This window comes from Erithacus rubecula (genome assembly GCF_903797595.1).
Source record: "Erithacus rubecula genome assembly, chromosome: 3".
Lineage (NCBI taxonomy): Eukaryota > Metazoa > Chordata > Aves > Passeriformes > Muscicapidae > Erithacus > Erithacus rubecula.
In genome coordinates, this window is record NC_136689.1 from 44,405,249 (window position 1) to 44,547,076 (window position 141,828).

General features: G+C 41.7%; 6 protein-coding genes across 6 annotated transcripts in view; 4 read left to right on the forward strand and 2 right to left on the reverse strand.

Annotated features, from left to right (window-relative positions):
* Positions 1-4,981: 4,981 nt before the first annotated feature.
* On the forward strand, positions 4,982-37,989 carry LIMD1 (LIM domain containing 1). The gene is made up of 8 exons (XM_079301315.1): positions 4,982-6,262; positions 15,620-15,721; positions 27,009-27,076; positions 28,379-28,441; positions 29,780-29,910; positions 31,030-31,081; positions 31,771-31,839; positions 32,805-37,989. The coding sequence occupies exons 1-8, from the start codon at positions 5,143-5,145 to the stop codon at positions 32,940-32,942; spliced, it is 1,743 nt and encodes a 580-aa protein (XP_079157441.1). The 5' UTR covers positions 4,982-5,142; the 3' UTR covers positions 32,943-37,989.
* A 1,018-nt stretch (positions 37,990-39,007) lies between these two features.
* SACM1L (SAC1 like phosphatidylinositide phosphatase) lies at positions 39,008-69,811 on the forward strand. The gene is made up of 20 exons (XM_079300291.1): positions 39,008-39,214; positions 48,541-48,638; positions 50,168-50,242; positions 52,159-52,286; positions 53,263-53,412; positions 54,677-54,736; positions 56,289-56,322; positions 58,925-59,026; positions 59,779-59,864; positions 60,063-60,149; positions 60,615-60,683; positions 60,762-60,841; positions 62,316-62,414; positions 65,002-65,140; positions 65,368-65,437; positions 65,527-65,599; positions 66,044-66,137; positions 66,222-66,314; positions 66,977-67,034; positions 67,716-69,811. Exons 1-20 carry the CDS (start codon positions 39,081-39,083, stop codon positions 67,850-67,852), a joined length of 1,866 nt encoding a protein of 621 aa, XP_079156417.1. The 5' UTR covers positions 39,008-39,080; the 3' UTR covers positions 67,853-69,811.
* Positions 69,812-70,606: 795 nt separating this feature from the next.
* SNRPD1 (small nuclear ribonucleoprotein D1 polypeptide) lies at positions 70,607-76,911 on the forward strand. Its single transcript, XM_079302700.1, has 4 exons — positions 70,607-70,753; positions 71,291-71,367; positions 73,836-74,027; positions 76,271-76,911. Exons 1-4 carry the CDS (start codon positions 70,740-70,742, stop codon positions 76,345-76,347), a joined length of 360 nt encoding a protein of 119 aa, XP_079158826.1. The 5' UTR covers positions 70,607-70,739; the 3' UTR covers positions 76,348-76,911.
* Positions 76,912-77,066: 155 nt separating this feature from the next.
* Positions 77,067-90,105, reverse strand: SLC6A20 (solute carrier family 6 member 20). The gene is made up of 11 exons (XM_079302642.1): positions 89,927-90,105; positions 85,800-85,940; positions 84,976-85,067; positions 84,034-84,261; positions 82,964-83,074; positions 82,329-82,570; positions 81,292-81,454; positions 80,796-81,000; positions 79,911-80,070; positions 78,763-78,928; positions 77,067-77,860 (listed from the first exon to the last, which is right to left on the reverse strand). Exons 1-11 carry the CDS (start codon positions 90,045-90,047, stop codon positions 77,711-77,713), a joined length of 1,779 nt encoding a protein of 592 aa, XP_079158768.1. The 5' UTR covers positions 90,048-90,105; the 3' UTR covers positions 77,067-77,710.
* Positions 90,106-96,364: 6,259 nt separating this feature from the next.
* Positions 96,365-106,890, reverse strand: LZTFL1 (leucine zipper transcription factor like 1). The gene is made up of 10 exons (XM_079299519.1): positions 106,822-106,890; positions 104,783-104,907; positions 104,143-104,337; positions 103,566-103,626; positions 102,653-102,721; positions 101,202-101,267; positions 100,987-101,064; positions 98,523-98,696; positions 97,943-98,046; positions 96,365-97,365 (listed from the first exon to the last, which is right to left on the reverse strand). The coding sequence occupies exons 1-10, from the start codon at positions 106,822-106,824 to the stop codon at positions 97,347-97,349; spliced, it is 894 nt and encodes a 297-aa protein (XP_079155645.1). The 5' UTR covers positions 106,825-106,890; the 3' UTR covers positions 96,365-97,346.
* A 5,280-nt stretch (positions 106,891-112,170) lies between these two features.
* AVL9 (AVL9 cell migration associated) overlaps positions 112,171-141,828 on the forward strand; it is a 40,719-nt gene continuing 11,061 nt past the window's right edge. Inside the window, exons 1-10 of the mRNA XM_079302639.1 lie at positions 112,171-112,373; positions 127,732-127,852; positions 129,929-130,014; positions 132,091-132,162; positions 132,966-133,055; positions 133,415-133,481; positions 134,117-134,157; positions 135,301-135,339; positions 138,732-138,801; positions 139,400-139,947. Of these exons, the coding sequence (XP_079158765.1) occupies positions 112,308-112,373; positions 127,732-127,852; positions 129,929-130,014; positions 132,091-132,162; positions 132,966-133,055; positions 133,415-133,481; positions 134,117-134,157; positions 135,301-135,339; positions 138,732-138,801; positions 139,400-139,947 (1,200 nt within the window). The 5' untranslated portion in view covers positions 112,171-112,307. The remainder of the gene's footprint in view (positions 112,374-127,731; positions 127,853-129,928; positions 130,015-132,090; positions 132,163-132,965; positions 133,056-133,414; positions 133,482-134,116; positions 134,158-135,300; positions 135,340-138,731; positions 138,802-139,399; positions 139,948-141,828) is intronic.

Below are 141,828 nucleotides of genomic sequence, written 5' to 3' on the forward strand. Positions count from 1 at the left end.
CCCCAGGCTGCCCCTGCAGCTGGTGAGTTAAACGTGCAGGGAGCAGGCAAGGCAGGCAGGGCTGGCAGAGCTGGCTGCAAGCAGAGCAGGCCTCCTGGAGGAATGCAGGGGCCCCTGGGGCAGCCATGAGAAGGAACAACATGTCCCTGCCCTGCCTTGCTGCCTTCCTGAAAACCTTCAGGAAGGCCAAGGCTGAGGTTTGGCCTCCCCACCTCCCCAGCATGCCATCCAGCAGCCTGGTCCCCTGCATGAGCCCAGCCTTCCCATCCACAGCAGCACCTGGCCTCACCTCTGCAGTCACCTTGCTGCATCCCTCCTTCCTCCTCCTCCTCCTCTTATTTGCCCTACAGTGCTGTGCATCATCTTCCTAATATAAAGCATCTGCCAGGTGCAGATAAATGGCACACTTAATGAAAACCTCTATTAGAGAACTGCAAGGAAAGTCCATCATTTCCCCGTGCTATTCAGTCAAGAGTTCAGAGATGCTGTGGCACTGCCTTACAAGAAGCCAAGAAACACATTTTCTTCTGTAAGAACCAAGCTAGGCTCCATCCTGGCAATAATTCTCCCTTATAAATTGCTCGCTCTGTTTATACACTAGCACTGAAGCCTTTATTGCTAAAACACACCAGAGCACGTATCTCAGGCACTGCAGAGTGAAGTGTGTAGTCCTGTGGGAAATGACCTGCCTGGAGCAGCTACGGCCCTGGAGAGTCACCAGCACTGGGGACCAGCCCCGGAGAGGTACACAACAATCTGGTGTGCTGCCAGCTGCTGGTTCCTCACACTCGTTTAGTTGCAAAGAGGCCGTGTGAATAAGCAATAGTTGCTTTTAGAGAGAGATCTGGCTATAAACTGGCACTCAGACTCCTCCTAATAGTGGTTTCCCATAAACTATATAGCTGCAGGCTGTTGTCATGCTTTAAAATATGAGGGCGTTTTCTCACAGATACAAAAATCATCGGGGGGGTGGGGCGGGGAAGAGAAACTTGTGAACTTGTGGTGGAGAATTTCTTCACATTTTCTCCATCTCTCTGCAATGTGAGCCCAAACACCAACGTGGCAGCAAAAGGTAAAGATAGATTTTCCCCTTCCTGCTGTCATTCACAGCTTCCCTGTTTACCCGGGCAGGCGGAGCGGTGCCCCAGCCTGCCAGCCCTGGAGGGCCGTGCTGCCCCAGCACAAGGCTGCGGTGATGCTCCCAGCACCCCCACCAAGGTGGAGCCAAAGCTGGGAACACCACTCGGAGCTGCCTCTCCCAGATCACTACCTCCCTCCACCCCACGGGCAGCTGAGATTGCCACGTGGAGCGGGGCTGAATTACAAGCTGCCAGCATTATTTTGCATGAATAAATGCAGTGTGTAAGCCTTGCCCACAGGAACAAAAACAGATTAAATGAGAGATGGGTTTTTTTGTTTATTTTTCTCTTCAAGGGGTAGTGCTTAGAATAAGTTAATTCAAATTGGCACATAGATTTTGGTCCTGTGATACAAGAGCAATCATGGACCCCTTAATTTCTTAATAGGCATGGGCTGTAAAAATCACAGGACCCATAAACATGTGGGACCATATCTAATCGCAGCAGAAGGGTCTGCAAGTCAGTGTAGTATTACATCTCCAGTCTAATAGAAAGTTCAAGTTAATCATCTGCTCACTTGGGAATACCCCTAGCCCAAATCTCACAGAAAGAATAAATCCAGGCAGGAAACTTCAAAGGTATTTTGCTGCCTAATGTTCACTAAAAGCGTTGCAAATTCAACTCCAAAATGCCTTTGAATCGCTTGGCTGTGATCCTCCCTTGAAGGCGCTTGCCATCAAAGTGTCTGCTCATGCATGCGGAGCCTGGAAGGAGGCCAAGCCCAGTGTGAGGGGTTCCCTATCCAAAGGGCTTCAGCAGCCTTTTCCACGTTGTCCGCATAAGCATTGTTCTGCAGACAGCTGATTTGATCCTTTGGCATAGGAAGGAAATGTACTTTGCATAGCTGGTGAAGGTCAGCAGCATCCAGAGCGGCCATTTGGCAAGAAGTCTGCTTCCCCCTGTCCTCCCCTCTGCAAAGTGGTGAGCTCCTGCAGGTCAGACTGTAAAAGGACTTACAGATGTGAGATAAAAATTAATGGCAGAAAATGTATGCATGACCCTAAAAAAAACCAAAAAAACAAAAAAACATGATTTGATGGAAATTAGATTCTTAAGTTAGATTCTTCCTTGGTTTTTGTGTTCAAAGCTGAAAATAGAGACATCTATTCCCAAATCTTTCTGCTCCACCAAATGGTTTGTTTTCTAGAGGAATGGAAGAGGCTCATCTCATTGTGTTGGAAGAAAAAAAACTCCAATAGACACGAGTCTGAGACTCTGATGTGCTGGATAGGAGCATGGCTTTCCCTGATTAACTTTACATCCTTAGGGGAGAACGAGGCAAGGAGGTGCACGATGTGTAATTTCCTTTCCCAACTGCTCTTTGTCCACGTTGCATATTCCTCCAGCAAGTAAAGCAGTGCTGGGGCTCACGCTCCCATCCTTATCTACCTGATGCTCTGTTTCCTTTCTGTCATTCTCCATACAAATATGAACTCAATATGTGGTTCACTACCACCCTTGTTGTTACTTACTTTTTTAACATTGAAGCTTGCCCATTTTAGATAAAAGTGGTCACACTGAAAGCTAAGCATCTCGGTTAAGCCCATCTCTAAAAGCATCCTAAAGCCAGCACTGAGGGGAAGGCATCCCACGCCTCAGTCACTTCCTGTAGTTCTTCTGGTCAGCCAAAACAGACTTCTAAGAGCCCTTTCTGAGGATGCTCTGAAACTGTTTTGCCATTCATTGCCTCAGTTGAGCTTTACCTCAAACTTGTCAATTTTGGTCAAGACCCACAAGAGTGGTAGTCACTCTTGCTCTTGGTAACTGGCAGCCTTAGCCTACACCTGCATGGCATGGAGCAGCTGATGGGGGCTACCGTGGCCTCTCCCAGCCATAAAAATGGGAGGCAAACCCTTTCCAGCCAAAAGAGCCCTGGCACAGGCAGGGGTTTGTTGTGCTTTGCATTACACACATCCAGATGGAGGCTAAACTAACTGTCAGGGCTTGTGTGAAGCTGGGTTTAGCCCCCAGGTACCCAGCTTCTCCCAAAATGAAACAGGTCTTGTGGGGATCAGTCTGAGGGAGGCTCTGATACCCACCTTCCCTCATACCCACAGCAGAGGAAGGCTTGAAAAGATTTGATAGATGGGATTGCTTGATAGTTGGGATGTTTCCCTGATATTGTAAAAAGCTCCAGTATTATCAATCTCTTTGAAAAGTGGCAGGCCAGGCTTAGTAGCAACATGTGCTGGGGTCCCCCTTCTCCCCATCCTGACGACTAGGGGAGCTCTACTGCTGTGCTTCCCCCTGTGCTGGAATTCACATCCGCCTGTCTTCCCTAGAAACCATAAACCCCCTTATCTAAAACTGTGCTATGGCTGGACTAAGTTTTGTGAGTCCAAAGTTCATCAGTTTATCAGCTCAAGCTCCAGCCTAAGGTTGTTGCTGCAGGGACGAGCTTTCAGCCTCTCAGTCCTGCTTGGAGCCTCTTTGGAGATGTCACAGCATTTCCAAGGTTGCCTTGAAAGAAGACAAGGCACTTTTTCCAGGGGCTCACAGTGCCATCATTTTTAAGCACATTGGGCCAAATCACACAGGAAGAGGCAGGATATTTTAGGTCTGGCCTCAGTTGCTCAGGAGTGTTTTTGTAAGGGAATGGATCAAAGAAGGGAGGGGATTTGTTTTTTTATTTCTAACATGTTTTGGTCACAGCCCAATTCACCGTTATTAAAGGCAGTGAATTTCCACATTCCTTAACATTTGGGCCTCCCTCCTGGAGCCTGGGGGAGAAATACAATAACAAGTTATGGGAATGCAGGACATGTGCCTGGGCCCGTAGGCTCAAATGCACCAGAAAGTTTACTCAGAGGTTCCACAGCTGCCTACCAACCAGCCCAGCAGGGCTCCCGCTGCAGCCCCACAACATCTGGGCTCCCCCAGGCTGTGTTGGTGGCCATGGAAATTTTGCAATTGTCCTAGGCTGACACAGAGGGAGACTAAGATGTAAAGTGTAGATTCACATGGGCAAGTCTTTAATGGTGGGCATGAAGTGTCTCAACCACATTGGGCCACCCCAAATGCAGTTTTACACAGAGTTCCTGTACCTTTCAAGCATTTAAGAGCAACATGATTTGCCCTGTGTATCCCTATGTATCATACATATGCCACCAAATTCCAAAGTAACAACAATTTTATGATGCCATGATCCATCTACTTCTTTCCTGATCTAAATGTCTCTGGAGTTGTGAACTTGCTGCAGTTACATGTCTGGTGCTGGATAACGGGGTGGGGGGTTCCCGAAGGTGTCAGGAAGGTTGGGATGCTGGCATCCAGGGGTATTTATTCTTTCAGTCTACTCTTTCAGGTCATCTTCCTGCAATGATACAGGGTACTTTAATCATGTTTACTTAAGCATAGAATATCTATCTACACCAAGAAAATTCATACAATTTCCTACTATACAAAATAATTGCTCCAATAGTTATGGAATGAGATTTTCCTCGCAGTTTTTCATGGAGAGTAGGGCTGGTTTGTTTGTTTGTTTGTTTTCCCGATGGGGGTCTGTGACTTTTCACAAGGCTTCTTCAGGAAGTTTTCCGGGCTGCAGGGTGAAAAGAGGAACATTATCCAGAGAGAAGAGGCAAAGCCACCTCCCTTGCATCACCCGGGTACCTCAAGCACGGTGCGCTCCCCGTTCCCAGCTCTGCTGCCGGGCCCGAGCCCTTCCCGAGCCCGGTCGGACACGGCGGGACGCTCCTCGGGACAGCACGCGGCGCTTCCGGACGGATCGCGCGCGCGCTTACCAGGAGCGAGGACGAGCACCGCGCGCTGGGCGGGTGGGCGTGGTTTGGGGCGTGGCCAATGACAGCACGGAGTGGCCCCGCCTCCTGCCCGCGCCCACAGCCACGCCCCGGCGGGGACGGGCTCGGCGGGAGCGCGGCGGGACGGAGCGGCTGCCGCTGCCGCGTTGCCTTGATTCCCGGCGGGAAAGAGGAGACGAGGAGGAGGAAGAGGAAGAAACAGAAGAAGAGAAGGCGGAGGTCTTCCCGCTAAACCGGGCGGGATGGACAAGTACGACGATCTGGGTCTGGAAGCCAGCAAGTTCATCGAGGACCTCAACATGTACGAGGCCTCCAAGGACGGTCTCTTTCGGGTGGATAAAGCTGCCGGCAACAACCCCGAGTTCGAGGAGACCAGGCGGGTGTTCGCCACCAAGATGGCCAAAATCCACCTCCAGCAGCAGCAGCAGCAGCAGGAGGAGATGCTGATGGCCGCGATGAATGGAGGGGCTGCCGCCTTCCACCCCCCTCTGCCCAACCCGCCGGTGGCGCGAGGTTCGAAGCCGCCCCCTGCCGCCGAGGGGCCGCGAGCGAGGTCCTGCGAGGGAGCGGAGCGGAGCTTCGGAGAGAGCGGCGCACGTGCCGAGGCCCCCGGCAGCCAGGCCGGGCGCCGGGGCTGGGACGCGGAGCCCGACAGGATCCCCCGAGCGGGAGGCTCACAGCCTGGCGCGGGGCGCGGGGAGCAACAGGCTGGGAGCCCCGGCCACCTCCAGGAGAACGGCGGCGAGGGTAGGCGAGGTGTCGGGGGCCGTGACGCAATGGCAGCTGGACAGAGGTCCTCCTCCTTTTCAAACGCCTCGGTGGGGCCAGAGGAGCCCCGGCCACAGCAGGGTTCCTCATCCTTCACAGCACCCTCAGCGCAGCCCACTCGAGGGTTCTCAGGCTCTGCTGAGCCCTGCAGCTCCAAAGCCGGGGGAGATGGCAACCAGCTGTGGTACCAGGGTGTCTCGCTGTCCTTCCCATCGGGCTCCGCACCTGCTGCTCCCAATGTGGAATACCAGCCCGCCGCTGCCTACCCCAGCCCAGCCGGTCGCTTTGTGGCCCACGGTCAGAACCACAGGCCTGCCAGCAGCAGCGGGAGCCCTGAGCTGGGCTCCTCACGCCTGGCCTCGAGAGGGATGGTGGCTCCCAATGCACCTCAGGTGCTTTTCCCAGAGGCCGTGAGCGGGCCACGGTCAGACTCTGGACACCTGGATGGCAGCAGCACAGCAAAGGTGAAGCTACCCTGCCAGACCCTCCTTCCGCAGCCAGAGCAAGGGCCGTCGGCAGCCGAGCTGAAGCTGGAGGCATTGACCCAGCGCCTGGAGCAGGAGATGGATGCTCGGCCAAAGGCCGATTACTTTGGTAAGGAGGCAATCCACCTGTCAGCACAAGTGCATTGCAAAGTGTCCCAGCAGGGTTCAGACCTGCAGGATTGCATTTGCCTGTACATCTGCTTGGTTGCTCTCCGTCAGTTGCCCAGAGCAGGATGTTTTAATTTAACTTTATCACAGGGATTAGAAGCTCTTCCTCCTGTGACACCTTTTTCTTTAATCATGCCTCTCTAATTTTGAAGCAAATGTAGGGGGGCAGTGCTGGGAAGAAGCGGGAACTGCATATTTTGAAGTGCCCTTCGTTGCCAGCAGGGAGTAGCTTAACTTTTCTTGACAATACTCCTGGTTCTCTGTGTCTTACAAGGATGCATCCCTCATCCATGTGTGGGTGGGAAGGCAGCCACCCAGCCTGTGGAGGAGTTGTGCCTGCATAGGCTGCCATCATGGACAAGGGCATGGAGCTCAGGGAAGAGAGAAGTAGCTTGGAGATGGGGAAGGTGGTGGTTTCCCAAAGTTGCCAGGATTTCCCTCTGCTCCCAGGTGCTGGTTCCCATCAGCAATGAAAGGATTGGTGCGTCCTGGAGATGGCAGATAAACAGGCAGTAGACATGTTCTTCCTTAAATCTTGTGTCTGTGAGGAGTCCAGAGGTTATCTCTGGCGCTTGGCAGGGAAAAGGAACCACTTCTTACATGTGAACATCTCCCAGTGAGAATATTAATTGTCCTGAATTAAATTGATTTGCTGCCCCAGAATGGCAGGAGGTCGGGGCAAATTGTGTGTTTCCTTTCCCTGCTGTGCCACTTCACAGTTTAAAAGCAGAAAAGATAGCTCAGCTTTTGGGAGAGGGAAACAGAGTTGCTGGGAAGTCTGGAAACTCCACAGTTAACTGAAGAAACAACAGAAGCAGGCCAGGTGTATGGATTTTCCTCAAGATTTCAGACCCACAGTGACAGAAGTAGAACAGGGCCAGATTAAACTCTTCAGCCCGGTACTGAGGAACAGTTTGTGTCTGAAGCTGCACAGGTGCTGTTGCAGTCCAGCTGTGTGCTGTCATACACAGGGTCCTGTCTGGTGGGGTTGGAGGGTGGCTCAGTGGTGGTCTGAGCCGCACGAGCTTCACACCGAGCTCTGGGGATATAGCTGGAGGGACCACCGAGCACTCAGCTGCAGATTGCATAACAAAATGTGTTTCTTGGCAGCAGGCAGGGGGACTTGCCCACAGAGGGCTGTGCCGGGGTTGTTTATCTTGGTATCTGAGACGGGATTAAGCCCTGTGGTTGGGCAGGGGCATTTTTTATCCTGTCGCAGAAAAGTGATGTGCTGAGCTGTTCCACTCACAGTGTTTTGGCCTGGAAACAAATTTTGGCACTTTCCGTCCTGTGCAGGAAGTGCACAGTTTGAATGAGCACAAGAAGCCTCGTTGTGGGGAGCTGAATACCATGACAAGGAGCTGATAACGGGTGTGGGGTTGGGACAGCAGGCTTGTGGGAGGTGGTGCTCAAAAATGGGAATGTTTTTCTGGAGGTGACATTCAGCTCCACTGGAGAGATTTTGGGGTCTCCCCAGCAGACCCTGGCTGTGTCTTCTTGCAGTGTGTGTAAACTGGCTGGATCAACCTCATCCAAAACGTGCTTGGGGATGGACTCAGGAGGCAGAGGAACCCAGCTGATGGTTAAATTCCTTTTACGTTTTTGTCACAAAATAAGGACGCGAGGCAGGAGACTTTTTGTCCTGTGGGAGATTTGTAATGAAGCAGGAGTATTTTTTGCAGCATGGACAGCCTGGCTGATCAGGTGGCTGAGTGAGCCCCAGCAAGGAAAAAGACACGGACACTGACTGATCCCCAGTGAAGTGTTTTGACATTCTCCTGTCTGGAGATTTTGCACCAGGATGTGATGTCTGAGAAATTTGGGAAGGAGGAGAGTGAGACGGAAAAAAAGAAATTATGGAGTCTCTGCAGAGGGTAAAGTTTTGTGGAGCCTCAGCTCAGCAGGCAAAGGTTCAGCAGATCTGCCCTGCTGAGGACCAAGGAACAGGAAAGAGCAAGTATTGAGGTATTTTAGTTCTGGGCCTCCTCCTCCCCCCCTCTTTTTCACTTCTATTTTCATTTTTTGCACATTTACCTTACTTCCTTTGAAGGAATAAAGGGCACAGCTGGCCTTCTCAATTAATTTTTGCTATGCCCTACTCTTAAGCTACTAAACTTCAGGATGTAAAATAAACACTCTTATGGAATAGTGATAAAAATTATCAATAGTTTGGTTTTTTGCAAACTTTTTCCCCAGTGAAGGGAAGTCTATTGCAGCAGCTTTGAAGTTCATCAGAGGCAGGAAATGAAACCAGGACTAAAGTACAAATGACCAAAGTATTTTATAAAAAATATTTTCAGTTCTCCTAATTTTGTGTGCTGCTTTTGTTACAAGGGGATGTTTTTGAAGATGAGCCTTCTGTCAGGTTACATACTGTCCTTCAGTCTGTCTCAGTCAGGACCAGGTGTTTATAAGAACAATTAATTCTGATCATAGTAAAGGAGCTGCTTTCTGTATGTGAAAATGTGTGCTTGTAAGTGAAAGCCTAGGAAAGGATAAGCTAGGGACTAGGCAAAATACAGGTAGAATGCTGTGCTGAGGAGCAGCAGTCTGGTTATCTGTCAGCACTAATTGCTGTGCAAAATGCTTTTGTCTGCTCAGAGTAGGTATAATAAGTGAATGGAAAGAAACATGCAAAGCCAAGAATTCTCTCTGGTTTTTTTTCCTTTTGTTTTTTTATAAGTCGTGACCTATGTGTGAGCTTCAAGGGCTGCTCATGTCTCTGGAGAATTTAGATTCTCCAAGAGGGCTTTTGAAGTGCTGATTTGATTTATGTGGGCTGTCAAGGAGGCCATAGGGAGTCTCAGGTATCACCCAGGTCTTTTGCTTGGGGAAGGAAAAGCTGAAGTTGCTCCCTAGAGAGACTGGTTCCCATGCAGCAGAGAAGAGCCCCGTGTCCCTGGGAGGTGTCACTGGAAGCCAGCTTAGGATTTATTTAGGTTTTGGTGTACTATTTCCAGGGAACATTCAGGAGTGAGGCACTCAAATCCCACTGATTTCCCATGGCATTCCTTTGAGTGCATCAGCCTTCATCTCCTCTTGGTGACAGATTAAGTAGGGATGGTTGAGGGAGTTGCAAATCCTTTGCTAGCACCACCCAAATGTTTAGGGTTAGATTATGTGACACCATCCCAAAGACTGAAGGTGCTTGATGGGTTTTCAGGTGAGACAGATGTACAGCCAAACCGAGCATCTGCCTGCACTGCCTGGAGTGACTTGGTAGAGGAGGTGCCTGTCTGTGGTGTGCTAGGGTCTGCAGAGAGGTTTGCCTACTTGTTTTAGCATGCAGTGCCTTGGTCTGCAGGCACAGATGGGCACTTTTAGAGGCGTAACATGTAGCATCACATCTTTACCAGCGCTTTTTTCATACAGCTAGATGGAAATCTCCACCTGATGAGATTATCTACACCCTTACCAAGAGCTTTTTATAAAACCATTTTCATGTTATAAGTATTTGTTAGCTGTTGTATTCTGGCTTCTGTGCCGTTTACAGCAGAGCTGATAAGCTGCAGGTGTTTCAGGAGAGGTCTGGGCATCTAGTTTTGCAGTGAAAAGCTGGGATGCTTCCCAGCAATCAGGCAGAGAATGTCTTGTAGCAAAGTCTGCAGATTTTTTTTCCCTCTTGGCAGAAGCAGAGCAGTAACTGAATCACTGAGCCCTGTGGAGACCTGGAAGCCCAGCACCTTTGAATGGGTGTGAGCAGCTCAAAAGCCAGCACTGCTCTTTGGAAGTGTAGTGCACAGTGAACTGGAACACTGCTGAAACCACAGTTCTTTTAAATTTGGGGCTGGACACACCTGGGGGTTTTACTGGACCTGGTGGTGGTGGGACACCAGGACACTTTGTGTGCAGCAAAAGTAGTCTCAGGGCTGACTAGTAGAGAATTTCTGATTATGAAAGTTCCTCTGAGTCTGTTTTGTTTGTGGGTGATGATGACAATGCTGTTTCCACTGGGAATGAGCAGAGGCATCCTTTACTACCTTCTTCTGGGAGAGTACCAAAGCTGAAAGGAGACACCTGCCTGCAGCAGAGATGAGAGGGAGGCAGTGAGAGACAGGTCCTGGTGGAGCAAGGAAAGCTGGGAAAGGAAAGCACTTGAAGTAGTTGGGTGTGTACAGATTGCAAAGCTTATCTCACTGCAAGAAACCAAGCAAATAAGTATTGGCCTGGAATATGGCTCTTCAAGATTACAGCAGTATGTGCCTTCTCCTCCCTTCCTCTTGGGAGCTCAGCTGAGTTTGCAAGCTGAGGAAAAGTCTACCAAAAGGAAAGAAAAAGCAAGGAGTTGAGTCAGAGGAGCAATCAGTGTTTCAGCCAGGATACAGCAGGAGTGGGAACTGAAAGGAATAAAGAGCCTCATTAATGTGAACTGGAGTTATCATCATCTCTGACATCACTACAGGGTACTTAAAATGTCACTCACATGAGTTTGATGGCATTTTTCTGTCCTTCACTGGCAGTATGTACATGAAGGTGTGGAGCAAGGTCAGGGGTCAAGAAAAGGCATGGAAAAGAGATGGGCAGGGCATGCCTGTCCATCTTTATACAGGCAACCCAGTCACAGAGCAATGAATGGAACCAATCCGCCCTGTTTTCCAGGTACTCAATCTCACCTGCTCCTCCAGATCTCCTTTAAATCACCTCTCCCTCAAGAGTTACTACTCAGTGGTGGATAAGCAGCATAGTAAGACATGCAATCTATGTAATTTTGAGTTTGATGTAGGAATTACTTGGTTAAGGGGAGCCATGGAAAGGTGGGTTCAAGTTCCAGAGAAATTCTAAAGCGAACGCAGGAGAGCATCACATCATGTATTGACAGGGTGAAGGCTTTTCTCAGCCAACTTTGAAACACGTGTGTGCAAACACAAGGGAAGGGCTTGGTTCTCCTGGGTGGGTTGGAGACACAGCAGCTGTACCTGCACAGGGTGCTCTCTGTCAGAGCTTAAAGCAGAATTCTAATGGGGAGGACCCTTGTGAAGGTACAGCTGACAGTAGGCATCAGGGTCTGCTTCTGGATTAGGTATGCACATGTGTGGACAGATGGGAATCCCCAAAGACTCTGGGGGGAATTCTTCTAAGTTCAGCTGAAAGTTCTTCAGCATAAATCCAACCTCCTGTAAGGAGGGGGCAAAAACCAGTTACATCTGATGAACAAGAGTCAATCTGATTGTGGAAATGTGGTTTGCACAGAATGTGTGGAAGGAGTAGGACAGACTTGCTGTTTCTGGATTAGCCAGATAAGCAGACCCACACCACTGGAATCATCCTGCCCCTGCATTCCTCTTACCTGGGACCAAATTGACATGGTAAAGAAATCTTACCACTGAAGCACTGTCACATTTGGCTGTTCAAAATGTGACAATATTAGTGACAATAGTAGTAAACCCAACCAGGACCACATGTAGAAAAGCGTGGCTGTGCTGAGAAGGGAGGTACTGCTGAAAATAGGGATGCTGTTGGAAGAGCTGTGATCTTGGTCTGTAGATTGATATTGTCTGAAATGTATAAATAAGTCTTACTCCCAGAAAATGCTGCTGTTCAGCATGACTTGTGTTGAATTTTTAGTGAGTGGGATACAGTAACTAAACTCCTTCTGGTGAGTGTGAAATAGCAACACTTGGAGGAAAAAATGTCTCCAGGGGTTTTGAGTCTGGTGGTAAATGGAAATGCTCGTGTTGAATTTTGAGGGTGGGACTGACATTTCAGTCTGAACACCAGGTTCACTTTCATTTCTCACAGCCCTTGAGGTCTGCGTCCAACCTGTTGGATCACATGAGCTGAGGCTGTTCCTGGTGACAGTGGTCTGCAGTCCTGAGATGGAGTGTGGCAAGTGCCGGGAAGTGGCTTACAGGGCATGTTTTCAGTCTCAGCTCTGTTCCAAAGGTCCCTTTGTTCATGCTCTCAGCTGCAGCGCGGGCGGTTGCTTGCTGCATGATGCGAAAGGGAACAGGGATTTCTTTGTTGTCCAGGCACAGCTGCCCTGCCGACAGAAATTGAACCAAAATCAGCAATTTCCATTCCTTTCCCTTCCCAAATCTGGCTACCATTCTGCCTGTGTGCTCAGGCATGAATTTAGTGATGCTGTGCAGGTATGGTCGTTTGGGTCTGTCATCCTGGTGGTAAAAGAGAAACCTGTCATTTCTTCTTAATAACATTGTCTAAAATTAAAAACTGTAATTTCAGAGGGAATGTCTGCTGGGATTGGTGCTTGCATAAACATGTTACAAGCTGCGAAGGTACCAAGTGCAGGAATCAGGGATCTTGCTGAACTCAGGATCCCTCTGCTTCACACTGAGGACAGAAGTTTTAGCTAAAAGCCACTCCATGCCAAGAAAATTACCCAGAACTGCTGACTAGTGTCATTGGCATGTGGGGCTGGAGTGATGCTGCTGACATTTTAACACCAGCAGAAAGCATAGTCAGCACTGTTTTGGGTAATAGCCATCAGAGCTAGCATGGAGCAGAGTGCAGATCTTGTTTTGCAGCAGGATGGGGCTGGAGGTGGCCCCAGTTGCACTGGCTTCCATCAGCTGGCTTTGCACACATGCTGCCGAGCTCAGCAACTGGCTGCTCTCAGCAACAGGTTTTTCCTTGCTTAACGTAAGCCAAAAGATCAGGATCATTTTGACAGCAGGGAATGAATGGGAAAAAAAGGAAAGTGGAAAGGAAAAATCATAAAAATCACTTTTTCCCCCCCTCTCTTTCAGGCCAGGTGTGCTGAGTGTCAGATAAAGGCTCAAGTATATTGGTTAAAATACTTTGGAATGTTATATCTGGCAAGAGCAAAAACTTATTTAGAGAGTAACTTCACTTGCTACTGAGATTTAATAGGCTTTCAAGTAGGATTTAGCAGATATGTGTAAGAACATAAACTAGATTCAGATGTGCCATAATGCCATTTTTCAATTGTCAACCTTGGCACAGGATATGTATGAATATTTATATATTACATAGTTGAGTAATTTAGCACATTACAGTTTTTACAGAAAACATTGTCAATTTATTTTAAAAACCCTTTCATTCTGTGACTTTACTTCCCATGTTTTAGGGACCTAAATATTGAAAGAAGTGGATGAACTGGTTAATCGGGGGTGAAATGGAGCATGGACTGAAAGAAAGGTGGAAGGATGGTTGGGGGAAGTTGGGGGGTAGGAGGTGGAGAAGGGTTTTAGTACAGATGCAAGAGCCTTGATAGCTCATGCAGTATCTGAACTGTTGGGAGCCCAGAGGAGCAATACCTGTGCGCTGAAGCTTAGTGGCAGAGACAAGTTCTGCCCTCCATGGGGTTTGCCTTAGCCTGCTTAATAGTGGCTTATGCCTGCCAGCACCTTCACTGGGCGCTGTGCCTGCACTCAGCTGCTGTGCCCTCTGCCTCCTGCTTCTGCTTGCTGCTCATCCACAGTCAGTGTCACCTGGCTGCTTTGTGAAAAGGAGGAAATCGGAGCACACTGGTGAAATTTTCTGGAGCAACCACTCATTGGCACGGAGAAGGGGAAAATGCAGCACTTGCAGTGCAATAAATACGTTGGCTCTGTGGAAAGCCTGGTGGGTGTCGTGGAAAATTGGCAGGTTTTCTGCTCTTGGAACTTTTTGCTTGGCGCTGCTGTACTCAAGAGGGAATTGTGAGTCGTTAGCTCTTGTGTCAAATCATTGCACAGAAATTCAGGCTGCCGCTGAACGTGCACATTCCTGGGAGAGCACATCCATTTGAAAAGGCAATTTTTACTTATCTTTGTCTTGACCTTTGTTTTTTTTAATCCTTTTTTCTAATGCCTGTATGATTTATCTTTCTTAAAATGTTTCTTTCAATGAATGAGATAAACCTGCTCAGTTCAAAAAGAACCAGAAAGTTTTGCTCACTTGGTGCCAGCCTGAGTGCTGGGGTGGGCCCACAGCCAAGTGAGCATTTCAGTTTGTGTAGGATTTGGACAAAACAAAGTAACTAATTATTCTTTGCAGCCTTCTCTCCATGTTTGTGTCAGTGTGGACTCTGGCTCTGAGTGCAGTGGGGCTTGGCACAGCACTAGGACGGCTTTCAACATGCTGGTTGAATGCACTCAGGCAGCTGCAGGACAGAGAGCCAGGCCTGCTCTGCAAAAACCTGCGAAAAACAAGTGTCTGCTTTTTAGCAGCCATGTGTGTGCTACTGCAAAGGACTCCTGAGTGGTTTTATCCCTGCAGTGTGAAAACTGACTGCCATGACTATTGGCTGCGGGAAGAAATTGTTACTCACCTGAGCAGTGCAAGCCGGGTGCAGCTAGAGTTGAGTTACTTTTCAGCACTGCTGTAAGCACAGTGGACTTCTTCCTAACTTTCTCCAGACTCTTTCAATTATTCTGGAGCTTGCAGTGTCCCAAAAGAAGGGAAATTTTGTTTACCATCCTTAGTATAACTAAGGATCTCCAGCAAGATGATGCTGTTCTTCCTCCTAGGCCAGTAGGAGTGAGGTGTGACTCACAGTCCCTTGACCAGGGATTTTAAGAGCCATGATTAATAGGGCTGGGTAGTGGTGCAAGGAGAGACCTGGAGGTGGAGTCACATTAGAGCCACTACAAACCAGAGACAGAAACACATAATCTGTTTTTCCTTCACAATGCCTCTTATTCATTTATTTGCTTAAGCAGAGATTCAAGTTTCTCAGTTGGAGGTGGTTAAAGAGTTATGCTGCTTTAAAAACAGCCTGTCACAATCACAGGGTAATTCCTGAAGTAAATAAACTGGCTTGATGTGCCATTTCCTTCTTAAGAGAGGTAGGTGTCAGGTGGTCTAGCTCTGTTTCGCTGGGAAAACATTAGGGCCTTCAGCAGGCACAACTGGGATCTGAAATGGATGATTTAAAGGAGCTAAGTGAAGAGCTGTGTTTTCCTCACATCAGTTGCGACCAACAAGCTTATCTTATACAATAAGTGGCAGAAACTTCTGGTCTGTGGAGAGCTCTGAGCCCGACTTATTGATACTCATTGCTTTTGTGAGGGTCCTTGAGCAGGTTTAGATGCATACAAAGGTTGTCAGAAAGGATAGGAGAAGGAAGATGTCCCTGTACCTGGGTAGGACTGTTGTTGTGCAGTTTACTTTTTTGCAAAAGTCTTTCAGTGTGGAGGAACAATGGCTGTCATGACCACTGTTAACAACATCTCTCAGGGCAGGTGATGGTGATGGCACCTACATCTTGTGGCTTCAGTGAACCACATGGTCCTAAGCTGTTCAGCCACCATGACAAAGTACATGTGCTGTCACTCAGCCAGTGTCCCCAGCCACCCTGTCAGGTCCCACTTGTAACCTCTCTTCTCTCTCCCAGGTACCTGCGTGAAGTGCAGCAAGGGCGTTTATGGAGCAAACCAGGCTTGCCAGGCCATGGGCAACCTCTACCATGACAGCTGTTTCACCTGTGGAGCCTGCAGTGAGTATCCCTGGCCTGCTCTGACGCTGGTGCTGGGTCCTACACAAACTCTTTGGGCTTAACATTTTTCTGGTGTAAAGGGGGAAGAAAAGAAAGCACTTATTAAACTCTCTCCCAGCTGGAGTCTGCTGTAGCTGTATGACTTAGTGGTGGTGGTGCTTACTGTTTGTTTTTGAATGGATTGTTGCAAGGCATGTAGAAAAGAGATTTTGGATTGTGCCAGGCTTCTGCCTTCTGATATGGGGTATTGCTGTTTTCATTCCTCTGCCTCTCAGTTACAGCCACATTTTCTTACAAGAATATTTTTTCAAAGTGGCAGTGAACATGCCTCAGCTGGCATGTTTTTTTGTCATAGCAGGCTTTACTTTTCAGATGGAGCTGCTGCAGGCTAAATTCAGTGACACTGTTTTCACTGCATGCATTATCTTTTACTTGCTAAAATAATTTTTGTGCCTCTGAAATACCTCCAATTGAAGCATGTGAGTGCATGAATGACCCAGGTTACTCTATCTTGCTCTCTCCTTCTCCAGAGAAATGCAGCCATGCCCCGAGATAAGGGGCATGTCTCTGCCAGCTTGGTTTATGGTATTTGCAGAGAGGGAATTGGTTACTGTGCAGAGGTATCTGGGCCTTGTGAAATCTACCCAAAAAGCGGAGTAAATGATTCAGCTGGCCCTGCTGACCTCCCTGTGGGTCACTTTGTCAGACCCACATCTGGAGCTTGCTGGGGCATACAGCAATGTGTGGATCCTCCTAAGCAGTTTTTCAATGAGGTCTGCAATGGAACTGGGGTGAAGAGCTGGCCACTTGATTTTAAACCATGGCTGTGTTTGTAAGACAGTGGTTTTTCTGTTGTATTATGTTTAACTCCAGTGCTGGTAGTGTATTTTTAGAAGTGTAGCTGTATATGCAGTGCCAGAAAAAATAATAATCTTCTCCTGCTTTTGTATATATGAGTTTGGTTTCCCAGATGAGACTGAGGGTTTTTCCTCCTGAGTTTTATTTAGAGTTATAAACTCATCAGGACTGCACATGTTTTATTTGGAAGTGTAAAGCTGGAATAAATATAGAAAGTTGTGTATGCTTTTTAATAATAGCTGAGCCTTGAACTATCCCCATTTCCCAGCTGTCCTACACCAGCTGCCCTGCCTCACCTATGTTTTTAGTAGAGCATTTCACCATCATCTGACTGAAAATAGGGATACTGAAAAGAGAAAGTGGTTTTTGCATATAGCAGCAGTTTCCTAGAGGCTCAGAAGTCAGCCACTTATTCTTCTCTCCTTTCTTATAAATTAATTTGAAATTAATTAATTTTCTCCCATGGAGAGGATCCTTGGCTTTGCTTCAGTTACCTTTCACCCTCTAGGGCCAGCCAGTCTCTGAACAGCCCATGCACCCAAGGTCCTGTTAAAAATAATCCAGCATCAGATTTGAGCTGTCTTAAATTTATAGAATTACTACCATGCAACTGGCATTTTAGAAAGAAACACTTTTTATCCTCCTTTTAAAATGAATTTTACATTCTTTATTTGGAGACCAGCGCTAAAAACGTAGTTGTGGTTGCAGAGGTATCTGTGGTTATGTTTGTTTGTTTGTGTTTGGTTAAAAATTAGCTTAATGAGGTGGTTTGGTGAGGGTTGAAAGAATAGCTATTTGCTGCTTATTCTAAAAGTCAACCCTTTCCAAATGTTTCTAGTGCAAGATGAAAAGGTGTGGATATCAGGTGAGACTAAGAAAGATGGAAAGAAGCCAAGTTGAGCAAAATGAAGTCCATTTTCTCTCTTACCCAGGCTGTAACTGAGAAATGTGCTGAGTAGATGTGCCTGGGCAAAGGGTTTCAAACTGAAAGTAAAATTAAAAAATGAGGATAGTGAAAATGATAAGGAGGGTTGGGAAAGAAAGAGGCATGGGAGCAATGATGGTATTTACCTCAGTAGAAAAGACTGTATTTCAAAACAAAAAAGGTGAATGCAAGTCATGGGCATATAAGTGAGAGCCTAATTCAGGTTGTATTTAGGACAGTAGTCATGAAAGCTGAAGTTCTTCCCATTGTGGCGTTGGCCATACTAAAATGGAAACTGGAGGCAGTGGCAGCTGGCAGGATGGCATGGATGGATGTAGGGGAAGGTGTGTTGTGGCACGGGATTCCCAGCACTCCAAAAAGAGTGGTGCCAGAGGGAGACCCCCACAGTAATGGTGTTTTCCCTCATGTGCACACACCTCTGAGAGCAGCAAGGTTTTCAAGAAGCCCTTTAGTGCTGGGGGTGGTTTCCTGCTCTGCCCCTGCGGTCTGCAGGGCCTTCGTGCACCAGGCACTTGCTCTGGGGCTTTGTGGCCTGACCTGTGTTGGGCTGCCTTTCTGATTCATCAAGCCTCTGCACTGCAGCTGCCTGCCTGATGCTGCCTGGGGAGGTACAGGACATCCTGCCCCGCACTCTGGAAGGAAACCTACTTGAGGGGAATCCCCCCCTTCACAGCCCAAAGTCACTTCCCAGCCCCACAGACCATCAGTTGCTGTGGGAATGAGGGGCACACACTCTGTCGTTCACTCAGCAAGGACACATGCCCCTCTGCAGGCTTTCTGTCACCTGTATCACTGCAGTAAATGTGATGAGACCATTTCTGTCTGGCAGAAAAATGAATATTTATTTGGTGATGTCTTTCTAGCTGCAAAGCACATGAGCAGCCTGTGTGGAAACTCTGGTTTCTAGCTGAAAAGTAAGTAGTGCTTTTAAGTGGAGTTCATCTTGGACACCATCCAATATAAACTTGACTTTGAGAAGTCAAGATTGCTCCTGATTTCAATCCTAAAATTTCTTCTCTTGTGGAACACTAAATATCCCCCACTCCAATAAATAAAATATACTAAGTTACCTATTAAGGTAAAGCGTATTGTCCTCCAGATATTTATAACCACTGTCCTACTGTTTTCATTTTAGCAAGGATTTCTAATTTTGCTCTTAGCTAGATTTGTGCTCAAATGTGCATTGGTTTCCCCGACACAGAAAATTAAGAGGGTCTAAGAAGCAAGGGGTTATTTGGGGGGGTGTGATAGCTGATAGTGCCAAATTCCCTTCACCCTCTGTTTCCCAATACACACATGTTCAGTGATAAATGATAGAGCAGTTTGTTCAACAGGGCTGCGTATACACCACAGGGTTCAGTTGGCAGGGAAAAAATGTACTGTCTTATCTGAGCCAATGGCATGCAATGCAGAAAATTTGGCTTAGAGGTCAAAACAACAGATTTAGAATTATTGCTTTGGCATAAATGTCTCATTTATCTTCTTGTTTGTTACAGGACAGAGGCACAAACAAGGCAGCCTTTTGCAGAGAGGGAGAAGAAAAAAACTTCAGGCTTTTTCTGCAGGATTAGTAATAAATGATATTTGCTTTACAGGAGGACCACAAAAGTAGGTTAAAAAAACAAAAAAAAGCCCTGCCTCCAAAGGCCTTGAGCTATTTCCTGCAATCTCAGGTTGTCTGTTTCCGCCTTGGGGTTTGGGGTTTTTTTTTTTTGCAGCTTGTTGGACAAAAAGTTGTAGCTATCAAATGGTTTGTTACACGTTAACAATTTTAAATTACAGCACTACTTTATAGGTATATATATTCAGGACAAAAAAGACACTTGTGTATTTACCATTTATGTAGTGAACAGACTTATAAATTATATTCTTTTAACTAGATTGTATCACTCTTACTTGCAGTGTTAGTTTTAGTGTTTTCTTGTGGATTCTATCAGGTTTATATCCAAATGACACAGGTTCCCAGGAAAGCAGACCTTTTTGCCCTGCTAGCAATGTAGTTTAGAGTGTAAGAGTCTTGCACTTGAGCCACTTGGTCCTCAAGAGGAAATCTGAAAGCTAAAATAGTGCAAGGAAAATGTTAGAGATGGCTGGGAAGGAAATCAGTAGGTGAGGAAGAAAGTCAGAAAGAAAGAACTGGTTGCAAGGTGATTTGAAGGAGTGTTTGATATTGAGCTACAAAAGGAGGGCCAAAATGAGGAACAGATTTTGACTCCTTATTGCAAAGTGTTGGAAACCTTGCATGTTTGCTAGATTACAGAATTCCGTCTTTGACACATCAACATCACTGCATTACTTTGTTTTTCTTTTCTATTTTTGCAAGCTCAGATTAATGTTGATGTCAGTGTAGGGGTTAACAGGCTGCCAGGTTAACAGACTTTGAAAGCTGGCTGCCTCTTGCCACCCTCTGGGTATATATATTTTATATTTAATATTTCACTACATAGTTGTGTTTAGAGGTATCATTTACTGAACTAGGTAGCTAAGCTATCAAAGCAATGTTTTCTGCAAGCATAATGTTCTGCTTGGGCTAATTAGTCTTGCTGCAGTGATTATAAAGCATGGCTACTTATAGCAATGCAGTCCTTGGGCTAATTATGTTGAATAAACTTGCCCTGTATTGGTATGCAACTCCTAGAAAAAGAAGGCCATGGTTTTTATTTGCACTGTTAAATGGCTTCAAAAGCAGAAAGTCATCTTTTTCTACCCATGTGACTTAATCCCAGACAGCAGGATAGTCAGCCTTGCTAAGTGAATTTCCCCACGTGTGGGAAACAGAAAGGTAGAAACTTCCACAGATAATAAAGGGTGTGATTTGCAACCTTGGAAAAAGGTTGGATTAATGTAAGAATAGAAGTACACAGATATTAAACAGAAAAATTATAGACTTATGTTTCTATAGTTGTAAGTAGGAATATGCCCTAAGTAAGTAAGAAACTGTATTGGACAAGATGGTAAAGAGTTTTATAGTGTAATAGTCTAATTGTATAGAGTAAGCTAAGAGTTTAGGTGCTACAATAGAAGCATATGTGTGTACGTGCAACAGTAACTCATTGGATAAAAGCATGCAGTGCGGCAAAATTAAGTGAAGGTGATAGGTCAGAAAAGCAAAATATAATTTGTAGCAACTTTCTATTGGACTAAAACATTGTATACTGCTTTATAATGAAGTGTCCCCTGACTACTTTTTGAGCTGTGGCTGAATTCTTGCTTCTCTAAATCTCATGCCTTGAGTCTGATATATTTTGAAACATTTAATCGTCCTTAGCACCATCGTAGTCCCATCCCTTCTTTTATAGCAATAACAGTACTCACAGCCACATATATGTGTATGGTTATCTTCAGATGCAAAAACTGCCATCTCTTCTAGTGGAGGCAGAACTTGGTGCCTATAATTGGATAAAAACCCACCACACCAATCAACTTGCTTGAGAAATGTGCTAATCTTCAGAGTGGAGAGTGCAAAGCATTGCCAGTAATCCATCCTCAGCATCCCTTCAGTAAAATTATCATGCCAGAGTCTGCATAGTAAACAATATAATTTTTTAGCAAAAATCATGTCAGGAAAGATTCATGTGCGCCTGGGTTTACAGTTTAGGGGACAGGCAATTCATCAGTACATTTTTCTGTTTCAATCTAAATTGCTGTTATATTCTTGCTGACTTTTTGTTTTCTGTCTCAGCTCACTGGTGAAAAATCCTGTTGTTTGTCACAAGAAGTGCTTGCTATAGATGAGAAAAGCCAGGGCAGCTTTTACAGTAACATGACAGTACTTGTTTCTCTCCTGGCCACATTTCAGGGCAGTAGTGATACGAGGCCTGAGCTGAAGGGGCTTTGGCATGAATCAGCTGTTCTCAGTGGATATCCTTGATGGAAAGGTGCAGATGTTCAGCTTCTCAAGGGGATGGATGCAGTCAGGGTTTTATCAGTGTAATAGTGGTTTCGGTCAATTGCATGTGTTTTAGTGCTGGCTTAAAGTCTGAAATCATCAGGACAATGTGAGGAGGGAAAAAAAGGTTGAAATCTTTAGTGGAATAAATTTCCAGTCCTTCTAGTCCTTCTATTTTGCAATGTCATCTTCAAAGTACTGTTTTCTGTGAAGAACAGGCATAGGATTAATTGGTGCTGTAAAGATTTTAGTGGGTCTCTTACAATGTTTGAATGATACTTGTGAGTAATTTTCTGAGCCCTTTCCATAACCAGAGAAATATTAAAATTACTCTCTCATGTAGTTTCAACACACAGTTACATTCACTGAGGTCACAGAGATTGCCTCCCCTCCTTCCTCCTCTGAGGCTCTGTGTTTCAATGAGGCACTGGGTGACAGGGTGGGAGGCCAGCTCTTGATAGCCGCTTGGTTTTGGTGCATTTTGGGGAGCAGGGCAGCAGTCTCCAGAATGATGCAGAATGTCTGAGCACTGGGATGAAAGCCAGTTATTGAGCAGGGATTATCTGAATCAAAAGGACTGTTTTGTCCCCAAATGACTGTGTTTTACCTCTGAATTTTGACTTCTAGGGGTTTTCCCTAAAAAGAAGAATGCAGTTTGCATTCTTGCAGTTTGCAAAAGAGAGATGTTGCTCAGTTGTGTGGTGTGCTATGTTTTTGCTATGTTTCTGTCGGGGATCCATTTCTGCCCTCACCTGTGGTTGTGTTGCGATGAGAGGCAGCTGACCTTTCTTACTGACCTTTCTTACATGCATGTATTGCATGTTTTTGGCTTTCAGGCATTTGATCATCTTCTGAGAGTTTTGAGGGTTTTTTTGCTTGGGTTTGTTTGGTTTTTTTCCTACTGCTTCAAATGTATGGTGAGAGCAAAGAGGGTATGTTTTGCAATCTTACCATACAGCTAAGTGTAGTTGAGAGAGACTGAACATCTTACCTGGTAATGGAGTTACCTCTCAGAGATATCCTTTCCTCCTGCCCTTGGTTTCAGCAAGACTTTGGTCTGTCCTGGGATATCTGCCAATTACCTGATTTGGAGGATGTACAGTCATTGAAGTGACCCTTTCATGCAGGCTGAGTTCTAGAGCAGATTGGAAATACTGACGCTTCTGTGTCAGCCTCAGTGCTGCATCCAGCTTTAACGGTGACCAAGAGAAATGGGACAGATAGCAGAAATTAAACAGAGCTGTCTGAGGTCTGTCCTAGTCTGCTGCACATGGTGGGAAACCATACTGCCTGTCAGCAGAGTGTCCACAGAGGGTTCCCAAAACACACGTGCTGGCTGAATTTAACGTGCCATCAGTAATCACATATCCAAGTTTATGTTACAGCTGTGGTACTTGAAAAAGCTGATTTTTGTAATGGCAGAGGCCCAGGGCTGTCAGTGTGGAAGGGACCCAGAAGAAGCTGCCAGTCAGCAGTGATTTTTTGCCTATCTGCTGTGCAGATACCATAGGGAGTTCCGTGGTGCTTAGATAAGTGACAAGTGAAGCCCACACGCTGCCTCTCCAGCGGTGCAGCAACCCTGGCTGTGTATTCCTGTAGAACTCTGGGATCAAAACATGGCCCTGTTTCATTGTCTTCATTGAGGAGCTATCTCTTGTCTTTGAACATGGGTTTGTGATCCTACTGTTTTTAATAAATAATGGAAAAGCAACTTCAAAAAAGAAAGTTAAGCCCAAATCCTTAGCAAGCAAAATGATGCATCTCTCAGGATCCTCCCTGCCAAGGACATTGCAAGTCCCTGATTAAACTCTCTCTGCATGGTCTTCAAAAGGAGAGAGGCATAATTTGAGAAAACAGTGGACAAAAGCACTGGTATCCTAGGAGTACAGTGCGATGGTGAGCCTAATATCACCTGCAAAGTAAAGTATGTTTATTTTAGCATAAAGGCACTAGTGACTAAACTTGAAATATTTTGAAATTGGTGCTGAAATGACCTCGAGGTCATCCTGAAGATCCACAGCTAAACAGATTAGACAGGCATGTGAGGGATGAGCAGTACATAAAAGCTCAGGTCTTAAACTTCCTGTCAGAGAGATGAACAGCATACCTTGCAAAAACAAGTGAAGACAGTAAGTTTGAAATGCCAAAGAATTTTAATTGTCTGAATCTTTTCAGATATGAGATTAGTTAAATTCACGGTGAAGTGAAAGTGAAATACAGTCAGGAGCCAGCAGCATAAGACATGTAGTAGAACAATTGATCCTGAAAGCAGTAAGCCATGTATTAAATATTCCTGGGCTTGTCAAAGAATATTTCGTCATGACATGTATTGAAAGTAGGCAGTTATCAATATGTGATTCCTTATATGCCATTTAACTTCTCAATCTTTCCTTTTGGTGAAAATAAAACGGCATCTCCATGCGCAAGTGAAACCTCTGCCAGCCTGTGCTGGCGCAGTCAGAAGTATTGCTTTTGAGAGGGACTGTTTTAGTTTAAGGCACTATCCCATGGCAGGGAGCTCAGTGCAGGGACTGATGTCACTGCCACCCTGCTCTGCACTGTGGGGCAGTCCCAGTGCTGTTTGTTTTACTGGTGTGGCTGCAGCAAGAACATGCATTTCCAAGCTCCACCAGGACAGTCCCAGCACGGCCTGGGGAAGTGAGTTTTTCCTGCATCTTGCCTTCCCAATTGTATTATGAGAAAGTGCTTCCTCATCTCAAAGAGACGCTGGGAGAAGTTGAGAGCAGCAGGGAAGAAATGGGCTGTGTTTACATGAACCACTCCCACAGTGGTTGCAGAAGCACCTGGTTACTCATGGCTTTTGCTAATTTCCTTTCACATTTCTGCCAGGAGCTTAAAGACAGTCATGGAGAACTAAAAATAGTTAAAATGCTTACCTCTTCCCTAACAAAAGTAATTAAAAGTGCTCTTGGTGTCAGCAACTCTTCTTCAGGGACTTTTTTAATGCCAATGGCCAAATTATGAATCCTTTATAAAGGGTTTATCCTTCTGCTGAATGAGCTTACAGCAGAAGCCCAGACATAGCATGATGACTGTGGAACCTTCACTGGAGATCTGTTGCCATCAATCTTAACCTGCTAATGTCACCATGTTAAAAATACACTGGGTGCGGAATCGCTGGTAAATGCTTTTTTTGTCACCATGGAAGAATGATATTGTGGCAATGATCCAAACCTCATCTCTTCTGTTGGAATATCTGCTGCTTATGCACCAGGCCCTCATCTAAAGAAGTGTTTCTCGTTGCATGGCCCAATGTGTGTGTTTTTCCTCACCACTGTCAGCTCGTCTTTAAGAAGACACATTGCATGCAGGTGGAAAGTCACTTAGGCACCGGCCCGCTGTGCTGAGCTGGAGCCCTCGCTACCATGTAATTTAAAACCAAAGTTAAATGTTTTTGTTAGTTTTTAATTTTTGGGAGGGCCAAATCCCAGTGTGGCATTTAAATCAGTGGGAGATTTTCAAGAGTACTTTCTGCTGCAGTAAGCTTGTTATTAACTTGCTTAGGTCCACCCTTGACAAAGGTGATGCAAATCTCAAGTATTCCCATGCCTCTCCTGTCCCTCCTCAGAAACTGTGACTCTAGAGCTGCTAAAGAGCATGCCAGGCTTACCTGTGGACAGGCAGACACACAGGTGGGTTATCATGCCAATACACACCCTAGGTCATGAGCCACAAAGATTACATGTCCCAGATTAGACACTTTCTATTTTGAACTCTGGGTCTTGTTTCGGTTTCAGCGACCTTGGCAACATCAGGGCAGATGAGAAAAATCAGAGTGGGATGCTTTCAAGATTGTCAGGTTTTTTTCCTATCCAATGTCTGCATTGGTGCAAGGATGGGCTGGTGCCCTGGATCATCTCTGACCTTTAGGTTACTTGGTTGTCCCTAGCAGGGATTAGAAGAGAAGGGGGGACGATGACTATGACAGGGCCATGTGCTTTTGGCTCCTGCACTGGGCTGGTAAACACAGAGCTGGGCAATGTCCACAGTTTAACCACGAAGTTCCTTCACATGCAAACTAGCAGTCCTGTCTTCCGCCTGCCCTGCTGCTTGAGACCTGGATAGGGCACTAAAGGCTGCTGATGAAATGCTGGTCTGTCTCAATTCACTGGCAAAACTTTGGAGCTTCCCCAGAGCATCTCCATATCGCAAGGTGCTCCACTGGGACATTTCCTAGTGCAGCCTGGGGAAATGAGCTTTTCCTGCATCTTGCCTTTCCAATTGTATGATGAGAAAGTGCTTCCTCACCTCGAAGAGACACTGGGAGCAGTCCATCCGAGAAGTGGGCAGGGGGAAGCTGAGAGCAGCAGAGGAAGAAATGAGCAAGCAGAAGTTGTTTCCCAGCCTGAGGGTGCCCTCTGGTGTATGCAGTAGACTGTAACACTTGTTTCTTGAAGTGGGTTTATTTGGCTTCCTTCTTTCCCTAAAGCCTTGCAGCCAGCGTGGTTCAATGCTGAAGGCTGCTGAGTAGGGGCATAACATAAGGTGAGCCCCAGACCAGTCTCATCTGTTGTTCACATTTATACACCCAGCAGCTGACAATCACTTTTTAAATAATACTGGCCACATTCAGCATGTCAAGCAGGAAGCTTCTACGCCCCAGTGTCTCAGACCCAATTTCCTTTCAGCAGTGCCTGACAGGTATCCAAAACCAGCCTGCAGCAGGTCCTGCTCCAGCTGTGCCCAGGCAGTGCTGCTCCCCCTGCACTGGGCACTGTCTCCTGCACATGCTTGGGGCATGTGCAGAACCATTCCACTAACAGGCTTGCATTTCAAACTCTGGGCTCAATAGAGAAACTAGGCTGCAAAGAGGTAGGAGCAGCTTTTTATAAACAAACAAAACCTTTTTTGTTTTGGGAGAAGACAGGGCGTTTAGGAGTGATGGCAGTGTGAGTAAACATTCCATGATTACATGGAACTGAAAACAGATGGTGAATGAGAGGCATAAACACTAAAGCTGCAGTAAAATTTTTTCTTTAATAGTTTCAAAGCTTTTTGTTGGCAGCTGCAGTAACAAATGGGCTGGTAGGTAGCAGAGAAGCCTGTTGAGTGCTCTGGGGTTGCACTCTGCTGGGGCAGAGTGAGTGCTTGGGTATTACAGTGTCTTGTCTGGCAGCTGCTGCTCATTGCAGAACAGCAAGGTCGTGACATTTTGAAGAGTTAAGTCATGTGTGGGTCACTGTCTGTTTGCCCTTTCTTCTTTCCTCCTTGCTCCTTTCCTGGGGTGTTTTCCAGCATGAGCCAGTGTATCCTCCCTCACTCTTCCCAGAGTTACAGCATGTGGTAATCTGCTGGGGATTGGTCCAGGCTTGCAAAGCCACTACCTCCTATCCAAAGGTGGGATTTTTGTTGAGATCCACCAACTGAGATTCATCAGTAACCACCAGTAGAAGAGGATTTGGCAGGTCGCAGTCTGGGAAGACCCATGCTGGGGTTAGATGCTCTTTTCCAGCTGTGTGATATCTGTCCTTGGATGTTTTCATTGTTGTTTGCTTCTCAGCAGCCAGGTTTTGATCATATTTTCTCCTTGCTTTCTGCTGATCTTTTCCTTATCTCTTTGGTTTTTTGTTTAGGTCGAAAGCTGAGAGGAAAAGCCTTTTATTTTGTCAATGGGAAGGTATTTTGTGAAGAAGACTTCCTGGTAAGCACCCAGTTGACCCTTGTAATGGGACATCTCAATGTTGCCAGCAGACTCACAGCCTTTCTACCTGTCAGCTTTGCCTGTGTTTCACACACTTCCAGTCCAGCATCCTGCCTGGCCATTCTGCTCCAGCATTTTCCCAGGCCCAGCCCCAGCCATGGTGGCTGCCCACATGTGGTGCTGGAGGTAGTTGAGTGAGAGGTTTTGTGGCACAGACCTCTAGCTGAAGCCATAACCTGTTGTGATGGCTCCCTCAAAGCATTGTCTCCATAGCCATACTGAGGAGGCAGGAGTGAGATGAACAGCTACAGAAGAATGAATGGGTGAATTTCTTTTTCACCTAATGGTTATCTTAATGGATATCTTTCTGTTGCCCTCAATGCATTCTATGTGAGTGTACCTAAGCATGAAGCAACTCCACAGTCCTCTCTTTGGCTGGTGCAGATAAAAATCCATACACCCTTCTGCTCCTGAGACCTGGTAGATTAAAGCTTCCTTGAGACTTGAAAAAGTTGTATTTGCTTACTTATTGGTGAATCCTAGTGATTTCTGTCAAAGTTCATCTTCTTTGTTCTCCTCAGTATGTTCTACATATGATGAATATAAAAGGATTAAATGCACCTAAAATATTTCATTTTACAAGTTTGAATTTCCTTCATTCAGACAGATGATGTGCTGTGCCCAAGGTGCATGTCATGGACATGACAGACAGTTCCTTACCAGTAGATCTCAGCAAAAACAGCAAAACAGTTGCTCTGGGCCAGACTTGATTGCTATCCTGACAGAGAACTGGAACAATACCACTGACCTCAGAGGAGCTTCAACAGAATTATAACCATGTAACCAAAGAAAAATTTGGCTTTCCAGGCCTATATATACAGATATTGTGACATAAATATGTGATAAACACAAGTAGGTTCTTGTCTTGTAGATTCATGTGGCATGTATAAGCATGTAAATAAATCTTATTAGTATCTGCCTTATTTGCATGTGCATTTATGGTATTCTTTAATACTTTAAATTAAACTTAGATTTTGGACTTGGAAGTTACAGGAACTTGTAATCTTTCTGAAACTGGGAAGTCAAAAGTATAGATAGAGTATCAGATAGAATATCATATGTCAACACCTTTATATAACAAAAAAAGCGTTGGAAAGTTTAACTTTTCTGTGTAAGGAGCACAGAAAAAGAACCAATAACAAATATGCAAGTAACACTCCACAAAGTACAAACAAAGTGCATTGTTGTTTATGCTTCAGTGGCCTTGTGAAATTTTAAATGAATTCTTTTTTGTCCTTGCAGTATTCTGGTTTCCAGCAGTCCGCTGACAGGTGTTTCATTTGTGGTCATTTGATAATGGACATGGTAAGTGATAATTGTTTTAGGAGAAAAAGCTCCCACTACGTTTTAGAATAATGCATTAAAAGCAAAATATAATCATATCCAATGCTGTTATCATTTGGTAGTTTGCCTAGTGTGAGACTGGAAGAAGGAAAATCCACTGAGCTTTTTGTTGATTTTTTTAAGGAAGTGAGGCTGGCACCCACTGTACGTGATGCAGAGACACTGCTCTGTCTGTTTTCAATGGGTGTTGAAAAGCAGAACCTCCAGGCCTTTTATCCCTTTTTGGACTTCTCTGGACAGTGCATTTGTAATCCTGTTGATGCTTCCTGCTCAGCAATGCCATGGCCCTGCAGTGCTCCCTTGCTGTGAGCCATCACTGCAGCTCTCTCAGCCTCATCTTTCCTACAGTAAAGCTGTGGCTTCCTATGTGTCTTCTGGATTAAGTCACTTCCTTGTTGTTTTTTGTGGGTACTGGTACTCTGGGGAGCAGGTTTGACCCAGAGTGTGTGAACCAGACCTCAGTTCAGATCTGTGAAGCAGCACTAGCCTACAGCAGGTACTATCCATTGCAGATGTGCATGGGGCTGGGGGATGCTCAGGGGGTCAGCATCCAGTTTTAGGAAGTTCAGAGGGAGACCAGTATAGCTGGTGGTGTAAGACTACAGCTGAAGCAAAGAAATTAGGGATTTCTGGTTCACAGCATGCCTCCCAACATTTTCTAATGCTTATCATTAATTATCTTTGTTTACTTGCTTGCACTGGAAAGCATTACAATTGGAAGCTGTTTCCTACTCAGAAGTCTGATCCTTCTACTGATGGACCATGGTATTCCAGGTAGTGAATTGCAGCTGTTGAGTTCAACAGTTTCCATACTCTGTGCTAATTAGAAAGCCAGACGAGCGAGTACAAAGCCCTTCAATATCTAAGGAATTATGAAAACTTAGCAATACTGCTAGTTTCAACTTCTCATGGAGAATATAAAAGTGTATTTCCTTTGTTTGGCTGGTACATCTTGCCCTGTGATCTTGCTAAGTATTTTCTACTTGTTGACTTCAGAAATTATTTTCTTTCCTTTAAATTCTGTCACTTCTATCCTTTGTCATGCTAAATACCTTAACTGAGTCTCTAGATTATTTTCTTATCCATGCTAATAATTAATACCTCTAGAGTCAGATGCTATATATTGATTCCAGCTACCCTTTCCATCCTTATTAACTGATTTTTCAGATGAGACAGGGGAAAAAAGATGCAGCCCTACTGATGAATATGCAGCATTATCTGGTGTAAAGCTGTGTGTTTACTGTTTTAACCTTTATTGGCTCTTCATGTGCATTTTTCCTTTCTCTTGCTCTGTTGCAGATCCTGCAGGCTCTAGGGAAATCATATCATCCGGGCTGCTTCCGATGCGTCATCTGCAACGAGTGTCTGGACGGTGTGCCATTCACTGTAGACTCTGAAAACAAAATCTACTGTGTCAGAGATTACCACAAGTAAGGGCAAGAAAACCAGCAGAGATGTTCCAAGCTGCAAGCCCCTAATTTATCTTTTCAGCTAGTTAGGAGTGCAGATTAGTAAAATAGGGACTGGGTTAGAAGTTTGAGGATGGGGCTAGTCCCTAGAAATTCCTCCTCTCTCCTCTTACCCAGCTGTTGACTGCTGTGTAACTGATGAAGTCAAATAACCTCTGGGCCCCTTCTGTAAAGCAGAGAGAGTGAGAAATAGTGCTTCTGAAGTGTTCAGTGATGTACAAAATTAGTCTGCTTTAAGGAAAGCCTGTGAATGCCTGTGGAAATCAATGTGATTTCATTTTTGAGTAGTTGAAGGGCTGAATTTGACTTTTAAAGAATTGCCACTGAACCTGCAAAGCACAACTTTTACCCAGTTCTAAATTAAACAACTGAAAAATCCACTTTAAAAATCACTTCTTATTTAGACTGTAAAATAAAACGGCTGTGCTCTTGGCTGGTAGTTATGGTATTAGAGCTGCACACATTTAATATGTCCTTTTGGCTTACTTTGGTCCTTGCTCCATTTTCTGAGCCGAGAGAGTATTAAGTGTTGCACAGGCAGCCCTTGGAACTCTTCTGTGTTGTGCCAAGACTAAAGTTGTTACAAACCTGTTGCTAAGATTAGTGCCCTTAAATGCCAGCGTTATTCTGAAATAATTAATATTGCCTTGCAATTTAATTTAATTAATTATTGTGTTATAAGGCCTTAAGAAACTGTGCAGTTATGTGATATTTTCTCAAAATTTTTCTTCCCAGAGGCTGCCACTTCTTTTAATGTATTTTTCTGGTGGAAGTCCTGCTCAGTTCCTCCTCATTTTCTTTTCCAAATCTCTCAGTAGCAGCCAATAATTTTATAGGGGAATTTTGTATTTTTTCTGGCACTAAGTCTAAAATATGAGGTCTCTTTTTGCCTGATAGAGCAACATGTGCCAAGCATTACTTAAAACAAATGTGAAAATTAATTTATGATCTCAGGAGGCAAAGCTTTCCTATGGATAAGTGATTTACAGCTGCAGCTTTTCATGTTATCACTGAGAACATACAGACCTCTCTCTTTATGTTGATCCATAACTTGCCTTCAATTTCTCATTGCTCTTCCAGAGTTTTAGCTCCAAAATGTGCAGCATGTGGACTTCCCATTCTGCCCTCTGAGGTGAGAGCCTTTTATTCCATATTCCCTCAGCAGAGGAGTGTCAGGCCTTACTCTCTTTCAGGCTTGACCATGTGTCAAGACAAATGTGATTGTGGATGGGGAGAGATGGTCGCTTCCTCTGGAGTGAAACCATTTGGTCTAAGCTCATGCTCTATTCTTGAGATGTGACTTCTTTTGTTCAATGATGAAGCTTATTCTTCCTTGGCCAGGCTGCTTTTTTCATCTCCTGCAGGATTATGCTGCTGCTAGTTTTATGTTCAGGAGAATTTTCCATTATGTCAATAGATGCTGGTGGTAGTCATGAATGTCCTCTGTGTGACCACTTGAGACCAACTCATTTTAATACTTGGAGGAGATGAATCTTGGGCAAAACTAATTAAAAATGCTGAAAAATGTAATCTATTGAAATTACCAAGTCATTAATTTGTGATTTCTGATAGATATTACTGTTAAACAGGGAACATTTTTACGTTTCTGGTGTCACATTTTTGAGGATATCTGCAGTCAGTCAATGATGAAGCTTTACTGTAAAAATAACTGCAAGTGGCAGGATTTATTTGTGGTCTACAACCAGCTGCCCAAATGTATTTCCTCAACATTCATTTTGTTGCAGGAAGCAATCTACAGAGTGCATGTGTCTGATCCTGCTGTAATCCTTTGTAATTTCTGCTTTGCTCAAATGCTCACAGGGGTCTGATGAGACCATTCGGGTTGTGTCCATGGACAAGGATTACCATGTGGAATGTTATCACTGCGAGGTAGGTCAGCAGCTTTCTCAGGGAGTGGGTGTAATAGTCATAACTGCTATTATTTTAAGATTGAAATAAATCTCTTGCCTTACAATGGCAGTAGCTGAGCAATTCAAACTTTGCAGAGTGAGACCTTTTCTGTCGACTGAGAAACTTCCAGACTGAGGACAAAAGTTTTAGCAGCAGTGTGTTTCAGTTATAATTTCATTTGTTCTTCATAAAGTTACAGGCAACAAGTTAATTATTGCTTTTCAAATTTGGCAGTTTATTCATTAATGCAGGAAGCATGGTGACTTAGTAGGGTCTATTGCTTCCTTTCAGAAGCCTCAAGCTCCAGATCACATTAGTGTATCTGATTTCCAAGTCAGATTGTTGAAAAATGCTTTGGTGGTGACTGATCCTGTCGGGTTTAAGTTACCTTCACTCTCATGGGAAATGAATGTGTCTTTGGGGCTGAAGAAAGGATATGGCTACACAAGAAAAAAAAATCCAGGAGATGCCAGCTCTTAAAAACCATTTAGTCTCTGCACAGGGCTTCTCAGAAAGCCACCATACTTCTGCATTGAGAATTAAAATAAATAGTTGTCTTTTGTCACTGTGCTTGTAATACAGTGAAAAGAGGCCCTGACTCCACAAGCTGATTTCACATCAGTACAACTGTAATGTGAAGAGGCATCTCTTATCTCACACTGTAAGGAGACACGAGCATGTTTAAAATACAGAGGGTTGCACCTTACCATGAGATAAAGCTTATTCAATAAAACTGCTTTAAACAAATTTGTACAAGGCTGCCCATCAAAATGCCTATATCAGATGTTTTTCTTCTTGTGGTACATGCTGGACCTATTAGGAAGGAGCTGTTGGCTGAGTGTCATCTGTCCCTGTCACAAAATCACTTTTCAGGGAAGCCAGACCCCAGCTCACCCTGGAAGATGAACACAAGCTCTAACAATTTGCATGGCCTCTCTTTGCAGGACTGTGGGATGGAACTGAACGATGAAGACGGACATCGCTGTTACCCACTGGATGAACATTTGCTTTGTCACTCCTGTCACCTGAAACACATAGAGAATGGCACAACCCCAGCAGCTGCCTACCAGCACCACTATTAGTCAGCGAGGCCAGCATTGGAAAGCCAGGACAGAAGACTTGTTGCATCATTTCCCTCTCCCCACTTTCAGCTGATTTCCTGTGCATGTTTTTTGCCAGTCAGCAATATTCCTGTCAAGGGATATGAGAGATTTTTGCTGGATTCACCAAGTTTGTGTGTTTGTGGGTTTCAGCTGCATCAAACTATGTCTACTTGACCAAAAACATGGCATGTTACCTAAACTCATCCATTTACTTTAACGTGCCTTTTTCTGCCTCCTGGAGATTCCTCTGGGCTTATTTTGGAAGATTCTTCAGTGAAAGCACAATTTGCTCTTGTGGCTATGAACTCAGACCGTGCCATGCACAATTAAAAAGGCAGAGGCTGGCTTGCCTGCCTGCCTGCCTGCCTGCCGGGGACATTCCATCAGTCTACTGTTTCCTGAAAGCACATTTCATCAGGTTCCCTGGACAACACCCACCTATTAGTACCAGCTGTTTAGACTCTCATACTTTTTATCAATTCTTTAGGAAAAGAAGAGTCTGTGCAAAATGGCACACTCAGACCTTTTGGTTTAATGCCCTGAACTCCAGTATCATGTCTGACTGAAAAAGCACCAACTCTCCAAGCACAAACCAGGCAATGCTGTCTGGCAGTTGGAGGCAAACATCCCATTTCAAACAGAACAAAAAACTGGAACAAGCTAGGCTAAGCTAATGTAAGGACTTGGGGCCCAGGCTTGTGTGTCAGCCTGACACATAGGGGCCAGTCTTCTGTGTCAGAGTCTGAACAGTGGATCATATTTGGAAAGGAAAGGTCGAGATGCTGAAAGTGTGGACATGAGGGAAATCCACCCTCGTTCTTGCTTGCAGAGCTCACTTTTGAAAAAAGCTCTCCACACACAGACAGCTGCCTGAGTTTTCCAGTTTGTCCTCAAAGCTCAGCCCTCAGCTTGGCTATTCCTTTTCATGGTGTTTACCCAGCACAAAGCCATTTCATAGTGGTGCTTATTCAGAGCTCGGAGAGCCAACTTGAGATTGTTATGAGGGCTTTGTTACACAGGGATTTAGAGCCCAGCTCCACAACTCTTACTCAGATGAGCATATTGGCACAAACAGATTTGCTCCTATGAATAATAACAGCTTATCTGAGCAATGAGTTAGAGAGTTTGGCCCTTACTCTCCTTTCTGCTGAGAAAGCAGGAAGGCAAATTGTTTATTTTCTTAACCATGCCCCTCCCACCACACCCCCAACTTTATAGTCAAAGAAACCTGTTCCCTTCATATGTGTTACATATATGATAGGTGTGCCTGCAGTGCATGTAATGTACCTAGAAAAGCTGCACAGCCTGTCATGTACTGGTACTTTTGTTTAACAAAATCTTCTTAATTTAAAGCCTCAGATGCAATTGAGGATCTTAACTACTCTTTCTTTGTGTGGAATATTAGTTAAATCCTCATGTATCTATGCTGGGTTGGGATGACATTCTTGAAGATCTTTTCAGTATGGAAACAACAATAAATTAGCTGAGCCATAGCACTGGGACTCCCAAAATGTGCCCATGCTGAAAACCCATTACAGTTCAACCAAACCTCTTTTCTAATAGCAAGGATGTAGCTTGAACTTCACTTGATGTAGTCAGACAGCAACGTGTACCAATCCGGAGCAGCACAAGTGTCAGGTAGCAGCAAGTTGCCTGTGCTAATAAATCATCTTGCCATGGCTGAAATGTGAAACTGCCCCAGCCTCAGGAGCTTGGTGGGCTTGGCATGGAGTTTCATGGTAGTAACTGAGCATCCAGCCCTCTGCTCCATTCAGCTGCAAGTGCTTCCTTTCCGCTGCTCTTCAGCATGGGGATGGCAGCTCAGGGCTGGAGGCTGGTCCTGCCTGGAAGCCGTCCAGAGTTTTGGTGTAGCTTGGCTCTGTGGCACCATTTTTCCTGGAGACATACATCCCTTCAGTGAGTGACTGGAAGCTCAAGGGAGGGCACCTTGCCACTGTGAAATACATTTTCTGAGAGTTTTACCTGTGATTTTAGGGGAGGTAAAATTGACCCCAAATATGTGAGCCCTCCTAGAGCCTTAAATTTAGCCACCAAGTGCTGGTTGGGAAAGGTATGAAAGCTGACACGAAATAAAAGTAGTGCTGCATCCAAGCAGAATGGATCAAGGGCAACAACAGCAGGGCAGGTCCCATAGTGCTCTCCCTCCAGTGCAACTCATCAGCTTGTGTCCTGCAGCACAGCTAGGCTGGAGCAGGGAGGGGGTGTTCAAGGTGTGACTGTGATCTTAGGACTGTCTGAAGGGACTGAGGTGGAAAATAACAGCAGCTCACAATCCCTAGTAAATAATTCAAATAGTCCTGGGCAGGTGGTTCTGTGCCCTGGGCTGAACCTGGGTTTTTTGAAGTGAGCTGGAAACACCAGCCTTGGTCATCTGTTGCTGTCACAGAAAGACCAGCTGCTATGTAGTTCATGCTTTTGCTACCTCTTGATTTTTTAGATCAAGTCCTTGTACACATTTTTGGCCTTCATTTTGTGAAGATCTGAAAACACTAGTGGGACTGATACTTTCTTCTTAAACTGCAGTTTAAACTTCTGTCTCACCCTTGCAGCCTTCCCCACAACCTCAAAATAAGCAGGAGAGGAGCAGATGGGGAGGACAATTTTCCTTCAAGGAAAGCCTCAGGCGGGCAGTTTGTGGCAAGACCCTGCTTTGCATCACCAGGGAGTTTGGCCTCTGCTCCCTCTCAGTGTCTTCTTGTTACTTCTGTCAGCCATCCTGTGTCCCTCAGCACTAGGGAAATGGAGGCTGCCCTACTTCCAGTTTTGAGGTCCCCTATAAATTGTTAAATGCTAACACTCACCTTTCCTGTATTTACAAAGAGCTGGAAGTGACAGTGTGAAGCTCTTGAAAAAGGAGCCTGTGAGCTTGTGGTTTTGAAGCTAAAGTATCTACTGCACTGCCCTGCACCCCTGTGTGGGTGCTAACTTGCACTGCTTCTGTCTGGAGGAATTTGAATCCATTTAAGCTCAGTATTATTTCTCCCAGGCTGTGAGTGTTAGAGTTGTTGTCGATTTTCCCCAGCTTGTCCCCAGCTCTGCAGCTGCCTCACAGTGGGTCTGGCACAGGGGCAGGCAAGGGCATCCTGCACAGGCAAACCTTCTCTTCCTGACCCTCCACCAGGCATCTGTGGAGCTGCAAGCCCTCACTGCCTGCCTTCAGGCAGCTTCCCCAAAGGGAAAAATAGCTTTGGAGCTGGAAGTGTGAGGCTTTGTGTCCTCTGCAGAAGAATATTAAAAACAGGTTAAATCCCACCTCTGTCCTGCCTTATACACATTGGGTTTTGCTGTTCACATGAACTTTGTTGCCTTTTAATTTATTAAGAAGCTATGAAAAGTTAGTCTTGATTCCTCCCCCAGCAAGTTCTTCTGACTGGTTTTAAAGTAAAGGACCCTTGGAAGTCCCATTGTGCTGTTAAAGAGTACCTCACATGCAGATAGTTACTCAAGTGAATTCCCTGAAGTCTGCTAGGAATCAGAGCTTAAAAGATTTATTCGTTCAAATAATGCTGTTAAGTTTCCATTGCTTAGAATACAGAAACTCCTTTAAATAGAGAATTTTGTGTAAGAGCAGGGGGAAAGCCCCAGCTGCAGAAGCAGCAGACACTTTTGTGTAATTTAAAGTCTAAGAAGCACCTGGGATCAAAGAAATTTGGAAAACTGATGTTAAAACACAGGAAACAGCAGTTTCCAACATTCTGGTAAGGAACATTTGAAAAGATCTGTTGCTCTTCAGTTTCTGAATTTCATTTGGGGACTTTTAAAACGTTTTCCCAGTCTTTCAAAATTTAAATTTTTTTTTTTTTTATATAGACCTTTTTACTGCAAAGTGAATAGCTACTTAGTCTGGAAATTATGGAGTTTCATCAGCAATCAGGTGTGATGTGGCAGCCTTGAAAGAGGAAATCTGGGCTTCCAAGAGCTGGCATGGGTCTGGCTAGCCATTCCAAAGAAAGGATTATCTTTTTTTTTGGGAAAAAAAATCCAATGTGGGCCTCGATGTCTTGCTATGTGCTCACTTTTGGGGTGGTGTGTACAGTTGTGTCTGTGCCCATGGATGTGCCCAAGGACCTGCCTTTCACACCTCTGTGCCCATGCCAAGTGCTTGTAGATATGCCTTTTAAGCAACTTTCTGTGCATGAATGTAATAAGTTGACCCAGGTTTCATCACTGGGAAGTATCCCTGGAGTCAGTACCTGCGGGCAGGGAAGGGCTATGACCAGATACACACATCCCTTTCCCCCATTCTGTGAGTGCCTGTGCCACTGGGAGAAGCTGGGAAGATGTTTGCATCTCTCATCATCGCAAAGCATTTCTGCGTTCATTTTTTTTTTTCCATTTCTGCATCCTGCTGCTCACTGGCTGCAGTAGCCCTGGCTGTACTTACTGAACCTGACTGAACCTTCCTGTAACAAGCCCAGAGAGAGCTTGGAACTGCTCACCCACCCTTTTCCTAAGGAGAAGCAAAGCTTTCCTGAGCAGTAAAATCCTTACCCTGCTTTATTCCTGGGCAGCCAGAAGTTGATGAGGCAATATGCATCTGCAACACACTCAGACATGACAGGAGACAGGAAGAAACTGTCCCCACGTGCAAATACATGGCAAAGAGTCCTGTAAAGGCAGGAATGCCCTGCAGCCCTGGTGGAGGGATGAGGGCTGCAGTTCTGCCGGCACCAACCTTCCTCTCCAAGCAGCAGGTCTGCAGAGCATGGCCAGGCAGGGACTCAGGCACACACACACCTAGGCTTTGGTTTTCTGGATCTGGAAAGCAGATCCAGAGCCTGGCTAACAATATTGAATGGTACTAGTTATTTTATGTTTTCTTCAAAGCTTAGCTCCAGGAGAGAGTATTTTAGGATTTGTGCTGGTGTAACTAACCTTAGCCTCCTGTGAACACAGCCCTCTTTTCTTCTGTGCTGTTAAGTATTTATAAAGAATAAAGACCAGTAGCAGAACGAAGCCACTGGCCGGTTGTGATTTCAGTGAATAAAGACAGTATCTTAAGCAATGCTCAGATTCAAGTTTTTTCTCGACTTACAACGATTGTCACAGGGGAGGGGGAGTTATGCTGTGAAATAATGGTTTCCCAACCTCTTCCTTACTCCTGTACCCCACCTCAGCGGAGTTCACTGGGAATTTCCAGTCCTTTGCAGGCAGCTGGTATTTGCTGCAGCTCCATCAGAGGCTGTCCTGCTCTAGCATCCTTCTGGGGAGGCCCAGATCCCAGGCTGAGGAGCTGGGGAGGGATTTGCCACATGTGGGAGCAGGCTCTGACCCCAGCATGGGAGTCTCCTTTGCAGCACTGGGGACGATGGTTTCCTTAGAGGGTTTTGGCTAGTGTTCCTATGGCTCGAGGAGTCAGGCAGCCGCATGGTGTTAGCTACTAGATGCCTCACACCCGAAGACTAGATGTTGGCTAAGCAGCACCACAGCAGCTTGGAGCTATCAGCTAAAATGAAGCAAATAAAAGGAATAACTAATTATAGTTCCCCCTCCTTGGGGTAAGAACTTGTCCAAACCGGGGGCATGGCAACCAGAGAGCTGAATCCGGTGGGCACCTGGCCAGGAGGTCAGGTTTGCTCCTCATCAAACACCATGGCCTGCAGGGTCAGCAAGGGTGGCCAGGTGGCCAGCAACTGTCCCCATGCTGGGGGGCTGCCAGGAGCAGGGAGCCCTGTTAACACCACCCAACCCTGTGAGGTCTGGAGACCACCGCATTGGGGGCAAGAAGGTGGCAGCAGTGGGCCTGTGCAGAAGCGTGAGGGGGCTGTGGGCATCACCCGCGGCTTGAAGTGCAAGAGAAAAAATGAAAAATATCGAAGGGAAAAAAGTGAGCAGCCGAGCCAGCCAGGAGTCGAACCTAGAATCTTCTGATCCGTAGTCAGACGCGTTATCCATTGCGCCACTGGCCCTGCCCGAGAGTGGAGTGCTGCCCCCGCATACTTCAGCACAATACACCCGCGCTGCCTCAGCCAATGGCGGCGCCGATGAGCCTGTCTGGCCCCGCCCCCTCCTGCCATAGGCGGTGCCCCGCCCTGGGCTCGCCAGCGCGCCCGCGGAGCTTTGTCCCGAGCGGGGCTCCGTCGCTCCGGCCCAGGGATGCGTCAGTCGGGCAGGGAGGGAGCGGCCGGGTCGGAGCGGAGCCGGTCGGCCGGGGACAGCCCGAGGGAACGGATGGCGACGGCGGCACCGGCGGGAACCACGGCGGCGGCGGCCTACGCCAGCCTGAAGCTGTGAGTGACCCGTTGGGACGGGGGTGACGCGACTCTGGCACCTGCCGAAGTGGAGGGAAAGGGAAGGGAGGAGCCGCCGGTGGAGTGACGGTCGCCCTTCCCTTGCTGTCCCCTGCTCTCCCCCGTCTCGTCCTCTGCCCTTTTTTGCCTATCTCGGGTCCCTCGCTCAGCTGAGTGTCCTCGAAGGGCTTGGCCTGGGAGGGCAGGAGGGGAAGGGCGGACTTTGGCCGCGGACACTCCTCTGTCGCCGTCCGTCCCACAGCGCTGCGGGCGGGCGGCTCCCGTGTCTGTTTCGCTGTCCTCCCGCGTGTCCGGGAGGTCAATGCCTGCGAGGCTTCCCTTGGCCAGAGCAGCCAGGGCTGCCTGCCGGCTGTGGAGGCTTCCTCTTTGGAGCCATTCCAAACCCACCTGGAAGCGTTCCTTTGTCACCTGCTCTGGGTGGCGCTGCCTTGTTAGAGGGATTGACCAGGTGATCTCCGGAGGTCCCTTCCAGCCCTGACAATTCTGGGATTCTGCCTTCGTGCTGGTAGGTGGCTGCCGTAGGGGCTCGGGCACTACTGTGTGTGTGCAGCGCCGCTTGCCAGCAGAAGGTTCCCTCGGCGTGCTTGTCCATCGGCTTTCGTGACACAAATGGGCTTTTTTTTGTGGTGCGTGATGATTTTGATGCCAGCTGATGACTGAACTTTGAGGGCTTTAAACTTTCATGACTGTCCCGTGCAGTACCAGCTGTGACTTTTACGAATAAATTCTTCTAACTACCTAGTGTGATTTTTTTTATTAAAACACATTTTTTAGGGGAGACTGTAAGCCTTTGAATGTATGGGTATGCCACATGTTTGTGTGCTGCCTTTAATACAGCAGCAGAAGTTGCATAACCAAAAGCAGTGCAAAGTTAACACTGCAAGAGGCATCTCCATTATAAACCCTCACACCGACTGGTTCAAACTCCCAAGGATATTGCTTTGAGCATGAGACTCTTCATGACTGAAGCCAAAAGTGAAGTGCCTTGTGTGTGCTAAATGTGTTCCCAGGCTTTTGACCTCTAAACAGTGTCTGGAAACTCCATAATTGAGTTACTGATGCCATTTTTAGGTAGCAGTATCTGAAAGTGACTCTTAAGCCTGATTTAACTGTACTTTATGCTCTGTTAAATTTCATTTGACTGTCATCTTTTGGAATCAGTGCAAACAGGTCTTTTGGAGGTCTGTATAAACAGTTTGCCATAATGCTGTTACATGTTTCAAAGTCACCAGGCTTTTTCTTTTGTTTAGGTAGTTATGTCAGGGTACACTGACCCTGGAGATAATTGAGTAGTATTGCTGAACAGTAAGATCATCGGTGGTGGCTGAAAGACTTGCTTGGCAAAAAGCTGCTATTTTTTCCCCCCCTTTTTCCTTCCCTTCTCTTGTCACTTTAGCAGTATTTGTCTTTCTTTAAGCTTGTCTTGTGATCTTTTTGGCTGGAGAGGAGAAAAGGTGAGTTGTGTGAATAGCAGTTATGTTGTGGCTTTTAGTGTACAGTTGTTCTTACTGAGATTTTTTTCAAGCAAAAGCCCTTTTGTGGACACAGACTAGTAAAGAATTCTCTCATTCAAATTTGAATCTTGGCTAAAAGTAAGCTTTGATCTTTTTAAAACAAGGCTGTCTCAGATGTAGTTTAACATGAGTTTTTTCATAAACATGAAAACAGAATTGTCTTGTGCTCTGAAAAATCAGGTTTTTTTCTTTTCTTGTTGTTACACCAAGCTATGATAATGGCTGCAGCCTTTCTACCAAGCATTTGAAGATATAGGGCCATAACTTGGGTGATGAGTCAAGCCTACCACGTTGTCAAGGTCAAAGGAGAATGTTTTTACAAAAAATCCAGACTAGACTTCAATTTGGGGATTTGGTGGTGGCAGCCTTTCAGTTTGGGTTTTTAACAGATTACTCACTCTCAAGATGGTAAGGTCAGATTCTGCAAATGTACCTTTTCTGGCCCTGTATGGCACCTCCCTGATTTGAGTGCTCTGCAGGGCCCAATTCTGTACATCCAGCCACAGATTCTAGCTCTCAACACGAACCTCTTATGTTCTTCACCTTATCAAAAGTAGTGGTTCATGCCCTTTGTGCTTTGACCAGTATCATCACTCAAGTTCAGTAGTAGTAGTAAAAGTGCTGATGTCTGGCATTTGTGCTGCTTACTGAGTTACACCAACAATTATTGGGAAAACTATGAATCTGAAAACTGCTATCTATAGTTGTCACTTCTGTCATTGCATTGTTTAATTAACTTCTTCTGGTAGCCTCGGGAATAAATTGTAAAATTCAAATGGCCATTGCAGGTATTTTGTCCACAACTAGCAGTGGAGTTGCCAGTCCCGTTAATATATACAAATATATACAGTAATATATACAAACTGATTGTTAAAGGTGTCTGCAGAATAGAGAAAATTCTGGCTGTTGTTTTGGCTCAGTTAAAAATCACCTTTTTTTTTTTTTCTTTGTGCTTGGATTCCTTGTCTTAAGTGATCTTGGATCACTTATCTTGCTGATAGCCTTCTCAGTATCTTGTGGGTCCATTACATCAGATTTAACTCCTCCTGCCCATAGCTATGTTGCCTCACATACTTTGTGAAAGTACTTGTCAGTCTTTGGTAGCTCCTGCACTTGAACACAGTGCCTTCCACTTCTGTGTCTGTTTTGGGTGGAAGTCTAAAATGCCCTTTTGTTTTGAATAACATCTTTCAGAAAGACCAGCTACAAATTCCTTTCTTACTGCTCCATCTAAGTGGTTGTTGTTGTAAAGCTCAGGGATGTTGCTTGAGCCGGACATTAACTTATGCAGTAAATTATTTTCATGTAGAGTGAAACTTCACTGGAAATAGACATTATGTAGCTAGGCCTTTAATATATGCCTTTTCTGTTTTGTTTTAAAATGGTATTTCCATTTGTTTTCTAAATCCTAGGGTTTTTCTCCCTGCAACAGTTACTGCTTTATGGGAGATGTTCCAATTCCTTGAGCTGTTTCTGCTCGAGGAGTAATATTTATGGGAGACATATAATTAGCACACCTGCTCACCTAGAAAATCTGGAATCTCTGGTGTGCTGAAACCACCAGTGTGTTAGCTCTGTTACTTAACATACTGGTTGGGACTGCATAAACTAACATCTTTCCTGTATCTCACTGCAGGGCAGTTTGCTGTGCTCAAGAGCCCAAATGCATCTCTGTGAAGTATTGGATGTGCTTTTGGCTTGCTTTATTACAGTATTCAGAGGCTGACATCAAAGAGTTTCCTGCATTAGAGCAATGTTAAGTATTTATGGTGAAATAATCAATTACTGAAGTAAGAGTTTGACTGTTGAGGCCTAGAAGGCTTAAGTGATATTGAGTGAAGTACTATCTTTAGTGGCCATTAGAGCATGCAGGGTCTTCTTTCATGCTGTATCTGAACATAGCAATATCCCTATCTGTAAAATCAGCCTAATTAAAATGTGAGATGCAACTGTGCATCATCTGTATGATACACAATGCTGCTTTATAACATAATTAAGGAAGTGAAACTTCACAACAAATACACAAACAAAATAAATACTATCTCAACTGCAAATTAGTCTGACTTTATGCTTGGTGTAAGCAAACAGTGATTTGTTCTTTTTTGGGTTATTTTAATGTTTCTGTTGTGTTGGGGATCAGTACTTTTTCCCTGCAACTTTGACATGTAGGAATGAAATCTACTGAGTTGCTTTATCTCTTGGCATCAAGAAGATTATCAAAATGAAATTCAAGTCACCTTCAGTAATATTTGGAATGGGAATTTGGTGATTGTAGTTCTTCAATGCTTCTCCTTTTCTTGAGTAATTTGAGTTATATTAAAAATGTAAAATTTGTGCTTATTGCTTCCTTTGTTCTTTAGCAATACTGAGAAATAGTTCATTATAATGGTGATCAGCTTTCTTTTAGTTAAAATGAAGGAAATAGAAGGACTCAAATTTTGTGAATATTTTACATTAGTTCATTATAATGGTGGTCAGTTTTCCTTCAGTTAAAAAAAAGGAAATAGATTTTAAATTTTGTGATGATTTGACATGCTGTTAAATTGTAAGGGAAGCAAGATGGTGATGGAGCAAGGTGGTGAGAGCTCTTTATGTCTTGTATGGTTCTAGACAGCAGTGGTAATTTAGCTGAGGAGAAGGCAGGCTCCACTGTGAACTATAAAGTTTATACAAAACCAGAATGTGGCTGGGTGTATGAAAACCAGTTCTAAACATAACTGCAGATGCTATGGGTTTCTATAAAATACTGCTTTCTTGATTGTTATTTTTTATGTAATACTGGCACTTGGACTTCATCTATCCTTGTTTCATTAAAATAATAGAATGAATCTGTCCCGTCTCTGAGGGTCTCTTCAGGCTTGAGACCTCCCCAGAGAGGGCATGCAGGTGGTCACAAGTCTGGTTCTCTCGGAGGCACTGGCAAGAAAGCAGCTTGAGATGACCTTGTATTTTCTCAGGGCTGTTTATTTATCTTATCTTTAAAAATGTTTCTGCCAGCCCGACACGGGTCCGCTCTGCAGGTCGACCATTGCAGAAGAACCCCTGGGCGGGCTGTGCCAAGGCCTTTATACTCTAAACTACGTATACAATATTTACAAATTTTCCCCAATGCCGTGCAACCTCTTTACAATGTCCAGTTCTTTCCCCATCCAATCTGTGGTTCCCAGGGTGCAACTTCAGCATGGATGACATGAAGAAGAAGGAGGAAGAAGCCCACCACACCCAGGATCCTCCATCTTGGCCACATGGCCCTTAATATAAACAATCTAAAAACCTACTTATACTACATTCTAACATTCTAATTTACACTCTACTCATCATTATTTTCTGTGTCTCTTCTCTCAATGTGGGCACATTCTCCCAAGGAGCCAAATCCAGCCCCTGCAGCTCCTGGGCAGCACTCAGGGGTCTCTGAGGGGTCTGCCAGGGGGGTTTTTGCAGAGGAGCCCACACAAATCTGCCATTTCTAGTTGTGAATGATCCTCTCTTCACCATTTAATGTCTCCCTGTCATATGAGCAAAATTAGCATGTGTGCTATTCATCTACACTTGTGATAGACATGCTGGTGAGTACAGTTTAGAGATTAACCTATTCTTGCATGAAGTGTTCATTAGCTTCCTTTCTGAAAGACAGCCAAGAGTCAATTGTCTTGACTATAGCAATTTTATGATACCAAAGGTCATGAAAGTGTGAATGAGACTGCAAGCCTAGTTCTGGTAATTGGTAAAGTTGTAAATCAGCACTTGGGCTGGAACTGCTTTGAGTCCTGGCCTCTTCCTTAACAATATTTGTTTTAGGAAACGTTGAACTTCTTGCACAAATGAAGCAAGGACTAAGTGAATCGTCTTTCTGTTGAAAATTTTGTAGAGCAGTAGTTATCCCACTTCTTCTGAAGCACAGTTTAATATCTTGCGGGGCCTTAGGCTTTCCAGTTTGTGTTGCACAGCTATATTTAGAGCAGTTTTTAAAAGTGATCCCAACAGTATTTTGTTCAAGTTCTGTCATCTTTGTAGATTGATAACTTCATTTTCTCTTACCCCTGTTTCCTCCCTTACTCAAAAGTCAATGTTTCTGTTTCAGAGTGCTGCAAGCTGCTGGCCATTTTGGGTCTATTGAGCTGAAAACAGGGATGATTTGCCTTACATTTTCCATGACACTTTTGTCACCAAATTTGGTCCTAGAAAGGACCATGGGAAGGAGGACTTTAAATAAATGTGAAACATAAATTTCTAGCTTTGCTTAAACTATAGGCATTGCATAAGAGGAAATGAAGATGATAAAATAGTTAAAAGGGCAATGTTAGTGGCAGGAAATAATGTGGTCTAGGATTTGAGAGAGAGAAGTGCTGGGATCTGATCTAGCAAAGCAGGGCATATGACATATTGAGAGACCAATCATTTGTAGTGGCAGCTCTAATTCTCTCTGTTTTCAATTTGGGGTATTGAGGTAAAAGGCTTCTTGTTCTTCAGGGAGAAATTGTTACTCTTGCATGTGGTAAAGAAAGCATTTGTTTATATAACAATTATTTGAGATTTGTAAGCTTCTTCTTGGTTGGTTAAAAACAGGCTTTAACCAATATGAATGTGAATCTCTACTGAGACTGTAGTAGTGTCATAGCCATGTTGCACTTTATAATGTAAGGAGCAGCTAATCAAAAATACTGGTCATGGATGAAAATGCTTTTTTATGATCTGTAGAATCAGTGTAGATGTCTTGTCCATGTTGTGATCTTCATACAGAGTATTCAAAAACTGAAACTATAGCCTCAACACTTTGCTTACAACCTGGTAATTTAACCTATTTTTTCAACTTTGCTTGAGATGCTCAGATGAGTAAGAGTCTATAAGCATGTGTTAATGGCACAACAGGTCCAATATTAAACTTGGTAGAGTCTCTTCTCACTTGTTTTAGATGGAATCTTTTGTATCAACTGACATCCCAACGAGGGTTCAACTAAACCAATGGAAGTTAAGCTGCAGCTTTCTCTTGTGGAAAAAATGCTTCCTGCTACTTCCTGCCAGTTAGCAATGGGTTTCTCACTGCATCTTAAATAGTATATCCTTTTTTTTTTTTTTTTTTTAAGATTCTTTAATAAAGTGAGGGTTTGTAGATGTCTTTAAGCTTGTCTTCCCCTATTCTATCTGTGTACCTGTTTGCTTTATTGCCATAAAAACAGCTCCCGTTATTACTGTGAAGCCCCTCTAAAGAGCTGAGGGTGCACATGTGCACTTCATCAGAAACAAAAGCAATGAAAGCAAAGTAGGTGTTTTAAGGCTTCACTGTTCAGTAAACAGCATGTTGGTATTTCTTAGATATATATATATTTCTGTTTATATTTTCAAAGATTAAGCATTTAATATGTGTAACTGAAAGATTTAAGGATGCTGATTTACAAATGGCGTAGAATCGCCATCCTTCAGGAGAGTCAAAACATACCCTGAGAAACAGGGTTTGACTTAGAAGTTGAATAAACTTATAAGTTGGTCCTGCTTTAAGTGAGTGGAAAGTGGGGTCTTCTAAACCTCTTTTTAAGAGGTTTTAAGTGTGGTGAGTTGATCCTGGATGCCCATTGAAGTGACTTATCACTCCCATCTGCACATCGATAGGGGAGAGAAAATAAAAGTTACAGCTCTTGGGTTAAGATAAGGGCAAGGAGAGATCACACTGCCATTATAGTCACTGGCTAAACAGAGTTGACTTGGGGAAATTAGTTTAATTTATTAATAATCAGATCTGGATAGGATAATGAGAAATAAAGCCAAATCTTAACACCTTATTCTCACCTCTCCCTTCTTCCCCATCTCAAATTCACTCCTAATTTTATTTACTTCCTTTGTCTCCCCCAGTAGCACAGGGAGATTTGGAGTGGGGTTTGTGGTCAGTTCATCACACTTTGTTGGTGCTTCCCCAGTGGAAGGACTCCTTTTCCTTCTCCAGCATGGGGTTCCTATCCCAGAGACAATTCTCCACAAACCTGTCCACAGTGAGTCCTTCCCACAGATTGCAGTTCTTCATGAACTCTTCTTGCATGGGTCCCTTCTATAGGGTGCAGTCCTTCAGGAACAGGCTGTTCCAGCATGGTTTCCCATCTGGGTCATAAGTCCTGCCAGGAGCTTGTTCCAGCACAGGCTTCCTATGGGGTCACAGAATCACAGAATATTCTGATTTAGAAGGGACCCACAAGGATCATCAAATTCATCTGTTAAGTGAATGGCCTATATGAAGATCAAACCCACTACACTGGTGTTATTAGCACCCTGTTCTAACCAGCATCACCCTGCTCTGTTGTGACTCTCCAAGGGCTGCAGGTGGATCTTTGCTCTGCCATGGGCTGCAAGGAGACAGCTTTGCCTCCTGGGCCTTCACCAGGGGCTGCAGGGGAATCTCTGCTCCAGCTCCTGGAGCACCTACTGCCCCTCCTTGTGCACTGACCTTAGTCTGTATGGTTGTTTCTGTCACACATTCTCACTCTGTCCTGTTGCAGTTGGTGTTGTGCTGAACACTTTGCCCTTCTTAAATATGTTATCCCAGAGGTGCTTCCACTGTCACTGTTGTGCCTTGGCCAGCAGTGGGTCTGTCTTGGAGCAGGCTGGCATTGACTCTGTCAGACACAGGAAGCCAGTTCTGTACCACTACCCCCCCACAAACTACCAAAACCTGGCCATCAGATTCCTCTGCTCTAAATTAGAATTCTAATTCAGCTTTCTGAAGAATTAAAAGAAATAGAAGATGTGTAGAAATGCAAGATCTATTTAGGGAGAAAGAGTCTAAAAATACCTACCCTGTTACCAGAACAAGAATTTTAAAACTCTGACCCCATGTCTTCTCAAGCCTTAAACTAAGAAAAATCAGTCTAAGAGTCAAGAACAATAGTTTAGAGTGTTTGGGGATTTTTGTTTGTTTTCTGAGCATTTCCTGTGTGTGGCTACAGGTCAGTCCTGCATAACCCTCCTATCAATGCACAGTAAACGTCTGGCTTTTTGCAAATATCACAATGGGTGTATTTTTAAAGAACACTTCTAAAAGTGTTGGGTTTCTTGATGGTTTTGAGGGGGAAGGAAGGGAAGGATGGCAATGCAGTCTGAACAGGAAGTCAGTGTGTGATTTGTTTGTCTAATGGAGAGATACATATTAATGCCATGTGTGTTATGTAGACCTGGCTAACACATCTGGGGAACAGTAGTGTTGAGACATCTGCTTTAATAAATTAGTGTGCTACTTGAACTTTTTCATTTCTACTGTGTTTTTTCTAGTGGATTATTGCAATACTTACAACACTAGTGGAACAGGTGTGTTTATAATTTCATACATTACATTTTATGTTTATTAGACTTGCATTAGGGATGTGGCCTAATCTGTTAGGAGGCTTTTTGTTTAAAAACTTCTGATTTTGTTGTGAGATGAGTTTTGGCTTATCAGATATGGTTCAAGCTTACAGGAATTAGAGTGGGTCACTACATACACTAATTCACTTTCAGGTCTTTGCCTTATGGTAATAAAAAAGGATTATGATTGTTAGGCAGGCCATGAATTTTGCAATAACTGATGAGCTGGACTCGCTTTTTTTGTTTTGTTTTGGTTTTTTTTTTTAATTACTTGTTTTGGGTTTTGTTTGTTTTCTTATGCTGTCAACATCAGTGGGTGTTGGGAAGCAATCCAGTGAGAATTTTGTTATTTTGCAGCTGAAATAAGGTGTAAAATTGATTGCTCTGTCTTCAGGTGTTGCAGGGTAAACAATCTCAAATAAGTTTTGCTAAACTAATTCCTTTTTCCTCTCTAATCCCTTAAAGGCATACAACACCAGAGAAGTTCTATGTGGAAGCCTGTGATGATGGAGCAGATGATGTGCTTGCCATTGACAGAGTCTCCACAGAAGTCACTCTTACAGGTGACTCTCCTCACCAGTATTTCTCAATACAGTCATCTTTGTCCTTTTTGTCTGTTTTGCTGTAGCAGTCCAAGAAGATCTTCAGAACCTTACTGAGATGATACTGACATATTTTTTTTTTACTTTTAGTTACAATTTAATACAATGCTTTGTATTTTGTTCTGCAGGGCTTTGTTTCAAATGCCTTTTGGCTGTGAGTTTGATGATAGTGCTTGCCTTGTAAGACTATCCATCACAACAGGGGAAGCTGACTCATCCAGGCTATTTGGGGTTGGTGCTAGAAGTTCAAGATCAAACAGGGAAAGTATTGAACACTGGGGTTCTACAGCTTTTGCAAATTGTCCCAGTGCTGTCTTTTGTATAAAACTGAAGCTTGACTTTTCATAAAGCCTCCAGAAATACCAAGTAAGAAAACCTGTACTATAAATTTTCATTCTGTGTTGCAAATCCAGATTCAAATGTTAGTGGGAATAGTCTTAAGCCTCTTGATTGAAAATTTTAATTACATTTTTTTAAAAATATGAAACAAAACTCTGAATAACAGTAAAATGAAGGTATTGGGAGACTTCCCTTTTGATTCTCCAGGGGTTTGGTACCATGGTATTACTGATCTCCAAACAGACAGAAATGCTACAGTAAAAGTAATATAAAAATCAGTCATTCTCTCTCTTTTATTAGGCTGCTTGTATACTTCATATAAGAGCAGTGATACTTTTGGTATCATAGCATATTATTTCAATTTCTCCTTCAAAACTGTCTCTTCAAAACTGACAAGATAGTTATCCCAAATCTTTTGTCAGTCTGTGTCTCTCTCACCACTGCTCTTTTATCAGATGAACCTGCAAGGTGTTTAAAGCAGAGGAAGATTCAAAGGTTACCTTTTTCAGTTTTCTGAGTTCTGAGAAAATGCTTCATTCTGGGGGATGCTTTGGGTTTTTTTAGATTTTTCTAATATCCCTTCTTTTGTTTTAGAAGTGCAAGTAAATGAAATTTACACGTACTAAGACTTTTAATTGATATTTGAATACTTTTTTGATCTCTTGGTATGTTGTTTGGATTACTGTGTCCTTTGCCACATGTATGCTGCTGTTGGTAGTTTTGCAGACAGAGCTTAGGCCTTCTGAGACAGAAACAGACCAAGGCTCAGAAGAAGCAATCAGACATGGAGGCACAAACACTTACGGTTTGGTTGTCCTTTATGGTCTTGATGGCTTCAAAACAAAGCTTCTGGAAGCTGGCAGGACAACACATTATTGAGGAGTCTACTATATACTGTCATGTAAATAAGCTTGAATTTTTTCAACTGGATGGCTACTTTGATTAAATGTGAGAAATTGGTTAAAATCCCAGATCCTCCTCCTAACGTTTCAACAGGGTTTGAAATTCTCATGCTTTGTTTCTTTTACTTAACACTGTAGCAAAACTTGATTTGCCCAGAAAGGCTGGAGAGACCTTGTTCTAATAGTGTTCCAACACAGGCATAAAAGAAGCAGTCTGAAATTCTAATGTTCTTTTCTTCTGCTTTTCAGTTAAAAAAGATGTTCCCCCTTCAGCTGTTACAAGGCCTATATTTGGTATTTTGGGAACAATCCGATTGGTGGCAGGTAAGGAGAAGAGAACTGTGCTCTTTAAAAATACTTAGACAAAAGAAACTGTTAAAGAAGCTTTAAAGGCAAAAATAGTATTTACAAGTATCTGAGGTTGCACTTTCATTAGTATGATAGACTTTTCTTGTGACTTCTAGAAGATGGAGGCATCCAAATCTACTTATCGTGAATGTTTGTGTAACTTTTAAACCATGATGTCCTCTAAAGGTAGGGTTAACTGTCAGTTGTTTTAGTTATAAGGAATGCATTTCAAATGAGTGCAAAGAACCTCATCTATTTTTTCTTTGTATCTATTTTAATCTTAACTGCAGGATTTGATGCAATAGTCAAGTGTTTGTTGTGAAGCTTGATCAATAATCATGGTACACAAATAGCTGACAGTGATTGGATGCTAGACAAGTAGATTCAGCTGTTCAAGTAATGACTGTGTTGCAACTGCCCTACAAATATGAAGAAAATCCAGCATGAAAAGGAGAAGGGCAGACTGGAACAATTCTAAGTTTAGGAAGTGTTAGGATAATGTAAGAATAAATTGTCTAGTTTTTCTAAGTATCTCAGTGGTCGGGTCTCAGCAGCCACTATCATGAGTACACCTGATGCATAAAGTGTAAGCTTTTGGGAAAGTAAGCATTGCTGCTCCAACAATCCTTTTTGTAGCATCTGATAGAGTTTGAGACTGAAGTACTGTGAAAAATGGTGTAATAAGCATCATACATACTGAATAAGATTTGCATGTGTAGAAAGGATTAAAGATCACTCACTGCAGTATTCCCAACAGAGGCTAAGGGTGATTGCATTGAATGCAGTGACTTCTACAGGGTCTTAAAACAGCTGAACTTTCTATGCCCATATTCTAAAGAGTTATGGGTCTTGTAGAGTAAGCAGTGTAATGAATATATGTGTCTTAGGGATTCAGTGAGTGCTGACTGTTTTAAAGCTGAACTGCCCCAAAGGGGAATTTTCAACACTTAAAGGCTTGGTAATGACTACTATTCATCTGCCTGAATATCAAATAAAATATAGAATGTGTAAAGTCTCTTAAAAGCTTTGGGCTTTTTCATTCTACCCACTAGAGCTTTGTACTGAGTGTTAGTATGCAACTGTCAAAGTAAAGATGTTATGAGCTAAATTAAATGTTTAGCTAAATGTTATTAGGTAGTTCACTGCTGTTTAGCTGTGAAACTGGCCCTGTGTCTAGCAATGCAGCACCTTTAACAAATATAAATAATCTTTGCCTATTGCAGTATTAAGAGTAAGCTTTTTATTCAAAAACAAGATGACACTGAAATACCCTATGCTTAGAAATAAGGTTGTGTTGTGTTCACCAACAAGTGTAAATTAATTGCTCTGAGTGAGCTGTCCATGATTATGGGGTGGGTTTTGTGGTTTGTTACTTAGGCAACCACGGAAACAGCAAAGTTCCTGTCTTAAGACAAGAACCTGCAATCTCTTTGTTCTGTTTTGACTCTGTTAGAAGGACTATTTTTTCATGATAAATTGAATAGTCTTTATGGCTTTTGAAGCATGCTTCCTTTCATGTATTTTGGACTTGCTCTGTGCTTTTCAAACCACATTCAAGATTATTGGCCTCTTTCTGAGTTTGCAAACTTGAAAACTTTCAGACTGTCTCTGATCAGGAGTAGGTGAAATTTTATCTTGTCCACTTTTTAAAAATTCCTTAAACTTAATGAGCAGCTCAAGATCTCTGAAGACAGGAAAGTGGATAGCTTAGCAAGTACATTTTGCTTTTGCTCCAGCCCTGTTTGCTTTTGCTACACTTAAGAGCATAAAGTTCTCTTGGTTTCGGTTTTCTGATATAAGCATAGACTGCTTTCCTTAATACATGCAGCTCTTTTTTTTTTCTTTTTTTTTTTTTCTTTTTTTTTTTTAACATTGTTCTTTCTGATTTACAGGCACATACCTTATTGTAATAACAAAAAAGAAAAAAGTAGGTGAGATCTTCAGTCATGCAATCTGGAAAGCGACAGACTTTGACATCCTCTCCTACAAAAAGACCATGCTGCACTTAACTGATATTCAGGTAGGTACATTGATTAGGGGACTGTGGAGGAATGTTATTGTATGTTGATGCTCATTGCTACAGGACCTAATTTGATGAAGCTATAAATTTTTTATTTAAGAAGCTCTTTGAACAATACTTTTTTTCTAATTTGTTCGTATTAATAGAATGGCTTTAATATTTGTGTATAGATGTATATAAAATCATGTCATTCAAGATAATAAACTCATATGGTGCAACTTAGAATATCATCTATAGCTTTTGGATGTGCATTTTTGCTTCTGTTAGGATGGTGTACCCTTCCTAATGCTTCTGTTAAGTCTTTCTCACAGATTTACTTTTCTGACGGCCTCTACAATAAACTGTGTTGCTGTCATCTTATCTTTCTTGATTTCTTTATGGAATTGTTAAATTACATAGTTACCTAGCAGGGAAGAAGCGACATCTATTTTTTTGAGGGAGTGGCTGGTGTAAGAATTTTTTAAAACAAATGTGTAGTGGATTGATAAAGAGCAAGTCAGGGTGTCTAACCAATGGAGCTGGAAGGGAATCTGGTCGTTTCTCAGGAAAGGAATGAGACTAGTCAGAACTTGAACTGGAATACAGATTATAACTATTATTTTGTCTTGCCATTTTGACTTTGTTTTTTTTAACTGAATGGTTTCAGGGCAACAAACAGCTTCCCTTTTGCTTGGAAGTTGTTAGAATTAGTTTAATATCAGTAGCTATTTACCTCACAGGAATGCTGTTCTCTGCTCTCCACTGTTGTTGCAGAATTTGATTGCAGTGTGCTAACTGCAAGTTATCAGTGAACTGGTATCAGAATTGCACTTCTCATGCTTTCCTTCTTGTATGGTAATCTCTGGATGATGTCATGTATTGCTAGAGCACTAGCAAAATTCATCTCATCACTTCAAAAAGTAGTGGTAGCTTACAAGAGTAAAATATTTTGATAGTAGTATGTGACAGCTCTTCTGTTCTTTTCTCTTCCCAACAGTTGCAGGACAATAAAGTATTTTTATCAATGCTTAACCATGTCTTGAGCGTGGATGGGTTTTATTTCTCAACAACCTATGACCTAACACACACCCTGCAGCGGCTGGCAAACACGAGCCCAGAGTTCCAGGAGATGAGCCTTCTTGAGAGGGTAAGGATTTGAGCTTGCTTTGTGTTGGGGTATTGCAAATTTCCTGTCAGTTTGATGCAGATGATGTTTAAATAATGCTGGTGTTTTATCCAAGCTATTAGGGGTTGTGTCTGAACACACTGGTCCACAAGTCTCATAGCTTGTGAGCAGCACAATTTTCTAGGGAACTGTTCTGATCTTTTGTCACACTTCCAGATCGGCAGTTAGAAATACTTTCTAAAGTATATTTTGAATAGATTTTGAAAAATCCAAAATAAATTAAATTTTGCCTTTAATATTGAACACTTCTAATTACAACAAGGAGCTAAGTAGGAAAACTGAGAGAAAGCAAGTAATTCCTTTGACCTGGAATGGGGGGAAGGAATCCAAAGTGGAATAAATTGTGCTTGTGTTCATATTCTTTTACAGGATAACTTGGAATAGAACTGCAGGTTTTATGGCGTCAGTGTTAAGATGTTGTATTCTGTCTAAAGTATTCTAATACTTTGGATGAAACACAAATTTAGTATGTTGCTTTTGTCTTAAAGTCAACAGCCAAATGCAGTTTCAACTTGAAATTCTCTTGTGTCTATATGGATGGGTTTTTGGTTTGGTTTGTTTTTTTAACATTGGAAAAACTGTTTATATTTGTGGATTGTTTTGCATCATCAAATGCTGCCCTGGCACACAGCTCTTGCCAGGGAGAGAAAGGGCACAAAAGGATTGGTTTGCCTTAAAATTATGTCACTTCAGAAAATTGTTTGAAAGGCAAAGTACAGTAAAAAACCATCAGTTTCAATTAAATTCAGATCTTGGATGGTTAAAATTGCAGTGCAACTTCATATTCCCATGGCTTCAGTATAATGGCTTATCAAAATGATGGTGGCAATTTTGAACATCTCCAGTTTGCCTCTGCAAGAGAAGTCTGGTCTGTGGAGTGTGGATGGTTTTGTTTGATATTTGTGTTTGTTTTTTTAAGAATACTGGTAGAAGGAAATAACCCCAGTGTAGGGGCACCAATGCATTATGTTCTGCAGCTCAGTTGTTAATGGTTTAGAAGTGTCAGGCCACACCCTTAAAAGTAGTTAAAAAAAATAACTCTCTCCAATCTTTTAGATTTTCAGTTGAGGATATGAAGGCTACTGATAAAAGAAGGGAACTTCATCTTCATTTGTACCTGTTCACCTAAACTTACATGACACAGGGATACTATGATACTGCCTTTATGTTGAATTAAACAGAACTGACAGTCTTTAAAAATATGTTGGCTTTTTTCTTGCTGCAGGCAGACCCACGGTTTGTTTGGAATGGACACCTTCTTAGAGAATTTATTGCTCAACCAGAGGTAAACACTTAATAATGATTTGATTAGGGCACAAATATACTTTTGCTATAAGCATGCAACAGCTTTTTGTAATTCTGTCTCTTTCAGACAGCCAGAATCTAGTATAACGTGGCTAATCATCACCTAGTTTAGCACAGTGAGTCTTCTGCTTTCAAACTTCCAACTCTGTCAATGTCCTTAGTAGTACTTCTAGAAAGTTAATTTTTTGGAAGTATCTGTGTTTGAAGATACTGTGCTGTGAAGATAGCTGCTCATATAAACCAAAGGGAAGTTACACTGAACAGCATATGCTTCTCAAGCATTTTGAAGTTTAGCTGTGTATTTATCTTTGGGTATAGCCAAGGTCCAATTCATCACTTTTTTTCCTAAGACTGTCTCACATCATGTGTGAGAGCAGTTTCAATTCCATTTTCCTCACGTATAGATCACAAAGCTGATAATTAAGACTGGCAGTTTAGATTCTTCCATTTTATTTCAAATGAAGACTTAACACACCTTTGAATTCATTTAGTCCAGCAAATAAAATGCATGACCATGAGCCACAGCTGTGGCACTTTAATAGCCAGACTAAGCTCCTTCCTACCGGAGACATCCTCTGTCTGTTAAACTCCTTGGATTGCCTGCACTACAGCAGCCTCCTCTCTCCATCAGTATTTTGTATTAATCAAGGCAAGGGATGCACAGCTTCTATTTCTGCCTCAGTAAGATGTGGAGATGTGCTGTTACGTTAGGCAATGCTGTTCCAAAAGGGTAGATTGTGCAGTGCTTCTGGAATGTGAAGATATGAAGGGCTGTTGTGCTTATTCCAGGAGCATACAACAGGCTGTAAAGCTTGCATAGTGCTATGCAAGTAAAGCTTGGGAAATGAGAGAAGCTGCGATGGGAACAGCCAAGGAAAGCCAAGTGTGGCTGGCTGGTGAAAACAGACCTAGGTGACAAAACACAGAAGGTGAAAACTGATGTTTTTAGGCTGTACTTCCCCTCACATTGATTACAGCTGGCTTGATGCAAGAACCGTTTTAGGTAATGAAGTGTGGGATTTCTGACTTATAGTATTGAATTTTAAAGTTTTCTTGAAAGATTAAATTATTCAGGTATGGCAGGATAGGAAAAACTCTGGAACAAGCATTTTGAGTATTATTCTCATAAGAATACATCTTACTGAAGGCTTCTGTAACTACTATCTCTGCATATGTCCTGCTGTGGAGGTAAAGCAAACGCACCATGTCAAAAGATTTCAGCAAGTATTGCTTTATATCAGGCATATTTGTAAATAAGTAAATGCTAGGTATAGGGAGGACAAAACAGCTTGGTTTTTGTCCAGGCTGCTTAATTGGGATTAGACTTTTACTTTTTTCCTCCTGCTAATAAGGATTACATATGTTGCTGTTTTCCCGAACTTCTTTTCCCAGAAAGGGATGTTTCACCCTAAACAAAAGGTAAATTATATGAAGTATATAAAACTACCACAAAATCCTTAGGCAAAGTATAGTCACTCACCATTTTTGGCTACTAGTGTTTGATATTTTTAACAGGTATTTGTGTGTTTCAGATCCATAGGTTTGCTACACCAGTGATGCATGGATGTATCCTTTTGTGCTGTAAAACTGAGTGCTGGATATGGGTAGTCCATTAGCAAAATGAGGCTGCTCTATTGTTACGCTGGCAATTATAACAGAGCATGTTGTCAGAAATAGATATAGTTTGCTCATATATGGATATTACATATTGTTTGATAGCCTACTTGTGTGTCAACTCCCTTGAATATTCTGCTTTGAAGGCTACGTATATTTAATTTTACAGTCGTGGTTTGCATAACTTTTTCAGTGGGAAGGTTAAGATTAATATGGCAAATGCTATTTCATCAGCTTTAGTACTTTTTTATCTTGCTATAAGGATGCATCTACTTTAGATGCAAAATAAGGGACAGCAGTTTTGACTTGAAGGAATGCTTATGGATGTTGATGAATAAAAGGGTAGGTTCTGCTGAAGGCTCCTAGGCAGCTGCTTTTCCTGGACCAATGCTTTGGGAAACAGCCTTTTTAGCAAAGCAGTCATAAGTTGGTTTTTGAGAAGGGATGAATGCTGCAAGGAAACTGAACACTTTCTGGAGGCAGTGTGTCATCATCAGTAAGTCCTAGGTAGTTGCTCCTGGACAGACAGCGTGAAAAGGACTGGCAAGACTGGATGGAGCAACTTATGCTGTTTTCTACTTTGTTCCTCCATTGCAAAGGCCTCTCAGATATGTGCAGGGAATGGCTTCCAGATAGAATTGGTTGATCTGGTAGAACTGTCAGCAGCTAGCAGATCTCCAGTCCTTTCCTGCTACTTATTTAAAGGAAAATTTTGTGGAAGTAGGCAGAGGGACAAAGGAAAGATAGCAAAAGGGCACCATTGAAACACCCTAGTCCTTATCCTGCTGGTTCTGGGTAAATTGCAATTAACCACTGACAAATGCAATTAACACCTTCCTTGATCCTGTTTTTTCACTCTATAAATAATTAGCATAAGAACTGTTTGGTTAAATTAGAAAGCTAGAATTACAGCAAAACCTTAGAGAACTCAGGAATTTGAAGAAACAGGATTTCTAGCAGTAAAAATGCTAGGAAGACCACTCAGCAACACTGTTATAGTGCCACTAGTAGATATTTCAGTAATATCAAAGATTCTGGTTTTTGGGGCTTTTTCCCCCCATATAAACCCAAATGTATTTTTTCAAGTGCGTGTCCTGGTCTTATAGTCTTGCAGTGGTGAGAAATAATGGACTTGGATAGTTGAGATTTTGATCATCTGAAGCCCTAAACTATGTTTAATATTTCCCTTACTGCTCCAAACCAAAGCACTTCTAAAGAACAGTAAATTCTGTCTTGTTCTTATTTGTATATGTGGATGTTGCTAATAACAAGTTGTCAAAGTGAGGACAGATTGCCAACAGAAGATAGGCTGACAATTGCTAAGCAGCTAAGGTTAGAGGTAACTTTTCTTGCAGAATACTGTTGGTTGTACAAATGTTGAATTAAAGGATGGGGGACATGACAAGAATTTTCCAGGAAAACAAGAGGAATCGGTATTTTTCAGCCTTGATTTATGAATTGTGAGAATGTTCTGGATGGGGCCAATTTGTATTATATTTTTGGGGGTTGTTTACATGTGTTTATTGGCATAAATCCAAACAGAAATCAAGATGACTCATGTATGAAATCACTTCTTTAACACAGCTGAGGTGTTAGTGTGTGACACAGCTGCTTTATTTCCCATTCGAATCATAGATACAGAACCTGAATTTCACTTGAGACAAAGTATCTATATTCCTCAAAGAGAAAACTGAAGTACACTAATTTTAAAATTGACCGTCTAAATCTTTTGCTTGCTTTAAAGTGATAAGTTTCAGTTTTCTAGGGACAAAGCGTGCAAGCTAGTGAATCTACCTGGAGAAATTTTTCATGAATACTGGTCTCTATTAGACTTGATAGCTTACTGCAGTCCAAATAAGTGCCACTATAAGTATCACAAAACAAGACTAAAGCTGAAATTCGTTTGCATTGCCCCTGTGTATTGGTTAGTCCCAGGTGCATTTGGCACTTCGGGTATGTAGCCCAGGCAGGAAACCATTTGTGGTGAGAAGCTCGCGCTGGAGTCTTGGTGTGTGTTCATTCTCTTTTTCTTCACATGGATTTGAAAGCTATTCTATTTTAGTGTTAGTTCTGGCATTTGTAGATGTGATGTATGTTGCATTTATGGGAGCAAAATGCATACCCCAAGATATTTACTCTTCTAAAAGCCTATAAAAAATTTTGAAGAGGAATTTTTTGAAGTAGTTGTTAATTTTTAAAAGCAATAGGGGCAAGAAACTGTTAAGGTAGTCTAATAAAATTATGGATGAGATGGAGTCTTAGTTAGGACCATAAGACCCATAATAAATTCCCTTAGAATCACATTTTCTCAAAATTGCAGCATTTTTAATGTTTATTCATCAGTGACATCACCACAGAGTGTTGTTTTGCACTATGCATATTGATCCTAATATTGTTACTGTCTCTCAAGTTTAATGTTCAACTGTTGTTGGGGTGACAAATGTTTACAGATTTATTTGAATGTAGTCTCTTGATCCCTTGATGTTTCCAACTTGTTGATGTATAAAAACATCCTAATGAAAAGCTGGGGTTTTTCCTTAGTGTTGTTCATCAGTTATCACTATGCATTCTTGTTCTATTAATGGCAAGTGTTTTGACTGGCTGCTTATTTCCAGAAGAAGCTGTTTCAGGGCTGGTGTACGCTACTATGTAAGAGGTAAAAGAAATAAACTGATTTATTTCAAAAATAACATGTATTCCATCTGCACGTGTGAATTACCTTTAGGACTAATTGCTGTGTAACAGCTTGCAAAAAGACTGTTTAGTTTGTCTTGAGTTTCTTCCTCCAAAGAAAATGTTAGGAACTGAAGCATTTTTTGGTATTTATTAAAACTGACTCTTCATGTCTTTAAGAAATAACTACAAAAGTTTTGTAGGGATTTTTAACACATGGCTGTTTTCATTAGTGCTAAATGCAAGTGTGTAATAGCCCTTTTGGTCTAGCAGTAAGTTCAGCTAAGAGTAACTCTGGTACTGGCAGGGGAGTCCTGAGCGATGTTCTCTAATTGTTTAAAGTTGAAAAGCAAACAGAGAAATTACTTTAAATTACTTTCTCTGTTCTTAGTCCCAACATACATGCTTTTGAAGAAATGAGTCCCTTTCTGCAGTTCCATTGTTAGAGAATTGTGAATATTTTGGTGTCTGAGCACTGGTATTTTATTTCATATTAAATAATAATTTCTAGTACTAGAAATATCAAAACATATTAACTTGAAGAAGCACAGTTCTGGTTAAATTTGTGCAGATCATGTTAAACTTTTATCAAAGGTGTGCTTAATTTTATGTTGTCAGGCAACTCTGTGCTTCCTGTGAGGACTTAAAAGGGAGGGGAAGGAAGCCTTTTGCTGATATACTGTCACTGTTCTGCAGGCAGGCTGAGCTGGCTAACACAATCTTTTTTCTGCACAGGTATTGATTCAGAAGGGCACGCTGCTAACTTTGTTGAGACAGAACAAATTGTACATTACAAGGGGAGCAAAGCATCGTTTGTTCAGGTAAAGTCACTGTAAGGAACACAGATTCATAGACAGCTAGCTCTGTCTATGCTTTTAAATATATATTGTATATAAGATATGCAAATAAAACTAAACAGTCTGAATTAGATTAACAAAATAAACCAGTCTACTTTATTTTTAAATGTCAAGTGAGTTGTGTAAATTCTGCTGTTTAAAACCATTTCCACTCTTTTGCAGACCCGTGGATCTATTCCTTTTTTCTGGTCTCAAAGACCAAACCTCAAGTATAAACCAAAGCCACAGATCAGCAAGTCAGTAAATCATGTATGTGAGTGTTTGTGTCTTAGGGTTTTAACAAGTTTTTGGGCTCATGTTTGTGTGATGGGATAGCAAACTGTAACCAGAAGAATAAAAATCAGCAATACTGGAGCTTAATTTTTTTAAAGTAATAGCAAGAAACCTTGCTATTCTTACAGCTATATTCTTACAGCAAGAACCTTGTACTTCTTATAATGAATTTAAAGGCAAAAAAAAAATGCAGGCAGTGGGAGTAGTTTCTCTTTGGATCCAGTTTGTAGCAGTTTTAGTAGCTGTGCAATACTCCTTATCTGTAGCATGTTTAATGAGGAGAGCTGAGTGGACTGGGAGATGGAAAGCGGGAATGTATTGGCACAATTGAGAACATTAAACAATGATAAGAGTCATCGAAAATATTATAATGGAGCTTTTTGTAAAGCACAGATCTTAATAGTAGTGTACATCTGTCAACACATTTTCTTTCTCTTCTAGATGGATGGCTTCCAAAGACATTTTGACTCACAAATAATTAGCTATGGAAAGCAAATGATTGTCAACTTGGTATGCTTTCACTTGTTCTTCCTGAAAAATTGTTCTTTTAAGCAGGCTTTTGAGTAATTCTGTTTTCCCTTTTCCCAGGTCAACCAAAAAGGCTCAGAGAAGCCTCTTGAGCAAACCTTCTCAAAAATGGTGAACAGCATGGCAAATGGAATGGTCAGGTACATATGATATGAAGTGATACATTTTGTGTTACAAGTCATTACCTTTGAGACCCACAGAGTGGTCAGCTCTTTGGAGACCTTTACCAACCCTGTGATTTGTTTGCATTTTATGTTTATGAGGTTTTTTCTAAGGGAGGACACAGACAGGATAAAGAAGGAAATTCAGAGGCAATGGTAATGTCAGTATTGGAGTCATAGTATGCAATGGAGGTATTCTGCATTTTAGGAAAAAAGAAAACTGTGCCCTGTAAAACTGGCTTCTGGCAAAAAGGCTTGGTTGCATTGCTAACTTAGTGAGGAAGTGATGAGCATGAGCAAAACAGATGGAACAGTAAGGGAACAAGTAATTTAAATGTTTGGAGCTCAGTGTAACAGTGGGCCAAGAGTGGAGAATGCACTTAGATTATGAGAAATTCTGTCTCTTTGGGGGAATACGGAGTGCAGTACAGTCTTACAGCCTGTCTGTGCTTGATTTCATTAACTTCTAGAGGGAGGGCTTGCATCCAGCTCCAGCATATTTACCCCTCTACCTTATCCTTGAAATTACTGTGCCATGGTTTTTTTTCTGTGCATATTTACTATAAAGTCATCTGGTGAAAACCAAGATGTGAAGTTATGTGAAGGTGCATTTTGGTGATGTTCTGTATATCTTCAAAAGTGGTGTTTGACAGCCCTATTTTACCTGCTATCAAAATCTGCTTTCTTGGTTAATTGTTTTTGATGGTGTTTACCTGCTGGAGTAAACTCAGGACTTCAGTTGCTTGTTTCAGTGTGTATAGACTTGTATAGATTTCAGGACTATGCATCTTTCTTCGTGCATAGTCCTGAAATTCTGGCAAATAACTTTTGGGTTATGAAGGTTTGATGAGAGGAATGTAATGCCCTGTAATTCACAGCAAACATATACCTACAAATGCTTAATTAATCAAGCACAACTCATTTAGAGCACTTCTTTACATAAATTGGCTGTTAAAATTTTGTTCCAAGTCAGTAGCTGCTTAATTTTCTTATGACAGGTTAGCTGCTTAAACAGGTTTCTAAAGTTATTGAGGGAATTATGCCAGCAAAAAAATGTTGATTTCAACACCTGTGTCTAGTTCAAAGTGAACAGAGAACAAAAGAATCCTGGTGGGGAAAACAATCCCACATATTTAATAAGATTTGTATCCCTTCTGTACTTTCTGGAAGAAAAATATTAGCCAGAACATAAAATGGAACATACATAGAACTTGGAACTCAATGTGTGCTTCCCAGACTAGTGGCATTTTGTAAAGAATTTTAAATGCTCTCACCATTCACACTGAGGGTGCAGCAGCAGGAGAAATCTGCAGTTCTCTTGAAAGTCATCTCTAAAGAAAAACAAATCCTCTGTCACTACCTTTTTTATAGATCACCTTTTTGCTGTAGTGTTTTCTGTAAGCTTCACTGCAGTACACAGGTAATGTGAAAAAATGCTTCTCTCTCTGAGCAGGTACGTGGCGTTTGACTTCCATAAAGAGTGCAGTCGGATGAGATGGGATCGGCTTCAGATTTTGATGGATCAGCTGGCAGACCAGCAGGATGAGTTCAGGTAAGGCTCTGCAGTTCTTTCAACTCTGTGCTGTTAAAATGAGACCACTTCCTCTTAGTTTCTGTAGTCTTGCATTAAGGCACTGTAACAGACCTGTAATCTTCTGTAAAGAAGATGCATGTGTGTGCATGAGTGTGTCCATATCTCTACTGTCTTGCTGTCACTGTGTGCAAGATTAGAGGCCTGCTGGGGGGGTGAGATGTAAAGCCCATGTTACCTCTCAATAAAATGGGTCTGAGAATTGCAGCAACCCTGAGTTGTGGCAAGAGCTGCCTTTGTAAGGTTAGGTGAAAGGTTAGACAAAGAAATGAATGTGCATACAGCTGGAGCTATTTAAAAGAGTCTCCTTAGATTTATTTTTTTTTCCATCCATAGTAATTCCAGGTGGTGTTGACAGCAAACTGTTCTGCCATAGAATGTAAAACAAGGGATGTTCTTTCCACAATAAAAGTGTTGCAAAAGTGTTTTCTCTAAAACACATTGTTGTGGCTCCAAACCTTGCCCTGGCATTGGTTGTTAGCCCTTTCTAATATAAGTAAACCACAGGGACACAAATTCTCATTTTCTTTAGTCATATAAAAATGCACAAAATGTCCATATCAGTTTAAATCTTTAGTCCCACAAGTGTGTTTTTGGTCACAGCTACTTGTAGACCTGTATATTGCTCAGCAAATAGGTATTTTGTTCTGCTTTTCTGATTGTTTCCTTCCTGTTCCTGAAGCCTTGTGACTAAAGCACAAAGTAGATCAGCTAAAACATTACAAAACTAGCAGTGGTATAGTCTATCCTGACAAAATAAAATTAGGTAAGCTGTGGACTGGAACAGGAGTCTTGTTAATAAAGTCTCTTGCCTGGAGTGATGGCCATGAGAATTATATAAATTAATTAGATTATAGTTAATATTCTCTGTCCACCACAAAAAAAAAAAAAAAGTTTTTATGAAAAACTCAAAAGATCTTTATCAAAAACTCATGAAAACTTGGTTTAGGTCTTCTTGAAAAACTCATGAAGACCTAATGAATAAAATTACTTTGAGTACCTCAAGTAAGGAGAAATAAGATTGTAGTTTTTCCCATACAGCAAGGATCCTTTATTCTTAGAATTAATACTGAATCCCTTAACTTTTTCACTGTCAGCTGCCTCTGGAGACATGAGAAAATAACCAGATTTCCTTGAAATGAAGAAAAGAAAAAGAAAGCCATCTCTTAAATAAGATACAAAATTGAAGACTCTTTCTCAAGATTAGGCTGGCTCTAACTTAACTTGTTTTATTTCATCTGTAATGGCTATTGCTTAAATAGGAACAGAAACATCTGAGTTCTGATCCTCATAGAAAATAGCTTTGTGGAGGATCTATCATAAAGTAGGACTGGGTTTGTGGAGGTGTTTTTTGTTAGTTTTTCATTTTTTTAGAGCAGCTGTAGGAGATGCCGCATTTAAGAATAAACATTTCTATTAGGGTAGAAACAAACTATCTTATTCTAATATCAGTTGTAGGCAGAACCTGATGAGGGGGGGAAGGAAGATTTCACAGGTGTTATTGTTTGGTTTAGTCTTCAACAATGTAAAACATGGTTTAACAAAACTAGTTCAGTAATGATGAAAATGGCTCTTAAAAAGAAAACACAAGGTTAATCAAAGTAAGTTCATATGCTTCTAAGGCTCATGATCATAGTACTGCCCTACTCTAGACTTGATAAAAATGCTCTACAGTAACAGTGGATTATATGCTAGTCCAGAGTTCATAATTACATGTTGGAGTAACTTAATCTATAGATATGCAAACCTGTGTATAGATATGTAAACCTGTAGACATCTGTAAGTTTTGTGGTGTGTCAGGGCAGGCATAGTTCTGTCCCATTCACACATCCAGCTGATAGGTAGATTGGAATATTTGTTCTACTGGTTCTGCATTGGAATGCATGTGTGCAATTCATTATTTAAAATGGCCTGTTTGTTATCAACTGCTGGAAACACCTGGTTTAGTGGATTTAAAAGATTGAGGTTATAATTAGCACATGCAAGGGAGAATATCTGGTTCCCCCACATGTTCACATAATGGAGACAATGGCATGTGACAGTAACAGATTCTTCCATATCTTGTAAGCACCCTTAAAAAATCTGAGTACCTTCCTGGAAGAAGTGTACCTGACAATTTAGATGACTTTTTATGCATTGGTGATTGGATTGAACTGGTGACCACTTATGAACAAATCTGGTTACTTCTGCTGTTATGCTCTGCAAATGATCTTCATATCTGTGGAGCTAAGACACTAAAATAACTGGGGGAAAAAAAAACCACAAGTCCCTGATTTTGCACCAGATGCTGCTCTTTGCAGTGGCATATAACTCAATATTTCTGATTGAATTTCTGAGTAGGAGAGAATTCTGCCCCAAGATTGTTGTTTATCCATTGATGCCGTTTTTCAGCATGACAAGAATTCAAGGAGGCATCGAAGTTTGAAGACATGGCTGAGCACTCATTAAATTCTCAGGATCATTGTGTTTTGGTTACTAGGATATTTACTTGTGAAACATGTGGTGTATATGGAGTGTTATCTCTAAATACATGTATTGTATGTGTTAGTTACTTTCTAGTTGACTCGGAGGGCAAAATTGTGACTCAGCAGGAAGGAACGTTCCGCAGTAACTGCATGGACTGCCTGGATCGGACTAATGTGATCCAGAGCTTGTTAGCACGCAGGTCTCTCCAGGCCCAGCTTCAGGTAAATGTTTTACTCTTCTTTGACAAGCTGGAAGAGGAGAGAGGCTTTCATTTGGAATGGAAGTGTAGTTTGAATGCTCCAGTAAGATCTTGCATAGTGGAGTTACTGTACTGCTTACTTGATCTGCATTGATTAGACTCAAGTTTGATAAATACAGCTTTTTCTGAAAGCAAATCCTAATTTTTCTATCAAACTCCTAGCAAGCCTCCATGTGCTTTTTATTCCAGAGACTAGGTGTTCTGCATGTGGGACAGAGAATTGAAGAGCAGGCAGACTTTGAGAAAATCTACAAAAATGGTAGGCTGTTTATAGAGTTCAAACAATGACTTTTTTCTGAAGAGAGTATATAACTTCCTTAATATTTCTTATTGTTTTCCTATTCACAGCATGGGCTGATAATGCTAATGCTTGTGCCAAACAATATGCTGGAACTGGTGCCTTAAAGACCGACTACACCAGGCAAGTCAGCCTTTCTTGTAAGGGCATTCTGAGTTTTTGAGCACTTTTGGGATTTCAAGCCCTCATATCTGAGAAGGTTATTGATTTGGGGCTTAGGCTATAAATGAGCTTTTTGCAATGGTTCAGTTGGTAAAAAGTCAGACTGAAATCTTCAGATTCTTTGCTGTGTTTATAGGAAAGTAAAGGCTGTCTGGAAATGGAAACCTGTGCAGTGTGCCATGAAGATACACATTTATATTGTCTGATGGAAAGAAGTGTCACTTTATTTTCCAATTTTGTTACAAGTATGTGTGGTAATAGTGCAGAGGTGGCACTAAGTAAATGTATTCCTGTGCAGGTGTTAATTTAATGTACACATCTGGACAATGACAGAATGTAAATCTGAAATTACAGTCCTAAATTTATACATCTATTTTAAACATTTTGCACAATTTCTTTTTGCAGAACTGGGAAGAGAACTCAATGGGGCTTAATAATGGATGGCTGGAACTCATTAATACGTTACTACAAAAACAACTTTTCTGATGGATTTAGACAAGTAAGTTAAGCTCTTAACTATGGGAAAATGTATTTGATAAACATTGCTGTCCATTCTAACTCATGCCCTCCCTTTGTCTTTCAGGATGCAATTGATCTTTTTCTTGGAAATTATTCTGTGGATGAAGTAGAACCTGCTAGTCCTTTACATGTCAAGAAAGATTGGAAGTTCCTAGCTGTGAGTATGGAGATGTTCTGATAAGAGAAACACAAACATTCAGTCACTGGCTTCATTATGCCTGAGTAGGACTTGGCTGTCAGTCATGAAGCATCCCTGTAATCTGGTAATGTTTCCATGATACCTGCTTATAGGATTAAACCCAGACTGTTCCCTTGACAGAAAATTGAGTGTCCTTGAGGTATTGGAAAAACTGGTACTTGCTTTTTTTAAAATCTGCTTCACCAGGTGGAAGGGGGAAAATTCTGCTAGTCACTATCAATGACTGTTTCCTTCTGCAGAAAAAACTTGTGGAGGTCCTTTCTCATACTTCATGCAGAAGCATAGACTGTAGCACAAACCCCCCACTCTTTTCATTTGTTTTCACCCTTCCCTTTCTATTTCAAAATGGGATTTGGGAACAAAATGGGTTTAACTGGTCTTTTTTTTTTTTTTTTTAACAAAGCATAAACCTCAACCTCCTTTTTAGTGCACTGGAGGTGTATTTCAATTCTAAACATAGTTACTGAACACAGTCTTCCAAATTTTGGAGCTATCCAAACTTTTTTTTGTACCTGAAGCAAAGCAAGAGTCAATAGCTTTACAGTACAAGCCATCTTAAAGGAAATTCAGGAACATATGTACTGCTGTATCAAGTGATTATTCTGTTTCTCTCTCCTCAGTTGCCTATTATTATGGTCGTTGCTTTCTCCATGTGCATTATTTGTTTGCTAATGGCTGGTAAGTCACTACTAAGTTTAGTTTTATTCAGCTGGTTTGTTTCTCTATGAACTTAGTGTAAATAGTTACCAGTAACTGTTCAGTATAGAATAGCTTCTCAGTCATTCTAAAAGGTGCTTGAACATCTGGAGATTGAGGTTTAGCACTGTATCATTAATGAGGAAAAAACTGAGATGCTGTAAAAAATAATCTTAAAACTTATGTAGAAGTCAATTAAGGGACAGTTAATTATTCCTAAATTTAGATGCACCTTTTAGACCTGTAGCTTTATTGTAGGCTGAATGAAGCCCCAAAGGAATCCTGTCTAATTTTGGGCAGAAAGACAGTTCAGAACTGTCAGATACAGGCATAAGCCTGGTTCTGATGGATTTCCCTTTAATATAAATCTGTGTTGGGAGTGATGAAGGCTTTTGCCTTCTGCTTTTGCCCTAAATTTTCTAACATTACTGCCAGTAGAGTTCTTGACTGACTTGCACAGATTTCTATTCAATGTGTTCCAAGAACTGTGTGGCAAGTACAAATTTTCCAAGGTAGGGAAACAAAAAGATCTGTGAAAGAATTCTGATTTCATTTGACGACAGATCTGAGGAAGAGCTTGAAATATTTGCATTTGTCCTAAAGTAAAGCTGTCTGCTAATTGGAGATAATGAGCTAAAAGGTTTATCTGACTGTCCTTCTCAGGTGATACATGGACTGAGACGCTGGCCTATGTGCTTTTCTGGGGAAGTGCCAGCTTTGGAACTTTTGCTATCATTCTTTACAACGGCAAGGATTTTGTAGATGCACCCAAGCTGGTCCAGAAGGAGAAGATGGACTGAATTTGTGTGTGTGGAAAGCGGCTTGGTACTGAGGATTCTTCAAGCCACTCTTGGAGTCTCTACTGACCTGCTTTCCACACCAAAAAATGCTCTTATGAACATTCTTCCTTGGCAATGGAGGGGGGGGGTCAGGGATAAGGAAATTGTGTCCTGTGGTGGTGGTAGCTTTCAACTGAGACCTGACTTGACAGTCTTAGTTGCAATGGTCTTTGGAATATTGCATTAGTGGACAGGGCTCCAGTCTTACTGGCGTAATGCAAAGGCAAAAGCCAGCTTTTTGGTGTCTGGAATGTTTTGGAGCTTAAGTAGACTGCTTAAGCTCATGCTCCACCTGGGTTGTTGCAGCTGGTTTCTTGGTCTTGACAGGAGAGAGTTCTGATGCTGTTAGTGTCTCAAAATACCCAAATGTTGAAGCATTAATAATGGAACATCTGATAGTGGTCTCTGAACAAATCTGGTGGCATACAAATAAAAAGTCTAGGTCCAGACTTCCAGCTGGATTACATTTGTTGTGATAAAGTCTATGTTAAGGAGTCCTTTGTGCATATTCATGTGTGGATTCTTTTCACTAAATATGAAAGATTTTTGAATCCTTATGCTATTCTAAAATGAGGTTTTTGTCCTGTCTTGTTTATCTAGAACTGATGCAATATTCTGCTAATCATTGTTTGGGTGAAAGGGCAGTGTAATTGGATGTTCCTGAAGTTGCAAGTGTCTTGCACTGTTTCAACACTACAGTCTCCATATGAAAATCCAGTAGTTAGTGAGTTAAAATGTAGAATTTTCTTTCTGAGGATGTAAACAAAATCAAAGAATGTAAAAGTCATTTGCAGTGTTTATTCAACCTTCCTTATGCTAAAGTTCCAAAGTACTTCATTACTTTAAGAATGGGTCGCAACATAAAAGATAAATGCCATATTGTTTTTCTAATCAGCTGCTTCTGTCCTTGGTTATGTTGAAATAATTTGTGAAAGAAGGAATAACAGCCTGAGGAGAAAGCAGTAAGTCTAAATTCGGTATTTCTGCTTGGGAGCAGCCGCTTGTTTTTCATGCATGATGCTGTAACACACTCTTTTAAGAAAAAAAAAAAGGAGAAAAAAAAAAGCTGCAGACTAATTTGTGCTGGTTAATGTGTGTCTTTAAATTTAGTGCTTCCAAGCTGTATAAAAATAAGGACCAATTTTAAAGAATTTTGTCACTTATATGGTTTGTTCAAAACCAGTCATGGAACTTGCTTAAGGCGCTGTGCATTGTTTAATATTTTCTGTAAGTACAGCTGTATATTCAGATTGCGAGTATAAAATTTAATGGGGGGAAGGGACAAACATGTAGAATACTACTAGGACTAGCACAGGTGTCACTTGAAGCTAGAACACAAAACACTGATGCTCCAGTGTTCCTTTGTGTTATGACTGAAAATATGTACAGATTCTTCCTTTTTTTTTTTTTTTTTTCATTTGCAACTGTTCATTTTAACCTGGAATGTTTCTGGAGGCCTCTCTGGGTTTTGTATAAACATAACCTGTTCATGAGCACTAGTACTTGCAAAGTATCTGTTTGCTTCTAGATGCTGTAATGGAAAAATTACCAGTTCGTGGCTAACTGGAGAATCCTCCTAACTTAAAATTTTCAAAAGTGAATTCCCTCAAGGGCACAAAATACAAGAACATCATAGACTCAATATTTGAAAGCAGTGGTTCTGGTGGCTCGTTGGCAGGTGGAGTTTGAAACTTGGCTCAGTTTTCTTGCAGTCTAAGTTGTTGCATCTTTGGTGAAGAACTTGTTGCAGCAAAGACCAAACTTGAATTGCTAATATAAAGGTTTGTAAGACGTAGAATAATGTAGGTTTTAGAAGTTGGAAGGCACCTGTGTTTCAGTGCTTTGCAAAGAGTCTGTATTTCTAAAATTACAAATGGTGTACTACTCCTAAATGACAATAAAATGTTCAACTTTTCTAGATGTACTGTCTGCAGTGCATTTTGTGCTTTGGAGCAAACTGTTCCCAAATTGTTCCTTAGGTGCTGTTTCACGCCTGAAGGATGCTTCAGTTTTGTGTGCGCTCATTGCAGGTGGGGATTATTCAAACGGTGATGATCTCACCAAGTGCCTGATGTCAGTCTGCACTGTGTGATGTTCTGCTCCTCTCAGCCAAGGCTGGATCTCTCTCTGGAGCTACTGTGGCTGGAGTGTTCCAGTGCTGCAACCCCGGTGTCACTTCTGCTCAGGACCAATGGCTCTTTGCCTCTTTCCCCACAATGGTGCTTCAATGTCTTATTGACCATACTAATAGGTGGGAATTCAAGGTGTCTTCTTCCTTTCTTTTACCTTCACTAGGTGAAGAGACTGACACAGAGAGAAAATTGTTGCTATTACAGCTCTGGATCCTTAAGCTGTAGCTTTTTTCACAATAAATTAGTGCTTTACAGGTTCTAGGCCTTGAATTTTTTCCTATTTGTAAAACTCAAAGCAGGTTTAAAATGAAGTAGTCTATTTTTTTCTCTTTTCTAAAATTTATTTTTAATTAAGGAAGGCAAGCTGGTAGTTGTAAAACCTTACACAAGCCTTCACAGACCAAACCCCCCTCACTTCTATCTACATCTCCTTTCCACCATGCCCATCCGTTTTTTTCCCCCATCCCTCTTTTCCATCCTTCATCCTCACCTTTCCCCCATCTCCTTTTCCCCGCCCTCTCCCCCAGGGGCGGGACCAGGTCCTGCCGGCGCTCGCCGTGGGTCCCCCGGGCCGCTAGGGGGCACTGTCGCAGCCGCATCTTGGCGCGCGCGGCCCGGCGCGGCCTGAACGAGAGGCGCCTCCGCCGCACCGCGCTCGGGGCTCTCCTGCCCTCTCCTCCCCTCTCCTCCTCGCCCGGGGCCGCCCGCCTGCCGCCATGAAGCTCGTCAGGTGAGCGGGTGGGCGCGGATGGGGGCGGATGGAGGCGGATTGCCCGCGCCCGGCCGCGGCAGCTGCGGCGGGCGAGCGCGCGCCCTCGGGGCCGGCCCGCGCTCTCCCCCCACCCCGGGCGGGAGCGGGAGCGGCCCGGGATGAGCTCGGCCCGGGATGCGCTGTGCCGCGCTCCCGTCCCGGGGCCTGCGCGGGTCGCTCGACAAAGCCTCCCTAACCTTTTTGGAGAGAACCCCCACTGGACTGGGTTAGCTTTGCCTTCCCAGGATTGTAACAATTTTTAAAATGGTTCCTTCTTTGTACGATAATGGCCGTTTCGCTTGGAAGTGGATGTGTATCCGGCAGTGTTTCCCTCAAGCGTCCCGGCTCCCGGTGGCTGGGCACGACATGGACTGTCACTGAACGTCCTCAGCACATCCGTGAGCGCTGTCTGGGTGCTCAGGATGCGGAACTGATTGGTGCTGCCTGTCGAACACGTACGGCTGTATGTGGAAGCGAACGGGTTTGAGTTTTTTTAAATGCGTTTTTAATTCCCAGGTTTCTAATGAAGCTAAGCCATGAGACTGTGACCATTGAGCTGAAAAATGGGACGCAGGTGCATGGAACGATCACAGGTACGGCACGATGCAGCAAAATATTCCCCGTTGCCTTTCGGCAGACAATTGGCAGCCGCGGCTTGAATGAGTTTTTTGTCCTGTGCTCCCTCTTGCGGGGACCTGCACAGGAAAATGAAGGAGACGGGCTTTGTAATTCATTTTGTAAGCGCGAGGTGTGTTTGTGTTAAAGAGTGTCTGGGTATTGTCGGTGGTTGCAGGGAACCTGCAAGTGGGGTCTGTGATCAGCTAGCTCTCGATTGGAAACCACGAAAGTACTTGGGAATTTCATTGGGTCAGGGATTACCTTTGATGTGTAGTAGTGGGCGAGTGGTTACAGAGTTCTTTGCTTTAAAGGTTCTGCTGGGAGCTGTAAATTTGCTGTAGCACTGGGAACCTCTGAGCCCAACCGCAGCTTTGCCTGCAGACAGGCTCGGGGGGAAGGAAACAAGCTCTTCCAAATCTTGCTTAGTAGTCTCTCAGAATTTTAGTAGCACAGTCGCAGAGTCAGGAAATGGTTTGAGTTGGAAGGGACATTAAAAACCATCCAGTTCTAACCCTCCACCATGCAGAGGAACACCTTCCACTAGACCAAGTTGCTCCAAGCCCTATCCAGCCTGGCCTAGAACACTGCCAGGGATAGGGCATCCGCAGATTCTCTGGGCAACCTGTTCCAGCTGATGTGGTCTTAAATTGGTTAAATTTTGCGTGTAGGTGGGTCTAATCTAAAAAATAAAGTTAATTATTTCTGTTGAGCATGTATTTTCTTAAGGCAAATCTAGATGGAAGTGCATATTTGCATATGTTCGATTTCATGAGAGGCAGGTTTGAAAATGCAGAGCTGGGTGTGGGATCAGAGCAAAGAGGAATCCTGGCCGAGAGAATCTTCTCCCCTGCTGCTGCCAGAGGTCTGTCCTGTTGGTTCATGGGAGTTCCTGATTACCAGGTGCTTCTTTGTACCACTGAGCTGAAAATTGCAGGAAATTCTGTAGATTTCGTTATGTGGTTCTCAGGTGTTAAAGCATGTGCAAGCTGTTTTATTTGCTCTAATAACCTCAGTGAGGGACATTGCTCGGAGAGTTCCTGTGAGCTGTACTTAGAGACAGCAGGTATGATGTTGGTGGAGGGTGTTGTGTTTAACGAGGCAAACCCTCGCAGCTGAGCTGAGGAAGCTGCTGCATCTCCCTTCCCAAACTCACCCCCCGCAGCTTTCAGAAGCTCTTCTGCCCAGGCGCTCTTGACAAAAAAAAAAGATTCAACTCTTGTTAAGGTTGAATTTTATTCCAGAGGATTGCTGAGATGCTTTTTTGGCCAATAGCAATCTGTGGGGATTTGGCAGAGTTCAAAACTGGTATTATTTTGCAGCCAGGTCCATCAGCTTTGATTAGAGCTGAGTGAGCCACCTCGGTGCCCGATTGCAGCACGCTCGGCTGAACCCAGCCAGATGGGAAGCAAACACACGGCTGGGCTCCTGACCTCGCTGCTCTTTCAGGCTTAATTGTCGAGCAAAGCCTCTCTCATTTTCTGCTAAGAATCTGTAAAATATTCCACAATCTCCTCTTCCTCCTGGCACCAGGGCAGAAGCAGGGATAAAGGGACAGGTTTTGTGTAATGCCCCTCACACCAAACAAGAGAGTGGGTTGGGTGTAAAATCTAGAGGGAGGGGGAGAGGACAGAAAAATAATATCACTGTCATTTTGATCTTCATAGCTGGATATGAGATCCCACCTAAAGCTTTGGATATGCAAAATAAAAACTTAAAACTTCTGGGTTGTTTGGTTTTTTGGGGTTTTTTTGGTTTGTTTTTTTTGGTTTTTTTTGGTTTTTTTTTATTTGTTGCTTCTCACAGCTGTTACATAGTACATGCATCCAAGTGGGATGTTTTGTCCAGTTTGGGATTATATTAATACGGCATACTGTGCACAGTACTGATTCCATAAAATTCTTATGTACTGGCTGTTCTCAGAGTTCTCATAGTTTCTCAGTTTTGGTTGTTCCTAGCAGTTGGATATTTTATGTACTTTCATAGAAAATTCACTCTAGTGTTGAATGTATTTTATCAGAAGATGAATGTTGCTTTTGTGGTTGGATTTTCCTAAGGCTTATAGAAAAAGGAAATTATCCAGGTTATTTTTCCTCCTCCAAGGTTTGTTTTACTTCTTTTTAAAGAATTAAAAACTAGTATTAGCCTTCTGTAATAAGCAGTAGTTTATTTGTTGTTCAGAGGAGTTATTTTAACCATTTACAAAGCAGCTATTGCAAGGACCTGGATAAAGATCTCTAACCATGAGGAGCTAAAGGTCCCTCATGGTAACTAGCATAATTCAAGAGAGAAAAGATATGTAGTTTCATTCTGTGACAGGCTGAAGTAGTAATTCATGAGTGGTAGAAGGAGGTGTTGATAAACAGGATAAATCTCATTTCATGTGCATATTTAAAAACAGGCAACGAGAGATCTCATCCCTGAAACCAGGCTTGTGTTGTTTCAGGAGTGGATGTCAGTATGAACACACATCTCAAAGCAGTGAAAATGACACTGAAGAACAGAGAGCCCGTGCAGCTGGAGACACTGAGCATTAGAGGGAACAACATCCGCTACTTCATTCTGCCCGACAGTTTGCCTCTGGATACTTTGCTAGTGGATGTTGAACCAAAAGTCAAATCCAAGAAAAGAGAAGCAGGTGAGTTTGTGCTTTCCTACTCTGTGTTTGTTCTGCCTTTGTGTGCATTTTAGTACTGTGAGTCTGAAGGTATCTCATTTGAGTGAACATCTGCATTTGGCATCAAATTCTTTCATTGGTGAGGGTTTGACATGGCACTGGCTCAGTCTGTCTTGTCCACCTCCTTAGCATCTGCTGAGCTTCATTCACATGAAGTTGTGTTTCAGCTTTTTGTGCATCAATTTTTAAAAATGTAAATGTTTATCAGCTTGAATAAGTCTTAACCTGAGTCTTCCAGTTGGCACCCAATGAGATTTACACTTCCTCTTCTCCAGATGTCTGTTTCCCCAGTTTGTATGGGGAGCTTCACGCCGATAATAAGTACAGGACAGTATCTCAAATGGTGTTGAATGGTTCACTGAAATTTGGTGGGGGATAAAAATGGTATCCATGAATTTGAGAGATTTGAGAACCTGAGGGAATCATGGCTGTATTCCAGTGAGCACGTCTCCAGCTTTGGCTTCCAGTAGTGTTCCAGTCTCTGCTCTTCTGCTCTGCCTGGAACATTTTTTTTCAAAGTGTTGCTCCTTTTTCTTAGAAGCCTAACAGTATAGGCAGTAACTCAAGTTTATTCCACACTGTTAAAGATGAGTCTCCAGCAAACACCAGGAAATCAGCAGCAGTAGTATATGTTTTGCCCACTAGTTAAATCTGTGTGTTTTTAAAACAGTGAGCTGTAAGTGAAAGCTAATTGTGCTCTAAAATCATGTTGCACCATTTCTCTTGTAATTAGTGTTGAAGTATGTGGGTGTGCAGGATGTTCTGCATTGGTGAAGAACCTCAGCTGTGCAGCACCAAGTGCCAGCTGCAGCTGCTGCCTTGATAGGTAATAAGGATAAAGCTCCCAAAGGGGTTTTGCTCCTCCAAGTTAATCAAAAACAATCCAACTACACAGAAATTAGTATGGCTGCATTGCTTTTTCCTGAACCTCCTGACATGCTGTGAACAAGAACATCCCCTGGTTTCAGCTTTGGGGAAAGCTGCCATGATAGCTCCAGTTTCCTTCATTCGATGCTCCCTGCATCCACAGTGTGCAGAAGTGGTCTCAGACCAAAGCTGTGCTGTGCTTTGCCTTAATCCATAAATGCCCTTTGGCTTCAGAAGTGTAAGACCCTTGATCTGTCCTTGGCAAGTGGTCAGGAAAAAGGGCAGGATGCTGGCTGGGGTGTGTGTGCCTTGTGTCCAAGCATGCTGGTGCTTGGTGAGCACAGCTACCTGCTGATGTTGTCGTCCTCCAGCTGGGGTTGATTCCATGGATTTTACAGGGTCAGTGTATTTACCAGCAATGTAATGACACTTTGATTATGTCAAATCTGTCCTGTGTCTCTGTTCCTTCTGTCTTTTCTGCATTTCTAACCTACATCCCAGAATAATTGCCACAGCCTGCTCCTTGAGTGTGGGTGCCAGTGGTTGTCTCTTAGAGAGCCACCTGCTTCTGCAGAATTTTCAGTATCTTTTTGAGCCCTGCACTCAGAAACACGTTTGGAATGAAACAATAATCTAAAGTTTGCAGAGTGTCATTGCAACCTGGTGGATCACATTTCTTTGGGAGAGATGCAAAGGCACTTTATCACTTTATGGATCACACTTTCATCATCACACATGGATCAGACCTTCAGCAATTGCTTGTGGCCTGCACTATCGTGTGATTCTGTCTTCCCTTTACAATTAAATAGCAGTAATTAAACCTGGGAGTACACAGTCAAGACCTTTGCCTTAGAATCATATCTGCAATTGGCAGAGGCATCACTGAGACCAGTAGGTTCTGTTGGATGCTGGAATCCTTTCAAACTGCTGATCTTCCACATGGTGCCTGAGACAGGATGGGTTTGGGAATCTCACAGCATGTCAAAATTTGCATTTCTCTCTAAAAAAGTGGACTCTATGTATATAGAAAAAAGAGAAATTCTGGTTTGCTGTCAGATTACTCAGTTATTTGGGAGCAGCGAGCTCTTTTATACCCTTGTTTTCTGTAGTGAAGCCAAGGACAGGCAGTAGTCTGTGGAAGTTGTATACTGGAAGAACTAACACGAAAGATGAAAATATTTCCTAAGACTTACTGAGCATTAACAAATTTAATACCTAACTTAATGTCTTATTACAGGGAAGCAGTGTGGTGATTATGCTCAGTACAGAATGTTTTAATCAAAATGAAAGTATTCCTGGGTCTGACTAGATTTACCCTTTTTCTTTTACCTGCCAAGTTGCTGGAAGAGGCCGTGGAAGAGGCCGTGGCAGAGGCCGAGGTCGTGGAAGAGGAAGAGGAGGCCCAAGACGATAACTTCTCATCATACAACCCTTACCAAATTCTGGGCAATTTCAGCTATTTTTTGTACAGGTCTTGTTTATGGTATCCATTTTTAATAAACTGAAATATGAAAGGGTGTCTCTGCTTTGTTAGCAAAGCCTGGGGAAGGAGGCAGATGTGTCCTGTTTCTAGGGGTGTTGCAGACTACACGGATCTTGGTCGACACTGTCAAGATTTTGCCCACCCCTGAAGGTTGTACAATTGTTCTTGCTTTTTGCCCCAGAACAAGAGACTTATGTTGTGCTTTAACAATGTTTGAAATTAATCCCTCTTTTCTAAGGCACTTGCCTTCTTCTAATGGTTCCGTAGTTAAGACACTGTATTAAGAACCCCTGTCCCATGTGTGTCTCTAATACTGTTCTTCACAGTGACCTTTTTTTAAAGTTCATAGATATAATTTTAATGTTTTCTATTACATGAAGCTTGCAATTTAAACATGTTGCTTTCTTTATAAAACATTTACACAAGGAAATTAACCAGGTCCAATGGAACTGCTGGATTGTTACATCTGATGATTAAAGAATACCTGGATATGAACTTTGTCAAAGCTAATTACATGGCATACTTTTGTTCGGGTGGGGCTCGTAAAGCAGCTTTATCACAGATACCTTCCAGGGTACTTAAAGTACATCCCTAGAAAATACAAAGTACAGCACGGTGCACACAGTTGCATACTAGAATTGGAAGCTTACTTCTGGAGGTGGGAAAATTGTGCAGCTCACAGATGAGTGCATATATATATAGATACATGCATATATAAATACATATATTCACTGCTTTGCTGGATATAGGTATAAAATGTTTGCCACATTTATCTCCCAATGCCATCCTGCTTATTACTCCCATGTAGGAAAGCAATTGTCACATTCTCATTGCCAGACTTCAGCAGTTTCACCTGTTGATGAAATACAGTTGTCATTTCAAACTATGAGTACGCCTAAGTGTCTTGAATGGTTTGGGGGTATTTGCTGGTATGTTGGTGCAGGAACATGCTTGGTTGTTCATATTTCCAGCCCGGCAGTGCTACAACAGTGGAAAAGAATCACCTAATACTGTGTAATGGGCTGATGTGCTGGCTAATTTGTGTTAGCTGGCATTTTGTGAGCTGCTCCTCTCCTCACCTCTTTTACAGAGGCCACTTTAAAGCTCCGTGTTACAGAAGAGCTTTTTTCCCCCAAACCATTGTGGAACCTCCCAAGAGCACTTTTTGGTCAATATAGCACCCACCAGTCTCAACTCTATAATAGCTGCTACAAATAATGGTTGCTGCTGTCTTCCAGAAGTGCCCAGTCACTGGTGATGGGGGTAAGGTCTTCCCAAATCCAGCTGACAGCTTTCAGGCAACAGTTGAAATTCGTTCCCTCTTCAGTCTCTTCCTTACAAAAGTCACTAGTGCTCCCAGGGGTATGCACATGGTGGATGCTGCCACCAGCAGCCCGATCACTGCTAGGGCATAGCCTGGGTAATCCTTGGTCACCAGCTGCCCCTGCAAGGGAAAAAAGCAGTGTTGAATCTGTGGGATCCGTCCCAGAGTTGGGCCAGGAGCAAAGCAGTGTGTATGGATCTAAGGACCTCTGAGAAGCATTTTCAGTCTGTGGCAGCCCACAGCTGTCTTCTGTGATTTGTCCCAACCTTACACACTGAGTACTTGACAAGAACAGAGCTGCTGACAACAGGATTGGGGCAAACTTCAAGCTTTGGTAAAGAGCAGATTTTGGCTTGATTTGTGTCTCTTAATGAGGTGGCTGGGCCCTGACCTCTGTCAGGTCCCTGTTCCTCTCGTGGAGTCTGTGGGCTCATGCTGATACCCAGTCAACAGGCCAGGCCTGCCATCAGTCCCAGGGACGTGTAATTAAGTGCTTTATTTCTGCATGATGGAAATACTTCTACAAAAGGTTATTAAACCAGTGATTACCTATCCAGTAGTAATTGCTCTGTGATAAATGCACAGTCCAGAATTCTTAAGAAAGTGTTCTGGCCATGAAGAAAAATGTAGATGGAAATTAGGAAATCTATTCCAGCAGCAGCTTAGTTCTGTTAAAGTAATATTAATTTTGTTTGAAGTAAATACTCTTTGAAAGTAGGGGTGGTTTAAGTGTATTTTTAAAGATATTTTGGTCTTCAACATGAATGAAATTTAATTCTGTGAAAGGGTGATTAAGAATCATAAAGGGAAATTAGTTGATTTTACAGAATCATTGCATCATCACTAAGTCAAGTTTTCCCTGATTTTCTTTACACAAAATTAAGGGATGGCCCTGATTCCAGCTACTCACTTTCAGAAGGCCATTTTGTGTAACCAGTGTAGTTAGGAAGGAAGCTTGTATCCTTGCATGAGCTAAGGAAAGTTTTAAACAGAAAAAAAGCTCAAACCCAAAACTCGTTTACCTGTGTGGCATCCCATGCTTGGTATTGCAATGTTCCTGTGAGGATATAGTCGGTGAGGTAAAAGATAAATAGGCTTATAATTAGCAGTGGACTAACAAAAGCCCACATGATTTTCCAGTACCAGTTTGGCTTGCATCCAATCATGGTGTAAAGATCTTTCTCAAATCTGTTCAAAAGAAAAGCAAACATTTTTGTGAAGAAAACCAAACACATATTTTTGAGACTGGCTACAGATATTCGATCAATACCTTGTTCTGCATTACTTTGAAAACCACCTACAGCATCAAGTATGTCAGACTGAGAAAGGGGAGTACAGTTGACCACAAATGAGCAGAGAATTATTGCCTGAAAAGCTTGCTCACCAGAATCACAGTGAGAAGGAAATCAAAGAGGCCAGGCTTTCAAGAGAATCCCCACTTGCAGAGAATACCTTGAAATAGGTACAGCAAGAAAGCTCTGCCTGAAGTGTAAGCTCAGACTACTACTAGTGTCAGCTGACAGAGAGAAGCAATGATGCTGAAGTACTGTGAAGAAAACACGTGGGTTTATGTAGCTGAGTGTTACCAGTGCTGTTACCTGACTGTCTTTGAGGAAGTACTGACACAAGGAATGGTACCTCACATCTCACAGGAGACCTGGATCTGATTCAAAGGCTTTGAACTCATTAGGGAAGAAATGTCCACATGTGTGCCTGGACACCCTCTGTGTTGGCAGGCTAACAAAGCAAATGCTGAAGCCTTTCCTTTCAGCTATTTTCAATCTTTGCTGGTCAAAACTTCTGATTCCAGAGCTTCCTTTTACCCACAAGGATTGACTTGGGAAACAATGTGCGAGGTGACCACCTTTAAAGGCAGACTTTCTGGCATTCTCATCCTACTGAATTCCTGTCATGGGAGGAGCAGAGTTTTGGCAGAAGTTGCTTCTGAGACCGAAGACAAGAGCAGGGAGCTGTGTATACTGCTCCTTAGTGCTCCCGTGTCAGCAGAGACAGTGTCAGCCCAGCCTGGCCCCTCACAGCCCTGATCCAAAGCTCTGGAGAGGGTCTGCAGGGCAGAGGAGACCCCCATCCCCCTGCTATAGCACAGGAGAAACATTTATCTCAAGGCAGTACTGTCACACTATGAAGGAAGCAGGGCTCCAGCTTTTACCTCCGTATCCCATAGATGTAACAGACAGCAATGGTTTCCACTAGCACGATGAGCAGCAGTGAGAGGGTGGCTGCATAGTCATTGAAGATGTCAAACCAGTAATTTCCAGCCTCCATGGTGAAGATCAGGCCAATTATACAATTCACAAAACACACAACACCTGCGTGGATAAAATGGGATCCTGCCATTACACCTGGAAGTTTGTGTAGGGAAAATGTCACACTTCTTGTGACTAAGGAGCTGGTGGTATTTCTCCTGAGCAGTTTTCTCCGAGGAGAGGGATTTTTCCTTTCCCTTGTGGAAAAGACCTGCCTGTTTGCCTTTGTGACAGTCGTTAAACTGCTGCTCCTTAGCTCTGCACAGTCACATCACCCCAGGCATGGTCAAGATAACCAAGTCTTAGCTACAGCCTGGTCACACGTGCATGGAGTATCTGCTGTTGCCGCTGGGCATCCAGCTAAAACAAGTTTTAAGGTGGGACAGCTGATTCCATGCTCAGACGGAAGCACCTACTTCTTTTGACCATCAGCTGAAGTGGCTCCTAGTTGGGATCCTAGCAATGTTACTGAACAGCTACTTGCTGCAACTACGTTGCCATTTGTACCCTCCCTTTAAGCTTCACCAGTCCGGAGACACGAGTCTGAAGGAACTGGGATGTGTCAGGAAGCCTGGAAATACACGGCTGCTACTGCCCTGGTGCTTTGGGAGCTCCCAAGGAAAGAACTGCACAGGGTGGGCAGAATTTCACAAGGGCAGGCAAGCCCTTCCCTGCTCCACTGGAGGTCAGAGAGTGGAGTGGCACTCCACTCAACAGCAGTGGGACACCACAGCTTCTGCACACACACACACACGCTCACCGTGTGGCTGGTGCTGCAGCGTGCTTACCTGAGATCACCTCCTTGGGAAAGCGGGAGGCGATCGCCCTGCTGTCGGTCAGTGGTGTGAGGATGGCAGCCGTGTTCCCCAGCATGCTGCCTATGCCCAGCATCAGCAGCATAAAGAAGTAGAGCACGGAGTACAGCTGGGGCACCTCCATGTTTTTGATTGCTTCCGAATAGACTATAAATGCCAGTCCAGTCCCCTGCACAGCCTGATGGAGACAAGGGGAGTTACAGGCAGCTCCTCAGCTCATTAAAGGATGCAAGACAAAAGAAAGTGATTCTGTGTCATGACAAGGTACACCTGAGGTGTGGCTTTGCACAGCAACGGCAGGTGAGGTCTTCACCGGTTTATCCCACCTGCACAGACACTGGATGGTGATGACCCAAACGAGCCCCTGCCCTATCCTAAAGTGTAGAAATTATCCCCAGCCCTGGCCAGGCTCACATGAGGTGCCTGGGCTCAGTGGGAGTAAAGGAGATACCACAAAGTGGCAACTCACCGTGTCTAGCTCAGCTTCCAAGCTGCAGTTTTTAATCTGTGGTGCTAATTGGGCATATTCCTGTGGATAAGTGGCCATGAGGTAATCTTTCATCTCATTGAGGTTGTCTGCTGTTAAAGAGCCTTCCTCCAGGTCAAAAGCATTCAGCAGCAGCAGGATCACCCTGGGAAGGATTACAGGAATTTAATGACTTTCAGGCCCAGGACACCTCATCCCTTTTCTCCATTGGCCGCCATGGGGATGCTTTTCTGGCCCCAGGGCTTCAGTATCCCTGGGTGACAGCAGCACTTCCAGCACAGTGTTGGCATACAGGCAACCTTGTGCTCATTTGCACCTTGGAGCGAATACCTCCTGCCCCCACACTGCTGCTCCAAGACAGGTATTTTGAGTGCTGGCCAGTGCTGGCTGCTGTCTCTTCCCCTTCGCCCTGCAGTCTCATGTCCACACCCCAGCAATTTTAAAGTCTTTTGGCAACAAGCAAGGACTAGCAGCTTGGTTTCCTCTCTGATCAGCAGATAGATTGAAAGCTCTAAAAATATGAGTAAATGTGTAACTACCGTGGGCCCTGTGCCAGGGACTGCACGCAAGCTTGCAGCTACAGGACACAATTCTGTAGGCTGCTGGGCACTTCAGAGTATCACAACCAAGGAGGCTGAGCTCCTGGAACTTATGGGGTTAGCCTTAAAAGGGTGATCTGAGCATCACTGCACTTATTAATCAGCTCCCCCACACTCCCTGGAGCATGGGCCAGACAAAGAACACAGGAAAAAGTGCCTCTGTAACTTGCCCTGGCAAACTCATTCTCTAGACTAGGTCTGTGCCTGGAAGCAGCACCCAGGTGTCAAAAGGCAAAGCGCTCTGACCTTTCATCTCAGGCTTCATCGCTTTGAATAGCTCCTTTAGCTTTATTAGAGCAGTATCAGCTCTTGTCTTGGGGCAGTGCTGGCAGTGCTGTGTGCTGTTATTTATTTACCTCCCCCGTCACCTTGCCTCAGAATAGCTTGCAGTGGAAAACCAGTGAAACTCTGGGCTCTTACTTGTTGATACAACTCTCATAGTTAAAGGTCGCCTTGAAGCCATATATGGAGAAAGTGACAATGCTGGCGAATATGGAGGTGGTGCTGTTGATGAGGGACACAATGATGGCATGTCTCTGGCAGTTGTTGCTGGGCTCGTTGTAGCTGGCAAAGGCGATGAGGCTGCCGAAGCCAAGGCCCAGCGAGAAGAAGATCTGCGTGGCAGCACTGATCCAGGTCTTGGGGTTCGACAGCTGCTCCAGCTGCAAAAGCCAGACAAGACAGCAGAACCATGAAGTTCCACAAAGTGCCCAGCACTGCCCCTTCCAGTCTGCAGGGATGGGGACAAGGGCAGGGATGGGACCCTCTGTGCACTCATTACAGGTCAGGGGTGGGTTTGGGCAGGGTTACTGCTCTGACTGAAAGTAATAGGTTATGCTAATGGAAAGGTCTTTTTCTGCAGGAAAAAGCAAGCGGTTTATGGGCACCAAGGCAGCCTCCAGCCACTCCCAGCTGGGGTTTCCAGCTGCAGACCTATGCAGAAATTCAGTACAAAAAAATTATTCTAAAAAAAAGGAGGACAAAGACCTTTTTAAAATTTATAAGTTTAGTAACCAATAACGTTTCCTGAAAAATTCAATGCAGTTTTTCTGTACCTTTGGTGTGAACATGTAGATGAGCCCATTCACAGCTCCATGAAGTGTTAATCCTCTGATGAGGTATATGATGAGAACACAGTATGGCAAAGAGGCTGTCACGTAGACGACCTGGGGAAAGAGGGTAAAGACCTTGGTCTAAAGAATACATAAGACAAAGCTAATCTGCTATGTCAGTCTCACTTTATGCAAATAATTCCCATTATCATGTTTGTTATCCCATATTAATCTTCAAAGAAATATTATCAGACAAATCTAACTTCAGATTTACATTTTATGGAAGTTTTTAATAATACTGAAGACTCACGCTACTCTTCTGAACATCTTCTCTTTGACTGGAAATCAAACAAAAATCTAAAATATGTGTAGCATTTACAAACTCAGTTCTGCATCATTTGGTGGCATAACACCAGTTCCCAACTATCTATCAAAAAGTCATTAGGCGAAGGTCATTCATCATTCACTCTAAAAGAAAGGCAAGCAGAGCTCATAAAAGGTCGAAATCAAACTTGAATTCAATCAAATTGAATCAAAATTTAATTGAATCAGTTGTAGCAAGTTTAAGAGGTTATTCCTAATTTACAGTCTCTTGGCTTTCTGTATTTGGCTAAGGCGATTTGGGGATTACAGCCCTCAGCTTGCTGCTTAGTGCAGGCTCAGCCAGGACATTGGGGTTTTTCTCCCCACTTCCTCAAAACTTCTGTTGTGAATAAATAACAAGCAAAAAATGTCCAGTAGATGTCTTGTTTTTCTTGCAAAGACCAAGGAATAGATGTCTCCTGACATGGCTCTGCTGGGGCAGATGGCTTTCCTCATGGCCTGACAACTGGCCATGAGAGAGAGCTGCCTGTGTTTAAAGGACTTCTCTGAGTTATTTTCTCAGTATCATGGAGTGTTTTGATTGATCCTGCTTCAGCTGCAACCTGACAGGGCAGCAGAGGCAGCAGAGCTCGGTGCTCTGGGGGAGATGCCGTGATCCCGAGGGAGAGCAGCCATCCCTCACTGCCGGCCAGCGCTCCTTTCCCCTGCCCACGTCCCGCCCAGGCTCAGCAGGGCTGTGCCCCTCTCACCTTGCCGGTGGAGGCGGTGCCGCGGAGGATGCAGAGGTAAACCACAAGCCAGGCCAGCGTCAGGCACAGCGCCTGCTCCCACTGCACGCTGCCGCTGACCTCCAGCGACGGGGAGATGTTCAGGGTCTGCCGGTACCAGAAGTACTGCGTGGACGATGTCTTCTCACACTCCTCCTCGTAGCCCGTGCGGTTGCTGTTGAGGGGGCAAGTGGCCCATGGCAGGGGGTCCTGGGAGGGAGGGCATGGAGTGAGTGTGGGCTGTCGTCATGGCAGGGAGAGCTGAGGTGCCAGTGGGGAACAGGGAGGATGACAGCAAGGGCAGCTTTCTGCTCAGGCTGGCTTCTCACTGCTGCCCAGGGCTGGGGATGACCTTCTCCCTTGGAGATGATCTCTTTTGACAATCTCCCTTGGGAATGACCCTCTCCCCAAGGACTGATGCTTTCTGATCCTCTCCCCAGGGGATGACCCTTTCTGAACCTCCTACCCAAGGACAGATCAGCTCGGTCCCTCTTCCTTGGGGATGACCAGACTGATTCTCCCCCCAGGTACTGAGCCTCTTTGACCCTCTCCCCTGGGGAAGACACTCTCCAAGTCTCTGCTGTGGGGCCAAACCTCTCCCCTGCCATCAGACAGGCCCACCCCAGGATGCAGGACACCCTGGCACCAAGGCACATGTGACCAAAGCGTCACAAGCCTGACTTTGATCTGAGTTCCATGGTGAGGAGAAGACAATGGCCAATGCCTCTAGGAAGATCATGGAGGAGGAGATCACTGCCTCACTTTTCATTTCATCTAAGCCCTGGGTTTCTGAAGCTTTTGACACCCCTCCACCTCCCCACTCCCAGCTGACAATGGTGCTGCGCATCATCCAGCACCAATGCAAAGCCACCGTGACCCTCTGCAGTGAGTGGGGCCAAACCAGGCCACTGGGAGCCCACACACCTGAAAGGAATGGAAGAGGTACCAGAAGGCCCAGGCATTTATCACATTGTAGTACATGGAGAGGAAGAAGGAAACGACAACACTGGCAACTCCTGTGGGTATGGAGAGAGACACTTGGTCAGCAGAAAATCCCAAAATGCCCAGAGCTCTGTAACATCTGTGGGGTGTGGGAGCAGCCCGTCATGGCTGACACAGGAGAGGGTTTGTCTCTGCACAGCCATGTGCACAGGACATGTCCCTGTCACTGTAGTCACTGCCTCCTCCTCCCACCAGCACCATCCTGAACTGGGTTTGATACTCTAGGCCCTGGAGCATGAATATTCAATGTATCATTAAAAATATGTGTTTATGCAAATTACTAAATTCATGATAGCTTGAGTTTTCAGGGTAATATAACAACATAAAAATGTAGCTAAGAGTGAACATTGGTAAATGGAATCCTGGAACAGTAGGAAATTAAGGCACCATTTTATTACTCATGTTGAGCTTATTGGGAAGGTGATCTTGGGGTCAAAGTCCAATGTGGACAGCCCCAAGGGCTGGTTTAGCACTGGCCTTCACACCATGATTTTGGCAATCTGCCTGAGGGCGGGGGGACTCACACCTCTTAATCCAGACCCAACACAGCAAGCTGGGGTCTGGCCCCAACAAAGGGACAGCAGAAATGCATGCCATGAGGTGTCTGGCTTTGCTCAGCCTGGTGAGACCCAGTAAAACCTGAGCTCCCACACGGGTCTTTTCTGAAAGACAAAGCTCTCCAATCTCCAAAAAATAACCCATGTTCCCTGCATGCTGGCAAGTAAAGATGGAAACTGAGAACATACCAACACCGCAGAGGTAGGGGCTTATTATTTTCCAGGCGCCGATGCTGCCCTGCCGCATACGCTGCCCCACGGCCAGCTCCAAATACAGCAGCGGCATCCCCTCAGCAATCAGCATGATAAGGTATGGGATTAAAAAGCCACCTGTGAGAACAAACCCTACAGTCAGCCTTCAGCAGATCAGCAGCGAGATAAGAACACTACCCTATTTGCGTTCAAGCCATACTGTCAGTGTCCCAGAGACTGGCTAGGTCTGGGTCCTGGTCCTGTCCAGGTACTTGAGTATTGAGGGCATGGCTTGATCCTCAAGGACATCTCACAAAGGTTTCAGGCAGAGTCCCAGAGGCTGGAGGGTGCTGGCTGGCGAGGCCTGGGCACAGGGAATTTTCCGCAGGGACTTGGCAGGGCTGGGATTTCTGCTGTTAAACTGTGCTGGTCGGCGCTGTGGTGTGGCAGCGCTGCCCAGATGATGTCCGAGCTGTTTGAGCAATGCTGGGGGCTGGGGCTGTTAAAGGATAACCTTGTAACCAATAATGAGACAAAGAGGACGAGGGAATGATCGACTTCAGCGTGGGGTGTTCTGCCGCGCAGCCCAAGTGCTCGAAGAAAAGGTAACAGCAAGTCTGTGTCAGAGAGTTCTGAGCTATATGCTGAAGTCTGGCCTTGCTCAAAAATAAAAAAACAACCAACCAAAAAAAATCCAAACTAAAACGCTCCCAAATCCCCATGCTGAGCCCACAAGCACCAGCAAATTAATGAAGGCTTTTGCCCCAGGGCCCCTTCCGTGGGAGCAGATCCCGGGACAGGAGCACAGAGTCTCCTCCTCATCTCTGCTTCCCTTTGCAATGAGAGCCAGAGATGCTCCTGTGGAAGAGGAACAGCAGGAATGGGAAGGTTGACAGCGAGGACAGAAAAAGGACCTTCCCACCTGGCAACCAGGATGTGCTTTGGCTTAAATTTCTGGGGAAAAAAAAAAAAAAAAAAAAAAAAAAAAGGGAAAAGAAAATCCTTGGGCTCACTTCAGAAAGAGCTGCTGACTGAGTCAAAAGCTGGATTTTTGTGAAGGTTTCCCTGCTTCCCTTTTTACAGCAAGCCAAAATATTTACATAAATATCTCTTATTTAGGGTTTAATCTGTGGCATTAACATTCCTTGCAATGGGTTCTGTGCAGCGCTGTGGAGGAATGAACTCCATGCAGCGACTGAGGCAAAGACCTGGAAATAAACACAGAGCAATAATCCGGTTTATTCTGGGAATTAATTTCCCACCTCCCAGCTCTCTTGTTATTAACAACCCCTTTGTTATTCTGTTAGATAACTTCCTATGCCGCAAGGAGCTGTCGAAGCTTTAAGAGCTGCCGCTGCCGCGCCGTGCCGGTGGGGTGCGAGCTGCCCCAGCAGCCACTGGGCAGTTCTGCCATGTACCACATGGGAATCAGCATTAGTCTCTTGAAAAGGTTTTCCACCCTCCCAGCAGCGCTGTCACATTTTTGGCATTGACCGTGCCACCTGCCAAGGAGGAGAAATGCCTTCAGGCTTGTTTTTCACCCCAGTGTTTCTCCGCAGCTGGGGGTGTCAGGGCTAAGCCCCTGCCTCTTGCTCTGCATCCTGTTTGCACACAGATCTTGCTCTAGTACTACTCTTTCCAAACAGCAGAACCAAAATGTCTCACACAAGTGACTCTGGGCAGCCGATAAACCAGCTCCTTATCAGCTGTGAATCAGCACAGCTCCGCTCGACTCCCTGCTCATTGACACCGGGCGTTGTTCCCTACGGTGTCAGCTGCCTGCAAAGACTGGCCCCCAGTCCAGATCCCTGTCGTTAGCAAAACGTGCGGAGTGTGCCCCGGCTCTGCTCGAGGCACTAGGCTTGGCCAGCGACACCCTCGCCCCTGCTCGGGCTCCCACCTGGTGCTTAGGGGCTTCCTCGCCCAGGGCTGAGCGCTGCTGAGCACCAGCCCTGCTGCAGACCAAGCCCAGCCTCGTTTGAGCCTGGCCCAGCCTGCTTAGGGATAGAGGAACTGCACTTACGAGGTTTGAATCCCCTCAGCTGCTCTCTGCAGGAAAGCAGGAGGAGGAGGAGAAGGAGGCAAACTGCCGATGAACAGAATGTCAGGTTACAAAGTCTGTAAATACCCAGTATTATCTCCGATAAGGGCCTTATTGCCCTGCTGTGCAGGACAGGATCTCTGGCTCTGTGCTTGACTATAAGGCAGATGCAAAACGAGTTGGTGTCCCCCCTAATCCCAGTGCCTGACATATCCAGCTTTTAAGTTCCTGAAACGATGTTCTGTATGCGTGGGTTTTATGAATCCTTGGAAAGCCACAGAATCCTCTTTAAAAGGGCAGTGAATAAAACAATTAAGAAAAGCAAAACCTCCTGTCAGGAGTCTTAATTTCACAGTAGAAAGAGCTGCCTTTGTCCACATAAATATAAGTCGTGAAGAGAAAAATAATGGAAAAATATTCTTATAAAATATGCTTTTTAGAAAATACTTGGGTGTACCATAGAATCATAGAATGGTTTGAGTTTGAAGGCATCTTTCAAAGGCCATCTAGTCAAAGCCCCTTCAATGTGCAGGGAAGCTTATTTAAGTTTCTATTCAAGTTAACTAATTGTTCCAGTTTTGGTTACATTTCAGAGAATTTTCGCCACCTACTACAATACGGATGGCTGCTTAAAAGAATTACACAAAACCCCCAAAATGTACAAGTTTTGCTGTCTTTCAGGATGTCTGCCATGATGGGCTAGTGAACTGATCGTGGGGTTTGAATGTATACAGAAACACATTTTAAGCTTTGTGCTAGACTTCAGTGTCAGACATGAAGTCTTTACTCTTAAAGCATGTGTAGGGGAATATGTAGAAAATTACAGCACATCTATCATTACTGCTATCTGAACTGTCTAAGAACACTTCAACCATTGCAGCACTTATCTTCTGACACTTCACCTGCCATATTATCTGGGTTTTTCTGACATGATCCCATGGGATAGCTCTGATGCAGTCAGTGCTGAATTGGCTTTCCAAACAGCACCATGAACCAGCTCCTACCATCGTAAGTGCATTCAGAAGTAAGCTACAAGCCAACAAAACAAGCACAAAAGAAAAAAAAAAGAAAAAAAAAAGAAAAAAAGAAAAAAAAGAAAAAAATTACCTTCTCAGTGTTTCTTCCTGAAAGGAAGCAGATGAGGCAAATGCTCATCATGTCCTTTAATGCAAGATTGAGACAGGTCCCAAACTATGACAACAGACGAATCATGAGAAGCTGTAAAAACTTGGTTGTCTTACAGAGAGCCTGTTTCTAAAGATTCTTCAAAACAGTGGTATCTGTATACTAGAGGAGATTATTAAAACTGGTCTTTAATTAATGCAATGAACTGACTTTTGATTTCTAAGGAAGAACAGCTGTGTCTTGTATATGCCACAAATATCATCTTCCTCCAGTTTGGACCCAGGAGGAGGATAAACTTTCAAAGAGGGTTTTGGGGGTCTTTTTGGTTGGCTTATTTATTTTTGGAGGACAAAACAATTTATTCCTTATTTTCTAAGTTTCCTGGGAGGCTTCAGCTGTGGAAGTCCTGTCGATCAAGGCATTTCAGCCAACTTCAAAGCAGATTTGCAGCCAAGTTTTCATCTCCTAAAATAAGGCTTTGTATACATGACAACATATTAATGCCACGTATTTGTAATAATATAGCTCATCTTTAAGTTAAATCAGTGTAATCATCTCCCTTCTCAATATTTTCCAAGTCCCCAGGTGAAGGTACAAGGAAGTTTCTGACACCTTCAGTGTGATTCAGTGGGGCAAAAACATAACAAATCAATACTTTGTGGACCTATATCTCTCACTTCACCTCGATTTTTTTAGAAAACATGGGCCTTCCCACTCTGTCATTGCACTTACAGGAAAAAAATGCCACTATATACTGTCAGGTAAAAAGCCTAATGCTAAAGAATACATAAAATAAAGCCACAATAAAACAGATTGTGCACCAACAGAAAGCCAGACCTGCTACTCTGCCCTGGATCTTGCTGGGCAAACAGAGCATTAACATGGACAACATACTTTTGGACTAAAATCTTGCCCCACTCCTCCTCGAGAGAAGCAAGAAAATGTAAACCACACTTACCTCCTCCGTACATCTGACATAAGTATGGAAATCTCCACACATTTCCCAGCCCCACAGCATAGGAAATGCAGGCAAAAACAAACTGTAGGGGATTGTCCCATAAGGGTCGGGATTTCTCCATTGCTTTCTTGCAGGCAGAGGCTTCAGCAGAGCTTCCTGCCTTCACTCCCTCAGGTACTCTGCCAGCCGTGCCTCACACTCCACGCCAGTCCGGCTTGGAGGGGAGGGAAAGGCGGAGGAGCTATGCTTGCCAATTCCTATCAAGCTTTTTAATTACTAATCTTATTAACAGGCACATACTGAAATAGGAATGCTGGTAAATAGATTATAGACACACACAGAACTATAAAATTGGTACTTTGGGTGAATAGCTGAATAGCTGCTTGGGTTTTGACTGGCATTTCTGGGATGGATCTGAGTTGAGGGATTTTTATCGACTCACATGTCAACTTGAAGCTGTGAGGAAATAACACTGCAGCTGCAGTTTGGTTTTGGAAATGGGACACTCCTTCCCCACAGGGCTCCATTCCTACAGAGTGGCACTCGTGCATGAGGCACCAGCTTCAACTTGATTGCACAGAAGAGGGGTTCCCATACCATTAGGACTGGGTTTAGAGACTATCAGTGCTTTTAGGGAAAGAATAAACAGAATCCTCAGACATCCTATCACTGTGCCCTGGTGCTCACCTCAACCAACCCAGCACACTCCCCGGTTTCAAAAGCAGCCTTGAAACAGCCCTATTAGCCACACAGGTCCTCAGTATGGTGCACATTAGACAACACTCCAGTTTGACCCTCTCAGAATACTGCTTTCCCTCTACATACTCTGCATGTGTGTGACAGTGTGAAACAGCCAGTCTCTTTTCACTTACCTTCATGCTCAAGCCCCACTGCTGCAGGCAAACTTTTCTGAGGGATTGCTGTTTAAAATACTTTCAAGTAGCAGGGACCAAGGCCAGTGGAAAAAGGTATCTGTGGCCATTGTGAAGGCAGAAGGATCTATGAGGCCTTTGGGTCATCTGAAGCACACTGAGGTGCCAGGTCTGAACATGAACCCTGTGTTTTTGGGTCCCTGCCAAGGTACACTTTGAGCTCAACTACTTTGGACAGGTCTCCCAGTGAAGGAGGCTGCCAGCAGCATCTGCAGCAATAAAAAGTAGCCGAGCAACTCCAAGGATTCAGCTTCTTTCCTCCGTTTAAATGCTTAGTTTTTTTCCAGGGCACCTTTCAGGACCATTTTACAAGTAAGAGTTGCTCAGCTGCTGTCAGTCTCATTCCTCCAGCGCCAGAAATTTGCTCCCTGCCAGTTCTGTTTGTGCTGCTCCAGCACCCCATCAGGTACCGGCTGAGCCAAGGCCCCCAGCTGTCAGTATGGGTGAGAACTCCAACCCCGGGGCCTTTGGACAGGAGCCCGAACTGCAGAGTGTGTTGTGCAGTTGGGCCCAGCAGCAGCACTCAGGTGGACCTGCTGACCAGCCACCTGTATTATCAAAGACACAAAGTGGGACATCATTTGTCTGTCTGCTAAAACAGGTGATGGCAAGAAGTTTACACATCTCCCATAAGTGCATCCATTCTTCATGGTGTATTTTAGTGGTGCTAGAGATGTCAGTTGCCATTAGTTTGCCAAAGCCACCTGTAGTTTTGAGGGAATTTGTGACTTTTTCTCAGCGTATGTGCAGTTCTTGTCTTGCCTGCAGAACTGCAACATGCCAGCTAGCCCCAGCAATATGTCTCATGGATATAATCCAGAATTCTGCTGGAAGGAATAATCCAATACAATTTAAAATCCATAAACTGTTAAACTGAAAGACACATAGAGAAAGTAAGTTGTCCCAAATCGTGAAACTTTAACAAATTATTAGAAAGTCAAATACCTGTCCTTGACAGTGGGACTTATTATAAATGATGTGTATAAATAGCTTATAGAATTAAATAATTTGGTGACAGGACAGCCTTAAAAAATAGCACATCACTACCACTTGGGACACTTCTGTGTGAATAGATTACTCCTACTGACAAGCATCATCAAGTTAAAGATTTCCTTGGCTCTGTACCTCCTTCCCATTACATTTCAAACTAGTTTACTAATGGACTGGAAGAGATCAAGCAGGCAGAGAGGTGTGATGTCCTCATCTTGGGTCAGGCCAGATCAGGAAGTTAGGTGGAATGAGATGAATGAGCCTCTCTCATCATTAGCTCAGACCACAAATTACTGTGAATTTTCTTTAAAGGTGGTCATGCACACAGGCACCCAGCCAAGTGCCTGTCATCTAATGGCTCCTTGGGATACATGTTTTAAATATATATAAATGTATTTAAATAGACAACACTTCAGAATTCTTGCTGTGGCACTTTTTATACCCACCTCAGATTATCAAAAGGCTATTTCTGATGCTGTTCATGATTTTATCTCCTTGGACCAGCCTTCATTTGGCTTAGAGAAGGGCTTGGGCTTTATCTTTAGAGACAAAAACAAGCCTCTAATAGACATGGGCAAGAAATTTTCATCATGCCACCGCTCATATTAAAGATGGATTAGAAAGAATTTTTTCTCCCAGTACCTAAGAAATTTGAGATGTGGAGTTTGGTGGTGTGGTTGAGAAGGGCAGGGGTTCATCTGCACAGCAGATCAGGGAATGATGGGACTGCCCAGGAGAACTACCCTATGTAAACCTAGTCAGAAGCTGATAAACAAAGCAAAGAATTCCATTTCACATTGAAGCAAATCTCAAGTCCTAGGCAAAGGAATCAATTAAAAACCCTGGTCAAGTGTCTCTTAATGCCAGCACAGTAAAAAACCAAATGTCTCTCCCAGCTACCTAAAATGTAGACAAAAAGGGAATCTGAGATTCTAGCAAGGTTGAGGATGAGGACCATGATTTCAGAGTGTGAGAGAAGCTTAGTAGTTTGATTGCAAAGTCATGGAAACAAGGGAAGAAATTCTATGAGGTAGCCTGGACCTTTATTATACTACCTCAAACATATGCCACTATACCACTTAGATTTAAAAATAAACACTCTTGGCCTTCCTTCAGCAGCCAGATCAGTGGGAGGGATGTTCAGTATCTTCAGTTCCTGGAGGCACTCACTTCCAAATGCAAACACTGCTAGTGCGTCAGAGGACTATTAAAGCAAAGTCATGGAGCTTCTACAGCCTCTGCATGTATTTAGTGATGCTGTCAAGGGAAGCAGATAATGCAGACAAGGGAGTACCAGCTTCCATGTATCAGTTTTCTGTTGGGATTCACTGCTCACAGTTGCTACCCTAAGATGTCTATTTCCTTACCTTAGGAGAAAAAAAGAATCCATCTGGATTTCCAGATTTTGAATACTTCTAGGCCATGACAACTGTTGGGCAATTGTTCTACGTGTAATTGGAGATTACAGTTACTCCTCTAAGCAGTTATTAGGATTACAATTACTCCTTCCAGTTTATCACTTATCACTACTACTTGCTGCTTAGTTCCAAACTATAAATGATGCCTTTAAGGTCTGTACCCTGAAGTAATTTCCAGCCTCTTAATCACCCTTAAAACTGTTTCATTTTACCTCAACCTCCCAAGAAAAGCATGCCTGAAAACAGTCTCTTTTTTTTACTTTCCTTGCTTTCCCTTAGCATCATAGCTCTATCCATCTTCTGACTGTCATTTTTTAGGGTACTCACTCCATAAAGGTGCACTCAAAGATGTTTGGATTTGTAGAATTGCGCCTAGTTTACCTGGACTTCAAAACTGACCTGTGTCAAATAAGAATCAGAAACTGGCATGTCACTAGAAGATAGCTGGATTACTCAGTCAGTTCTTCTGCTTGATACTGGCCAGTTCCCATTTTTTCTGTAAAAGCTTTCCTGCAGTCTGGGGAGGTCTCTGGGTAGCTCTCTTATTCACCAGCAGCTGTCAGTCATGAGCTGCCCTGCCACAGTCCTGCACCAGCCACTCTGTATCACCATGACTTACCACAGACACTCCAAGGCACTACATCAACAAAATCCTAAAAATAATAATTTAAAAATAATTAACAAACAAAAGTTTCTGTTGACATAGAATGACAGGAATTTATTCATCTTTATTTGGAGAAGAGCTGATTCCAAAGAAGCTGCCTAATGTGTCAGGATATGGTCAAGAGGAAATCCTGCTAAGGAGGGCACATCTAGATGTCTTCAGGAGGAGTCTGTAGGACTCCCATGTCTGTAGGACATGGCAGGAATCCTGGGATAACACTTTCTCTGGGATATCATCAAAATTAACAATCATACGATAACTCCTTTGGAACATTCCTTGCTCAAAGTTAGTTACAAATATAACTATGGTAACAATTACAGTAACAATTGTTACCTGCCCATACACAAACTTACCTTCAAATTACTTCAAAATGTTTTAGAAGGCACATCTTTCTAGATCAGATCAAACCTTTTAACCTTGATCCATTCAGCCACCTGATACCCCAACATGATTCACATTTGCTTCCTGAGGCAGTAAAGATTTCCCTGTGGTTTCACAGCATTTCATATTACACAGAAGTCAAGACCTGTTCTTGACAATGTCAGAAAAGGGAAATCAAACTAAGGAATCTTACAAATGTTTTGGCTGGACTGAAATCTAAGTTCTTGGCACATGACTGGGTTTCCCAAAAGCAATATATGTGGGAAATGTGCAAATTTCAGCTGTTGTAAATATTAGTCTATCAAACAAAAAAGTGCACTTGCAGGTTAAGTGTCAATGCATGTATTTGTATTCACCTTAGGATATTTTTAAAAATGGCCATTAGCCATAAGAGAAAAACAGGTTAATGAGTATGTCATGAACAGTTAAAGATCATTGGTTAATATATGGTCTTATTAAGATGGCAACATGCAGAACTACTGGATCATTTATTAAAAACAACTGAAGTCACTGTTAGAGCATAGGGCTGTTTGTTGGCTGTTAGAGTCAGTACTAGCAAAGCTGAGATGTCTAGATTTCATTCCCATATTCTTCAGTCTTCAAGAAAAAAAAAAACAAAACCAAAACCCAAACCCCAACCAGCCTGAAGGAGATTTGATTTCTACAGACCAGCCAGTCATACAGAAATTTTCTTTTTAAACATTCCCTTCAGGCTTACCTAGGGAATTAACAACTGAAGTGGAAGAAATTGATGATGTCTATTTGAGCAGAACAAGGAATAAAGGCTGCTAAAAGCAGTATTAGAATTTACAGCTTGCTGGAAGAAGTAAAGTTTTAGAAACATTGGACACTGTAAGGAGAGGTTCAGATGTCATCTCCATCTTCAAAATATTGTACCTATCTCAAGAAAATAATCACTACTGTATAATGCTCCAGGTCTTTTTTGACAGGTACATCACCTGTCAAAGATGATGTATTTTTCATCAAGAGCTCAACCCATGACTTTTAATTATCCACTCTGCAGCACAAAAACCAAGCATCACACTGATCTCACACTTGCTAAACTGGCAATCTGCAAGGCAGAAAATCAAATCTGAGTTTAAATTTTGCACTGCACAGTTCTTCACAAGGTTTGCCTTACTCCTTTGAGGAGATAACAATGTGTGTAACAATGCTTGTCTACAGCCAACTTATGTCACTGAGACCTAGCCATATACTGGAGCTGACAGTGTACATTCTTGCTGAGATGGCTTCTAAGCAGATAACGAAGGCTGAGCAAAGACTGATGAAGATCAGCAGGAGTCATGAGAATCTCTTGCTTTCTTCACCCCTTACCTGCCATTTTAGAAATAGTAATTGATCTCATTAAAATGAGTGTTATTATGAAGAAAAAACCCACAATGTTCATCCAGACAAATATTCCTGTCATTCTGAGAAAACACAGGCCAAAAAGCTCTTTGGTACATGCCTACTAAGAACTTAACATTTCAGTGACTGTACTGAGGGGGAAAAGAATGCCTTTCATTATCTTAACAGTCACTGCATGAGGAGGATACCACCCCATAACACACTACTTTTATGCTACAGCAATGATATCCTGCCACAGGCATGGGATTTTATTTCAAACCAACCTCACTTAACCAGTGGGAGGCAAAAGACAGGAGAACTTATAGAAAACATGAAAACTTAAATTTAAGAGAAAAAAGAAGAACTTAAGACTGCAAGTGTATGGCAGATTTGAGTTAAGCAATTTTAACAGCTTTGCTTGTTAAAGAAATAACAAGGAACAAAGATCTGTTTCAGTTCAAGCAGCTCCTGAGGAAAACACTGTTAAATGCCAGTTGCTGTAACACAAATGTCCTGTCTCTCTTCTGTCACTGATACTCTCTTTTACAGCTGTTTGATGTGATGTGGCTTTGAGCACAAATCTGTAATTTACATGTTCTCATTTCTAGCAAGATTCTTTACTGATCTGCCACCCATCCGTCCAGATATTTAAAAAATAACTATACAAAACATTCCTATTAAAAAACCCCGGTCCTTAGAGGTTAAATGATTGAAAACATAGTATTTTATTTGAAGTAAAATACAAGATACATATGAACAGGGACAGATGAAGAAGTAGAATGTTCTATTAGGCAATTGACAAACAAATGCAAGGCAGAGAATTACAAGTAGAAGACTTCAGAGAAGTAAGCTGCTTTCTAGTGAGGTTACATTAAGAAAGGAGATGAAAACATCTAAAATAACTTATTTCCCAAAAAAGTTGCTCCACTAACTTTTTTATGCATATTTAGATTACCATCTCAATATTAAGAATACTGGCAAAATCAGAATCTGTCTTCTGATGTTCAAATTTGCTTTAAACCAGTTCAAGTGAAAAAGCACATTTTTATTTGAAAGGTCCACCACTTTGACTATAAAGCATATTTATCTCATTATCTAATGAACATCCTCTAGAAAAATGCTACTGACCACACTTTGCTGAGCTATGACATGACCAATGTGAAGTAACATTACAGAATTAACATTTCTTTTTTTTTCCTCCTACTCTTACACTGATGCAATTTTTACATATAATGCTAATTCACAACTACATTAACTACACAGTAGTAACTGGAGTTTCCACTTTTAAGACATCAAAAACTCTAATGTATATATTTTTGGTCTTTTTCCCCCCCTTTTTTAACAAAAATAAACTCCTTTTTTGGTAGGGAATATTCTCAGTTCTTCAACAAGGTCCTGTTTGCTGTTTCTCAAGGAATGTCAATGGTTAACCATTAAAAACATGACTGCAGAAACTAATACCTATAAACTGTAGGTTTACAAGGAAGTAAGGTAAGAGTTTCAGTGTGAAATTAATAATAATAATAATAATAATAATAATAATAATAATAATAATAATAATAATAATAGTTATTTTAACCACTAGAAGCAAAGAATACACCATTGAAAATGAACATTATTGAAAAATAATTCCAGCCTACATTTTCTTTCCATGACAACTTCTGACAGATCAGATGCTTTTTGCTATTTCAGTCCTCTGACTCATATCTGAGAATTAAAAAAGAGTAAATAGAGAAATAATTAAAACAGATTAGAAAATACCTCAACGACATTTTCTCTCTAAAGAAAATATGAAGCCAAAGCAATAAATTACACATAAGAGTCACACATTTATGTCAAGGTTTACTGAATGACTTAAGCCACAGACAAATGTATGTACTTTATACACTATTTTCTCATTTTAAAACTGGCTAGTTCACCAAGTAGTAGAATGAAGGAATGACCTACCCACAAATCCAAACAATTATCAAAGCACCTGGAACATTTCCCATATGTCTCTTGGTGTGTAGCACCTGAGGCCTTATCTACCACAGCCAAGAATATTCTGTATCCTCTCCATACCAAATTCTGTCATTATTTGCTATATGGCAGCTGCTGTTGCACACACCAGCTCTAACCACACAAAATACCTGTACAAAGGACTGGTTTGTCAAAAATCAAGACACAGTCTAATAGAAGTTCTTATTACAGGAAAATGTATAGACTGTTTTAGAGATAAAATTGGGAGCAGAGCATGGATCCAGAACAAAGATCTTGTTGGGACAGAGAGGGCAGCACCACTTACTTGGAAAGTCTTCTACGCAAATCCTTTATCTGTTCATTCTTCTTGGTTAGAATCTCTTTCATGTTGCGATAGGCAGCTGTTTGCTGAAATTTCTTCTCCAGTTCCTACATAAAAACATCAACATATTATTCACATATTATGCAGACTAGACAAAACTATTTTTTAAAAAACCTACTTGCTTTTTCTCCTCAAGTTTGACAATACTGGTTTTCCATAACTTATTCAAACTTAGATAAAATCAACTGGTAAATTTAAATGAGATTACTGGGGCAGCCATAGAAACACCATTTTTATGAAGTTAGAAAACTTCATTTTCTAACAAAATGAGGCTAAAAGTCTTCAGAAGACTGGAAATATGCTTTTCATTTAAAAATTTATATCCAGACAGTCAATTTTTTAATATTCACCTCATTATAACCATGCAGTTAGTTGTGGGTTCACTACTTTTTCACTGAAATAACAAAAATACAAGGGCAAAAATACGGCCTGGTAAACCCTGTATCTTGTAGCTTGTGCTTATTAAATTACTAGTCAGTTAAAATGTAAGGAAATCATCTTCATATTGCAATAAAATGCTAACCTTTTCAGCTGTGGATAGCTGATCCTGAACCTTCAGTAAGTCATGTTTTGTTGTCATCAAGTCTTCTTCCAAGAATTTTTGGTTTGCAGTAGTGTCATTTAAAGTCTTCTCAAACTGGGATTTTAGAGCAGCCACTTTATTCTCCAGTTCAGTGATATCCTGGTTTGCATTATTCTTCAACAGAAGAAATATTTAAAATATATCAAATTCAAGAGAAGAAATAATTAAAATTTTAGATGCAAAATTCCACACAAAGTAGGTATGTCTTCATTTTTAATAATGATATACAAGTTACTCCTCTAAAGTCTAAATGAGAAGTGCTTCAACTGAAAAAAAGAGCAGGGATTGATTTATAACTTAAAAAATTGTTAATAAATGCTTTTCAAAGATGGTTGGAATGTCTTCTCAGCTGAGATTTTAAGTTCTTCTATTTCACTTCTTTAGGAATTAGTCAGAGGCAGAGGATGACTCATATTACACGAAGCTATTTACCATAGAGTAAATTACTATTTAAGATCTGAATGTCTGTGCCACAATGTATTTTTGAAACATTTCCAAAGCTGTTTATGTAGTATGGGTAGGAAAGGCTGAAGGTGTTAAGGCTCACATTCTCAGACAGGTATCAACACTGTGCCATTCTCAGGTGTCTCACACAAACAGGCTCCAAGTTGCGAAGCAACTTTCCAGTTTCCCTATGAGAAGAATCAACCCAAACTTTTCTGAACATTGGTTCTGGATCATAGAACATAATAACCATGTAACTGTTCTATGGATTTTCATTTAAATAAAACCAAAAAACCAAACACAAAACATTCTTGGGTTTTAAAATGCAATTTCAAACTCAAAAGTGTAATGACTCAGGATGAGGCTGAACCAGAAGCACCTTAAAACAATAAAATCTAAAACCTGTTCCTTTTTCTATCTAGAACTTAAGACTTGAGAATAGGAAAACAATTGACTATTACCTGTACAGAAGAAAAGCTCAGTTTGAATTCTGAGACCAAGGCTGCAGTGTTGAAAAGCACCACATACATTTTGTATGCTTTAGTTGTTATTTTCTAACCATAAGTCAATTATACAAAAATTCTAAATCCTCAAATTAAACTGATCCAATGGAGCAGTTACTCCCAGTTACTGCTGGAAGTTACTCTCAGTTATTGTGATTCAACTTTCTATATGAAGCCATCTATTAACTATTAATCTTTAAAAAATCAATCTGATGAGTTGATCCTTAAGAACCAATTGGGGTTTGACATTTATTTGTTCAAAGACTTTGAAATCTTTATGAGGTTTATGAGCAACTGGGAGAAAGGGACAGATTATACAGAGCAAATTAGGACATGAAACCTGAAGATACTCAGCAGCTCTGACACTGAGGTCAATTAATATTTAACCAGAAAAGCAGGATGAGATGCAATTCCAATCTTTTAACACTATGAACAGTATTATCCAGTCTTTAACACATCCCTTTAATATTTTAAACCTTTAATAATTTAAAGTTTAACAAAACAGAGAAAGAAAATATTTGCCATGACTGATTAATTGAATATAATTTTGGAAGTTACTAAGTAAACTTTTAACATATTAAGAAAACCAAATACATACCATAAACCAGGTAGAAAGCAAAATAAAAAGAAATCAGGATTAAAATATGAAAATTAAAATATAAATGGTTTATTATTTTGATCTTTACTTCCTAATCTGTAGATACTGCAGGAATTTTAAAGACAATTACTCAAAATAATGGGATTAAAGTGTTCTAATTTTGTTGAAAGCCTGAACTGAAATGTTTTAAATTTAAGACACACTACATATGAACAAACTTTGGAAAATTCTAACTGTTGACAAATAAAGGTAGAAACTTAGAAAAATATTAAGGTGGTCTCAACAGATTTATTTGTGTTAACATGACTTGCGTCTTCTTACATTTTTTGCCAGCAGCAACTCATCATGTTGGAGTCCTTACTGATAAAACAGATTAAGTACTTCAAGTAATAAAAATAAACGGTGAAACATTTTAAACAGTATGCTGTTATAGGGAGAACTACAAAAAAAAATATCAAAGCGCAAGTGTGGCTTGTTCATGTCAACAAAAAGTGACAAATGTGTGAAAGAATTAGTGTTTCACTGTTGCTCTAAAAACCAAATTAGGTATCATTCTCTCATTAGTAAACAAGAAGAAACAAACAGACATAGATTTGTGTCTGTTAACACAAAGACACAGCCCTGGGAATATGAATTCTGGAATACTACTTCCTGATAGTTCCTGAATACATGTCATAACATCAACTAATGTTATGGAATACCTGCTGACTGACAGAGTAGTGGGAACAGACAGTGTCAGCAGGAGCAACACTACCTCAAACTCTCGCATTTGCCAGAAAAGAAACACATCATACAGACCAACATTCTGGATGTACAACTGTTGTGTTACATGCGAGCAGATGGATATAATTATATATACCTTCTGATCTCCTTGGATCATCTGTAAATCCCTCAGTGACTTCTCTAGCTTGGACTTTTCATCTAGGGCAGCTGTAGCCTGCAATACATTGAAAATTTAAAACCTCAGAAATGCATTTTTACCTGAAAACATAAGAATAACAACCATGGGATTCTTATTTAGATATTTTAAAATATGTAACCGACATTAAGCATCCAAGATTACAGGGAATTTACCTGTGTTTCTATGGTCCTGAGCCTGGTCTTCAATTTTTCATTTTCTTCTTGGAGAAGAGCAACTGTCTTTGGGTTAAAGAACAAGAAAATGTTTGTGAACATCCTTATGCCATTTTGGATTTTGCAAATACTTCAGAGAAGAAAATACACTTCATAACTTAGGAAAGCCAAAGAGATCCTAAATGCTTACAAAAATGGCTTCATAAGAATTCAAGAATTCATTAGTTTATTTTGGTTTTTTGCCTCAGTGAGAAAGCAATTTAAGTCTCCAATTCCATTGTAACATATGGGGTTGTTCATTTAAACACATGCTTTACTGCATTGAGATTATTGAGAACAATATCTTGTTAGTATCAAGATTTATGATTAAAAATTGCATGTTCAGGGATGCAAATCTCAGTGTTGCTCATAATTAATATTTTCAATCAACAGGCAAGTAAGAATTTATCCACTATTCCTTTTTAAAAGAGACGAATACCAGGTTACTGCATATCCTGTAGTGTGCCACAAGAAATACCCATGTTTTATAACTCAGAGTAAATTCACCACATGAACTTTGAATTATTTGGGGGGGGGGGGGGGGAAAAGACAAGAGATGTATATATTCAAGAAAAACTGCTATGATTGTGAAATTATTTTTGAAATAACTACCTTAACTTATAAGCAAAATACAAGTCTGAATTCTTGAATGCTTTAATTATTGTAGTGAGTAACAACAATTTGAGACAGATATTGTATTCAACATATCATTTTGGGAATGCAAGACAGAGGACAGGAAATAAAACTCCTTGCTAATTATTTTGATTATCAGAAACTTAAAAGGGTTTTGTAAAAAGTGTGACATTTTGGAAAAGTTCATTTGAATCAAATTAGTACAATACTTAATAAAAACTATTGATAATATTAAGTACTAGAAAATATTTTGTAATTCTGAAAATGTTTAGCAAGTGAGAAGTCAGATGTTTTCAAAAACAGTAAATTCCAAATTCTTTTAAGTGCCTGTTTCTTCAGGAGCAATTTAATCAACTTACAAAACAAAAAAGAATGGATGTAATAAGATTGACTTTGAGTGATACAGAAAATGTTGAATAACCTAGTAATTTCAGCCAGCTACATATTTTAATTTACTTCTTTGTTGAAGCACCAGATAACTGCACGGAACTAATTAACTATTTTACCCCATTAAATGGAAAAATACATTACTAAAAACACCAAAATGTCTTGGCAAAATAAGAATTAATATTGTGATACGTGTTAGAGATCATAATCACACAAACTTCTGATGCTTTACAATATTTAATTATTTACTAGTATTTTACTTCTGGGATATGTTACCATGCAGTCTGTATAGAAACAGACACATTATACAAATATTACTGTACAGTTATTCAGTTCACTTGCATAAGCAGAATGGTCATTGACCACAACTGCATCAACAGTCAAGTTCTTACCTTGTTTAGCAGTTCTGACCCACCTTCATATAATGGAGCAAGTTTTGGTTTAATGGGATCTGCAGTGGACTAAAGAAATAATAAAGGTGAAAAATTAATTTATACAGATTTCTAGGAGAAAGAAAAGTACTCTTTTAGCCAGTAAAAAACTACAGATAGTCAATTCAGATTTCTTTTGCAAAGAAAATGTGCAACTTTTTATTTCAAGTTCATTTTTTGAAATGAAAAATCATTCTGGTTCCCTCTTTGTCTCCCAAGTTATAAACTTCACTCTGAGCTTAAGTTAAACAAAGATATTGCATAGAGAGATAAAATATTGCAAGTGTGGTTCTACAGAAGACTGACAATCCTGCAGCAATCAAAAGACAAAGAGTAAGGATAATATAATATTTTAGTGATTGTAAGAGTAAAAAGTATTTACAAAGCTCCAAATAATTTTCTCATTTAAGGTATTTAAAATAACATATATATAAATACAATATAAGTATATATAAATACACCTTTATGCTACAAATGAAATAAGGTGCAACCATATTCATGCACACAAGCTAGTGTGATATCTGCACTGTGCAATCCTGTCAGCTCTTGAATTTATATTGGGACAAGTGAATGTCCCCAGGTGCCAGGGAAAGGGAACCCAGAAGCAGATGCTTCAACACATCCCTGGTCTGGCTGACCTTGCAATGAGGTGTGTGAGGCACACTCCAGAAGTGCAGAACAGGCACTCCAGAAACAGCCAAGGCAATTCAGAGGGAGCCTTGGTGCCAAAATGAGACTTTTTGGACAGTTGCAAAGACTGTTTTGAAAAAAAATGGATGGGGTTTTGTTTTTCTCTTAAGCACAAAGAGTCAATATTAAGATTTTAAACATCTGTCATGATTCCACATGATATTTGATTAAAATAAAATTCTACCTTTTTGTTTGAAGATGTATATTCCGACTTTTCAAACTCAGCAACCTGGTCCAATAATTCTCTTGAAAAAACACAAAGAGGCATTTATTTATCAAAGAAAAATATAAGGAGGCATTTCTTTACTAAGAGCTAGGCTATGAAACACATTTTGAAATACATGAAACAGATTGGTGCTATGCTTTTTCTTACATGTAAAATTTTTGTTAGAAGTACAGGATAAAGCCCTACACAAATACCATAAATGCAAGAGATCATGTCATGATACCTGTATTACAATAGATTTAGCATCCTTAATTAAAATATATTCTAACCAGGCAACAAAAGCTCTTTAATTGAGTCCAGTCACCTGCTTTTAAATAATTAATAATTAATTCAAGTAAGAATACAACCAAAAAAATGCCTTGCTCACAAGTTTGAAATTACTTTGTATCTTGCTATTTTATAGATGGAAACATGGAAGCTAACCTATCACTGATACAACAGTAAAGTAATAGGTTTCTATAGTTAGGAAAAGAATGCAAAGAGTCAATGTTTTGCAGTTTTCTTATTGTTGCAAGTATAGTCCAACAGCTGTTACCGATTCTCCAAGTCAGAAACATCTGTCTGTAACTTCAGGTACCATTTCTCAGCCTGTGAAAAGAGCTGCCGGAGAAGTAAAACGTTGGTGTAAGTTGTGTTTATGAGCTCTGACTCCACTTCACTGTGTACAACACTCTGCAGTCCATCCAGCATGTCTATCACTTCGTCAACTGTGAAGGTCTCTTCAACAAGTCTAAACAGAGAGGTCAAGATGAATCAGGTATTATAAAGGCAACAATTCTGCCTTGTTATGAGATCTCACTACACAGGTACCACTTATACAATGCAGTATTTTCTAAGAACATCCACTGTCGGTTGTTATTAGGTGACCACAGCATTACTAATTGGTTATGTTATTTGAATTTTCTCTTTAAATCATTAAAACACAAATATTAATTTGGCTACAGCCTTGCATTGAATTTATATATCAGAAGCAAGACATGAAGCAGTGTCATGCTGTCAACACCTCTGTTAATTCCTAAGAATTTGATCAACTTGGGTTTAAAAGCATTTGACTTGTAACTTCTGGAAAATACAAGAACACACAAACCTAAATGGAGAAAAGTCACCCTCATAAAGTGTTCAAACCTGCTAGCATATTTTGCTTTGTTCTTGCTCAGAACCACCCCATACAGCACCTGCTGTCCTTGACATCCTGAAAACAAGAATCCACGGTTTTGAGACACATGCCACGCTTGAAACGAGCAAAGCGCATGTAGCTGACCACTTCCTTCTGGTGATGCTCATTAACACCCAGCTCTGCCTGTGGAGGAGGATACAAGCACAAAGATAAACAATGAGCATAACTATTGTGAATACTTGCCTTTTGACTAGTTTCTGTGATTGCTTTAACAGGGTCAGCATGCTAACTAGCACGGTGAAAAACAACCATATTTTCGTATGTCTAATCCCTATACACCTCTCATAAGTAGGTGAGAAAGCTCCAGTACTTGGAAGCAAGGGCTTAAGTAACCTCAAAAAATTCATACAAGATCAGAGACAGAGGAAATCAGAGAATCAGCACCATAAGGACCGTAAAGTAGAAGAAGAAGCTCTTAGATAAATATATCTTGGTATTACATTACACATGCATAATGCAGCAGAATGATGTATTTTTCATAGATGTACTAAGAAAAACCCTGGAGGAAAAGTATGCTATTTTTGTTACTTTTTTATGTAAATTCTTGAAACCTGTCACAGAATCACAGAATGTTTGTGTTGGAAGGGACAATAAACATTATCTAGTTCCAACTCCCTGCCATGGGCAGGGACACCTCGCACTAGACCAGGTTATTTAGAGCTCCATCCAACCTGGCTTTGAACACTGGCAGGGATAGGGCATCCATAATTTCCCTGAGCAACCTGCTGCAGTGCCTCACCACTCTCACAATAAAGATTTTTTTTCTGTATATGTAATCTAAACCTACTCTCTTTCAATTAGTGCCCATTACTCCTTGTCCTATCGCTGCAGTTCCTGACAAAGAGTCTCTGGCTTCCTTGTAGGCCTCCTCCAAATACTGGAAGGTTGCTATGAGGTCTCTCCACAGCCTTCTCTTCTCCAGGCTAAACACCCCCAACTCGTCTGTTTTCATAGGGAAAGTGCTCCAGTGCTCTTGTTAGCTTCATATCCTTCCTCTGGACTTGCTCCAACATTTCCATGTCCTTCCTATGCTGGAAATCCCAGAACTGCATGCAGCACTCCAGGTGGGGTCTCATGAGAGCAGAGGGGGGAATCACTTCCCTTGACCTGCTGGCCATGATTGTTTTTGATGAAGGAGGAGATTGTAAGTGATAATGTGAATTTGTTTCTCAACAGCCTATTGCCCAGAAACAAATATTGCCAGGGCAAATTAAGAAGGAAGCAATTTTAGGTCTGGCTAAGTAGCCTTTTTATGCATGCCTCTATTTCAAAGAATTATTGGCATGGGCAATCACATCAGGATTGCTCATGCAGGTAGCAAGAGTGACAAGGAGGCACAACAGGACAGGACTAGGAGTTTATCACCACAGTCCCTGGAGAGCTGATGCAAAGGCAGGTCCATTTCATTTACTCCGATGTATTTCGTTAGCATGACTGATGTTGGAGAGAGACAGCAATGCAATAACTCAAGACAAAACAGTCCATCTGATCACCTTGTCCTTAGGGAAGCTCCAGTGACAGTGCAATCCTGGGATACCTGGATGAATCAATACTCTGGAAACTAAATGCAACCAAGGAAGCAGCACTAGTACCAAATAAAACCAGCTCTTATAGTGTGGCTGCAAGCCCCATGTTCCCCACCGAGTCCCATATATGGCAGATGAGGGATCATATGGAAAGCTAAATTAATGTCCTCTTTGCTGTTGCTGGAGGGGTTTTTTTAGTTGAAAAGCTTCTATTCATTACAGACAGAAAGGCAATTATACTAGTAAATAAACACATAAGCACAGTCCACTCGTGATCTCCGAGTCAGCCATGCTGATCCGTAGATAAGCCGCCGGGCCACCGGATCCCGCAAAAATCCCAAACCCTGAAACTCTCCGCAGGGATGGCAGGGACGCCCAGAGGGCAGGGCCCCGAGCGGGTCTCGCATGCCGACAGAGCCCTGACCCGCCTGCGGGCCGGCCGCCGGCCGCGCAGTGCCTCCATGTCAGGATGAAGCGGGAATGTTGGGCGCGGCCCCCTCCCGCTACTCACCATGGCGGCCGCTCCGCAGGAGCTCTGAAGGCTGCGGGCCCAGCGTTGCCATGGAGACCGAAGCCTCGCGATCTCCGGCGGCGAGCTCCGATTGGCGGCGGCGCGCCCACGTGATCCGCGCGCCGCGGAACTAGATAAAGATGTTTTCCTTTTTTTTTAAATGTATCTTTCTATTTCTTACGTGCTCAGGTACAATTTGGAAAATTCTGCTGTGCAGTAGTGAGCTGCTGAGGCGGTAGGGGCAGTTAGGCGAGATGGGAAATATCCCACGAATATTTACACCGCCTAAGTTTTTTTTTTCCAAAGGCTTTTTCACTAAACACGTATTTTTGTAAAGCATTAGCACGTCAGCAGGACAACTCAGAACTATAGAACGGTTTGGACTGACAGAGACCTTAAAGAGCATCTAATTCCACCCCCTGGCATGGGCAGGGACACCTTTCACTAGAGAAGGTTACTCAAAGCCCCATCCAAGCTGGCTTTGATCACTCCCAGGATTGGGGTATCCACAATTTCTCTGTGCAACCTGTTCCAGTGCATCATCACCCTCACAGTGAAGAATATTTTCCTAATAACTAATCTAAACCTATCCTCTTTCAGTTTGAACTGGTTCTCCCTTTTCCAGTCATTACAAGAACATGTAGGCTCCCTTCAGGTACTGGAAGGCCATAATTAGGGCACCCCAAAGCCTTCTCCAGGCTGAGAAACCCCAATTCTCCCAGCCTTTCCTCATAGGAGAGATGCTCCATCCTTCTAATCAACTTTTTGGCCCTTCTCTGAACTCACTCCAACAGGTCCATGTCTTTCTTGTGCTGGAGACTGCAGAGCTGGATGCAGTACTCTGGGTAGGGTAACTGTCACCAGAGTCTTTCACCTGAGTCACCCAAAAACTTCACAAAATGCAGAAAAATAACCCGGCATCCATCAGCTGAGCGTATGGAAAAAGTCTAACCCACTGCAGGTGGCCTAGCTGTATTGAACCCTGATTGCACCTAAAGAGAGAATGAAGGTAATGTTGACAGAGCTTGGGATTTTCCATTGTGTAAGTAAAAGGAGCAAAAGTAAGTAAACACTAAAAGTATGAATCTTGTCCATTAATTTTCCTTAAGGCCTGCAGAAGGACACCAGATCTGTCACAGCAGAGATGCAATATTAGTGAACCAGACAGAGGAAATGTTGATCATTGAATCTGTCCCATTATGAACAGGAAGAAGGGATGTAACGGTCGTCTCCCATGACACCAGTGGACACTTCAACAGCTGGTATCACTTTCCATATTTAGACAAGCTGTGAAAGCAGAGCACCAGAATGACACAGCTAAATGACCAACAGACCAGGAAGCAGAAAGCTGGGAAAAGGCTGTTCAGAACACACACAGGCAGTAGGGCTGCTAAACTTGGGCAGCTGTTCCATCCAGGCACTTTCCAGAGCAGAGTGGCCCCAAGGGAAAAGTGCCCTTCCACAGTTTGAGAGGGAAAAATGGAATCCATTGCAATTTCCATTCCTCAACATTGTATTTGTCTTACTGACTACAGCTTACAGTGCATTTCCATTAACTAATGGCCCTAAAAGCAGCAGTGATTGGCCTAAAAGACCTGGCAGGAGCTGTCTTATGAGCATGTCTTAAGCATGCCTTATGAGCTTGCATCTTTCTGCCCTCTGCTCCACCACACATACATGCAGGCAGCATCATTTCTTTAGGTTCCTCAGCAAGCTGTGCAGAAAAAGATGTTACTAACAAACATTGCCACCAGTGGTGCTGACTAGCAACTTTTATGGGGATTTTGTATATCCTATTTAAGGTACTCATGGCATCAGAAACAGTGTTATCACTTGTTTGGGCACATGTTCAAACACGGTTTCTCTCATTCCTCTTCTTCAATAATTCCTAGTTACAGAGCTTGGAATGACTGTGCATGAATGGAATGATTGAATGTTCCAGAAGGCTTGAGCTGCAGTAACAGCCTCAGCTTCTGCTGATCTGGATTCCTCTGCCTGCTTTGTACTGCAAAGATCTCTGCACCTGGAAGTGCTTATCTTGGCTGCTTCTGCACACTTGTTAGCCAAGAGGCCCCAGTGAAATGAGGTACAAAAGAAGAGAAGTGCATGTTTTCAAGCCATTAAGAGGGCAACCTCTGAATGGCCAAGGTGTAACGAGAACAGCACAAAACACTGAACAGATCAACCCCCTTTCACTGATACTTTTGCCCCTATGCTTCTGCCAATTCAGGGACCAAGGGCAAATGAGATGCTGGAAAAAGATGAAACCAATAACAGGTGTCAAAAAACTGTCACACAGGATCAGACTAAAAAGTATTTTGTTTCCTTTTCTGGCTGTGGCAATAACCAGGAGTACGAAAAGAAACAGAATGAGGTATATGTGTACCCTGTATGATTTTAGCCTTCACTTCCATTTACCCTCCCCAATGAGTGGACCAGCAACTTTTTGAGCTGCCAGACAAACCCAAACTGTAGTGGTTGATCATCATTCTGGAATCTGTCTGCTTTCAATTCCTCTAGCTCATCTTCAAAGATATTTGTTGTCTGTCTTGACAAACACTGTGAGAATGTACCATATGCTCATTATTTCTTTTTGTTTCAGCCTTCAATCCATTTCTGTCAGTATTGTCTGGCTTTAGCTATCTCCTGTACTTAGTGCTATGTCAGTCTGGAGAAGAAAAAAAAGGAGATAACAGTCCATCTATATCATACCTGCAGTGTGCATTAGGTTATGATAAGGATTTTTATGCTTGCTGTTTCCAACCTCCAGAGCTTCCACAAAGGACAGGGCAGAAATCTGGTTCTGAGGAAAACAGCACAGAATTACAAACAAAATCCACTTTTCATGGCTAGTATTTGGAGGGGAAGCATTTGGATCAGGGGCCAAGAGAAGTGTCTACTTTACAAATAATTAACAGCTGCACCTGGGGTCTCAAGCTTCTCTCTGCTCCCCTCACAACCCACTGGAACAGATCTCTGCTATACTACTCACAACCAATATTTTCTAAAGAAACAATTCTGACCAGTTATCTTCCTCAAACATGTGTAATTTAACCTCCTGAAGCAGTAATTAGAGGTCTGCAAACCCTTCCAGCCAAAGTGAGGAGGAACCCCAGGGCAGTGAAAATGTCAATAGTGGACAGGACAAGAGAGTATTTGTGTGGGGAGAACAGTCAGAATTTGAGAGCAATGTTTCTGCCATCTAAATCTGAGCCTCTTCAAAGTTGCAGGAAAAGATACATTGCATTTGTGTTTGCAAACCTCTCTAACCATCCAAGCTCCCTTTTTCTTGTTGCACCCTTGAGAGTCCTACCAATCTCATCAGAATGACACCATCATTCCCACAGGATCAAACACAGTATTTTCCATGAGGAAGCCTGTTTGGAACACTGGCTCCTACATCATGGTGCCCTAATGCAACTAAATGTACAATTCAAATTATATTTGGTCTTGTTGACTGCAAAAAAAGAGAGATTATTTTAACTTTCTAGGGGAATTATTGCATTCATTTTTGATAAGAACTTCAAAGAAAACCTACTGAAAACACGAAGTGAGCTTGCCATGCAGAAGAAATTAGATACAAACCTCAGATCCATGCCAGGGTTTCATCTATGCTTTTCTTCAACAGAAATCAAAGGACATTTATTTTTTATTCACATGCTTATCTCCACAAATTCAGAGCTTTGTTCTTTAGGAAGCTGGGCTATACCTAACAAATAGAAGGGAATTATCAGTTATCATGGCACTGATTAGCTGTGGTGCTACTTCCAGACATAAACTATTGTACTGCCCAGGGAAAGGTTATCCATCTCTAGAAGTCTCACTGCACATAAGCTGAGAACTCTGCCTTATTACTATGACTTGAAGAATGACTACCAAATTGCTATTACTATGGTAATGAAATCGTAGCTGGTAGCTGTCAAGGTAATCAAAGTCTCTAAGTAATAGAAGATCTGTAGGGCTGAGTTTTCATTGCTATTTGTTAGCTATACATGGAGAAAGAAAATTCCCTTAGGAAAATTCTGAGATTTTTCCAAGAGCTATTTCATAGCAGCTCTTAGTTGCCTTTCTTTCTCATAAATGCACAGAATGTGAACTGTGAAAACAATATGGATTATGTTAACTACATCGTTTTTCTAGACTAGACTGATGCTGTCAGTTAAACATTTTTATTGCTTTAGCAGAAACCAGAATTTCAAGCAGGAAAAAAAAAATCTAATAATTGATTCAAAGAAGCCATAAGCCACCATTACCCAGTAGTATCACTGAAATGCCTCTATAATGCATAATCCATAACAGTAAGAGTGATGCCAGACTGCATTTTCCTGAATGAAATGAGGATGAATTGTAAACACTCACATGCATCTTTTGGGGGATATTTCATTACTGCAGGAGATAATGGCCAATATTGCATGCATTTTTCTTTTTTGAAATTATAGTAAACTGTCAGTTACAGGCTAATATTAATAAGAAACTATTCCTTTACCAGAAGGATTGCTCCTTGTAGTTTATGCTGTGTTCCCTGTAGTATCCTTTTTCTATAACAACACTTCTGTTGAATCTGAAAAACATGTGATTACATGCTATATTGTTATAAATTGAGCCCCTGGGTAGTGGGTTAGTGATGAGATTTTCTTTAAGCATTATTCTTTTATAGTTCTTTCAAAAATATTATCTTCCTCCAATTTCCACAGAGCACTTTAATAGTTAAGAGCACAGCCTCTACTAAATGCTGTTGATACAAGCAGTCGGAATTGAATCATAACAAAGATTAAAGAGAGAGTATGATGTGAGTGCAGTAAGATACAGTATTTAATTTTTTTTTTTCTCTCTCTGAATTTGGCCGTGCTCTTGGACAAATCTTCGAACTGACTTCTTTCTAGGGTATGCTAAGACGTGTTTATAGAACCACAGAATCATCATCAAGGTTGAAAGAGATCTTTAAGATGATTCAGTCCATGTGTCCACCCAGCACTGCCGCTGTAACTAACACCTAACCCACATCATCCAGAGCCAGAGGCCGCGTAAACGCCCCAGGTGACTCCACCACCTCCCTGGGCAGCCTGTTCCAATGCCTGACCACCCTAACACTGATTTCTTTTTTTTTTTCTAAAATGTAATCTGAATCTCCCCTGCCTCATCTTAAGTGCATTTCCTCTTGCCCTCTCACTGCAGACCCGGTAGAAGAGACAGGCCCCACCTGCCTCGAGCCTCCTAGGTACTTGTAGAGAGCGATGATCCCTCCTGAGCCTCCTCTTCCTGGAGGTTGAGTCCCTCGAGAGAAGGGGGGAAATCCCAACCCTGAGCTCCGCAACCCGCGCCGGCGGGGCGGGCGGAGGGCGGCGCTGAGGGCCGTGCCCGCCCTCCCGGGCCGGGCGGTGCGGAAGCGCAGGCGGCCGGGGCTGCGTCCCCGCCGGACCCCGGGGGGCGGAGCGAGAGCCCGGGCACGGCGGCATCCTCCGGCGCGGCCATCGCCGGGCTGCTCCATGGAGAAGCGGGGTCCGGTGCTGCACATCGTGGTGGTGGGCTTCCACCACAAGAAGGGCTGCCAGGTAAGGGGGCGCGGGTGTCCCTCGACTCCCACCTCTCCACTCCGTTCTTGCGCTTCCTCCGTGCCCTCCCCCGGCCCCCTCCCCCGCGCCCAGCGGCGCCTCCCCGGCTGCGGGAGCCGCCGCGGGAGGGGCGCGTCCGGCGGGGCCGAGGGGCTTCGCTCTAGTCAGGGGGCGGTAAAGGAGGGGTCGGGAGCCGGCGAGGCCCTCCTTGGCTGCGGCCTCCCCCGGCCGGGGGTGTCTGGCTGGGTGACTCGGCTCGCCCGGGCAGTTCGTGGTCATGGAGCTGCCTCCATTCCCGCCCCGCCTCGGCGCTCCCGGCGGGGTGAGGCCGGCGGGGTGAGCTCCCGGGAATGACGGGCGACGGCTCACACCGTGGCACCGTGTCTGCTTCGAGTCGTGGTGCTTAATGCTTTCAGAGAGAGAATGCTGAGGAAAAAAACCCAAATGGTGTTTTGATATACCTTCCTCTATCCCTGCCGGCCCATCACTGACTGCTCACCGGTACACCTTGTACCAAACAGCCTCAGGCTAACACGCCCACCCTGGATTTAAGCTTTCTTTGCCCATCTCTTCCCCCCTTTCATGAATGCTTTATTGCTTCATGTGGCCTGTAAGGTAGAAGGATTTTATGTCGTAGCTGACTTATGATTATTTAAATTCTTTTTTAACCCTTGAAGCAGGAGGTGTGGTTGCCCAGCTGGGCTGCTCAAACAGTTGCCTTGCTATGACACGAGCAGACAGATATAATGTTGGGTTTCCAGTGAGTCTTTTTCCATAGTGAGTTCTTGGCCTTTATAAGAACTGCCAAGGCACTAATGAATGTGATGGTTATTGTTATACAAGGGTTGATCTGATGTAAACACATTCTATACAAGGTAGCTGAGAATTAAATTATTGCTTAAAAAAATCCAAGCACAATTCCTCAGAGGCTAAGGTGCAATAACTCAATATTTGAAAGATGTGTATGGTTTTTGAATGCATCCTTTCACCTCAAGGTGTCTGAGTGCTGTTCGCATATGGATGTTCATGGGATCAGTTCCTGTGAAGTAATTAGATCATCTGGGTTGTGAGGTTTGTGATATTTATCAGGCATTTTCTTTTCAAACACTGTTACAAGGTGAGCCTTAGTTGGGTATCTGTAGAAGGAAGAGCATGTTTTTGCCATCTCCTTGTTTGTTGGAAAAGAACCTTTGTTTGTTCTGTTCTTCTGGAGTGTGTATTTATTTTCTTGCACATTAAGCAGTGTTGATGCAAGGAAAAAAAAAGAACAAAAAACCCAAACAAACCCCCAAACTATAAATTAGTAGCAGTGAATTTTATTTTGTAGCCAGTAAAATGCTTATAGAAGTATATTTTTGAGGTGTTGTCAAAAATTAGGTCAGAATACCTCTGAGATGAAGTTTTCTTTATCTCAAGAAATGACCTGGAGAAGCTGGAGAGGAAGGCAGTTTGGGAAAGGGACAGGGTAGCTGAGTCACAGGGAGAATAACTGTAAGAATAGAATGACAGTCAGTAGAACCACAACCAGCCAGGCTTCCTAAGGGAAAGCTAAACAGAAATCTGGTTTTAAATGTATCCTGCCTCTGACTTAGCAGATTTTTTACTGAACTATGGAGAATGTTTCCTAAAAGATCTGGAGGCGAGGAGCACTACAGCTATAGCCTAATGAGTTTGACATCAGTAGTATGCAAGACTCTAGAGAATTTTTGAAGGAAAGAATTAATTAACAACATGAAACTAAGTAGACTGAGTCCTGTGTGCATTTGCTAAAGATAGTTCATGCCTGACTGACTTGCATCTTTTGTAAGAATAAGTGACTGAATTCCTTTCTCCTTGAAAGAAATGGAGTAGCTCTAATCTGCTGGGAAGTTGATAATGGATCATACTTATTTTTAAGGTAGAAATACAGGAGAATTAGTGCAAGAGCTGATACTTGGGTAAAGAGTAGTATGAAGGAGAGGAAGCAGAAACAGAACTGAGTCAGAAGAGGAACTACTGGTTAGAAAGGTACTTGCTAGAAGTGTTTCTCAAGATTGAAAGTGGTGCCGGTATTGTTTACACCATAAAATTGAACCGTGATAAGCAAACTTGAGGAATCGGTATTTTAAAGGAAAACTAGAAAGTTGTGCAAGAGCTGGACAATAAGGAGTACTGGATTATAAAAAATGGGGTGCCTTTATGAAGCTGTGCAATAGGAATGAGTAATAACAGTATAAGCTTGGGAATTGACACAAGGAAATGTCTGGAAGTGAGCTGAGACCACATGCGATCAAGGCTAAGTCACTAAAGTAGTGTGATTTGAGGACAAGAATGAAAATGCATGTAATTTTGTTGTGTGATAATATGTTTATCAATGCATATAAATTCTGGTCCACTTTTCAGAGAAAGGAATCTGAATTCTCTCTTCCGGAACTGGATGAGATAATCCCTTCGCAGTCTGTATTAAAGAAGAAAGTAGAAGAGCTTCCCTAGCTAGGCTAACAAAGTAGATTTGGAGGCTGTATTCACCTTTGTAGGTATAGAAACATTCTTCCCTTTTCCTCTCCTGTCTCTTCACAGCTGGTAAGCAGAGGCAGTTGTGGTAAGCTGCAATGGGGAACTGAGGTGGCCAAAAAGCAAGCCTTGTTTTGGTGGGTTGCTTTTGAGGTAGTTTTTTCACAGGTTCTGTTTGCCGGATGGGCAGCTGCAGAGAGCAGACACATGGGCACAAGGAGGCTGGTGAGGGCGAATCTCCTCTCTTGACCTGCTGGCTACATTTCTTTTGATACAGCCCAAGATGTGGTTGGCTTTCTGGGCTACAATGTGTGAAGTGCACATTGCTGGCTCATGTTGAGTTTTTTGTCAACCCCCAGATCCTTCTCCACAGGGCTGCTCTCAATGACCTTTAAAGTATTGATAATGGCCTTTGAAGTATTAATTGAAACATTGCATTACATCTAGTTGCGTTCCAAGAAACTGTTGCGAAGTTAAAAATAAGGAGGAAAAACCAGCCATTTAATCTAAATGAGTGTTGGCACAAGAACCAGTAGATATGAACTGTCAGAGTATGTGCTGCAGACTTCATAGCTGAAACTGAAGTGCAGAAAAGCAAAGGTCTACTGCAGTGCTCAAATGGATGTCACTCAGAGTAAATTTGGAAAGCTTAAGATCATAAGATCATAGAGCTAGGCTGCCTGTCCTAACAGGAATCAACCTGGTTTACCTGAGAAGGCTCCTTTCAGTTTCTGTTCCCACCTCTTTTCTCTGTAGTCTTACTAGGAAATGCATGTGGAGTTAGGATTTTCTATGGGTTTCTTGGTGCTAGATTCTTTCATTAGCTGCTTTGCTTCTGAAGGTTCATCACTTGAAATGTACAGCTCTTCCTATTGGTTAACTTAAAGGATAAGCATGCAAAGGCTTTGATGTGCAGTTTGGAAATGTATAGGAATACCTTTTTCTTTCACAGACTTGAAAAATGATCCATATGCATTCATTTCTGAAAGAGAAGGAGTCAGAGAATCTCTTTCTGTGTGTCTTTGGATTTGGAATATGAGCACCACAATTGTTCCTAATGCTCCTTTCAAGGGCTGACTGTTTAACTGGGGGTCTTTTTGCTGGAATATAAAAGACAAAGTGAAGTGTTTCCGTATGTTCATTGTTAAATCTGGGGATCTAGTTACCCAGGCAGTTGTTAAAAGCTTGGGAGTTACCACTCGTTGTGAAGGCTTTGTGTTATCTGAAAACTAAAGCAGTAAAAATTGTGAACACATTGGGAGGAATTTTCTCTAGCAAGTAGGGAGTAAACTTTTGGAGAACCTGCAGGCTTTTGTTTGTTTACATGAGCAGACTGCCATCCTGTTTCTTTGGGCCTCTTAGTTACTGTGAATCCCCTGAGCTGAGCTGTGAATTCAAGGAGATATGCAAAAGGTGCTGGTTGCTGTCTCTTTTTGCTAAGGATTAGAGGTAGTTATGGCAGAGTGTCCAGAGAATGGGAGGAGAAACTTGACTGCAAACTACAAGGTCCACCTAGTATTTGACACACTTCCAACAGGCCCATTAAGGAAGGGAATGACAATTGGCAGGAAGCAGGGATGGTGGCTGGTTTTTTGGCTCTGTATGTGCTGGCTGAATTATTATGGGAACTCTACTCGGTGAGTCATTAAATAGTGAATGTTCTGCAGCTGGCAGAACTCATGAGCAGTATGCATTCAATTATGGTTTTCACGCATCTGAAATGAAATCACAAACATTAAAAATTCCTTTTGTGATCCCTCTTTGCTATGTATAAGAGCAGTGGCCTCAGGAAAAAGTAGCAGCAAGCGCTTCATCATATGTAGTTGCTCAAACTCTTGCTCATTAATGTAAAACACACTGTTTTGGTGCAGTAGGAGTTCTACACACTTCTCGTGCTCTGTAGGACTCAAGGCTCAAAAGCACTGGGGAGCAAAGTGAGAATAAGGGAAATCTGCTGCAGAAATGGTCTGATATGTTTTGGAGTATATGTAGCTGCTCAACTCATTACCTACTGCAGCAGGTTCTGTTGATCTGCTTCAGTGTAAGGTGGTAAGACTTGGACTTCAGGACTATTTCTTCTGGAGTGTCTGAAAACAAATTCCTCAGTAGTTTTGAGGAACTGTAGTAGTGAGTGACTAGTGATTTCAGAGCAAAAAAGGGGAAAGCTTTTTTTCAGGATCATGAAACACTTTAATTACAAGCAAGTGATAAAGCATTTAATTTGGCTTACAACACTTTGATTTTTGAAAATATTAACTAGTGTGGAAGGTCCTTACCTGCCTTATAATAGGAGTCTTTAGCAAGAATGTAGCCTGAACAGACCTTAACTAGAAGATGCAAGTTATGTTGAAAATGGAAAGACCTTTGATTTATAGTGATGGTGGAAGACTGAAAGTCCTGAGGTCCTCCAGTTTTGATCATGTGTGCTGTGACTTGTCACTTGAGCTCTGCCTCCAAACTTTATTTACATGGAGAAGCAGAGAGATGATAGTCTCTGAGAGTGTAGGAAGGCTTAAAATATCACAAATACTCTAGAAATAATTCATTTTGAAGGCACAGTTAAAATGAGAACTAATGCATTTTTAAAGGAGAGGATGGAAACATTTCAGCAAAGATGGAAAAATTTGTGGGTAGGCAGGTACAACTTGTGTGTAGGTAGAGCTAGGTACAAAGTCCCTGTAAACCCCCTTTCTAGTTGCTGAGAAAGTCCGTGGTCCTTTTGTTACTGCAGCACCTGACCTGCCACAACAATCCCTAGCTTCTCCTGATGCTGCAAGGTTTCTAATCTACTCATATCTGAGTGAACTCAGGCCCTGTGTCACCACCAGTGAGGCTGCACAGAATCTCACTTCAGTTGGGGCAAAGCCCAGTTTTTCTGCACTTGGTGTCCTGAGCAGTTGTGCACATTACTGCTGACCTTGTGCAGCAGGTGACCATTGTCTCACGTATCCTCTTAAGACATTAAAATTATTCCACTTTACTCTTGGCTCTCTTTAATATATGTGTTTTGTACTTTGTTGTGGAAAAAAGTTAAATTGTGAGTGGTAGGGAAGGTGAGGGAAGTGCCCTGTGTGCCCTGGAATGCTTATGCTCACGTCAATTTTGTTTTCCTGGGATCTTTGATCGGTGAAATAATGGCAGTGTATCTTGACCCACCTCTCTGTACTTCTGTGGAGGATGACATTTCAAACTCCTACAGACATGGGAATGGATTACTGTAAATACCAAAAGGCATCTTTCTGTGGAATCCTAAAGTTTGCAGTAAGGACCTTCAAGGTTCTGAACTTTATTATGTAAATGTGATGTCAGCTTTCTCTAAAGTAGTGTCTGAGTGCTTGTCTGTTTGAGACTGTTTGTTTTTGTGTGGACTGTGCTTGAAGACCAATCCCCTTCGCTTGCCTGACCAGAGGTTTTCTTCCTGGCTTGCAAAGGAAACCCAAGACCAGGAATTAAGCTGATACTCATTTAAAGAGAAGAGCCTGAATATAGTCCTTCAGAGGAAAGAATGTCCTTTAATTCTTCCTAAATTGTGTATGTGATCTTCATAATTTGAAATTTTCAAATAATTGAACTTTGGAAGTTGGTGCTTGTTGTGATCTGCAGAAATCGGCGCCTGACATGGGCTGAGCAATCCGTGCACGTGGCCTTTTTCACAGGTGCCTAGGAAGCAGGTGTCTTCAAGCAGAAATATTTGCAATATAGTCTTGACTTTGCAGAATTAGGAGATATCTTAAGGAATGAGCAAGGTCAGTCTGCACTTTTTATCAAGTCTTGTGAACAGCTATGTTTCCAGGTCTGCTGCAGTCTTGATTGTAGCACATTTTTTTCTAGAGGGAAATATTGAAGTTGTTCTCTTCCTTAGATTCCATGGATGGGAAGTTTCAGGGGAGCACTTCCCAGCCTTAGTCCCTGTTTTGTTTGCTGCCTTTCTTCTAAGACTCTGCTTTACTGGAGAATTATTTTTTTTCCCTTCTTGATCTTTGTCACTCCAGTAGTTGCTGTGATTCTCTTAGATGTTCTTGATGCTCTTAAACATGCAGGTGAAGTGTATGTTTTGTCTTTAAATTCCTCATGTCTTTGCTTCTTGGGAGCACAGTAGGCAGAGATTATGCATTAGGTAATCTTGTCTAGTGATTAAACAAGATCTTGTTAACGGAACAACAGAAACAAAAATAAGTTGAAAAGGAGCTAGGCTGGAATCAAGCTGAAGTGCTTTGTTCCTATTTCTATTGATGATAACCTGTAAACATTAGGACAATTCTTTTTGTTGCCTGCTTTAATAATATTAAAGCATTTTAAAGGATCGTTATGAGCATGAAGTCTCCAAAGAAGTTAATTATAGCATATATCAAGTATCAAAGATTAGTCTTTTGTCTAAAATATGTGGATTTTATTCTCAACAATTTGTCACTTTTAAGGAGTCTTTTACCTTTTATTTGTAAGGCTACTTTAATTGGCATGGGGTGCTAATAATTTGAAATGCACGATGAAGTGCTAAGTACACGTACTTCTGCAAACAGTGCTGCAAATTCTGATCTCTCGTGTAGAGTTAATGATGAGTTCCATTTTTGCATATCTTAATCCACTTACATAGTACTTAGTGTTCAGTGTTCAAGAAATGCTTCAGAGTATGGTTGATTTGTTTGTTTCTTTGTTTTGTTTCTTTGTTTAGTTTTTCAAAGGACTCTGTACTTCGATAATCTTGCAGTCACTTCTATGAAGTGTTGCCTGGGAAGTGAACTATTCCATACTGATGGAAGGATTCCACACTGGATATTTTTTCCATAGTTGCCCTGATATGCAAGTTGAGAGAGGGTCCCTAAATACCCATTTGCAGTTATGCAATGCTTCCCATAGTCTTCATACTTAACTTTCATCTTATGATTTGTTCTTTGTATGTGTCATAACATCTGAGTAGTTATTTAAATGTCCTGTGCTAGGAATTTTGGCCTTTCTCTTGAATAAATGAATGAATGCTGAGTCAATAAAACATGTATTACTATACTTCTGCTGCTCCTTTCATTTACCTATTTCATAAAGTTTTCAAATAGTGACTTGAGCTCTTGGCACTTGGGGTGGTAACATGATTTACATACATGTAGAATAAAGGGAGCTCAAAGCTGTGAAATCACTGAACAGAGATCACTCCCGCAGGAGTAAATTGGGACTTGCAAGGCTTGGCTTTGTGTTCCCTGGCCTAGTATTGTCTGACTTGATGATCTGTGCCTAATTTTGGTAATCCATCTCTTAGCTTGTGTGAGGTGCTGAGTTAATACACCTAAGGAATGCTGTTTCTAAAAGCAAGAAAAGTTGTGGGCACAAGTTATGAAAGCGAGTTCTCTGCTGCCCCAGCGTGGTGGGGGGCAGGACACAGGGCTGTGTGTCCCTGCACAGCACCCCTGCCTGCTTCCTTGGGGTCACCAAGAGCAGACTGTGTTCTGTGCTTCATTGTTACTGTGTATGTGCATCTTCTCAGCCCCATACATGGTAGTGTACCAGATTTACTGGCTTTCAAGAGTAATTCTGATGTTGAAACTTGTGAGGAAGGAGCAAATTCAGTAAAGAGCAATTCTGGGCCCAGATGTCCTGTGGCAGTCTGGATGCTTGTTGGCTCATAAGACCAAGGAATGTCTCTCTTGGACTGCATTGGCTCAGCAGTAGATGCTGGGTGAGTGGCACAATGGCCATTTCTAAATGGATGTGTAAAAGTGCTTACAAACGTGCCTGCTATCCTGTCCGCGCATTTTCCCAGGGGAAAGTGGATTCAGTGTATCATTCCTCAACTTGTTGCCAGCTCCTTGCTGTTGGGAATCAGGGTGTGGAGCAGAACTGAGGGAAGGCTGCGTGTATGAGTCTCATATGTGGGGTTGGGTGCTCTCCGGAGAGGGGAAATTCCATAGTCCTTGTGACTGGGTGTGCTCATTAAGAGCCCGTGGGCACCAGGATGGGCATTAAGAGCTGATCTGTGCATGAACAGTTGGCTGCTGCTGACCCCAGTCTCTCCACTGGCTGCTGTGTGGACAGCCATCTCTGTTAGGGGTAGGGATTGGGGTGCCCTCGCTTGTTTAATCAGATGAGCTGTTCTTTCTTGCCAGAGTTCATCCTATGTGAATTCTTGCTTTCTGTAATGGTACGAATCTTGTCTTGGTGGTATGGAATTCCCTAGCAAGTCCCTTTGGCTGGAATGGTTGCAGTAGCATTAAATTTCTTTTCTAGGAGGAGTGTGAGGTTTTTTGTTGTTATTTCTTTCTTCTTTCTTAGAAGAGACTGATAAGAAATGTTAAATAATTGGAAAGAGTGTCTGGAATGCATGCTAGCATGACGTTGAAAACAAAGGTTTTGATATTTCAGGTTTTTTAATCTTTTAAGGCACTCAATAAGAGTCAGAACTTTCCTAACCTAGTCAGAGTTTTTGAAGCAAACTTCAATGGTGATATTGTTCCTACAGCTGGTGCCTCAGAACTTGTATTCTAAGTGGCCACTCTATGGCTTTAGCAATATGGAGATGTGAGGAAGTGCCCATCTCAGGAGCTGAAAGAATAGAAACAACTATGCCCTGCCTCCTTGTTATATAAGTATGTATTATGTGCATTCTTCTCATATATTTTTGTATGCATATATACATGTATTATACATAGTTATTACAAATATTCATGTTTATATGAAAGAATAATGTATATTTAAAACTCTAAAATGCATATTATTATATGCGTGGGCTCTTCGGCTTGCAGATCCTGATCTGTTGGTTCTGGCATGCAAAAATGGAAGAAGTTTGTCATTTAAATTCAATTGTTATTCAAATAATAAATTGTTCTTAGAGCTGAAAGACAAACAATGCTCTTTGATTTTCTTTTGGTTGCATGCTGCAATTGTTATGGTGATTCAGATAAGGTCATTGGTGTGCTGGTCTTCTCTGGGTCTGGCTGTGCTAGGACTAATAAATTGGGAAAACTGATTTTAGAAATCCCAACTTTGAGTGAAGAGCAAATACTGACTTATTTATAAATGAGGTGTCAAGTTTTAGGTGTAATTTTAATCTGTTGGGTTTTTTGATTACTGCTGCTTAGTTATATTCTATTTAACATACTCTGCCTTTATTTTTTAGAGAGGAAGGGTTAGTATCCTTTAAATTAAATGTCTTGTAGTGATTTATGAAGGGAAAAGATTTTCTAAGTAGAAGTGTAATTAGTGGGTTTTGCTGATCTCCTTTGCTTAATTTCAAGCAATTATGCTACTGCCTGTTTGCTGCAGTCAAAGCAATGGGAGAAATCAAAGTAATTGTTTAGAGGATAGAATAGGTTTGCTTCTTGTAAATTAGACTCTGTAACTTACTGGAAGCACCCTTGGTCTTTAGCATAATACTGTCGTTTGAAAGATTTCAGACTTTTTGGAGATTAAATAATCTCTCCATTGTACCAATGCAAAAACTTAGTTGGGTCCAGATGTTTTTTTCATAACTTACCTGAAGAGAAATCTTCCAAAATACCTGTTATACTAAAGAAGAGAGCTTATATTGTGACTATAATTCAAATGTGATAGTAGATGAAGTGGGCTGCATGGGAAGGTTATACTGATTTGTGAGCACATTTTAAATTATCACTGTTTAGTGCTCGCTGAGGATGCTACTTTGACTAACAATTAAGCACTTTTCACAGGTAAGGAGAACAACCTTACCTGAGTGTAAATTAATGCCAGCTACCTGTCTAATGTTTGAGTGCAATAGTTTAGCTAGACATGCATATTTGGAAATTCCTCATTTATCAGTGTGCTTTTTAAACCTCTCTTCTGATTGTGTACTTGCAGTTTAGTAGAAGACACTAGCAATGTATTTTTCTTAAAGAGGAACTATCATGTTAACTCCTAGATGTAGGAACTGAAATGCATTTTTCCTTGCCTGCTCTCATGTTTCATTACTGTGACTTAATAAATGTGTAGTAAATTTATTCTGTCTAGGAAGTGCCTTTAAAGACAAGAACAAAACCAGAATACCTGAATTTTTTCCCCCCTGTAATCATGTGTTCATTGGTGCTTTGCATCCAAACTGTTAGATTCAATACAAACTGCATATTAAGGGTTACTTAATGCTGCAGAATTCCAGAAAAATAAAACATGCTAGTTCCAGAAATTCAGTTGTACTTCCGTTTAAGGAGTTCTTAAAAACTAGATTTTATTTTAACTTGATAATTCACAAGAGTTAAAGTATTTTGCATAGTGAAGAGCACAGTTATTTATTTCTCCCCTAAACCTCAAGACAATATTCTGTATTAGTTTTAGTTCTGAAATCTATCAGGACCTATCTGCTTACAGAACATGACAGCATGAACAGGCAAAACTCATTGCCATCAAAACCCCTTGACAGGCGTGAGCAATATTTCCAGCTGGAATAAAGATCCCTGACACTTGGAAGAGTAAGAAATGCCTGGAGATACTAGTTCATGTTTTATGTATTTGCATTTTTGAAGTCTCTCAGGAGTTCAGCTTGGAATTTGAATTTTGTCTTATTGAGGAGTTTTCTTTAATTCAACCGAGGTGACAAAATCCTGTAACATTTTCTCTGGCGGTCAGCTCTAAAAACTTGCGTATAGATCTTTGTTCCTGTTGACTACTGGGCTTTATGAAAAGATTTTATTTCTCGTATTGCAGGCATTTTTGTAGTGATACATATATTAATGACATACAGTGACATTTAAGTGCATATGCGTATATGGGTGGATTTACATAACAAGCCATTATAGTTAAATAAAAAATGAGCTCCTCTTTCTTCATTCTGTGAAGAGGTTGAAAAAGAGGTGTGAGACAGGTCTCTTCAGTAGTCCCATCTCTTCCTCCTGTCATGGTTTGTCTTGGGTTTGTGGTGGAAAATAATAAGAAAATAACTTTAAGTTGCCTTCCCTAGGAGCACTCCTCTGTAGTTTGCACATGCAGGCTGGGAAAGGTTTTTACTGAGACTCCAGTTGTTTGAAAACTCAGAAAACTGATAGAACTGAAATTCTGTCTACCCTATTATTACCACCTTTATACATGCACACTGCTCAGTTTCATAATTTTCAAGAACTGTGAGGTTTTAGCCATTTTTTTTAAGGCTGCTCAATATTCTTATAATACTTTGTTTTTGAAATAAAGGTTTCTTTCCTTGCAAAGGATTCCTAAGTGCAATTGATGCAAGTCTGCAGATTGAGCTGGAGAAATCAAGCAGAGCATGTAGAGGATGGGAAAAGTTAGGGTGAGTTTCATCTGCTTTAAGTCAGTCATCTCTAAGTTAGATTTAGAGCTAGCTCTCTTCAGAGATCATCAAAAGAAACCAATCAGATGAATCACCCTCTCCAGGTGTTTGTTTTCTTTGACTTTGCAGAACACTTAGGAAAACTGCCTCAGGTATCTTGCTTTTTGATGTACAGTCAGCTGACATGAGTCTCACCTGCAGTGACTGCTTATTTAATATCAAATTTCAAACTTTCTCATCACTGGACACTGCCAAGTTGGAAGAGGGATGGATGGAAGTCTTCCAGGACATTGCATGCTCTTCTTGCTGTTGGGTTGTCCTTTTTCCTGTTTCTTTGTTACTTCCACACTTTTGGTACTTTGGCCAGCATCAATTCTATTAAACTACAGAAATGTGATTCCTCCTTAGAAACCAGGATACTTCCTATATGGATTCCTTTAGGGGAGGAAGAGAAATAATAGTATGTCATAATGTAAATAGGTCTATCATAAAGTATATATGTAAAATAAATTATTTAAGGCCACTTAAGCAGTTTTAGTTTTGATTTGCCTGAGTTTTGTGATCTTCTCTCTTATACACAATGCATACAGAAATTTATATTAAAACTGATTTTTGAAAAAAGGCAAATAATAGAAAACAAGATTGTCATCAGTATCATTCAGGCCTGTAGAGTTTATTGAATTTGGAACTGACAGAGCCTGCAGAAATCCCTGTTGCTGGAATTATCTGATAGCAGCTGAGGTATTGATAGCATATTGTGAGCTAGAACAAAGTAGTTCTTCAGCAAATTTCACACTGTAAAAAGAACACAGAAGCCAGATTTCTCATCTTTATTAGGGAATTTAAAAAGGAGTGTTCCTTAGTGAATATGTGCAAAATACAATGGTAATTCTGAATGTGCTTGGAAGCAATGATGTCTCAAATCCTTACTTACAGTATTTCCCTGTCAGTGGAGTTTCCCAGTCAGGAGTGCTGCATTGAAGGTGTTTGGTGGAATCCAAGGAACTCAGAGCTTGCATTTGTTAGAAAGAAGCTCCTTCAGAGGGTGAATCTGAATCTCTCTCCGTTGGCCATGCAGTGAAATAAAATACCTGAGTTAGGACATAAGTGTAGGTTCTCCTTGACTATCTATGTTTTAAACTTAATAACTGTGCTATATTTATTGCTAAAGCTACTCCTGCAAGATTCTAGAAATAATTCTGTAAACAGTGTTTTTCAGCCAGTTTGAATCTGAACATCAGCAAAAGTTATGATATTGCTGACATTTATGTGAAGTTTCTACAATTTTAATTTTCTTATCTACCATTGCAGTTTTCTTATCTGTGACTCAAAAAGGATAGCAGAGAATTCTCACGATGTGTGTGTACTAAATGGCAGAGTTTTTCTGCTCCTTGTATGGATGCTGATTCCAGTGTTTGTCTCTCATTTAGATGTCAGATGCTCTTCTTTTTTCTTATTTTGTTAAACAGACTCTATGGGTTCCTCATAATTGCAGGGAATTACAGGGGCGACTTCTCTGAGAGGCTGCCAAAAGCTTCCTCCATGTCTGACAGAGCTAAGGAGAGATCCAGAGCTGGTGACTGCCTATCAGGGGTGGTGGTAGGACCTCTGGAATCCTGTATTTGAGAAGGAAAGTTATTGCAGGGAAGCAAATTGCAGCCAGAGAAGAGAGGAGTGATAGTATGTGAGAGAAACATCCCTGCAGAAACCAAGGCCAGCAAACAAGGAACGACTGGAGATGCTCCAGGCACTAGAGCATAGATTCCCCTGTGGTCTGTTATGAAGACCACAGTAAGGCAAAGCTGACCCCCTGCAGCCCATGGAAGTCCATGGTGGAGCAGAGATCCACTTGTAGACAACCCCATGCCAGAGCAGGTGAAAGCCTGAGGGAGGCTGTGGCCCCATGTGCTGGAACTTGTGACCCCATGGGGGACCAACGCTAGAATCCTAGAGGGCTCCACTCTGTGGAAGGGAGCCACACTGGAGCTGTTCATGAAGAACTGCAGCCTGTGGGAAGAGTTCACGTGTGAGAAGTTAATGGAGCGGTCTGCTGGAGCAGGGAAAGAGTCCTCCCTCTGAGGAGGAAGCAGCAGCAGAGATGTGTGATGAACTGACCATGAGTCATTCATGTCCCCCTGCACTGCTGGGGGGAGGAGGTAGAGAATCAGGAATAAAGTTAAGTCCAGGAAGCAATTAACACACCCCAGGGTGGAGAGAAGGTGTTTTCAAGATTTGGGTTTACTTCTTATTATCTTACTCTGTTTTATTGGCACAAAGTTAATTTTCCCAAGCCAAGTCTGTTTTGCCCATGACAATGACTGATGAGTGATCCGTCCCTGCCCTTATCTCGACTCATGAGCCTTTCATGATATTTTCTCTCCCTTACTTAGGTAAGGAGGGAAGTGGTACAGTAGCTTTGGTTGACTCCTGGTGTCCAGCCAGGGTCAACCCATTGTAACAGGGAATAAGAAAACGTGAAGTTGATACCAACAAGTATCAAGGCTGATTTCTCATGTTCTCCTGTTTCTCTTGTTCTTTGTGCCTTTTTCTGAAGCTGGCAATAGTTGTAGACAGTGACATCGTGTGTTAAGGTGAAGAATTTCAATTTTCCTTGGTACTCTAATTTTTCACAGGTTTTTTCTTTTGATGCTGTTGTTATTATTACTACTATTTTATTTCATTATCAATCAATTGCTAAGATTATTTATATGCTTGCTTTTTCATGCTTTTTATTTTTCATGTGTGCATTTTATAGCTCACTAGTTATGCTCCCTCACTAAATATCCTTGGAGAGAAGTTGCAGTATCAATAAACAGTTTCTTTTACTGAGAAATTTGTGTTTAGATTTTATTCACTGAATTAAGAAATACCATCTCAAGAGCTGGTGGAAGTGGCTGGAAACCCAGAGGAGTCTCCATAGGAAAAGAGGATTGCACTGTAAAGATGCTGATTGTGAGGATTTGTGGTAGATGTGTAGTGCAGTGCAAGAAATTGAAAGATTGTCCCTATTTCTAGGAAAAAGAGGTAAATGGTAATTAAATGAAAGGCAAAATTGAAAAGCAGGATTTATTAGTGAAAGGAAAAGGAAATACTTTTGTCCATTTTGTAGAACATGTTGCAGTTGGGGACATAAAAATATATAAACCAGTTTTTTGCTGTTAATATAGTTTCTGAGATGATTTAATGTCTTGCAGGGTAAAAGAGAGGCCTGCATGTGTTAGCATTGCCTAGTCATAAGTGCTTGAAGAGCTTGGAAGTCAAATCTGCTTTCTGGATATGTGTGCCCCATCACCCCTGCTGATGTTGCAGGTTTGGCAATGTGCTGCTCGCTCTATGTACATAGGGAAGAAGATATTCAGCTCTTGGGTGCTGTTTTCTGTTTGAAGATCATTTAAATTTCTCTTGAGGAAATGGAATTAGGCTCTAGAAGCTTAATCTGCCCAGGGCCTGTCAGTTAAACCTCAGAAGTCAGTCTGTGGATGCATTGAAGGAAGAGACAAGGAATGCTAGTTGGAAGAAAACCACTATTTTCCCATAATATTGCTAAGAAAAAAGTGCTAGGCTGAATCATAGAGGCCCGCTTGTATGGTAATTGTAATATATTCTCTCTTTTTTCCACTTTTCTTTCATTTGTTTGTTTAGGTTGAATTTTCTTATCCTCCCCTAAAAGCTGGAGAAGGACATGACAGTCAGAGTTTACCAGAGGAATGGAAGTACTTGCCATTTCTTGCCTTACCAGATGGCGCTCACAACTACCAAGAAGGTGAGAAATGAGAGAGAAAAGTTGTGTTTATTTCTATTGCAACTCAAAGAAAAAACTGATATCTGAACAGCTGACCAATGATTCTTTTTCTGTTAGACTTTCTTTTTTGTTTAAGTTATGAAATACATTGGCAATGGTATGTTCCTTTAGGTGCAAATAGAGGTGTACCTCCTACATCCAGAATTCAAATGTCAGTAAAAACTTCAGGGTTACATATCAATTTTGCATAGTTCTAGCACAAAACAAGGCTGCTGGCTTTCTCAGAAGTTCTTTGAAGGGTGAATGAATTCTCCTCCATGAATTTAGAGATTATTAAAAGGACCTACAAGTCATGGAAAGTCATGTCAGTATGGCTTATATGGTAAAGCCATGGCTTGAGCTTTGAAAGGATATTTGTTGGCAGAATAAAGACAAATATTCATTTGCCATATAGTCACCACCAAGTTTGTGGCATCTTTTATTATTTTAGTATTGCATTTATTAATTTATTAGCAGTTCTGTTAATCCCTGACATTTATATTGTGTGCAGTAGTTTAATCTTTTTTTTTCTGGAGAGCAGACAAGGAAGTCACTTTTAACAGCAAAATCACAGAAACCTTTTAATACTACTTTTAATTCATTTTGTTTCTTAACTTGGTATACTTAGCTTCCTTATTGTCTAGCTTTTGGAGATCTCATTTGGAAACAAAGGAAGTTTATCAAAATAATCCCTTTCCTAGCAGCAATAAGGGTGTCTCTCTGGTTTGGATCATGATTTTTGCTGAATTTTTGCATTTTTAAACACATTACAAGAAGTAGGCTATATTCAAAGCTAGGAAAATCACATGCATCTGCATTTACCTAATCTCTCTTGTCTCAGTACCATTCCAGTTAATACTCAATTTTGAGCATTTTTGTTGCTGTACTAGAAGAATATAAATGTTTATTTTTTAGTAAGGAAAAAAGGAGTTGGCAGCAAAGGGGAAATATATATATATCCCTGTGTTTTGTAGGCAAGAATACACATGAACTTGAACCAGGCAAATAGATTTTCTGATAATAATTGTATTTCTTTTACTGTAACTTTATTAGATATCTGGTTTTTGAGTTTTAAACTAATTCCCGTGGGTAGTTGCATTTGCAAAGAGGATGACTTGGTACAGAAAATCATCTTACAGGCTTTCTAAAACCCTAGGTGATCTCCATAATATAAGCTTGATCAAGATGGTAAGCTTTGTTATAAAAAGTCTGCCTCTCTGTTGGTCATAATGCATATGGGATTGTCTCTCCTGTTCATTTTCTTACTATGAAGCAAACAAAAAATTAACAGTTGGTTTCAAAAACGATTTCACTTATGTTTTGAAAGGAGAGGGCAACTGTCTTTGCTTAGCATTTAGCAACTTTTTTTGCTGTAGTAGAAGGGATGTGTGTGTTTCAAGCCATAAAAGTCTTTCTCTTGTCATATTTTATAGAAACTTTTGTTTTTCGTTTTGCGTGTGCACATAGACAATAATTATTTTCTGTAAGACTATGTTTATTTTAAAAGCATAAATTGCTTTTTATTTATTTTAAAAGCACAAATGCTTTTTGGTAGTGTAGTGTTGGTGCTGGTGCAGATATCTACTTTGGCAGTGGTAGGAGCTTCTCTATCCTTTCAACTGTGTGTATCCTCCTTGCTGTTTGTGGGTTTTTTTCCTATCTTGACTGTTTGCTTTCTTAATGGCATCACACTCCCAATTGTACACACTGACTCACAGTGCCTTGCCTTTGTTCCTTTGTCCTGAATTGGGAAAGCAGCATGCCTGTAGGTTTCTGTGGTGCTTCTCTGCTGTCAGTAGCTGCTTCTGAAAAGCAGTGTTAGCTTGGTCTGGCTAAATGTGAAACTGTCCTGAAGATTCTTCCACAAATTGTCTTGCAGTGTGAAAACTAATTTGGATCCTATAACTTTATAGGTGACTTGTTCCATTTTTTTCTTTTTTTTTTTTTTTAAATAGGTATGTGCCAGTACTTTCTACAGTAAAACTTTAAGGGATGCAGAAAATAAGTATACTGAACTCTTGTTAATGAATTACAAAATAGTCTTGTCTTTTTTCCTAGATACTGTGTTTTTCCATCTGCCTCCAAGATGCGGGGATCGAACCACGGTGTATGGTGTCTCTTGCTATCGGCAGATTGAAGCAAAGGTAGCTTTCCAAGTTGTGAATTAATGAATAATAGGCTTGATGCATTAATAAACCTAAAATTCAGCGGCTTGCATTACACCAACAGGCAAAAAACTGCATGATTGTCTTACATTAAAAGTCTGTGAAAATACTCACAGTATGTAGCTCCAGAACTTGAGTATTCTTTACAATACATAAGCAGTAGTACTTTCTGATACTTGAAATGTTCAAGGCAATTGAAAAATATATTTGGTTTCTTGAAATCCAATCCAGCTATCAGCACCAAGGAGCAAAACTCAATTGACAGTCTGTTAGGTGGCAAAGTTAAGTTTCCAGGAAGCAGGCCTTTTAGGTGGAGAAAGTTGAAATTTCTACCCACAGAGAATTTGAGTACTTCCTGGGATCTGACCATGCTAGTGTAGGGATGTATCACTTCACCTACTTCCTTTGCCAAATGTACACTTGCAGAGTAGACTGGAATCTTCCCATTCATGGTAGCTGCTTAGTGATACCAACCAAAAATTGAGGGAACCCACAGTGTGCACATGATCACACTGATCATTTGATCTACTCAAATCATCTTGAGTTTTCAAAAATGGTAATGGTAATTGCCAAGAATCTGAATGTCATGTGGGTTTGAGTTTTAATTTGTACTCATTGTGTATGTGACAATATAATCTCTGTTTCTGTGTTAATACATTACATCTTGATTATATTTCAAGTTCCTGTTCTTGCTCTAGGAGAAATTTTGCATGCGCAAAATTTTAAATCCATTTCCTTTGAACTAAATTCCGTGTTGGTTTTCACTCACTCATTAATTTTGCAGCAGCCTTTACTGTATTCTGTGATTTGGAGTCTTGCTGTATTTAACTATGTATTTAACTTGGCTTTATTGTGCTCTTGATTCCAGTTTGTTTTTTAGTAACCAATTAAGAAGATAAATAGATATTTAAAATTAACTATTTGAAACAACTAGAATAAAACCCAATGTGTTTCATATGACAGCTCTAGCACTCTCTCCATCTGTCTTTCGTGATGTGTGGGCTGCAGTCCATATATTTTCTGTTTTGTATAGTTAAATGAATCATTGTGTATATTCTGCCCTCACCATTTCTAGGTTTGCTGTTAAGTGCTGGGACAATTTGTTCTGACTGAGAGTGTAGCTTATTTTATGGATAAGCTTTTATTTTATGGATGGCTCAAAAAAGATGTTTGAGTATGAAACAAACAATTTCTTGGCAGAGACATTTTAATCTGGTCCATTTTCACAGATGATGTTAGAGAAGAGCAAGTGATATGTTGTCCTTTCTCTCCTGTACATTCCCCTGAGCTAGAATGCTATTTCCTTTTCCAGGCTGTTGTCTTTTTCTCACGCTAGTGTCTTTTGAACAGTGCTTTGCCAATTGTTACAGCTGTATTTGAATCTTTGCTGAACACAATGAGATGAGAATACAGCTCTGACATCTCAGTGTTTTTACTAGGTAGAGTCATAGAATCATCATACAATGGTTTGGGTTGGAAGGAACCTTAAACATCATCTATTTCCTACTCCCTGTCATGGGCAGGGATGCTGCCCACTAGACCAGGTTTCTCAAAGCCTCATTTAGTTTATCCTTGAAAGCTGTCAGGGATGAGGCTTCCACAGACTCATTGCTTTCCTGGCCAACATCCAAGTGGTTGAATTTCCCCTTCAGGATGAGAGTTTGCGAGCACAATGCTTTCTGTAGTTGAAGCAAGGCCTGGTCAACAGGCTCCCCCGAACAGGCAGCTTGTAGTACACCCCAGTCCGGTGTCCTTTGTTAGTGTTGTCCTTGATTGCTGCCCACAAACTCTTGACCTTTTTGTGGCTGCTCCTCAGAGGCAGCTCTTTACAATCTAGCTATTCTTTATTGTAGGGGATGACACCCATGCCCCTCCTTTCCAGCCTATCCCTTGTGAAAACATAAGGGCATACTGTTGCATGGTTTGGATATTCTACCATAGCTGGTTTTAGGATTTTGTTTCAATAGGGGTGTAGTATGTGGCAACTAGACTTGGGAAAGAATTCCTTTTGAAATTATGTTTGGGTAAAAGCACTGTAATACTTCTATTTTTTAGGCGTTAAAAGTACGGCAGGCAGACATCACCCGAGAAACTGTACAGAAAAGTGTCTGTGTTCTCAGCCAGCTGGTAAGAGTGTTTGTTTAACTCCCAAAACACTTTCAGGTAACCTTAACAATTGTTTTTCCATATTCTTATTTGCAACATTTGTCTTCAAACATCTGTCTTAGCCATTGCAGAGTAAAGTTGAATTGGAAGACTGTGTCATTTGAGTGAGCTGCCTTGGTTTTTGGTATCCTCTTGTAACTGGAAAAGTGTCTGTTGTTATGGATGAGGATACCTATTTGCACTTCTGATCCTTCTTAAATGCTACTAACTCAATTTCATGTGGTAGAATCGATGAGTTTGGCTGGTATAATCATAGAATGGGTTAGGTTGGAAAGGGCCTCAAAGATCATCTAGCATAGTAGCTGGAGAGAGTGGCTACCACCTTCAGCTGTGAGGGAGATTTTCTGATAGCCACACATACGCATATTCTTGCTTTGAAGAGATACCTTTTATTTCTACCTATTCATCAAAAGCTACTGGTCATCAGGCAGGGAACAGAAATTCTTGTTGTGCTTAAAGCTGAAGAAAGAATTATTACTGGAGCTATTACTATTATGAACAGCATTAAAGCTGGAAACTGCTTTTCCAGAAAGATGTTTAGTGAGGGTATGGTACATGCAAATGGAAAGAAAATTAAATTATCATCATTTAAAATGAGCACAGGAAAAAGATGCTGGGAATTAGCCAGTGAGGACTGCTCATCCATGAACTTCATGTATAATGAAGTGTCAGTATTGCAAGATAAGCATGGAAGAAGATTAAAGTTCAAAATGAGTGACTAAATAGTTTTATTCACTTGGTTTTGTGTTTGTTTTTCTTCCAAGCCTTTATATGGGTTACTTCAGGCAAAGCTGCAACTCATCACACATGCATATTTTGAAGAAAAAGACTTCTCACAAATTTCAATTCTAAAGGTAACTTTCCAGTAAAATCCACACAGAACAGCTTTCAGTGTGTAGCCACAGACTTACTTTAATATAGTGCTCAAATATGCGTTTTGCATAAGTCATTCAGTTATTCAGCTTCTGTAATACTTTAACATGAACTAAATGTACTAACATAATCTGACAGAGTCAACTTTCTGATTTGTTATGAGATACGAGTTGGTTGTCAGCCTATATCTCTGTTGATTCCCTTAGTAAAGTTTAGTTTTCTTTCTGGAATAAGCCACTGAAATCCTTAAATAAGTTAATTTTATTTATTCTGGATTTTGTGTGACCATGTGCCATTAACACCTGGGGGGGGTGGTTTGCCTTTGTTCTAACTTTTACAGGAACTTTATGATCATATGAATAGTTCCTTGGGCAATACTTCGTTAGAAGGGTCACAAGTTTATCTTGGTAAGTGACTTGTTTTGTACAAAGCAGCAGAGATGATGTTACACTAAACAACACATGCCTCTCTTGAACTAATTTGTTTATGTGCATTAATAGATTAGGCACCAGAGATCTGCATTTCTTTGTTAATGGATTTAAATAAATGTAAATGGAGTGTTGCTTTCATAATAGCTGCAGATCGAAAGCTGTATTACTCCTTTACCTAACAGTCTGACTAGCAGCTGTTTATCTGCTTTTGGTAATTAATGTTTAGATTGAGCACCCCACACCATCAAATTGTTCAAGCTTGCATCTACCCCTTATTTAGGATATCTTACCATCCAGTTCTGGCTCTTCCCTGTGCTTTCTGAATGCCCTGTGTAGTATTTACCTCAGTGTTTCCCTGTTGATGCGTGGCAGCCAACAGATGTTAGCTCAGAGCACAACTGCTCGTGTTTTTATTGTCTCTATTGTCGATAATTTGTTGCTCCTGCTGAAAAAAATAAAAAATTGTTTATGAATTCTGCCGTTGAAATAACCAGGTTCACACAGAATCCATAATGGGTATCTCCCTCATGCTGCAAAATGGTGGCAAGAAGTAAATTAGTATTCCTGTCAGCTGTTGAATTTTAATAATTGCTCTCTTTTTGGTGTCTCAGGTCTGTCTCCTCGGGATCTTGTTCTCCATTTTAGACACAAGGTAGGCATTCTCTACTAGATATTTGAAGGGCTGCACTATTTTGGGGAGTAAAATGCTTTGTAAGGAGCAGAAAAATAAGCATAAATAGACATACCTGAGTTAGGAGTAAGAAGACTATTTCTTAAATACTGCTGTTTAGGGGCTCCTGATTTTTCCCTCCCATTCCACTGCATAACTTCAATGAAAGCACATTCCAGACTAAGAAATTTTGTTAGCCTGAGGGATTCCTGGAGATTTCTAGGTTTGTGTGACGTTTTTTAGTCCTTTCCCAAAGTGCAAATGCTATCTCATTTGTGATCATGTTTCTATTTCCTGTTTCTCATTTGATGAATGTGATAAAAGATTATTGCTAAAGTCTGTGCAGACACAACTTGGAGCATTTATCCCGTGTTTTGGAAATTTTGTAGCTTCTGTGAACACAAAACCTGAGGGGACTTGGACCTGTCCTTCTTTTTCCTAATTTCTGTTGAAATTGAATATATAGATATGTACTATAGCTAAAGTAGAAATAGCATTTAGAATCTTTTATTGACTGAGATGCATCAAGGAAAGAACTTAGAGAATCTGAATTTCATGGTGTATTTGAACCTGCTCAGTAGATTTTTGGGGTAGAACTTGCTTTTGCTTAGCTTCAGATGTCTGCCAATCATACCCCAGAAGCACTTGTGTTTTTTCTTGAGTGTCGGGAGTCTGGGCAGCCACTCCTGATCTAGATGCCTCATCGGTAGATGCCTAAAATTAAGTGAGGTGAATACTATTCTTGGCATTTTGCTGGGTTTTTTTCAGTAATTCTGAACTGGAGGAACTCTTTTATGTTTATGTAGTTTACTGTTTTTTAAAATTCTGGAATTGCACAACATGTCCTTTCTGCTAAGCTACGTATGATTCAAATGACACATTTCTTGTTTGTGGAGGTTTTGGTTGTTGGGGTTTTTTTTTTCATCTCATGCTATTTTTAAATGTGTGCTCAGGTGGAGAAAGGGTATTGGAACACTGGTTTCCACTGGTAAAATTCATTTGGTCATTTGATTGTTATGCAGTGATGAACATAAAACCTTGAACAAGAGGTTATGCTTGCACATTATTTTTGAAAAATGTCACTGGTTCGCTCACCATTTTTTATTATTGTGGGTTTTTTTTCAGGTCTTGATCCTTTTTAAATTGATTCTTCTAGAGAAAAAGGTAACGTTTTGTAAGCTGAGGCAGGTAGTTTAAATAGAAATGCATCTGTTAAATATTATTCATCTGTAAAATAGAAGCATCTGAATTCATATCAACAGCTCTGCATCAATATATAAATTGGGTTATTAGGCTAAAAGAAGCTGCTGTGTGTTTATCTATAAATTTGCCTCTATTTCTGCTCTGTCCACACCTTGCTTCTTTAATCCCAGCCAAAGAAAAGTGTGCTGAAATGCAACTTAACCTGCTGTAAAATATAGGACAGGATACACATCATGCAGATAGGTACCTATGTAGAGGAACCAATGAGAGATATGGGTACCTAAAAAGGCACAGCTTTATAGAAATCCAGTAAATAGAACTTCTGGTTCAGGCTTTAGATAGACAGACCAAAAGAAACAAGTGCTTGTAGTGCCTTTCATACCTGAGCTCCATGGACACCTGCAGGAGACAATGAAGAGAACTGTATCTGTTAAATTAGGATAAACTCAGATTATAAATTGGTAATAACTGCTGAATTCTAGACTCAGTGCTTGCTTTGGGCTATCTTACTGCCTCAATAGCAATACTGTTTTAGTAATTTAGGTGTAATATGCAAAATGTAAAAGCAGATGTGAAATCGAGACATTTGTTTTCTTCTGTGTTCATATTAATGCCCTAGAACAAGAGCTTTGAGTGAAATGGCTATTTATCAGCTGCCAGACATATTTATGCAGGGATTTTGTTTTGATTTGGTCTAAAAATGTTGTTTAAAACTTTGTTTCAGTTTCCCAAATGCTACTTTTTCTTCAGTGAATCTGCTGTGTTAAAACCCAACTTTTTCAGTTTGCTGGGAAGGCATGTTAGAATTTCCTGTTAGCTGCAGCTGGAAAGTCAGTAGGATTTAATCTTTAAGTTATCAAAACAGTTGTGAAGGTATCTTTCATGAGGCACTAAATATGCTATTCCGTTTTAAAATAAATGTAGCAGCCTCTCTGAAGTGTTTGTGCTTGTCACCAAATTCTATAGGTCAGATATACCTTGACAGTTCTCAGTATTTGATGATGAGAATATATATTGAAGATGACTATATTAAAGGCTGTGCAAAAAGTACACTTGAGAAAATACAATTGAAGCACAGTAGGGGTCACCAGATCAGTTCAGCATTTGGACACATACAAAGAAAACACTTCACTGAGCTATGGTTCTTTTCTGAAACTGCTCAAACCACAAGACATGAATGCACAGGAAGAGGGGAGAGGGCTTCCCAAGTGTGTTCACATTTGTCAAACATATAAAATTGTTTTGAAAGTAACTGAGTGCTTATGGAACAAACCTGCAGGTTGCTTTGTGTCTGTTTTTCCTTAAGCTCTGACAGGAAGACAACACTTGCAATTTCAAAAGAAAGTTTTGGTTTTCAGGCACTGCCCGTTTTCTGGCAAATGTTATGGTTTCAGAACAACTGTGGGAATCTGTATATTCAAAGACTTTAAATATAATATTCAAGAAGCCACTCATAATGCCCATTTTCCTTGATCTGAAAAATGCCACAGACTAATTTCCTTTAATCCGTAGCAATTTGGTTGATGTTTTTCCACAGGCTAAAAGAATTTTTTTCACCTCTCATCTGTTATTAGGCTGGAAGACTACTTCCAGATGGTGATCATTTCAGTTTCTGCTGCCAGGACCACCCAGTGTGCTGATGTAAATGCTGTGGGCCATATAGTGGGGTTGGGAGGGGTAAGGAACTGTGCATCCTTATAGACAGAAAGATAGCAGAGGGACCTGATGAAACAAATATAAAAAAGTATTTGCCTAAAGTAAGTGGTATACCCAAACAAAAACCTAGACTGGAATAGATTTCTTTAAAACAAGATACTTCTTTATAGGCTTAATTATTTCTGTAGGCTTAAAAATAAGCTTGGCTAAGAATCCATGGTGTCTGAGAATCTAAACCTGTGGGAGTATCATAAGCTTTCTGTTGTAGCTCATTGCTATTATATCATGCATTTTTCATGCATACATTATAGAGCAGCATCTTTAAAGTTAGACATTTTTATTCCCATTGGAGTCAACCAAAACTCTTTCCACAGATGAGCTGCTTGTTCTTCTCATCATGCTTTTTCAGTGGTTGTTGCAATTTGAATTCACCTATCTTGTACAATTTTTCTTTGTAGTATGTTTAGGATAATATACATAGTCTGTTTTCAGCTGAGGTACCATTAAATATCATTTGGCCTACGTCAAGGCTGTGTAGGTCTTCCTCTTTGTTTCATCCATTCACTACCTTGTAGACTGGCAAATATTAGTGGGACATGAGCTATTATTTATCAACCTCTTCTAAAGTTTTTTTCTTTGTTACAGCAGAAGTCTCTTATTAAGACTAAGTCCACAAACTTGCACTTTTAATTACATCATAGGCTTGGTAAACTGGACTGCACAGTCATAAACTTAGATTATTCTGTATTCCTTTATATTCCTGATTCCTCATAATGCTTATGTATGTATTTTTACTGGTATTGTGCTGATTAAGGATGTAAAAATTGTATTTTAAAGCAAGTTTACTTTTGTGGGGATTTTTTGAAATTAGGTTGTTTTGGTTTTGTTAGGGTTTTTTTTTCCCTCCCCTTTTTACCCTGAAGGGCTATTTTGAAGAAATTCCAGTGGTAATATTCAGTCTGGCTTTTGTTTTTTCTTTCATTGCTAGCCTTTGACACCACCTTTTGAATTTTTGACTAATTTACTAATTCCAGACTCTCTGATTTAATTAAGAAGATTCTGTTTTCCCATATTATGCCTTAACTGCTTTACCAAAATTAGTATCAGTCATGTCTTCTGTTTCCAAAATAGCTTTTTTGTTACATAAGAATATTACTGTAATAAATGCATGCAGCATTTATCCTGTTTTTCATTTATCTGCATATCCTTAATATAACTCCTTAAAAGAAATGGTTTTGCATAGGTTTCTATCAGTGTTCTGGAATGGAGATTATTTGGCCTCTTTGGTTTATAACAAAGAATTTAATGTGCTACAAATGAGCAAGAATTTATGCAGCATGCCAGGAACAACTTTTTTCTGTCAATTCCTTGGTAATTTGGAAAAAATCATAAAAACCAGTAGAAAAATCTGAATAACTGAGAAGTGTGTTCCAAACACGTGTGTGTGTGTATATATATATAAAAAACAAATATTACATAAGGATTCTGTAGATATATTTAAATATTTACTTTGAACTGTTGTTGGAAGTTTTACTATTAAGCAGACTTTCTAATATAACATAAAAAGCAGTGCCTTGAATAGTTTGCATGTGTCATTTGTCATGCATAAGTGTAATGTTATTTTTCTTATTCTCCCCTCCCTAATTCCCCTTTCTTCTTTTGCATTCTCTCTTCCTCCCATTGCCTTCTGCTACCAGGTGCTGTTTTATATTTCTCCTGTAAATAGATTGGTGGGAGCTCTGATGACTGTCTTGTCACTCTTTCCTGGTAAGAAGAGAAGTTTGAACTTCTTTTTGTGTGCTTTCAGGTGATAACTGAGACAGGTTATGCTGTCACTTGGAAATTAACTCATGTGATAATAAAGTTAGGTTGATATGTTGCCTGAAAAACGAGTGACTTGTGTGCATGTTCCATGTACTGTGCACACACCTCCCAGCAATTACTACTTGCACTTTATGGGTTATTTCTTGTGCTTAATTGGAGCCACTGGATTTTCTGTATTTCCTGTACGTAACATAGATGCGGCCCCTGAGTAAGTAACACATTCCTGTTGAGTTTCTTAAAACCCCAAAATATAAACTTTTCCTTCCATGTGTGCTCTCAAAAACAAACAAACAAACATAATCTCTTCCCTTGCTAATCCTTAGCTTCTAACCAGTCTTCTTAAAGCAAAATGTTAGGGCAGACTCTTTAGGAGAGAAAGTGTAGGGTTTGGGTTTGGGATTTTTAACCCCTCCCTCCCCAAGCTAGTTTTAAAATACATTATTTCCTCTGTGAACAGAAGAGCACTCCCCCTCCCCCCCACCAACAGAAGCCACTTAATTTCAATTGAGGTACTGATATTTGTGTGTGCTGTTCTTTCCAGGTATGATTGAACATGGTCTTAGTGACTGCTCACAATACAGACCAAGAAAGAGCATATCAGAGGATGCTGGCTTGCAGGAAAATACACCACGGTTGGATGACTATGTTTCTGTGTCTGCTGCTGATGCTTCAAATGCAAACTTAGGAAAGGGAATGGGAGATAGGAAGATGGCAGGAAATAATTTACTGGAAGGTCAAAAAGCAAATGTGCCTTTCTCCCAACCCGAGAAAACTTGCAATGGAGCTCAGTCCTCCAGCAGTACTGTGCAGCGCTTGAAAGTTCCTTCCCATGCTTCTCCAGCATCCTCAGAAAGTGACTGGGAGACCCTAGATCCCAGCATTTTGGAGGAGTCTAGTTTGAAAGAAGGAGAACGTGAGAATCCAGCATCAGAACAGGCGGAAAATCTTCAGAGCAATGGTGTGAGCTCCGAAGGCCTCCCCATCACTGTGCAGCCCCAGGCAAACACTGGGCACGTGGTGCTTGTTCAAGGACTGGTGTCTGGGTTGGAAGAGGACCAGTATGGGATGCCACTGGCTATTTTTACAAAAGTAAGCTTGTTCTTTGTGGTACTTGGTAACTCATAAAGACTTTTTTTTTTTTTCCCCAGAAGTGGCTAATAATTTTGGTTGCTGAACTCCAGCTGGACAGTAGGGTACTATAAAACATTATTTTAGTATGGTCTGTCCTAGGCAGGTCGAAAGGCCTGGGAGAGTTGTACACATACATATTTGCATTCTACTTTCATACCTATACTTTATTACTATTTGGAATTTTGCATGGTGATAACTTGCAGCCCCACTGTGGTAAATAAGTTGTATGTAGCAGAAACTACAGTTTTCCTTTACTCTGAGGAATTGGTGATCTAACCTGTATAGGGCAAGATCAGAGTACTTCAGAAACCTTTAGATACCTTAATCTAAACAAAGATTCTGAAAGCTCTACCTTTGCTGACACCTAAGTCTATGTTTGCCTCTTTTAATATATATCTATATATGTATTTTTAAATGCATATGTGTATATAAATGCATATATACATACACACAGACATAAAAAATATATAAGATGAAATTTCACCCTCCTGTCCGTGATAACTTTCTATTTGTCTGTGTCTCTTTTTCTGTGCATGGTGCTGAGCTTCTGAATTTTAAGCTTGCACTGGTACCTAACTGAACTCCAGGTAGTCCAGAATCTCTTAGGACTCTGATAGGCATAGTCAGATATCAAGCAATAGGTCTGGTAAGTAGGGTTAGTTTGCCATAAAAACCAGTTAGAATGCATCTCTTTTAAAGATACTGCTATCAATAAAAGAAGTTATATAGTACCTTTCATTGTTTTGTTTTTAATGTAATAAACTTTTAAATAAACATGTGCCCATAGTAGAAGATAAGATTCAGATTTATTTCCTCAAGCTGCTGATATTCGAGTGTTTTTTTTTCCTTTGCGGGGGTTTATTTGCATTTCCTTGCAGAATGTTGTGTTTTACCATTCTGTTTAAGCTTCTCACTGTAGCTTTCATTAGAAGTAGTACACTCTGTGTGCCCAAGTGAGCAGCTCAAATGCTCTGTATTACCTCATGTCACCATTACAAATGCTGTTTAAACAAAGATCTGCATTTAATGTTTGTCCTTATGATCTGACTAATGTGAGCTGTAGCCTGTAAGTTGTATTTAGTCTAGTTCTTTGAAAATACTGGATGGAAAGCAAGAATAAAATAATTGATAAAGGGGCCTCCAAGTGCAAACTTTTGTTTGCTATTAAGCTCATCAAATGGAAAGAATTTTAAGGAAGCTGACAGTTTCTACATGTTCCACAAAGGCACTTGAGTTCAGCCAGTGTAATTAAAGCAAAAAAGGCTTTGCATGTCTGAGTTAGCAGAAAAATCTGATTCAAAGTTGCAGTTTTAACCACTTACTGGAAAGTTTACATCTCATTTAGAACTCTTAACTCAGGGTTGTTTTATGCCATGCCATGGAAAGACTAATAAATCTGACAAATTTGAATGGGAGGAGGTTTTGCAGAGTGGCATAATAATTATCAAGGTACACTTGAGCATAACAGAAAATAGCTTGTGGTACTTGTTTTCTTTCGTATCAGTTCTGTAAGATATAATAGTAATTTCATTTGCAGTCTTTTAAAAAAGAATGGAACATGTTCATGGAAATAAAAGTTGTACTTACAAATGTGCATTTGTAAACTGAAGTTTGATTCTTTAAATAGTGAATATTTCCCAGACTTTGCTACTTTAATATACAGTAGTTAAACCTTGCTTTTCCTGCTTCTTAAGCTGTATTTTTTGATAACTTCTCATTTTAGGTTTGTGATTCCTTTCAAAGCACTGTTGTTCCTCTGACACAGGCTGTTTGTTTTCAACTGATAAGTGCTTGTCATCTCTAAGGCCATCCCTGCATCTAATATAACAAAATGGAGTA

What these genes read in the sequence shown, in the direction of transcription:
- LZTFL1 (XM_079299519.1), bottom strand. An exon ending in GTTTCTGACTTGGAGAATCG is followed by an intron (nt 103,627 to 104,142) that starts GTAACAGCTGTT and finishes TGTTTTTTCAAG; the next exon opens with AGAATTATTGGACCAGGTTG. An exon ending in TCAGGACCATAGAAACACAG is followed by an intron (nt 101,065 to 101,201) that starts GTAAATTCCCTG and finishes AATGTATTGCAG; the next exon opens with GCTACAGCTGCCCTAGATGA.
- SNRPD1 (XM_079302700.1), top strand. An exon ending in GGTGCATGGAACGATCACAG is followed by an intron (nt 71,368 to 73,835) that starts GTACGGCACGAT and finishes GTGTTGTTTCAG; the next exon opens with GAGTGGATGTCAGTATGAAC. An exon ending in ATCCAAGAAAAGAGAAGCAG is followed by an intron (nt 74,028 to 76,270) that starts GTGAGTTTGTGC and finishes TTACCTGCCAAG; the next exon opens with TTGCTGGAAGAGGCCGTGGA.
- SLC6A20 (XM_079302642.1), bottom strand. Translation starts at nt 90,047, where the DNA reads ATGGAGAAATCCCGACCCTTATGGGACAATCCCCTACAGTTTGTTTTT. An exon ending in GCACCGCCTCCACCGGCAAG is followed by an intron (nt 83,075 to 84,033) that starts GTGAGAGGGGCA and finishes CTCTTTCCCCAG; the next exon opens with GTCGTCTACGTGACAGCCTC. An exon ending in TCTACATGTTCACACCAAAG is followed by an intron (nt 82,571 to 82,963) that starts GTACAGAAAAAC and finishes TGGCTTTTGCAG; the next exon opens with CTGGAGCAGCTGTCGAACCC.
- SACM1L (XM_079300291.1), top strand. Translation starts at nt 39,081, where the DNA reads ATGCGTCAGTCGGGCAGGGAGGGAGCGGCCGGGTCGGAGCGGAGCCGG. An exon ending in CACAGAAGTCACTCTTACAG is followed by an intron (nt 48,639 to 50,167) that starts GTGACTCTCCTC and finishes TCTGCTTTTCAG; the next exon opens with TTAAAAAAGATGTTCCCCCT. An exon ending in AATTTATTGCTCAACCAGAG is followed by an intron (nt 54,737 to 56,288) that starts GTAAACACTTAA and finishes TGTGTGTTTCAG; the next exon opens with ATCCATAGGTTTGCTACACC.
- LIMD1 (XM_079301315.1), top strand. Translation starts at nt 5,143, where the DNA reads ATGGACAAGTACGACGATCTGGGTCTGGAAGCCAGCAAGTTCATCGAG. An exon ending in GTCATTTGATAATGGACATG is followed by an intron (nt 28,442 to 29,779) that starts GTAAGTGATAAT and finishes GCTCTGTTGCAG; the next exon opens with ATCCTGCAGGCTCTAGGGAA. An exon ending in TTCCCATTCTGCCCTCTGAG is followed by an intron (nt 31,082 to 31,770) that starts GTGAGAGCCTTT and finishes AAATGCTCACAG; the next exon opens with GGGTCTGATGAGACCATTCG.